The 124,612-nt window shown below is 42.0% G+C and overlaps 1 pseudogene across 1 annotated transcript; it reads right to left on the bottom strand.

Moving 5' to 3' along the window:
• Positions 1-22,772: 22,772 nt before the first annotated feature.
• On the bottom strand, positions 22,773-55,173 carry LOC308375604 (integrin alpha-X-like; annotated as a pseudogene). The gene is made up of 25 exons: positions 55,137-55,173; positions 54,186-54,300; positions 53,863-53,966; positions 53,446-53,516; positions 53,203-53,317; positions 50,032-50,168; positions 49,624-49,774; positions 49,086-49,147; positions 47,919-48,468; positions 47,207-47,340; positions 43,936-44,081; positions 32,233-32,381; positions 31,789-31,920; positions 31,293-31,366; positions 30,205-30,346; positions 29,757-29,855; positions 28,961-29,040; positions 28,498-28,584; positions 28,332-28,410; positions 26,924-27,022; positions 25,653-25,739; positions 23,720-23,830; positions 23,311-23,424; positions 23,011-23,121; positions 22,773-22,868 (listed from the first exon to the last, which is right to left on the bottom strand). The product of its transcript is annotated as an integrin alpha-X-like (transcript).
• Between the last annotated feature and the right edge of the window lie 69,439 nt (positions 55,174-124,612).

The following is a 124,612-nucleotide window of genomic DNA, read 5'->3' as shown; positions in this document are numbered from 1 at the left end:
CTGACCAAACGGCCAATACAGTAGTACGGGTCCTCACGGAGAAATGGTTTTATACCTACGGGGTGCCTCAGCGGATACACTCCGATCAAGGCAGCAAATTTGAAAGTGAGCTGCTCAGGCGACTATGTCAACTCTATGGAGTAAAGAAAAGTCGGACGACTCCGTATCACCCTTCTGGCAATGGTCAATGCGAACGGTTCAACCGAACCCTCCATGATCTGTTAAGGACTCTGCCGCAAGAGAAAAAGAAGAAATGGCCCAGCATGCTCCCAGAACTGCTATTTGCCTATAACACCACTGTGCATCAGTCCACTCAACATTCCCCGTACGAACTTATGTTTGGGCAGAAGCCACGACTGCCTGTGGACTTTCTGTTGGGGAGGGTGGATGAGGAGCCAACTTCAGGAATTGTGGAGGACTGGGTTACCAGACACCAACAACACCTCACAGAAATCTACCTCAGTGCCAAGAACAAGCTAGGGGCAGCAGCTGCCTACCGTGCTCGGAATGACCCTGACACCATTGATGTACTCACGCCTGGAACGCTGGTCTATCGAAGAAACCACCCCATCGGGCGGTGTAAGATCCAGGATTGCTGGAATCCAAAGGTGTTTCAAGTGGTTGAGGGTTTGGACACGGGAGGCGGAGTCTACAGGATTAGGCCCCAGCAAGAGGAAGGACCATCTTACAATATCCACCGCTCGGAACTTAAACCTCTCCGGCGGGCCCCAACCACCACATCGCCCCCAGCAGTTGAAGCCCACCAACCCCAGTCTAGTCAACAAGAAGAGGATGACATTAGTGAGGGCGAAAGCAGCCTAATTGCAGACTGGGTCCCAATACCCATATGCCCTGATCCTCAAGACAACTTGGGACCTCCCGAACAGAGCAGACACACGAGTCCAGAGCACTTGCCAGCCCCAGAACAGCAATTGCCCCTTGAATCCACATTAAGTGAGAGTCCATCCTCACTAGCAGAGTTGTCCCCTGCCATCAGTACATCTCCTTGCCCAAGCCAGACAGTTACACCCCCAAGTGAGAGTCCATCCTCACTAGCAGAGTTGTCCCCGGCCATCAGTCCATCTACTTGTCCAAACCAGACAGTTACACCCCCAAGCCCGCAGTTACAAATAAGACGGTCAACCAGATCCACTGCTGGCCATCACCCCAACCCCTTCAACCTGCCTCAGACAACCATCAGTCATGCTAGCGAGCAAAGCATACCTGGTAGTTCCAGACCACACACAAAACTCTAGGCTAGTTTAAGCCTTGTCACCGGGACGGTGATATTTAAAAGTAGGGGTGTATGTGGCCGTGCGGCCCAAAACTTCATCTCCCAGCTTGCCCCTCTCTGAACCGCCCCTCTCAGCTGTGTAGCGTACCTGACGTGATCCTTTTAAAATGGCACCGCGAAAGTCACCGGCATCGCTGGAAGAATTGTTTGGGGTCCACGTTGCTGCTCGTTGCTGCTGTCGATTATTAGCTTTCACAAGCAGCTCGTATCTCTTCCTTCGTGGATTTTCTGGTGCACTAACGTCTACCTGGTATGTGTTTTATTCATCCATTGTTCACGTAGTGGAAGCGTTTAGTGCAACATCGGCAGCAGGGCAGGGAGGAAATTGTAGCTTGGTTAGATAATGATTTAAGACGTTGATTTGTTTTCTTTCCATTTTGATCACAGCGAACGGCAAGCAACTGTAGCTCTTAATTCTCAACTGCTACATTGGACTGTGGAACCTTTTCCCGGTATGAATCTTTTTAATTCTCATGCTGGCTAAATGTGCTGCCAGCTTTTAAGTACCGTGTATACTCATCATATGTGTGGTTATTTATAGGTTGTGTTGTATACTGTATTCCATTGCAAGTTACTATGCATATGTATTATTGTAAAGTATATATTGTGCTGGTTTTGTTCTAGGCCGCGCATCAGTCCTGTTTGGTACAGCGCAGTCAATCACTGTTTTCCCCTACCGTAAAAAAGCCACTGAATGTGTCATAGCACCCCAAGTTTATTGTTTTGGTTTATTTTGCAAACTGTATCTTCTGCTATTATAAGGCCATCCTGTCCTGTCCCACTCTCCGTGTCAGAGGCTCTGTTACCTAGTTGTAGTGTATAGGCCTGGCCCTCCTTGAACTTCCCCTCTTCCCCTTGCTTTATTGTGCTCAGCGTCAGAGTGCCCATTGTGGGGTGTATCACCAGTGTGTATTAAGACAACTAACCTGTTCCAGTAGTGTGCCCTATTGTGGGGTGTTTCACCATGGCGTGCTAAAACAATTTGCCTGTTATTTTAGTGTGCCTTCCCGGGGTGTATCACCATTGCATGCTACACATTATTGTTCGTTAGGTGACGCTGACTCCTATTCCCAGCCCCCCTCCCTCCCTTTGGCCAGTCCTGTTGTAGATCACCTATAAAATCTACCCAGAGCCTTATACGTATCAAGAAGGCCTCTTCTCTTTTGTTTGGTTTATTGATTTCTTGTGTTTTCCATTGTGCGGGGTGCCTGTGAGTGACTGTCAGTATTTATCTTAACTTGCTGCCTAGAGTATTTATTAATAAACCTATTTTGATATTTTGGTACATCAGCCTCTGTCCAGTCTTTCAATTGACTCTCTTGGGGGGGGGAAACCGTTGTGTAGTAGTAAAACTACACAAGTAGTGGAAGGGTAAACCTCATACTGGTTACATAAATAAGCTTGAATGTTGATGTCAGATGGACTCATTACAAAAGAGTTTAGTGCATTTTACATTCTAATATTCGCCGTGAGGTCTGTGTAAGAAAAAAGGAAGTTTCTGCAATCTGTCTTAATAAGAAAAAGGCAGTTACTTTTGTGGTTGATGAAGCAATCTGTCTTTATTCCAGTATAGGGCGTAATCTTTATTCCAGTAAAGTGCACAATCTTTATTCCAGTTGTCACAGTTCGGCTCATAACCGTGACAAAGTCTGCGACAGACACGAGAGGTTCGTGGTAAATGACAATAATTTATTACAAAAATAGAGAATCTGTAAAGTAAAGAAAATGCTTAAAGTAATCAAAACAAGGCCTCGGCTGGTATCTGGTCCGCAAACCACGCAGACCAACAGAACACCAGCATGCAGGCGCGAGTGAGGGAGACAGAGAGAACAACTGCTCAGATGTTTTAAAGAGTAGATCACACCCGGCCCAAGTGCAGCCTATCCAGCTGATCCGCGGCAACCTACAACTCAGGACACAAAAAATGAGGGACACCTAGTGCCCAGGTGGAACACTGCAAGCGCGCAAAGAACAGCAGCACAGCCCACTGGGGCCGTGACACAGTATAGTGCAGTAACGAAGCACCTTGAACGTACCCAGGGTTCATCAGGGCAGATCTGAACAACAAGCATCTCCAACTCTAGCCATACTGTTTAAGACACCTCCTAGGCTTTTTAATGTAAATGAGCTATGCTTCAAATGCAAACAGGTCTGGCAACCTTTTGCTGTTCTGTATGATAATCATCATCAGTCGTCTTTAACTGAACTTCAGGCCAACGGAAGTGTTGCAACAGATATTAACTACAGGCATTAACTACACCAGGCATTAACTACACACATCTTCCCATTGTTTTAACCACTATTGCACCCAACAGACATGGTTTGCACACACACGCACACACACACACACACACACACACACACACACACACACACACACACACACACACATACACCACTGAGATCAATCGGATCCACCTCATTGAAACTGCTAATGCTTAGATTGGCAGGAGGGGAACTGAAAAATGGACAAGGTGGTTGGGTTTACATCCTTTTGAGACATTATTTATTACATAGTGAATTATATGATTTATAATTATGAAGAAATGCTATGTTTGTGTCTCGGGGTCTGTCTTGTCATTGTGTATTGTTTAGTGTTTGTGTCTACCCCCCTGTGTGTAAATATGGTGCTGGCCGCCAGGTGTATGTATGTGCATTCATGTGGACCAGCCGTGGATAACCCTCTTTTTCCTGATTTCAGTCTAAATCTCCACCTGGAAAACCAGTACAATGCCTCAACATGACTTAACATCAGCCAAGCTCTTCTAGCTGTGAGATCAGGGTTGAACCCATGGTTAACCAATGTTGCGAGCAATAAAAGAGAAGGTTGAGTTATTAACTTGCTGATGGCTGCATGCACACCTTCTGAAGACGTTTTTCTCTACCAGTAGTGTCCTAGAAAAGCCAACACTCTTAAGTTATCAATGGGGCTTTTGAGTAGTAAGCATATGACCTGCTGCTTCTCTCCTCCTACTCTGGTGCAGACCCAAGTAGAGCAGGGCCGTGTCTAACGAATGGGCTGACCGGGCTGTAGCCCCAGGCCTCGCCGCTAGGGGGGGGCCTCCGGTCGCTGAAGGTCAAATGACAAAAATGAATAGAAGAAAAAAAATAAAAAAAATAAAACGAGCGAAAATGCCAGGCAAAAGGAAAAACGAGAGCGGAGCAAAATGGGAAAAGCAAAAGAATTATTACAGAAAACACCCAAATTAACGCAACTGGACACATTGTCTCTCAGTGAAATACGCGAGAAAAGCGCCAACCTGCAGGCAAAATACCACGAAGACCTGGCTGATGATTTCCCTGATGAACTAGGACAGTTTTTGCATTTCCCTAAAGTCTCCATTGTAAACAGGCAGCCGATGAACCTACTGTCATTCATTCGAGAAAGGAATCTACAACTAGTTTTTCCAAATGTCGACATAGCACTGCGGATCTACCTTACATTGCCTGTCAGCAATGCCAGCGGGGAGAGGTCATTTTCCAAACTTGGAATTATCAAGAACAGGCTGAGAACGAAAATGTTGGAGGAAAAACTTAACAATCTGACTTTAATGTCAATTGAGCACGACATGCTGGCCCAAATGGACTTTGAGGAGCTCATTAATGATTTTGCACGGAAGAAGAGCAGAAGACGGGCCTTCTGAAGTCCCTTGGTGAGTCATGTTTGCCGCGGCGGCCTCCTCTATATGACCCAGCTGTGTAAAATAGTTTTAGCTTGTTTGTGTGCACATTTCAAACAGTTCACCCCAAATATGTTGCATCGTACATTCCTGCCTGTCTTCTTGCTTGGGGTTCGTTGTGCGTAACCGGACTTGTACCAGGGCGCTACTCCCGGAGTAAATTAACCATTCAATGCCCAAACCGTTTGAGCCATAGCCGGGGCCTTCATTGACCTTTGTTTAATAGCCTACAATAGGCCCTACACTGTTTTATAGTTTTTGATGAGTTTACATAAACAGGATGCATTTCTATAAATTAAGTAACTTTCAAAAAACAGTTAATTTATGTTGTCTGGGCCTAACTTGCTGTACTTGATAGCAAATGCATTGTAGGGCCTATTACTTTTTCTGTAATGATTTGCCAAAGTCACCAAATCACCAATTTCATACTATCTTTTTTCCTACATTTTCAAATAGGCCAATTCAGATACATTTTGTTTCCCCATCCTCATTCTGTCAGCTTTGTCAACACTACTGCAATTATAATAAAGCTACCCTTGAATTTAAATGAATTGAATTGAAATCATATTACTAGTTCACTTTAAATAGTCTGTCATAGATTGGTAGGCCTACTGTGTACACTGATGTGTCAGTGGGTTTGTGTGAGGTCATGCGTCAGAACATCATGATATGAAGGGCCTCACCCGGGTAATTAGCCCCGGGCCTCAGAAAGTGTTAATCCAGCCCTGAAGTAGAGGGCGGCTCGACACTCTTCAGCCTGAACTACTTTGGGGAGAAAGTGTTCCTGACCCAGACCTCTAGCTCTATCTGGAGAACTGCATCCCTGCCCTAGGGGCAGTGGTTGAGGAATTACTGAAGTTTAGTACTTAAGTAAAAGTACAAGCACCCAGGAAAATAATAGTTAAAGTAAAAGTACTACATCAACAATCCTACTTAAGTAGTAAGTAAAAAGTACTTACTTTTAAATGTACTTAAAAAGTAAAAGTACTTACGCAATGGGTTGTCTCTCAATGTCTAGGCTGTGCCATTTTGATAAAGAAATAGCTACTGGTAATAAATGCCTCTACAGATGTCACTACTAGTAGTTATTATAAGCAACAACATTTGTTAATTGGAAAGGTTGGTGTACTTACTGGCCCTACTGTCTGTAAGACTATTCACACTCTATCTTACAATTCTGCAGATGACAAGTTATCTACCATGGATTATTTGCAAAGTTAATACCATTAAGCCAAACCAATAAGGACACAATGTTATATCTTTTAATCTTTTATTTAATTGTAAACGTGTAAAAAATGGAAATATGAAACATGAAAAGCAAATGGAGTTGTTAAACTTGTCAATGCAGAGTTGTATGCTCTATTGATTGCAGAAAATGAAAAAAACATATTGAGTAACCCAAGACTAGGCATTAAGTTTGCATGCCAGGCACGTAAGCTTGACACTGCCAAACTACCAGCTTTATCTTACCACTACGTTAAATAAATAATCAAGGTACAATCGTGTTATTTTTATGCTATTGCTGTATGTCAGCATGTATTTTGCTAGATAACAGTACAAAATCATGTCAGTATCCGCATACGATGTGCAAAAGTCATAGACATTAACTAAGCATAACAAGAACTCTTGAAGGCTAGCAACTTCTTTTTTGAGGTAGACAGGAAACGCACTGAAGAGGCGACTCTGGGATGCTGGCCTTATAGGCAGAGTGGCAAAGAAAAAGCTATATCTGAGACTGGCCAATAAAAAGAAAAGATTAATATGGGCAATTGCTACAATGACTTATAGCTACTTTATAACTACGTATTATGTCTTCATGATGACTCATAATCACCTTTATGATACATTATATCAGTTCATTATGAATGGTTATAATTAAAGATGGAATAATGCATTATAAATATGTGACTGTCGGGTATCACTTGCTATGAAGCCTGCCTTTATAAGGTCCTATAAGGACATTAATGATGACGTTTAAAAGTAGCTATAAGTCATTGTAAAACTCTTTATAACTATGTTTAGCATCTCCACAATTACTCATATCCACTGCTCTGAAACGTTATGTCAGTTAATTATAAATGGTTATAATCTAAGATAAAATGATGCATTATAAATATGTGATCATAGTTTTGTGTGGGTAATCATGAATCCTATGAAGCCTGCATATATGAAGCACTATAAGAACATTCATAATAGCTTTAAAAACTAGTTAAGTCATTGTGGCACTCATTATAAGTATGTATATAGGTCTTCACATCACATCATAACCACCTTTGTGATATATTATGCATATTCATTAATGGTTATTAGTATGGTGACTAGGCTGCTATACAGACATAGAATATTATAAACTTTTAGAAGATCCTATAAGTGGACTTTGTCAGCTTTAAGTAAAGTGACAAAAGGGTGGTGTTGTTATGAACAGATATAAGATTCTATAAGTGTACTTTGTCAGCTTTAAGTAAAGTGACAAAAGGGTAATGTTGTTTAAAACAGATATAAGATTATTATAAGATAAGAGAAAAGAAGATAAGGCATTATGAACTTGTTAATAGTGCTGACAGTAAATACAACAGGATACAGATGAAAACCCTTTTATTTAAAACTTTCTGGAGTTGCTCAGACTTTATACAAAAACACATTGTAAAGATTTCAGGCTAAGACTGTTGAACTTCAGAGTTGCTGTTACCTGTTATTACTCCAAACCCAATGTCCCTACACAATAAATACTGATAGTTGCAGAAACGACGAAATATTAAAGTTGTCTACATAAAAGCATAACTTTGACACAGCACGCTTTTGGACCAATGAAATCTGTTCATCAACCAGTCAAGCAAATATCGATGGCAATACAGCTTTCAGACCTGAGAGCACGCTCAAGAGCAGGCACGTGCACAGATAGACCCCAACTGGTGCTCAAGCACCAGCCCTTGTGCCCTGGTTGAGAAAAAGTGCCCTTTTTTTCTGGAGACCAATTTTTTTTTCAATCATCAATATTTCTAGAATACAAATTAGTCTCTCGTCATCAATTTCCCCAAATGTGTTTTGATATCTGAGGGGGCATTTATTTGGAGTTCTTGTGAGAATTTCGCCCCGACATGCTCCGCGGCATAGACATAGAATAAGTATTCTTTGCCTATGATCTGCGGTGCTCACAAGCCCCCTCCGCGCCCCTCCCTCCTCATCCCCCACATCAGTGTTGAGCGGCAGGCCAACAGGTGCAGCCTACTTCTTCACTGACCTGCATCAGACAAACAGGTAATGACGGTGTTTGTGCAATCCCCCGACGTTGTATAAATTAACAACATTAGTGCCGCTGAAAACAATACGTCTGAAAACCGGACTGGTCCGACGTTTCCTAAAAAAATAACCAGACAACTAACTTGATTTCAAAGCATTGTCCAGCTGTTTACTGACGTTTGTCAGGTTTAATTACATTATTTGTCTGAAAGTGCATATTTTGTGTTGTATAAATGCCGTTTAAACAATTTCGAAAGTATGTTGAATGTTAGTTTATAAATGTCACGAGAATTCATAGCTAGAAAATAGCAGGTAAACTATGCTAGCTCTCGGGGTCATGCTATCCTTGTCCCATATTGTTTAACGTGATATTTATGTATCTCTTCGTTTTGCCTGTTTTACAACGACAACCAGAATTTTTCCTCCCAAAAAAATTATGAAGGGCGGTCATTCCAAAAGCATTGGTTTTCTAAAAATGGGTGGCTGGAGTATTCCCCAAGTTCAGATTTGATGCACAAGCATGGTGAGGTGGACCAATTACAGAAAAAAGGCACCCCAGACATAATTTGATGTATCAGACGTTAAGGGAGAGGAAGCCAGAGAGCGAGAGAGATTTAATTTATTAATAATTTTGGTGATGGGCGCCCTTTTTTTTTTTTGAGCACCTGCCCCCCAAAATGTCTGTGCACGTGCCTGCTCAAGAGGGTAGAAGACGTAGGACTGAGAAGGTAAGAATGAGTGCCACAATGACTTAACTAGTTTTTAAAGGTATTATGAATGTTCTTATAGTGCTTCATATATGCAGGCTTCATAGGATTCATGATTACCCACACAAACCTATGATCACATATTTATAATGCATAATTTTATCTTAGATTATAACCATTTGTAATTAACTGACATAACGTTTCAGAGCAGTGGATATGAGTCATTGTGGAGATGCTAAACATAGTTATAAAGAGTGCTACAATAACTTATAGCTACTTTTAAAACGTCATCATTAATGTCCTTATAGGACCTTATAAAGGCAGGCTTCATAGCAAGTGTTACCCGACAGTCACATATTTATAATGCATTATTCCGTCTTTAATTATAACCATTCATAATGAGCTGATATAATGTATCATAAAGGTGATTATGAGTCATCATGAAGAAATTATACGTAGTTATAAAGTAGCTATAAGTCATCGTAACAATCGCTATAAGTCATTATTAAGGCCCTTATAATGTCCTAATAGGGCCTTATAACGCTGGGCTTCATAGAAAGTGTTACTGAACACGGTCATTGGACATTGGAAGATTGGAAAAAAGTGTTTTGGACGATATAAAGTTTGAGGTGTTTGGATCATACAGAAGAACATTTGTGAGACGCAGAACAGGTGAAAAGATGCTGGAAGAGTGCCTGACACCATCTGTCAAGCAAGGTGGAGGTAATGTGATGGTCTGGGGCTGCTTTGGTGCTGGTAAAGTGGGAGATTTGTACAAGGTAAAAAGGACTTTAAATAGGGAAGGCCATCATTTCATTTTGCAACGCCATGCCATACCCTGTGGACAGCGCTTGATAGGAGACAATTTCCTCCTACAACAGGACAACGACCCAAAGCACACCTCCATATTATGCAAGAACTATATAAGGAAGAAGCAGGCAGCTCGTATGCTGTCTGTAATGGAGTGGCCAGCGAATTTACCAGATCTCCACCCCATTGAGCTGTTGTGGGAGCAGCTTGGCCATATGGTACGCAAGAAGTGCCCATCAAGTCAATCCAACTTGTGGGAGGTGCTTCAGGAAGCGTGGGGTAAAATATATACAGATTACCTCAACAAATTAACAGCTAGAATGCCAAAGCTCTCCAATGCTGTAATTGCTGTAAATGGAGCCTTTTTTGACAAAAGCAAAGTTTGAAGAACAAAATTAATATTTCAAATAAAAATCATTATTTACCACCTTGTCAATGTCTTGACTACATTTTCTATTCATTTTGCAACTCATTTGATAAATACAAGCGTGAGTTTTCATGGAAAACATGAAATTCTCTGGGTGACCCCAAACTTTTGAACGGTTGTGTATGTCTTTGTTTTTTTATGTCAGATCAGCAAGACGATAGGTTCTGCATAACTGAGCGTCAAGTGTTCCAAGCATGCACTGCATGAAATGTGGGATTTACGACAGTCTTCGACCCTGTGTATTGCCGTAGAAGCCCACATTGGTGTGAAAGCCCCCCCTCCCCTTCCCCTTGGCCAGGCCTAGGTTTTGTTATGTTAATTGAATTGACCTGGATTGAAAACAACTCCCCACCCCCCGCCAGGGGAGGCACCCCGTCACTGCTTCACTGATTTAAAAAACCTGAAAGTCACAGGTTCGATCCCCACTAGTGGCAACCATTGCCCAAGTTGCTTAACGACTGTTAACGACTCTTAATGACTGTTATCAGAGTAAGCCTGACTCTGTATAATTACATGCCAGAAACGAATCTCAAGAACATTAAGGTGAAATAATAATATATATGCAGATGCAGTTTCTTTTAAGTTCCTTGAGACTTCTTTAAAGCTTCTTCTGTTTACTAAATCAAAAGGTTCACAGTACAAGAATAAAATGGCAAAAATAAAAGTTCTTTCTAATTTAAACAGGAGATCGGGTAATTCCGTGTAGTCACGGTCAAAGACTGTTGCGCTCTGTCTCTCAGGCACGTTACTCACGCAGCTTACTTCTTCAGCATAATGATGTCATGCATACATATAATTAAGCAATATTAAACCTAACAATTCACATTACTAAACAAACAACAGTCAGTTCTAGGAAATATTCAAGAAAACATTACACATTACAAAATATTAAATTATAATTGTCTTATTATTTTCCTATTCTCATTATGGCTCTAACATATAAGTTAGGAACATTACACATAGCCTAAGTTAAAACTTTTAAACACATACCACCATAAACATGTGAAATAATTCGACAAGAGACATTGAAAGACGGCTAACTCACTGCTTCGTCAAATAAGAGAGATCAACTATATATATATATATATCTGGAAACCACTTACAGATTCCGATTAGCTAATTTTGCTTCTGGATGGAAAGGTGTTATCTTTCCCCATCCCACCCATGATAAATGAAAGCACTACACGAACAATGCAAATGGCATTGAACAAATAAAAAGTCTGCGTAGATATTGCCATAGTGGAATATAATTGACACAACTACATTCTGCAACAGTACCTCCACCTCTGCACCAGTGAAGATAGGTCTGAGTCTAGCTGGTAAACAACCAGTGTTTGCTTTCCGCTTTGACATGATTTTGATCTCAAGTTGCTTTCTGGTTGCCTGTGGATTCTGTGTATTTTGCACACGTCTCTATACTTGCATGCCCTTACAAGGAGCTGGTGGGGCATTTATTTATGCTAATTCAGGTGCACGCATTCAATTAAGGAATCAGTGCATCGCTAAGAACACCTTGTCAGTTTAAGAACACATTTCCAGGCGTTCATGAATCCGGCAGGGATCTTTCTTAGTGATGGTCTTACGAAGTGCAAAAGAAGATCTTAAAGAAGACACTTAAGAAAATGTTTGAGAAATAGGTCCATTGTTACTACTAATGGTACTACTGCTTTTATTAAATTCCTCCTTCTTTATATTCCCATATCACTCTTCCCCTCACCATATTTTCCTCTTTCCACCTTTCTCTCTCCTCCCACCTTTCTCAGACTCCCTGGAGGAATGTTCCAGCAGCACCGGCACCATGTCTCTGTCTCGCTGCCAGCTGTTTGAAGAAGGCTTCTCTGCTGTCACCCTCCACCTCAACGACCCCAGCTGCAATGGCACACTCCAAGATGGCAGAGTGGAGTTCCTCTTCGACAATGAGAACCACATTTGTGGAACCACTCTGAGGGTATAACAGCTTCTACACCAAAGATTTACAAAAGAAGCTATTATTTAGAGGGATATTGCTTAAAGTGTAAAGTTCAAATTAGAACGGCAAAAACATGGCAAAACCCAGACAGTTAAAATATGATACTCAGAATTCACAGCAGAAGATGGATGAAACCATTGTTGGTTGCTACCGTTGTTGGTTCCTACCAATGACATTTACCCTTGTGTGTGCTGTCTGTTGCCCAACAGAGCAATGGTAGCCACTTCATCTATGAGAACATAATCCAGGGGGAGGCCAACTCAGCCGGTGGCCCCATCAGCAGAGAGAGACGGATACAACTGCTCTTCTGCTGTGCCTACCCCCTCACTCAGGCACTCTCCATGGACATGGACATCAACCCCCTGGAGAGGTTGGCACTTTTCTATCACTTTTTCTTGGTTGATTTGCAGCCTTTCTTCAGTGACCAAACACAATACATTGGAGACAGAATTCTACTATTTCTCACTCATAAAACATCCAGAGAGTAGTCTTTCACAATATTTTAAACAAATATATGTTTACAGCACACACAGTGCATCAACTACTCCCCCCAAATTAAAGCCTTTCATAGAGGAACTATCATCAAAGCATACGTTTTCTGCCTGTCTTAAAATGAACTGAATTATTTCTACAGTTGTTGTGACTAAGAAGTTACCAGGAGGTCATGGAACCTACCGTGTCCGAATGATTCCCTATGAAGATGCAGGATTCTCCAATGCGTTCTCTGGGAATGTGTCTTTGGGGGTAAACCAGCGGATGTACGTGGCAGTCAACATGGAGGGAGTGGACAGCCGCCAGATCGCCATGGTGATGGACTCCTGCTGGGCCACTCCTGTCAATCAGGCAGACTACCACATCCGTTGGGACCTCATCATTAACGAGTAATTTGTGCCAACGCACCAACATACCCACTCTTACTTCTTACATACCTTACTACCAGACTAGACTATCACACATGCATAAGTTAATAAGGGACGTAGAGCTCCTCATATAAAACAACAACTATTCAATCAACAAGCACACTATCTGAGATTCTTAAACATAATTTGAGTCCTTATTTGTTCAGCCTTGTTTTTTGTTGCTCATCATGTGGGTTGATTCCCTTTTTCATTAGTCCCTATTGTCCTCACTGTCTCTTTTGCCATATGTTATTCCCCCTCTAGGTGCCCTAACCCCAATGACCGCACAGTGCAGCTGCTTCAGAATGGCAACAGCACATCAGGTCACTTCTCCTTCAAGATGTTCTTCTTCACTGCAAACACCTCCAAGGCTTACCTGCACTGCAGCATCCACCTGTGCTTGGTGGCGAGCAACGACTGCACAGCCGTAAGTTTACCACACCTAGAGCACACCAGGATGGAATTTGACTAGTAGATTAATGTCAAGGTTTGGCTGCAGTTGTAGCCTTATATGTTTGTCTTTAAGTGTTTAAATAAAATACTCATAATAATATTTCAATAGGAGCAAATGTTAAAAAGAAAACAAATCTGTTCCTTTTCTCTTCCTGTTTACAGCACTGTTACCCAGGGTACCCCCTGAGGAAGCGCCGCTCTGTTGATTTCCATGACAGCGCCTCCCTCTCACTGGGGCCTCTGGTTTGGGCCAATGGCAGAGCAGGTAAATATGGATAATTTATCACTGACTACACCCAGCTAGATGTCAAATGTGTGTGTGTGTGTGCGCAGGCTATTTGATCCTTTGTTTATATTTAGTGTTGTTACGGGTTGTAACCTTCCTCACCCTAGATAAGGGATCTGCCCATCCCACATTCACTTTGGTCTGAAATTGTTCCCTTAAATCCAAATTAATTCTGTCATCTCATTTGTTTTGTTTTTCCAGGTGGTTAAGACATGATTGTCCCGACTGTCTGACTGCATATCTGATGGTCCTGTTCCTCACCCCTCTCGTCTAGAACAGAACACAGATACACAATCACCTGGCTCTGAAAAAACAACATTCACAGCTTTCATAGAACACAGTTACACAATCACCCAGCCCCGAAAAACCAACATTCATTGTAGCACAGAACACAGCCAGACAATCGCTACGAAAAAAACTCTTCCAGCCACACTGGCTACATCTGAACCTACTGTATATGTGCAAATATGTATGGCCTATTTCTTTAAATATTAACCATTGGCCTCAATGATGGTCATCTCTGAGATGATCTGACAGTGCTGTACCATTTCCTTTCTGTGGTAACATACAGGAGAGCACGGTGTCCTGCTAATTGATATTCATTGATGTGAGAACATACCTAGACAATCACCTGGGTCTGGGAAAGACCTACATAAACTGTTTTCATATATTTCTTATATATTCACAATTTTCCTGACGGGCTATAAAGGTATACTATTTCTTTGCTGCGCTATAGAGCTATTCTATTTTTTTCCTTGCTAAGCTATAGATGTATGCTATTTCCTTGTTGAGCATGGTTTAATGCTGATTAAATTACATCCTTTTATGGTGTTAACTGTCTTTTCGGGGAAATTTTCAAATAAATAAAGTGGAGAGTAGAGAAAGAATTTTGCATGTCACTGATGTCTACATTATGGCTCTATGTGTGTATAGAAAATATAATGCTTGATTCAACATTGTTCTTACGGGAAACCTGTCAAGTATGATTGGTTGGGTTCAGTGTCTTTATGACGTAATGTAGTGACACCCATTGAAGTGTCATTATTGGGAATAGTGGAAGGACATATGGATGGATGGACAGATAGAAAACAAGTGAGACCAGCTGACTGACTGGTTGGTTTATTTAATGAGAATACTAATACACACTATGAAATATGATTGCTTAGGGTTTTTCTGCCTTTCTGAACTAAATTGATAAAGGGGGTATTTATTTCAAGCTTTTAAAAATGGCTCCATTGTGATAATCCAAGGTGGAAAAATCCAAAGGAAAAGGTGAGAAAAAGCAAAGATGAGGAAGAAGGATAACACAGAGTCATAGTGGTATGTTCGTACAATGGATAGGCGGCAGAAGCACCTAAAAACTACTTACTGAGTGCCATGTCATGATTACATTAAGCTGCTGTTGGCCGTGGGCCAGGTCAGGGGAAGGGCTGTCACTTTAATAAAAGAATGTGGATCTGTGTGAGGGTGAAGGGAATTGCTGCAAAGCACCTGCCTCCTGTCATGAGACAAGTCAAGTTTCAGGTTCTTGGTATTATCAACTAAAAAATAAACAGGCAGCTGCTCATGTGACTTCAGGTAACTCAAAATGGTGTCTTCAGTGATTGACATATATTAGAGTTTGACTTTAAAAGTGTTAAATCTTGGATAATATATTGGAAACATGAATGTTGGTCATATAAAACAATTACAGTCAGAATGAGATGGAGCCCCCCCTGGTGACATTGCTGGTAAAAGTATCATTGCCTGGCCATGAGTTAGTGATGGGTGGGAATGAGACCATAAGGACATCTACTTCTTCTCCTGACCCTAACCAGCCACCTGCTCCTGCCCCTAACCCTAGCCATCCATCTACCCCTACCTCTTTTCCTAACCCTTACCAGCCACCTGCCCCTAACCCTAACCCTAACCATCTACCTTCCGACCCCTGCCCCTTAACAGACACTGATTGGTCCAGCCACTTTAACCCCTCTGAGCTAGAGCTTGAGTTGCCACAGCGCATTAAGCGCAGGGAAAATGCTACAGCCCACTCACACGGGCACTCCTCCCTGGACTCAGCTCTGTCCACTTTGAAGCCTTCCACCTCTGTCATCCAGCTCCCCTGTGGGACAGCGCTGACCGGGCCCAAACAGCACCATCACCAATGGTAGCAATGTAGCGTTAGCTGCAAAAGAACACACCCCTACCTCAACCCCCCACCCCCCCTCTCACCTCTACATCTCATTCAATGACAGCCCATCCTCCACACAGCCCCTCTGCCCCCACCCCTGCTCCCCCTCCCTCCTCCTCCTCCTCCCCCCACTTATCTGGCGATGTGTCTGCCTCTCCCCCATCCTCTCCCATGCCGCTTAGCCTGCAGTAGCCCCTGTAGCTCCATCTCACGCTGTGTCCCACCTGTAGGCAGAAACAGATTAAGCCTGTTGAAAAAGAAAAAACCGCCTCCACTTCTTCCTTCTCCTCTCCTTCTGGTCCAGATCCTGCTGCCTCTCTGCCTCCATCTGGTGGCCACACATAGGTTTTAGTTGAAGTTAATTGTTTTTAGTTCACTTCTGATCCCCTCCCTGTCACTACAAACGTAAGTCCAGATGTGTACAAAACTTGTTGTAAAAAATTGTTTTCACCCCTCGTTCCCCCTTGTTCGTGCTCTCCACGACTTCACCATCCTTTAGAGTAACCCTGATCACTGCTGCATCCTTAAGCCTGTTGAAAAAGAAAAAAACATCCATTTTCAGACCCAAATCAGTGGGAACCGGTCAGACATAGCGTACCCAGCGTACTCGCACACTGACTCGTACACTGGTCCATCCAGATCTGTAAACCCTTTGTCTTCCCTGGGGACTCGAATCTGTCCAGAATTCCCTCCAGGCAAGACATACATTTGCAAATTGACAGTTTTCCAGGTGCGCACATTCGTCATTCGGCAGACTTCATTAGTCAGACGCCTCAGCCAGACCCCTGTCCGACTACAGTCATCTTGTTGGTGGGCTTACTAAACCGTGCCAACTCTGAGGCCACCATACGTAAGGTCATATTTTAACATCTGAGAGCTGCCAACATCCAGTTCCCGGTAGCGAGAGTGTTTTGTTGCCCTGATTAATGACCAACCAGGTCTACCATATGAGACACCTAAATTGATTCAGGCTTTTAATAATTGCATCATGGAAAAGGTTGATTTCCTACCGAAAATCAATCAGAAGTATTTTAAATTGGAGGGCTCGGATGCCATTCAGTTGACAGTTAACACAGCACAGTGTATTTTTGAAAGTTGGCTTTCTGAGGTACACTTCTGATTTTAACTTCAGTCAGAAAAGCACAAAAAACAGTAACCCATACATGTCGTGTGCCCACACATTTATCAGCATCAGCGCAACTGTTCTATCTGCTCCTCTGTGTCACATCCCTGTTTTATCTCTCCCGCCCTCTCTCTTCTCCCTTATTTATTAAATTAATAGTGACACAACTTCGGGCAGTGATGGCACATTGGCGGTGTCTGGTGGCAAAAGGACATCATGAACTCATTTGTGTCCACGTGTGCCTTTGTTGTCTTTGTGTGCCCTCACCTGTTCCCCGTTGTGTGCTCTCACCTGTTCCATATTATGTGCCCTCACCTGTGTCACTTTGTATGGTTACCACTTAGCCACTTAGTCCCAATTAGCCGGGGTATAAATACCTGGCTAGTTTCTCTGGCCCTCATCGGGTCGTTAGAGTTTCCTCTCTTTGCTTAGCGCGAGTATTGAGATGTGTATCTCCTCCGGCTCTCGTCGCTTTTGTGTCGCGTTGCTAATGTAGCTTCTCCTCAGGACTTAGTTACTTATGATAGCTATGCAGTTAGTAGCTTCTTGAATCACTGGATTCTTGCATTATAATACACCGTTGGTGTTTAAACCGTTTTGGAACATCTCCTGTGTTTTGGACTGTTACCTGTTTTGTCGCATCCTCTGTTCTTTGGAATACCTCCTGTGTTTTTTGGGAATCTCTTCCCTGTTTTGAGAAACCGCTGTTTGGAAGAGACCCTTGTTCAAAGCAATTTAGAAACCAAAGAACGCTTCATTTACTGGGTCCTCATCAGCACACTGGGCTAAGCGCTGGTTCGCCAGATCTAACGACCCAGGTTTTGATCCCTGACAAATAGCACTTATCTTTTCTCTCCCTTGTCCTCCACTTCCTCCTTCTCCTTGTTCGTGCTCTCCACGGCTTCTCCGCGACCCCAATTCTGAGAACTTGTTACTGGCTTGGTGCTCGGTTAGTCTACTCTGCAGGGTCTCTCAGTTTGACGACGTAGATGGTACGTAGAGATAGGCCCTCTTTCTCCCCCGCTCTTACCTCTTTTCCACCCCTCACTCTCCCCGTGACATTGCAGTCAGTGCAGATAACGTGTGACTTTTGTGAAGGAACACATACACTTGTTCTTTTTAAAACCACACTGAGTGTTTTATTCAGAACACGAATGGGATACTCAAAGCAATAACCCGTAGAGCACCCCCATCGTCAGCATCAGCATCACTGCTGCATCCTTCTCCTCTCCTTCTGGTCCAGATCCTGCTGCCTCTTTGCCTCCATCTGGTGGCCACACATAGGTTTTAGTTTAAGTCATTTTTTTTTAGTTCACTTCTGATCCCCTCCCTGTCACTACAAACGTCAGTCCAGATGTGTACAAAACAAAATAGTTTTCACCCCTCTCTCTCCCCCCTAGTCGTAAGAATTTCAGTTCCCAGTCTGACCCTGTGTCATTCTGTGTATTCTGTTCCCCTAACTCAATTTAGCTAGTTGGTTGAACATCATTTCATTAGGAGTTCTCATAACTCAAAAAAGATTAATGCAAACTGTTGCGTACATTTTTTTATGTTGAGCCAACGCATTTATTTGTGTTGGCATGTGAGGTCAATGAACATGAGGATCAAAGTGTTTGACCTGGAAATGTGTTCCAGGTAAGATAAGATGTAAATCATGTTTCTCATCACAAGTCACATGACACTGAATAAAATAGTCCAGAGAGAAAAGGAGGCTCTGATAGTTGTCAATGTCAGTGTGAGTTGAGGACATAAAGGAATCATTTAAGGTAAGATATTTGCCCAGATTATTGTAAAAGGTGTCATTTTATAAATTGTTATGTTCATTGCTACAGTAATTTCCAATCATTTTCACACTTGTTTAAAGTTACATGAGACTGAAGAAAATAGTCCACAGAGAAAAGGAAGGTCTATGATAGTTGTCAATGTCAGTATTCTATAATTTTTGCTGAAAATATATAGCCTGACGATGTCATACTCATAATTCTAGTCAGAATATGAGTCTGAGACTGAACCATTGGGCTGTGATTATGGGGCGTGTTTCAACGAACCAGGAAAGAAAATGCCTATTCGCTGAATTGGATACCTAGAACCAATCAGAGCAACGTAGTATTACCATCTGATAGATTCAACTTTTACCTGATCCCGTAGGAAGGACGGCAAAAACATATTTTCAATCGACAAATGCCTTGATCGCGTTTCTCTGTTCCTCTTTCAAAATGAATGCGCTGTCAATATCTGTTGAGATATGCCTGCTCACGTTCCTTAATTAGCACTCAAGGCTAGAAGCTACCATTTGTTTCAATGTTTTTTTTGTCTACGCGTTAGCATTACCTATCAATAATGGTCTAGAGTGCTTCAGTTAAGAGCTACTATCCTCGGCAACATTCGTGTTGCACATACACAACTAACCGAGTCAATGTAGACATAAAAAAAGTCGTGTAGATAGCTTAAATCATATCAAATATGTCCAACTAAGCTCCCGAGACGGCGCCATCTTTGTTCGATGTATATTCTATCTATCATCAGGTCATCTGTCCATCAACGTATAAAGCCCGCCCTTACAATTTGATTGGTTTAGATTGCTTTCTCAACTTTTTCGAAACGTTTAATCCCTCCCAACTAGCTCGACTCCAGACTGAATCTCCCAGACCAAAAATTTTGTGGGCGGAGTTCAGGCTGGTATCCAGGCTAGAAAATATATTCAGTTTTTTACTTTTTTGTGGCTGTTTGCAGCCTTGCTACCAACTATACAAAAGTGGTGCAGTACAGCATTTGCATTGAAATATGCATGTATGAAGGACAAATATAGATGCAGGTGTCACTGAAGACATTTTTCCACTATTACTGCTGTATAAGTAAGTAATGGGCCATCAGTTAAACAAAGAGTACAAAGTTAGCATTACCTATCAATAATGGTCTAGAGTGCTTCAGTTAAGAGCTACTATCCTCGGCAACATTCGTGTTGCACATACACAACTAACCGAGTCAATGTAGACATAAAAAAAGTCGTGTAGATAGCTTAAATCATATAAAATATGTCCCACTAAGCTCCCGAGACGGCGCCATCTTTGTTCGATGTATATTCTATCTATCATCAGGTCATCTGTCCATCAACGTATAAAGCCCGCCCTTACAATTTGATTGGTTTAGATTGCTTTCTCAACTTTTTCGAAACGTTTAATCCCTCCCAACTAGCTCGACTCCAGACTGAATCTCCTAGACCAAACATTTTGTGGGCGGAGTTCAGGCTGGTAGCCAGGCTAGAAAACATATTCAGTTTTCTACTTTTTTGTGGCTGTTTGCAGCCTTGTTACCAACTATACAAAAGTGGTGCAGTACAGCATTTGCATTGAAATATGCATGTATGAAGGACAAATATAGATGCAGGTGTCACTGAAGACATTTTTCCACTATTACTGCTGTATAAGTAAGTAATGGGCCATCAGTTAAACAAAGAGACTCAAAAATTCAACTACAACAAACCTATCCTTATCAAAAGTCACTTTCTATAGCACCTTGTATTGCTCAGGAATTGAACCCAAGTTAACTACTTGTTGTTCAAGAATACTAACCACTTAACCACTGAACCACTGATCAAACATGTTCAATATGCCACACTCAAGTGGTATCTCTAAAGTATCTTCACCACGGATAAGCATTAGGGCTGCCGGACACTTCTTGTGCTAGAATCATGTGTTGTGGTTTCACTTACTGTACTGGGAAGGAACATTGTCTGCACACTGTGTTTTTACTATACTGTAGTATACCAGAGAACATTTAGCAAGGAGCTGTCTTGAGGCATATAGCTGAATTATATATCTGCTCTATTTAATTTGTCACCTGTAGTAAGTAAACGCCTATTATTGGCAACTACTACAGTAATCGGAATGAGAAAATATCTTTCGGTTGAGTTTTGGTGCATATTTTAAATATTTAAATGCATGCTGTTTCACTATGATGGCAGATATCAGGAATATTTTACCTGTAGTATGTAGTTGCCTACCACTGGCAACTACTACAGCAATCAAAATGAGAATATATATGCAATCAGAATGCGAACACGTCTTTCGAAAACGAATATCTGTCGAATATCGAACGTCTGGCTAACTTATTCCCGCTTGTGCTGTCTCAGTGTAGGGACAATGTGTACCACACTGTACTAATGACCCCCTGCGGCCCTTTCTGCATACTCTAAAAGATTCTTGACACGATAACCCTTTGACATTTGGTGGCAGCGGTGGGTTTGTACGTGAAGCACAAGGGTGCGCTTCCCGAAGGGGAGGGCAGTGTGATGATGTGTCGTCTCTACACATGAGTGTGCACTCTGACTCCCATGCCATCGAGCATAGCTCTTTGACATTGCATTCAAAGTGCAGGATTTGCACCCTGTAGACCCGTGTTCAAGTCTGGCTGGTGTGACTACTCTCTCCTCTTCGCTACACTGTGCAATATCAGATGGCTGTTAGCATGAACCTATTGAGCATCCACCATTCTGCTGATAAGTGTCCTGCTCAGTGTCAGGTGAATCCTGGTCATCATTTAACTCATTTTCATTGTTTGGCTGATTGCATGCGCTGTTTGTCCCTGAATGTCCTCTTGTGTCTGTCACGTCACACTCCTCCCATGTATCAGTCTCCATTAGATCAGTTGCATCTGCAATATCTGCACCAATGTTATAATTTATTTGACTCTCATCTGCCAAACTATTCAATGCAAATGTAAATGTAAAATGTCAATGCATCCTCAAAAGCATACCCTTATGGGTATGTCCTTATTCTCTGAATGTTTCTCTTTCAGTTTTGATGAGGCCCTCAGTACTTTGGTCATATCAATGGTTTGGACCTGGTAATGCCCTGTATAATTAATTCTTGATTTCTGAAAAAAAAGGATGATACCCTTGGAGGAGTTCTGATGGAGAACATTTCATACAGTGATCCTGACACCATTATCTCAAGCCTTGGCCATTGATTTGCGGCAAGTCTTTCAGCGGGTTGATAATTTCCATTTGAATAATGCTAGTTTCAAGATGAGGACTTAATGTTTATGTTTGTTTAATATTTGTTATTGTATATTTCACCATAACTCACCAAGATATATACAAACTAAGAAGAGGAAAATTACCCTTTGAAAAGCTAAAGCATCCATTTAACTCTACCGTAAATACTGTACTGAAACAAAACACTAATATGAAGGGTGATAATACTGTATTAACTGATCATGAGAATGATAATCTACATGGTGTCTCAAAATGGTGTATTTGACGGCACTTAACAGTCAATGTCTGACCATTTTTTTTCCTTTTTTATGGGTGGTGATCCCATCAAACAGGTAAAAAATGTTAACAGTGGCCTTGTCTCACTCATGATCAGGGTTACAGAAGACAATGCAATATACACACCTGTTAAATGCATTTAGTTTCTCTCACAGAAATAACAATGCTGAATACAATCTAAATAAAATCGTTATTAATAATGACGCTAGTAATAATGAAGCAAGCTTTCATCGCTGCCTGTATTTTCCAGAGCATATTAACACAAAATACCTACATCCATAAGGAGGGGGAACTATGGGCTGTATGTAGATATGCATCTGGCTGTGCAAGAATAAGCTATTTCACACTCCTGCCTGCCAAAACTGGCATGCACGCGCACACACACACACCACAGAAACACACACATCACAGAAACACACACGCACATACACAAACAAAGCTGTTATTCTGCTACAGCTTCTGGTGGTTCCTCTTCTCCTTGTGCTTCAGCTCCTGCCTCCTCTAGTTTCTGTTGGTACTGACTCTTGAAGAAGCCCGACTGAAATTGAAAGACAAATATGAATGAAAGAAAGGACAAACAGACAACAGCCAGATACTAGATATATGGCATAAAAGAGAGGCAGAGTGAAGATTTATATTAAATCGAATAATTGTAAAATTCCATATTGTTCATTGGTTACTTTGGAGAGGCCAGCTGTCATGAGAGCCAATAGGATCAGACCACCCACTACTCCACCAATGATCTCCTTAGTTAGATTTGGCTCCGCGTAGACCTCCACAAGAGTCTCAATCTACAGGGAACACACACAACAATGCAATGTACTCATGGCAACCTAAAACAATTCACTAAGACTGTTCCCCTTTTGTGTGTATACATAATCACGTCTCTTTAACATTGTTCAGCAACACCATTTTAATCTCTAAACCTCAACTGTTTGAATATACAACTGCTACTTTTTGACTATGTGCTCTGCTGTTACCCTGGTGACAGGTGCGAGGCGTGAGGAGTCTGAGGAGTAGAAGATGTATTTGTTGTTGTCGTACTCCAGCGTGGCAGAGCTGACCAAATGGAACAAAGCAGAACGCAGTCCAGTCTGAGAGAAACAACAAGAAAGAAGGAGAGGAAAGAGATTAAAATGATAATAATGAGGAGAGGAAGAAGATTATAATGATAATGAGGAGAGGAAGGAGATTATAATGATAATGAGGACAAGGAGATAATAATAAAGAGGAGAGGAAGGAGATTATAATAATACATAATGCATATAATAATAATAATAATAATAATAATAATAATAATAATAATAATCAATGAAATTCTGTGTCTGTTTTCCACACATTATTGAACAAAGATACATAATTTTAACCCTTTAAAGTAAGAGTCAGCACCTGTTCAATCCATCCTGAGCTCACGTTCCCTGAGATCATGTAAACTCTGCGGGCGTCTCTAGTCATGTATGACGTACACCTGAACTCCAGACACACAGCAATGGAGCAGTTCTGATAAAGATGACAGATGAACAGCAATGTAACAAAGATCACATCCAATGTCAACAATATGTAACTGTAAAAACTGTTGAAAAAAAAGCATTATGTTATGTAAAAAGAAACAAGAAAAGAGGGGGGCAGAGAGGTGGATAGTGAAGAAGTGAGCATGTTCTAGGGTTCCGCTTCAGGTGAGCATGTTCTAGGGTTACGCTTCAGGTGCGCATGTAATGAGTATGCTTCAGGTGAGCATGTAATGAGTACGATTCAGGTGAGCATGTCCTGGGGACGCTTCAGGTGAGCATATTCTAGTGTTCCGCTTCAGGTGAGCATGTTCTAGTGTGCACTTCAGGTGAGCATGAAATGAGTACGCTTCAGGTAAGCATGTTCTAGGGTATGCTTCAGGTAAGAATGTTCTAGGGTGCACTTCAGGTGAGCATGTAATGAGTATGCTTCCGGTGAGCATGTAATGAATACACTTCAGGTGAGCATGTAATGAGTACGCTTCAGGTGAGCATGTAATGAGTACGCCTCAGGTGAGAATGTAATGAGTACGCTTCAGGTAAGCATGTTCTAGTGTTCCGCTTCAGGTGAGCATGTTCTAGGGTGCACTTCAGGTGAGCATGTAATGAGTCTGTTCAGGTGAGCATGTTCTAGGGTGCACTTCAGCTGAGCATGTAATGAGTACGCTTCAGGTGAGCATGTAATGAGTACGCCTCAGGTGAGAATGTAATGAGTACGCTTCCGGTGAGCATGTAATGAATACACTTCAGGTGAGCATGTAATGAGTACGCTTCAGGTGAGCATGTAATGAGTACGCCTCAGGTGAGAATGTAATGAGTACGCTTCAGGTAAGCATGTTCTAGTGTTCCGCTTCAGGTGAGCATGTTCTAGGGTGCACTTCAGGTGAGAATGTAATGAGTATGCTTCAGGTGAGCATGTTCTAGGGTGCACTTCAGCTGAGCATGTAATGAGTACACTGCAAAAATGCTTTTCTAACCTAGTGTTATTACTCTTATATTGAGATGAAAAAATCTAGTTGGTCTTGTTTCTAGCTAAATTGTACTTACCTAGTGCTCTTTGGTAAGGTTATTTTTGCCTATTTCAAGCAAATATTACTTATTTTAAGAAATCTTAACAAGCCAAATTTGCTTAACGCACTGGCAGCCAAATTTGCTTGTTTTAAGCCAAATTTGCTTAACGCACTGGCAGCCATATTTGCTTGTTAAGATTTCTTAAAATAAGTAATATTTGCTTGAAATAGGCAAAAATAACCTTACCAAAGAGCACTAGGTAAGTTCAATTTAGCTAGAAACAAGACCAACTAGATTTTTTCATCTCAATATAAGAGTAATAACACTAGGTTAGAAAAGCATTTTTGCAGTGTACGCTTCAGGTGAGCATGTCCTGGGGACGCTTCAGGTGAGCATATTGTAGTGTTCCGCTTCAGGTGAGCATGTTCTAGTGTGCACTTCAGGTGAGCATGTAATATGTACGCCTCAGGTGAGCATGAAAGGAGTACGCTTCAGGTAAGCATGTACTGAGTATGCTTCCGGTGAGCACGCTTCAGGTGACAGGTACTGGGTATGCTTCAGGTGAGCATGTTATGAGTACACTTCAGGTGGGCATGTAATGAGTACGCCTCAGGTGATCATGTACTGGGTACGCTTAAAGATCACTCATGGGCTCCCAAATAATGGATGTTTTGACTTTTGAATGCATCATAACTAATCCCCTTATCGCACTTAACACTACAAGTACCACTTGAAGTAAATACTTAGACATGTTTCTATGTAAAGTAAAGTCCTGTGAAACGTTATAAAGTTCTGCTAATCACCACATCAGGCTCCTTGTTGTCCTTGAAGGTGTGCTGCAGGTCTGTGATGATTGGGCTCTTCTCACCCCCTCTAGTGCATCCCTGGATCTAACAGAGGATCAAAATACACAGTCCATTAAAACTATTATTCAAAACATAAACGGATTATCTCTGGATCAAATGGGCAATGAAAATAGACATCCCTGTACTCCCCGGGAGTTACATTCAGTACACAGAAACTTCACAAAAATATCAATATACTTATTTTCTTTCAATATATATGCAATTTTCATGAACATCATCTGCAGCGACTTATCACAGTGGCCTGCATGTTTTATATTATATTATATTATATTATATTATAATTACAGGATATATATACACTGCAAAAATGCTTTTCTTACCTAGTGTTATTACTCTTATATTGAGATGAAAAAATCTAGTTGGTCTTGTTTCTAGCTAAATTGTACTTACCTAGTGCTCTTTGGTAAGGTTATTTTTGCCTATTTCAAGCAAATATTACTTATTTTAAGAAATCTTAACAAGCAAATTTGGCTGCCAGTGCGTTAAGCAAATTTGGCTTAAAACAAGCAAATTTGGCTGCCAGTGCGTTAAGCAAATTTGGCTTGTTAAGATTTCTTAAAATAAGTAATATTTGCTTGAAATAGGCAAAAATAACCTTACCAAAGAGCACTAGGTAAGTACAATTTAGCTAGAAACAAGACCAACTAGATTTTTTCATCTCAATATAAGAGTAATAACACTAGGTTAGAAAAGCATTTTTGCAGTGTATACACTGCAAAAATGCTTTTCTAACCTAGTGTTATTACTCTTATATTGAGATGAAAAAATCTAGTTGGTCTTGTTTCTAGCTAAATTGTACTTACCTAGTGCTCTTTGGTAAGGTTATTTTTGCCTATTTCAAGCAAATATTACTTATTTTAAGAAATCTTAACAAGCAAATTTGGCTGCCAGTGCGTTAAGCAAATTTGGCTTAAAACAAGCAAATTTGGCTGCCAGTGCGTTAAGCAAATTTGGCTTGTTAAGATTTCTTAAATTAAGTAATATTTGCTTGAAATAGGCAAAAATAACCTTACCAAAGAGCACTAGGTAAGTACAATTTAGCTAGAAACAAGACCAACTAGATTTTTTCATCTCAATATAAGAGTAATAACACTAGGTTAGAAAAGCATTTTTGCAGTGTATATATATATACAGTATATATTATTATTATATACTGCAATGTATATTATATAACAATTATAATAGTGTGAATATTAATTAGTACACACATCTAAGCTGTCCACATTTGTCCAGATGTTTTTGCCTTTCAGTTTTACTGGAACATGTATGATTGTCGTCAGATTGAGTCCTCTAAGGCCATTTGTCACCTGTGATAGAAAGAGAGACAGACAAACAGAGAGAAGGGGGCATGGGGAGAGACAGAGAAGCAGAGGAAGGAAAATAGGGAGATGAACTAAATAGTGTGGATGAGAGCTGGTTCAATCTCGGTGGATATGATTGTACATGTTTTTGTTTTGTTATAAACAGGAAAAGATATTAAAAAGATGCAGGGTGCACTGATACCCTCCAACCTAGCCTATGGCTTATAACCCAACAGGTTGCACTGCAGCCATCATGCCCAAAGCCATACTTTACAACAACAACAACACCTCCGTGAGCATGTCACTGGGGTTATCAATGGACACCTTCCTTGAAAGTGAAAGTCCTCTCTATGGCAGAGGTGGTGTAGACACACACACTCTGAAATTAACCTCTGCATTTAACCCATCCAGGGAAGTGACACACACACACACACAGTGAAGTGAAGTAACACTAACCCGGAGCAGTGGGCTGCCATTGGCAGCGCCCAGGGAGCAGTGATCAGGGTTAGGTGCCTTGCTCAAGGGCACTTCAGCCGTGGATGTGGGCATGGGAGAGCAGTGGTCTACCACTTGCCCCGCCCACATTTTTCCTACTGGTCGGGGATTGAACCGGCCACCCTACGGTTTCCGGCCTGAAACCCTAACCAGTAGGCCACGGCCTTCGTCAGTGTTTCACTGAATTACACCCACAACACCCCCTGAAGGCTCAACAGTAGTGTGTTTCACTGAATTAGACCCATGACACCCCCTGAAGGCTCAACAGTAGTGTGTTTCACTGAATTAGACCCATAACACCCGCTGAAGGCTCAACAGTAGTGTGTTTCACTGAATTAGACCCATGACACCCCCTGAAGGCTCAACAGTAGTGTGTTTCACTGAATTAGACCCATAACACCCCCTGAAGGCTCAACAGTAGTGTGTTTCACTGAATTAGACCCACAACACCCCCTGAAGGCTCAACAGTAGTGTGTTTCACTGAATTAGACCCACAACACCCCCTGAAGGCTCAACAGTAGTGTGTTTCACTGAATTAGACCCATAACACCCCCTGAAGGCTCAACAGTAGTGTTTGGCATCCCAGACCTGGCCCCCCTCCATGCTAACAATGGGTTAGGAATGTGATAGAAATAAAGATGATAAATATATCATGCCATTCTTTATACATCCAATGTTTATATATCCAATGCAACTATACCACTAAGTATATAGTCCATCTAATCCGACTCATTAGGTTACAAAGTAACAGAGATTAACACAATTTTACAATGTCAAAGTATAGTGTTATGCAAGTACAAGCATCAGTGGTTTACTCTACCTCTAAATTCTGCATCACTGGCCTTTGGAGGTCGTTATTACCGGCGGTAAAATTAATGTAGTTTGTTGTGTCATCAAATCTGATTGAACAAGAAATGAAATAGATTTAAAAACAAAACTGCAGCCTGAGAGAAATATATTTTAAGAGTGTTTCAAAGAACTTTGACCTTTTCAGTATGACATAGATGCTGTATTTGACCCCAATGTCCAGAGACTTGGACAGTTCGCTATCAGGAGCGTGTTTCTCGTTGTCACTAAAAACAGATCATAGTTTGACTCAATGGGCAGCATGGGCTCTAAGCCCTAACATCTCAAAAACTTGGGTAGTGAAAAACAGATGTACTAAAATATATGGTCAACCTATACTACCGTTCAAAAGTTTGGGGTCGCTTACAAATGTTTTTGTTTTTCATGAAAACATACATGAAATTAGTTTGAATAGGAGATATAGTAATTGGCAAGGTTAGAAAAAATGTTTTTTAATTTAAATAATAATTGTGCCCTTCAAAATGTTCTTTTGTCAAAGAATCATCCATTTGCTTTTCTTTCGAAAAAAAGGAAATTCCTAAGTGACCCCTAACCTTTGAACGGTAGTCACATTGGGCCTGTTATTGTGGGTGTAGAATTTACCTTGAAGCCTGGGCCTGTATGGTGACTCTGTCAGCAAATTGACTGTTGCCATCAATTCCATACTGAACAACAAAGACAACCTGAAAAATATAATGAAAATATGTATCATTATAATTCAAATATAATGAAATAATTATCGTTATAGTTAAAGTAGCATTCCGGATCAATTGCTAATCGCTTATAATATGCTAGCGGCTAAAACTAACGAAATCTCTTGAAATGTGCTGACTTTATGACAAACTAGTTAGTCAACAACTGTCCTAACACAGTCAAATATCAAGCAAGTGCAACACAAGGCAAAGCAAGACGGCAAATAAGCTACTTACTAGTTCGACAGTAAAAAGCCGAGCGGCTTCAGGCAATCCTGCATTTAGCAGTAATATGCCTATGGACCCTGGTATGGCAATGACACCGTGATTCTGGCTATTCTCCATATTAAAAGTCATTGTAGCGCCCCAATTTTTTTCAAGCTGTTATTTTAAGGTAAAACTGCTTATCCTAACCCTAATCCTGAAGTACAATTGTTGCATAATGCTTCTTTAAAATAAAATAATAAAAAGACTTTCTGGACTAGGCTTTTGCATTTTCACATTCCTTTAGTCTATTTTGTGTATATAAAAGGACAGTGTGTACTGTGTGTGAATGTGTGTGTGTGTGTGTGTGTGTGTGTGTGTGTGTGTGACATTTGGCTCAGTTGAAAACACAATTCAGATGTGAACAGTGCCCTCCACTGGTGTTGACCAGTTATCACTACTGATACAGTACAAATTAGAGCGTGTACTTAGTGTTTTTTGACCTTATCACCAGCCCTTAGGATGGGTCTGTTAATGCTGCAGTCAGTCTTCCCCTGGGTGGATCCATCTGGACTAACTAGAGAACTGCACTCCACTCTGCCCTGTCACAGCAAACACAGACACAAGCTTAGTATTGAACATACTTTTCAATATAATACCAGTAATATCGCATGTAAGGATAATGGATGACAAGGGGTTTGACAAGCAAACAATTATTGGTAAAGGTCCTGTAGGAGAGGACGTGAGAGTACGACAGAGACACAAACACATATAGTCATGAAATCATACAGACATACACACACACATAAACACACACACACACACACACACACACACACACACACACCTAGGTCTTGGTGAAGGTCCTGTAGGAGAGGACGTGAGGGTTGGACAGAGACACACACACACATACATACACACACACACACACACACACACACACACACACACCTGGGTCTTGGCGAAGGTCCTGTAGGAGAGGCCATATGGGTAGGACAGAGACACACGGGTGTTGTAGGAGTTTTCTCCCTTATTCTCCACCATCACTGTCACATTCATCTCCTGTGCAATGCCCACCTCTATGGTAGAGGACCTGTTGGAACCAGGCAACAGCGCTCAAGAACCCTTCTACGAGGAGTCTTTACCAAAAAAAGGAACTGCTTGCATAAAAAATGGTTCTTCTCAGCAGATTAACCTGCTAGTCAAATGTGTGTGGTGCAAGGCTATGACATCCTCAATATGAATTACTTTCAAATCAGGTTTGAATGATGTTTTCACCCCCCAGTGAGAGTGTCGTCATGATATTCATTTTGGTTTCATGATCATGTTGCATTTTGAGCCACTGATTTTGTTACATCAATGGGAAAAATACCTCCACTTGACATTCCATAATGTAAGAGTATCATTGGTCGTCCTGATTGTGGAGTTTGCAGTGTGTCAGTAAACCCTACACAGCTGCAACATCTACAGTGTCTCTGTTCTCTCTACTTCGCGTTACTTAGGGCTGCTAGTGGTGGTTCAGTGGTTAGCGTCGCAGCTTTCTTAATGTGGTCATTCATTCGCTAAAAGTGTCTGCTACAAAACCAGATCTTTACCTGTTACTTTAGTTTCTCTTCATGTTCCCACTGAGCATTTCTACATTCAATACTTCCAACGCTTTTTTATCCACTATCAATCTGATGTTTCCTTGAGTGTATGTATACATACAGTATATACAGCATGTATGCAAATGTTAGTTATACTGATGCATGTATGAACTTATTGGCTTGCTTCTTATTCTCGCCTTAGTGCTTGCTCCAGGGAGGTTCAGGCTCTGGGGTCTCTGAGGCGCCTACACACAATTTCAAGTGCTACTGGCGCTTTATAAATACAACTGAACTGAACACTCCACAAATGTATACGAATGTAACTGTCAGTAACACCATCTGGTGAAGGTACACATCTTATTTATGAGATGCAACAATGATTGATGATCCACATAAGGTATATAAGGTTTACACAGTTATTGAAGAGCCTTCTTTGATCTTTTGCAGACTTACCCAGAAAAGTTAATGTCAATTCGTATGTCGTCTTCACAGACTTTGTCTTCTCCACAGTCGATCTCAAAATGTAACTGCGGCACATAAATCAGTTGGGCTCAGACAACTTATTAGGCTATTAGTAATGACAACAAACAGGCCTTGAAAAAGTTACTTGGACACACACACATGCAAAGACATTTACATTTAGCAGACACTTTTATCCAAAGCAACATTCAAGGGAGAGAACAATCAAGCCTCGAGCAATAGAGTCCTAGTGTAACAATAAATACTATTTTACATAAGAAATAGAAATGAAGTGCAGTTAATGTTACTGTTGTAAGTGCAAGTAAAGTTAGGAAGGGAGGTGCTCTCTGAAGAGTTGGGTCTTCAAGAGCTTCTTAAAAAACATCGAAACATTATAAAAACCTTAGTCAAGAGTGCCATGTTAGTAGGATTAGCTTCAAAAACAACAAAAAGTAATGATGTCTATTAATGAAAAAACAATTGTTATCACCTTGTGGTCTGTGACTTTAATGGGACCGCTGGCCAGCTGTGGTACCAGGCCCTCTGCAGTCTGTATAGGAACCCCCTCAAAGGAGACGATCACCTGGACGTCCACAGGACTCAGAGCATCCTCAGGTAAGCACTGGAGGAGACAGGGAACCGGGGGTGGAGGCAGGATGGAGGGAAACATGGTGGGTGAGATTCAATGAAAATAAGAGGATGCAAATATTATATTATATATTTATCATATTAACACATTTAGCGATAGCTATGTATACCACATGTAACGTGATTGTCTTGACCCACATCAAAAATTCCTTCATATTTACATAAATGTGTTCAGTGTGTTTGAGGGCCTTTGTCCTGAGAATGGATAACATGGTAGTTTGCCTTTCACTGTTATAGTCCAAAGCAGACCCAAAGCAGTTGCCCTTTCTAAGGACTACAAACTAACCTTCACGAAGAAAGGATGCGGGAAACAGTGTTTTTGAAGTGACACTTGGGACAGGAAGGTTTTCTCTTTTTCCTTGTCTGTGAAGTAGGCGCGAGTCCGTTGCCGGACATAATCCAGCTTCAGGGTGTAGCTGAGTTTTGCTTGCAGGTCTAAAAGAAGAACAAGCTCTCATTCAGTGCCATCTCTTACACCTCTTAGTCACACATTTGCTTGTGTCAGCGATGGCTTCTTTTGATGAGGATTTGGTATCGCCAATCTCACGGTGAGGATACTAGTCAGTAAACTCCAGTGTAAGAACTGAAAGTGGATATAAGATAGCATTCATTGCAGAATAAAGTCAATGATGTAGAGAATTGGTAATACTTTGTACTAGATCTGAGTTCGATAATCAGAAGAGCCAAGAGCCATCAAGATTGAGGATAACTGGAGCTGGTTTAATAACATACACACGCCGACAGACGAACAGGAGTTTGGAGTCCGGAATCCAAGATCTAACTAGCCACAGAATACACACTGTTCTTATACCCATCAGAAATCCCAGAATAGTATGTAATTTTACCTCCACATATGACTTGTCTCTAACACTACCCAAATAGGGAAACAACCCCTTTTAGCCAGAGTCTGAATGTCTGCCTAGGTCCAGCTGCCATTCTGCTGGGCCTAACTATTTTTTGGTACTGTAAGCAAAACCCCACCTGTCTAAAGACAGTATACCCTGAAATAGGGAAGCCCTGCCTTCCAGTTAAGGTAAACTGAAAGCGCACATGAGTGTTATACTATTCATAAGTGACTAGGCTATTTCAGTTTAACACAAAACTCTAATTCAGGACTACATATTCGCCCCTTTGTGAATTAATTCACACCTTATCCTAACACCTGTTACAACCTAAACATTTATTACTATACTATACAGCAAACAAGCACAGTTTTACTTATACAGTAAAGCCTACAACTAACCTTATGCTAAACATCACATTACTCCAAACATCCAATACAGCTATGTCACCAACTTCCAGTAGTTTACATCACAGAACAATAATGCCTCCCTAGGGTACGCCTAGGAGAGTTTTACACACACAGAGACCATGGAACATTCCCATATGGCCTGTCATATGAAAAATAAAAAATACACAAGTATGGAAATATAGCTTCGTCTAAAAAGCTACAAGCACATTTGTCTATTTTACTGAGGCACTCTCTGTTTATCTAAACTATTACACACACAATTTTACTATAGACATTAACTTCACTATGGATACTCAATTTCTTTTTACCCATTACACTTTACCATTACGCTTCACATTCATCTCTAGGAAGTATAGTTCCTTGAGAGGCCTTTCTGTATATGAGGGAAATCCTTTAAAGAATAATAATACGCCCCTTTGTTCACATCATACGTTATTACATTTTCCCTGAGTTATTACATTATACTCATAAGTAAATCAACTACTGCATTATACTTTTAATACATAACACATGACTGCTGGTGTGGTGATTCTTCAACTTCCTTTGAGTCTGCCGTAGAATCAGAGGTTGCGATAGTGGTAAACCACTTATCGCTCTGCCTGGCGAGGGCAGACTAGCACTTGATTTTGGCCTGCTACTTTGTTTGTTTCTTTTTTTCCAGGGCTAATATGGTCTAGTCACCTAGTTCCCATTTGCCACCGTTGGAGTCAGGACTGCCTCCCTGACCCATAATGTCTTAGTTGCTCATAACCTGTAACATTTCAAGCGCTTCATCGTTACCATAAGACATTGTTAACCCCACTCGGCTTTCACTTTTATCAACCAACACTGTCATCTGGGTAAATTGAGAAGCTATTGCTCTGACTGCAAGTGACCTGCAACAAGGAATAACACAACATACAATTAGACTGAACACCAATACGATTAGTGCAATGATACCAAGTACTGAAGCAAACCAGGTCCCCCATCCCCCGAAGATGCTCTTGAACCAGTCTGCTAATACAGAACCCATCTCAGGGGGGCCTGCATTCTGCTTCAGCTCTGTCCGTAAATTAAACAGTTTGTTCATTGCTATTGTGAAATTCCCACCAGGTGCTGTGTCCACGTTAATAACTTTTGTTCGTTGCATTATGGCTACTCTAGCACATTTCCCTGTCCAATCATGAGGTAGCGTGTTTCTTAATCCAAATTCTTTTCCACACGCCCACCATATATCAGCTAATGGAGCATCCTGTGGAGAATGGGGGAAATGATAAGCATACATACATGTTCTTCGACCGTCTAGGAATCTATCCATTTTAGTACAGTTAGTCATGCCTGGTTTACATCTGATAGGAACAAGTCCTCGCAGCTCCCATGCTTGCCTGTATAACATAGATTTCTTATTTGAAGTGTTAAAAGGACCACTGGTAACCAGTGTCCAAGTTCTATTACAATTTCCTTCAAAAATACCCACATGCTCTTTATTAGTCATGTCAAAACATTCGTAATTGAAATATTCTTCTACAGTGTACTCACGGATTTCCGCTAAATCAGTTTCTGGCCAATTGTGTACATCTAATTTACAATGGTCTCTCAATGTGTATGCAACACCCTTTTCAACATGAAATGTCCTATTTTTATGTGAATGACTTCCCATGTATATCATCCAACAGTTCTTTCCTGCAATGACAAGAAACATTCATTCACTGCAGCATTTCCATGACCTTCACAGCCTCTCATCCAGGTCGAGCTGCTGCAACAGAATGCTTCCCATTCTAACCCTGATACAATAAATTGTAGTAGTCCCATCACCTTGTGGTCCTGAAATTATACAAAAAGTTAGTACAATATTAGACACTAGAACCTTGATATCACCATAGGCTGGGAGCTCTTTTTGGTTAAAAGCTTCACCTATACCCAGTCTCCTGACTGGATCAGTCCATCTGCATCCACCTGTGTGTATATAATCTCCAAAAATTAGAAATGACAGGTACACATAATTTCCACATGCCCTCTAGACATGCTCTAAAAGTGTAATATGATTGATGATTTGCAGTACTTGTATTCCATGCTTCCCATACATTCTTATTGTTATACTAAAAGCATTGCTGTAATGCTAAAAACAAAAATAATATCACATATTTAAGAAGTATACTTACCCTCTCTTAATTTTGGTCCTGTACTTAGACATTCCTCAATATAAATCACTCCATATCTCCAATACCTTTTCATATCTATGTAGTACGTAACTACCTATACGATCACACCTTTTAGTGTAAAGTATTACCCAAAAGTTTTATCCGCACTCCTTTTCTCTGATTAGAGATGCTACAAACATAGCATTATACAAATTGTAATCCCAAACCTCCCATAATTAGGGTGACCATAACCCCAAATTCAAAATTGTTCTCATATACCCCCCCTTACTTAAACTCAAAGTGCGTACAAAACAACAGGGCTAATAACATGTATGAAGTTACCATGTGGCCATCATAGTACATTCATATTTTATCATGCCCGCAGTTAATCCCCTTTTTTATCCAATGGTCTTATTCCATCAAGATTCATCACATATTTCTCAGTATATTTTCTAGTACTAAGTTTACTGCAAAGTAATTGTTGAATCCTGTGTGGCAAACAACCAAAGCCCACACGGCTTATCACATATATAATGGCTAACCCCCCTTAGTAACATAATAGGCTAATAACCAAACGGCTTACATTGATGTTCACAATCTGCATACTACATCAACCCTACTCAATACCAGGATATATCACTAGTAAACTAATACTTCACAGGCATGGCATTCCTACCTCATGCCCCTCACCCACTGAAAGTACAATTACCCGTGGCATACCTTCCCTTGATGCCATTTCTGTTCCTCAACAAAAACCCCTTAGTGTAGATATTACAGCCAAGCCTGTAAGAGACACTTAAAACCACATATATTCACCTATACCTTCATGTGTTAACATAAAACTAACACAATTCCCCTCTCACATCTTCACTGTTTGGAAGATTCTCATTTTTCCTCACGGACTCACAGACACGCCCCTTCCTGTCACTCAGAAGAACAGCAACTTCAATACTGCTACATGTCTTATCCAGTGTGCGATAGCTGAACAAAAACCACACATACCTATCTTCATCACACAAACACACAAGCCTTTCTTACAAACACGCACAAACATACCCACAAATCTTTGAATTACACACATCCATACAGACCCACTCATATTATTAAAACTCCCCATATATACCCTAAACTGTGATTCCTTATTGGAATATGTTTTCTCACCTGACACCCCCTTAATCTCAAGCCAACCATTCCAAAACTCCTTCAAACCTCCTTGTCATTCACATAAGACATATACCTCCATACCCATAATGGCCTAGTTCTAAGTTTCACTGACGCCCGCACATTGTATAAATAAGAATACTGACAAGAGAAACTTTCAATACTCTACTCCTCTTTTCTCCATGTCTCTATTTTCTCCGTATTTCTCTCCTGTTTACCATGTCTAATTTTCAAATTCTAAATGCATATCTAGTTAAATCTATCTTAAGTGTTTGTGTTGAGAATCATCTTATCTTTTAAACCCCTTATTAACCCTATCTTTATATGACATATAATGGATATACTCACTATCAATAAGGATCATTTACTCTAAACCTGTGTTTTTGTAGGTGTAACAAAAGTCTGAAGGACCATCATGTTACCTGCAGTGAAGTTCTCTATCAGCTTGGTTTGATTACATTTGCGGCGTAAGAAGTGCTTGGAGAACCATTGTGAGGCATGGTGTCTGATTAGTCAAAGAAAGTCCAGCCTAGGTACACTCAATTTAAATTCTCATATGGCAAAACACATAATTCTCTAACAAATGAATAGGAGTATGATTTTAAATGAATATGGGCATCCTTACTTCCTTCCCACTCATATTAATTGATACTGGAATTGTAGAATTCACTAGGCCTTTTATTAATACTACACACCCCAGTACAGGGAAACTAGACCCCCTGGTTTCACCAATTCATGGCTGAGCATACCCTCGTCCCACCACATAGTGCATATACTTGAGAGAAGTCCTTGCTGTGTGGGTGGTCATGTCGGAGTCCTATTCACCTGCCACCTCCCTTCACCCCCTTCTCCCTCTTTCCTCTGAGGGCTGCTGCCACTGTCAAGATGGCTGTGTCCAGTTGGATTGTTCATTGGCTGGTCGTGAGCTGCCATGAAACTCTTTGGGAGGGGATTGCTGTGAGACGCCAAGCAGATGCCAAGCAGACGCCGACACAGGCATGAATTGCAGTCTCAGGCCAGATGCAAGGGCCTGAGCTATCTTTGTCCTTCTCACATAGTCCAGTTAGTTTTGCATTCAGATCTTAGGCATAGATCCAAGCAAGATGTTTTCTTTCCATCTCTCTTTCCAGACGAGTTGTATTGGAGCACTTTCTTGCACATATGGGTAGTAGAGGTCAGCCCAGCCACAACCTGATGTCCCCACAGTCAATAGTTATATGTGTCGGCCTTTTTCTATGTGTAGCATTTTCCTGCTATTTCTGATTCTTAATTACTGCCTTCTCTGTTTTCTCTATTCTTGACTTATCTCACACTTTCCCTAATGGACTATGTGCTGTCTCTTTTACTCCTGTTTAAACCTTAATGGAAGCACTAGTGTTAACAACTCTGGCTGTGGAAATTTTCCTCTTCCACCTCACCACTAAAGTTATCCAAAAGTTATATTTACAGATCCCCATCAATTAGGCTACTTTTTACCTTAAGTTATAATGCTTTTTATCTTGTTCCCTTTTCTGGACTGTCTCCAACACTCAGACATCCCCACACCTCAGCCTGCATTCTCCACAAACTTCTCAATTGCCTTATCATTTTATCAAATAACTTTTTCCTTATCCTATTTTCAGTGGCGCAAAAAGTGGGTATGCGCTGTATGCGGCGCATAGGGGCGCCGCACCCATGGAGGCGCCAAAGCGATGGTAAAAAAATAATAATATTAAAATGTTTGGGGTATTTTCTATATATAGCTACTATTGTGCGTTTCTAAATCATTTCTGCATTTCCTTAATGTTATATAACATTTTAGAGGACTAAAGAGGCTAGAGTAGGCGCCTCATCTCTTAAGATTCCATAATAGAATTTTTACATAGAAGAGGGAGCTTGAGCGCCGTGACCGCTGAACACACAAGCAGTTTGAACTAGGCTACGAGTAGTGAGTTGGTTGGATGGAAGATGGATAAAGCAAAAAAAAAAGGGGGGGGGGGGGGGGGGGCGCCAAAATTGTTGCTGCATACCCCCCTGACACTGGGCAGTTGCATCCCTGCCTATTTTCCTTGGCCTTAAAGCATTAAAAATCAATGTCTCTTCTTTCACAATTTTCTTTATCAAGTGCTCCATGTCTGCCTTTGAGCAATCCTGTTTTATTGTTTCCGTCACAAATCCATTAATGAGAACAATTATTTCATCTATCTTACCCCAAAACTTCTCATAGTATTTGTTAATGACGCCATATTCTTATATGTAACCCTCTCTCTCCAGTTAGTCAACGGCCCACTGAAACTCTACGTTGTTTTCTGGTAATCTATGTTAACGGGTGGTTGGGCGTCGTTCAAAGTATTTAACACAGGAGATGAAAAGGAGGTTTCGTAATGGTGGCAAGATTTATTGTATTCCACACAGCATCTATCTCCTTCATCTAACACACACACTCACCGATTCATTCAACGCATCTCTGACATCAGAGCTCCTCAAACTGTACGGGTCACCCCGAGGTACAAACACCCCAGCGCAAACGAAATACAAACACCCTCTTCTGTTATTATGGTGTCATCAGCCAGAGACCAAAATGCAGCGCTAACGCCTAGTTTCTCACTTGCTTCCGACAAATACAATTTGCTTATTTCTTCCCACGCCATCCTTTGAATTCAAATTTTTACCACAGCTCTCTGTATTATAATTATTCCTCTCTCTCTTTTCTGACCACAGCCGTATACTTTAAACTATATTACTGTACCTTGAAAAATAATTCTTTGCTTAAAGCTTACTCAAGGATTTTTCCTCTTCCTCTGTGTGACAAGGAGCAGTACGGGAGGGGCTAACCCCTCCTTTCTCTGCTTCTCCTACGCGCTGTCCCTCTGTCTCTCTCCCTTTATGACAGAAAATAACTCGTATGGCAGGATGATATGGCCCAACCTTTTTCCCCTACTCACAATTCTGTCAAATAACATTAATTACAATGTCTTTTCCACATATAATTTTCTCAACAAACAATTTAGTAATCTCGCTGCCCCACATTTAAATTTCTTACGATCACCTAATCTTTTTGCCAATTTAAAAATACTCACAATAACCTACTACTTATCATCATACAAGTCTTCCAATTTTAAACTCTAAATTCAATTGCCTAATGTATTCTTTTTAGCTTATGTTTCTTCCAAAAACTTAAAAACAACTCTAAAACTTATATTTTAAACTTTATAACAACAACAATCTCAAATTCTCTAGAATTCACTATACTCACAATGCAGTCTCTCATCTGCTTTCTCCACTAGTCACGAAATTACCTTTAAAGGAATATTCAATGACAATCTCATTTCAATGACAATTTCTCATTTATGATTCATTGACAATTCATAACTGAACAACTGCGTGTGGTGTTTATACCGGTGTGTCTGTTGCTTAAGGAAATGTGTCAATACTATCTCCCAACACCCTTTTGTTTTATACCTTATGTGTTGGATGTATTTAACTTATTCTCAGTTTAAATGCTTAATACTTCAACTTACAATATTTCACAGAATCGTCATTCTTTGAAACTACACATAACATAAATACCACACTCTTTACCGAAGAGAGCATTACTCATAGCGCTATACTTTCACCAACAACTTAAACAACATAGGCCTACACGTAATACTTTTACAATTTAACACACTTTGTCAACGCAGAGATCCCACAATTACCACCTTTCTTTAACATTAACCACCTTTCTTTAATTACACCTTTCTTTAATTACACCTTTCTTTAATTACACCTTTCTTTAATTATCACGTTATTCACGAAGAGATCCTCTTCTATCCGTTTTTACTATAGGCTATCATCCACTCGTAACTCAGGCTCACACACTATCTCACAATGCAAGGAGCTCCTGTCCAACCTGCACACTCTTTCTTGCAGAGAGACCTTCTCCAATCTGCACACACACACCCTTTATTCTAAAGAAATATAATTATACCAACGTTTTTCCTACCGTATATGCCTGTAGCGTTTGTACTCCTACTGCGCATGCGTAACTCTATTGAGCATGCTGGGAAGTGGAGTCCTACACACTATCAGCGCATAACACCATACCATTTAACCGAAAGCACGGCGAACTCCTCTCACTCGTAAACTTTCACTTTAGACACGATATACACAATACGTACACACCAAGACATTGGTATACAAACATACACTTCAACAAACTTCACCAAGACATTAGTATACAAACATACACGTTCTACAAACATAAGACATATTATTACCAGGTATTCCAATGTTCCTCAACCTTAAGACTCTTTAATTTAGAATTCTTTAACTGAGGACTACGTCAGGATAGCCGTAATCGCTTCTGACTTCACTCAGCTGCATATATTTTAGCAAAAGTATGCCATTCTTACCAATTAATGCGCGCTTGCAGCTGAACGAGAGCCAGGCGGCGAAAACCACATCTCCTGACGCTTTCTTTGTCCTTATTCAGTACCTTTCGCGGTCGACAACTATGATGTAGAGCAGGGGTCTTCAACGTTTTCCAGGCCAGGGACCCCCAAACTGATGGCGAGATGAGCAGGGACCCCCTACTATATAAATTGCATAAAATTTTGTTTATAATATACTGGGCCTAGTGCCAAATAAACATAGCTACCCTGTTATTGTGTATTCAATACTAAGCTATTCAAATAATACAAAGGTTAATATATTCATTAACATTTACATTTTTTAACATTGAATTTAACCTAACATTTTTGAACAACGAATTTAACAATGAATTGAATTTATCATTTAACAACATGAAAGGAACAGGGTGGCCGTGCCACTGCCATTCATAAACATACTACTTGCAAACAACTCTGAGCTAACAATTAATAACAACTTCTCCTCAAGCATCTGTCGATGGCACACATCCTCCCACATTAGTGAGATGTATCTTCTTTTCAATAACTCCTGACTGACACGATCCAAAGGATGACGGAGGAGGAGTCTGGCGCATGGAGTTGTGATGACAACATAGATGTTATAGTGAGATTGACAGGTCAACAAACCAATCACACCGCTAGCAAGTTGTTAAGATTGTAGGTAGTAGCATGCTTAGTAGCTAGGGGGCTCATACATAGATATCAATAATAAAGGCTAGATAAGTTGTCCGCGTTGCTGGCCGACGGAGTCAAATGTCCGCACAATTCGGACATTTTGAGACGGAATAGCTCGCTCAGATAGGTGCCATAAATACACAAGCACAAGCTATTTATGTAAAATCAATAGGCTACTAAAACTCAGCATACAGAATGGCAACAGGAAATACATACATACTTTTATTATCACCGTTTTAAAAGCAATATTACTGATATAATAAAATACCGGTGATCCCACGGGATCTCGTTTTAAGGGAACGTTCACAAGAACAGACTGCACACAATTCTGGCATCTTCATTGGCAATAAAGTCAGCAATTTCCTGTGGAAATCATAATGTAGATGTTTAACAAACCAACCCGATTGGAAATCATGTGCAACTTCAGTTTTATTATGTGCAACTTAAGTTGTATTGAAAAGAAAGAACAATTATGCCTCGCCAATTGATGTAAAATGATTGAAACACAATAGCCGTGATACACAATAAAGCTGCACATTTCAACATGTTCAAGCATCGAGAATTATTACCAAGGTAATGACGTTTGTAAATCAAGTAATTTGTAAATCCGTCAAGATTTCCGCAAGGTATGAGTGTAAACGATTGTGAAGATCACTGACGTTACCTAACGTACCACTGATCCCTCCCGGAACTATTCCGTCCTTAAAATGGCCTCCTGTGCGGACATTCACGAGTCCGTCGTTGCAACCCCTTGGGCTCATACACCTTGCAAATCCTCTCAGATTTATTTTTCAGTTAAGTTTTTTGCCCTTGTACAGTGTCTATTTCTCTTTATTTATTTTTAAAAATCTAAGCAAAAAAATGTCAAACTAACAATTTATAGGTACAAACAAGACCAGCTATGGAGTTTGGTCCGCCATCTTTTATTTTTGATCTTCGCGCTCTTTAGGCAGAAACGCGATCTGATTGGCTAATGCCTGTGCTGTCGTATTTGCATGAAAGGTGCTGTGAGTGAACCGGTGCCCAGCTTGAGAGAGCTGTGGGTAGCTGAATGTGTCGATTGGACTGAAAGATAACGTCTTCTCGATCAATTTATACGTTTGCTACAATATGTTGGATTTATGTTAATGTAAATTTAAAGGGAATAAATACAATTCTGATTCGGAAGACATTTACATTTGTGGGGGAAAAAATTGGTTGATTTTTTTTTTTTTTTAAATATTAAAAAAAAATGTTTTATCAACCAAAGATTTCGCGACCCCCCTGCAGTACCTCCGCGGACCCCCTGGGGGTCGCGGACCCCCTGTTGAAGACCCCTGATGTAGAGAATTGGTAATACTTTGTACTAGATCTGAGTTCGATAATCAGAAGAGCCAAGAGCCATCAAGATTGAGGATAACTGGAGCTGGTTTAATAACATACACACGCCGACAGACGAACAGGAGTTTGGAGTCCGGAATCCAAGATCTAACTAGCCACAGAATACACACTGTTCTTATACCCATCAGAAATCCCAGAATAGTATGTAATTTTACCTCCACATATGACTTGTCTCTAACACTACCCAAATAGGGAAACAACCCCTTTTAGCCAGAGTCTGAATGTCTGCCTAGGTCCAGCTGCCATTCTGCTGGGCCTAACTATTTTTTGGTACTGTAAGCAAAACCCCACCTGTCTAAAGACAGTATACCCTGAAATAGGGAAGCCCTGCCTTCCAGTTAAGGTAAACTGAAAGCGCACATGAGTGTTATACTATTCATAAGTGACTAGGCTATTTCAGTTTAACACAAAACTCTAATTCAGGACTACATCAACTCTAGAGAATCTCTGTGTGTCCAAACAGTAAATCTGAACGGTCTGAACTTGCTGCGTCTGTACCGTCTGAACTTGTCTTGTCTGAACAGTGTTTAAATTCGACTCTATTTTCTATATGTTGCTTGGAATCACGTGTGTATCATGTGCATATGCTAAATCGCACATATGTACATATGTTATATAATCTGATACGTGAATTAATCTATCAGTTTGCCCCTGATTCTCTCTTCTCCTTCTCTCCTCCCTTCGCTTCTGCGCCCCATTCCCCTTTCCTTTTCTATCTCTATCTCTCTACCTGTCCCCTCGCAAGCAGATGGGTTCTCCTTTTTGAGCAGAAGTTCTGCTCAAGGTTCCTGTAAAAAGGGAATATTACTTGCCCCAGTCACCTTATTGCCTGCTCTAAGTTCAGGCTCTGGGCTCTATAAAGTGCATAGAGACAATTTCAATCGATACTGGCGCTATATAACTACTTATTGAATTGAACGTTTTTTTCCAGACATGCACAAAATGAGTAAGGAATAATGAACACAGTGAATGTTTTGAAGATGATGCTTTGACAGAGCATGTGATGACTGTACCTTTGAAGTTGTCAGTAGTGGCCTTGGTCATGCTGAAACACACTGATGCTGTGATCTCTTGGGAATCCTTGCAGCCAGAGATAGAGGTGGGGATTTTGGGTGTGGTAAAGGTTACACTGGTCACCATGGATACGATGGGCCTGGACCTGACCATCAGAACACAATACAACGATCATCTCAGAAACACAGAAACACACACATGCATACCCACTGACATCCCTGTAAGCAAAATTACGTCCCCTAGACGTCCTGCGTAAATGTAAATGTAAACGTAAATGTGTATGGTTCCCGTGACAACTTTACGACGTTTTGCACGACGTTCCAAGACCGTCCCGAGGACGTTGTGGTGACAACTGGGAAACGTTTTCTATAGGTCCTGGGGACGTTATGCAGGATGTTGCAAGCACCTCCCGAGGGCGTTGTGGTTACGTCTGGGGAACGTGTTTCTATAGGTCCTGGGGACGTTCTGCAGGAAGTTGCAAGAACGTCCTGAGGGCATTGTGGTGACATCTGGGAAACGTGTTTTAGACGTCCTGGGTACGTTATTCAAGGATACACCGCGGACGTAGCAGGCACGACCGTTTTTGCTGAGCTAAATGAAGAAAATAAAAATATAATAGATCGCGGAGCCGTCATTTTGCTTACAGGGCGCACACACACACAAGTACAAGTTCATTTATATTATACATTTCATATGATATGCATAGACACACACACAGAGACACACACGATTACAAAGATTGCGGGCATGGGAATTGAACCGTAAACCTTCCTATTACTAAACCAGATCGTTACCTACTGTACTAACGCTGTCTGATTACTATTGTGTCACTTTAACACGTTTATCACAGTGTGAGACAGCCAACAAACTTAGCCTTTTTTTCCTAGGGTTTGAAGAAAAGCATATTGTAGCGATCTCAGTCACTACGCATTGAGGGTTTTCCTTAATGATTCCTTTTTTAATTAAAATCCATGGCACGTCACGGACGTGCAGGCAGGGAGGCAGAATAACTAGCCGAACTAAGAATGATGAAATAAAATAAATATGAATGCTTCTCTACTGATCTGTGCTATAAATGTAATGTCTGCATGATTCCAATACAATGCATACATAGGAAGGTCTATCAAGTGTCTATAGCTTTAACATTGAGCTTTCCACAGGCCTTCAAAGATGCTGCAACAGAACGTATAGAGCTCACCGGTCAAATTGTCTGATTGGAATTTCTTTAAAAATCCCGTCTCGCAAACACAATCTGGATTTGACAACAATCCTAATATTTAGGCCTATAAAGCAAACTTGCACTGCCCTTATTATGTTTTAAAGGAACAGGCTAATCTTCCGTTAGAAAGTTATTTAACAACACGCATATGCTGCATTTTAAATAAAGCACAATCCCTCGGCGCAAACCCCCAGCGCAGAAGTTGCGTATACGAGAGCGGTATTGCAGACAGAGTTTTGGAAAATTTAGGCTATAGCTCGCACTCGCAGCATATTGAAAATTGGAGCTGTGAACTTAGTTCAAAATTTTGAATGATGAACAATGAACTGAGCTACTTCATGTAGAAAGTGAACTTTCCAAACACTGAATACCTGAAGCCCTAGATGTTCGAACAGCATCACCAGAGAAAAAGCTGCAATGTCGGGCGTTTATGTCGTTATGGAGTGACAAGTTCTCTTGGCTCAGGTGCGAGGTAATTGATAGTCACAGTAAAATATTCTGTTAGCAATGCGAAAAGGCGACGCAAAGGATTCACAAGAGGGTCGAATAATTTAAGAATATCTGCTCTCATTAAACAGAGCAATGACCATGTTGCAGCGCTCATTTTAACGCCACAGCAGGTTGCGATTAAAGGCCACTTATTGACGCGCATCAGACATTAATGTTTTTGTTTCCCATTGTAAACTTAGGAAAATAAACATGTTGCATTCTAAACTACCTGATTATGTTATTATTTAAGCTATGCAGGCCGTCAGTTTTCTTCAATAGGCTAATTTAGTAGCAGAAAGAGATATTTGGCCGGCTTATCATTAAAATGTCTCGCAAATGAAAAACATGTTTCTCTAGCGGAACCTCTGGTTCAGAGAGGACCATCAGAGGACGTCAAGGGGACGTTTTGGAAGGACCGAATGCGAACATCCCGCAGAGGACCACAGGTAAAGGTTACGGGGACGTTTTTAAAGGATGTCCTGGGGACGTATGCTGAGAGACCAAATAAGAACGTTCCCTAATAGTCCGTTTTAAGGCTCATGCGAACGTCACGCAGAGGACCTGCAGGTAAAGGTAACAGGGACGTTTTTAAAGGATGTCCTGGGGACGTATGCTTAGAGACCAAATAAGAACGTTCCCTAACAGTCCGTTTTAAGGCTCATGCGAACATCACGCAGAGGACCTGCAGGTAAAGGTAACGGGGACGTTTTTAAAGGACGTCCTGGGGACGTGTGCTGACCAAATTATAAGGTTCCCTAATAGTCCGTTTTAAGGCTCATGCGAACGTCACGCAGAGGACCTGCAGGTAAAGGTAACGGGGACGTTTTTAAAGGATGTCCTGGGGACGTATGCTGAGAGACCAAATAAGAACGTTCCCTAATAGTCCGTTTTAAGGCTCATGCGAACGTCACGCAGAGGACCTGCAGGATAAGGTAACAGGGACGTTTTTAAAGGATGTCCTGGGGACGTATGCTGAGAGACCAAATTATAATGTTCCCTAAAAGTCCGATTTAAGACTCATTCAAACGTCACAGAAGGACCAAACGTATACTTGCTACGAACGTCAAAAACGTTCTGGTAACGTCCTCTAGCGAACGTTGTGCCGGGGACCAATTGGGGACGATTGGGGACCTTGCGAATGTCCTGTTAACGTCCTGGGGACGTTCCCTGTTTGCGGGGATACATACACACACACACAATTATTTATGTCACACCAATCAACAGTAAGGTTGTGTGGGTGAATATGTATGAGCGCACGTATCTGCATGTGTGCTTTAAACTCACACTGAAGACCATTGGTTTTACAGGTTAGTTTGGACATTTGAAAGCTCATTGGTTGTGTGTAGTGTATGCATGCCCCTGTATGTGTGTATGTAGTGCATGCATGCCCCTGTGAGTGTGTATGTAGTGTATGCATGCCCCTGTATGTGTGTATGTAGTGCATGCATGCCCCTGTGTGTGTGTAGTGTATTCATGCCCCTGTCTGTGTGTATTTAGTGTATGCATGCTCCTGTGTGTGTGTATTTAGTGTCTTCATGCAGTGTGCCGTTAATATAATTAACCTGAGCAGCAGAACCGCTCCTTTGGACCCGACTGCAATGTCAGGCAGCCCGTCTCCACTATGATCCAAAGCAGACTGGGCCACAGTCAGGCCAAAGAACCGCAGACTGGACCGCACCGATGAACCTGCAATCCTCTATCATGGACAACGCGACAGAAAGAGAGTTAACGCTTCTGGGACAGTTACCCACCGGTTATGGCATGTGAGACTTCCTAAGAAAGTCAAACAGGCCTCTGTCCCTGAAAGGTTAAACAGAAGTACTCATAACCACACATCACTTAGCTGTTTTCTTCAGTTATGACCAGGGACGTGCACAGGAGTGTGCTTAGTTTGCTTGGGAAACTGCCCGTTTGCCATCTTCGACTGAAGTTGCCCTTCCGAAGGAAATATGTATATTTGCGATCAGGTGACGGGGGAGCGGCAGCAACGGTAAGTGAGAGTTTAAAATTATATTTTGAAAATTTGCGATTACATGACAGGGGTGTGGCAGCCGCGGCAAGTGAGAGTTTAAAATTATATTTTGAAAATGTGCGATTACATGACGGGGGCGTGGCAGCGGCGGTGAAATTTTTGTTGCCCCTTTTTTCCACAAAGACATTCTGTACGGGCCCATGCTGCAGTATACATCTATAATGGCCCAACAACTACCATGACTACCAGTTAATTATTCATGTTTTTCTGTCTATCTCACCCAATATCTCTCCCTCTCTCACCTGTGAGTAGTTGGGGTTCACTCCTCGTCTCCGCCCGTTGAAGATGTACATGCTGCCCTGTCCGTTATCCTCCAGAGGAGCTCCCACTGCCACATCCCTGATCCCATCCCCGTTCAGGTCTGCCAGGCTGGTCAGAGACGAGCCGAACCTCCCCCTCTGACCCTCCATCCCCAGCAGGGACACACCAGTGTCAGACACCTCCATGTGAAAATACTGCATGGAAAAGATGACAGTAGCCTATCTGTGTATTTGCCTCCTCATGGTGTGAGATTTTAGGCAGCGTTATGGGCATGTTCCTTTACCTTTGGTCTTGGCATACGTATGAAACATAACTGACTTTTAACATGACACTATGTAAATAAGACACACAAAGCTCAAGATGGCAGAGTATAAAATATTTCAGTGCCAAGGTGAGTAGTCTCTCACCCAGATAGCTGTCAGGAGTGACCTCATGAACCCTCCTAAAACTGGGCGTCCTGCTGGACAGAGGGATGTTCTGGTAACCCCCCCTCCACCCATTTGCCCCAATCACACTCACTAGAAACCTCTCCTGCAAGAGAAAAACCATAGAAGCTCACTTTTACACACCACAGGAAGTTTCAGCCTTACATATAAAATTGTTGTTTCATTAGTTAATTATAATGTCTTAAAAGGAAATTTCAGGATTTCTTTTATTTTTACCTAGACCCATATTTCCTGTTTAGGTCCACATTTTTCCCATTAACATGATCCCAAATAGCTACAAATATAGTATATGAATGAAGTGTCGTGTTCCTTATATATGATGCATAGCATTACATTAGTGTTGTCAGCAATATCGTAGAAGTCTTTTAAAATCTGAAATTGTCTCGTTTATAAATGGTAAATCGACTGCATTTATATAGCGATTCTAATCATAGAGCACTCAAAGCGCTTTACAGATGGAAGCCTCTGACATCATACACCGATGTCAGTGGCTCCTATCTAAGTTGCACATCGGGAGAGGTTGGGGGTTTAGTGTCTTGCTCAAGGACCCTTTAACACTTGGTGAAGGGGAGACAGTATCGAACTAGCAAGCTCCGTTTGCTAAACGACTCCTCTACCTCCTGAACCACTTTCACCCATAATCACAATCATTTAAAAACTCACTAAAGTAACAACACAATCATTTCAAAAAGCTGAACGTACATCTGGGCTGGACACAAGAGCTGCACTAAATCCATGGGTGGAGTCACCAGTAGTTTGGGTTCCTGGGTTACAAAGAGAGAGAGGAAAACAATAACATCAACATGCTCCTGCATATGACTTGAGCACTTTGCTTCCACTGCAGTGTCTTACTGACACAAAAGAAAAGTTTGTGAGTGAGTTTCAAACAATTTTATGCAGGTTTATAATTCAGAGGCATTGGGGAGTTTTTGTTGATAGCAAGCTAACTAACATGTGAGAGAGAGATGAATACACCAGTTGTGTCTACTATATATAACTGAATATCATCAGTACACAAGTTCACTAGTTTCTATCACTGCCAACTGGGCTGTCTTAGTTTGTCAGCAGTTAACTAGTTAACTCCTTAATTTTATAACAAAAGTCAATAATTACTCATTAGGTAAAAGAATAATGCATTATTATTATTATTAGTAGTAATAGTATTATTATTAATACAAGTATTTCTTCCTCTGATTGTAAGATAAGTTGCAAGTGCTGACAAATCTAAATGTGCCCATACCTTCAATGGCAATGATGCTCTTTTCCAGGGCATTGCTAATTTTGTCCAGTGCCTCAAAGCTGTCAACTTTAAACATGTGGTCTGATTTTGGTGAGGATGCTATGCCCCTGAGTTCATCTTTTGCACTCTGGCTGTTAAAAGCGTTGCCAACCTGTCACATAAGAAAGAGAATTAGCATCTGACATAAGGGGAGAATTAGCTTCTTACACCAGAGCCTAAGTAGTAAGTTAGCTTTTGAAAATGTATTTAAAAATGATGCTCAATTGGAAGAGCAAGGTGCTGGCAACAATAATATAATTAACAATATGCTGACAAAATGCATATTTGGACTGGACTTTAAATGTCATATGAGAAAGAGGCATCTACTAAATGAATACATGTAAAAAGGGATCATATAGCACCTCATACCCCAACAGCGTATCTAATAATGTTCTTTGTGTCAGCCAGTGCAGTGACAGAGGGATATTGATAGGAATCAGCGGACTGCCCATCTGTGATGACAATGAGAATCCTGTTGGCAACCGGTCGCGCTCCAGCAGAGGATTAAACACCTTTAATAAAGTGGCAGCCCTAACAGTTTTGCAGAGAAACACTGGTATTTTACAGATTTTCCCTCATTTATTACAATGAAACACCTTCAATTAAGTGACGGTACTTTACATTTAGCAGAGAAACTATGTAATTTTACAGATTGTTCCTGCATTTTTATGATCAAACACATTCAATAAAGTGTTGACACATGCTCAAGATTGTAAAATGGTTTTATTTTGGAAGACAAAAATAAAAACTCTAAAAGTACTGTATAAAATGGATTACAATTATTTCAAACATTGACTATCCGTCAAAGCCACTCCGGCCCCACGCAGCTCGTAAAGACTGTGATTGGCCTGCTAAACGACGGACGAAGAGTCAGACGGAGAGTTTCGGGTGATGCAGAGTTTATTGATGGAGAACAGCGGGGGAACAGGACCCAAACAGAAACAGAGTATACAAATCCACCAAAGGGTTTACAGACAGAGGGAGACAGGACAGACACGCAGACGAACTTCGAATAGATGTAAACCAAACTACACAGAGTCTTACTCCGGAAAAGACTCACAGGGGGTGATGAGCTAAGCAGAGAACACAACAGAGAACTACATATTTAACTAATTACACACTGAGACAATCACTAGACATAAACTAAATCACAAACATCAGCGTCCAACTCTGGGTTGTGATCGCGAGGGCATGTTACAGAAAACACTGGGTAACACAAAACGGGGAGAAACTAATTAACTAACAACATACAGGGAATACACTAACACAAAGAACAAGAACTAGGAACATGAACTAAAAATCGCACAGAGTCTCACTCTGGCTACTGTGCACAAGGGCAAAGAACAGAGGTACACGGCTACAAGCCCATGACAATGGGGTTGTAGTTGCCGGTGGCCGGGAGGCGGAATCCCAGGGACGTAGAGTGGGTCACAGAGCTAGAAGTCTCGGGCAAAGGTTTCGTCCTTGTTGTGACGAGACCAGACATGAGAGTGAGTGGAGTGCAGGTTATATAGGGAGTGAATCAGGTTTGTGTGATCGTGTAATTTAGAAGATGTTAATGCAGTGCAGCTGGGACAGTGAATGATACTGATGACATGCAGCTGGGAGTATGAGTGAGAGTGAAACAGGTGTATGTGCTTGTCAGCAGGAACGTGACAATAGCCTCTACCCACAGCAGTTACAACATTTGACTTCAGACTCATATTAAAATACATGGAGTGAGTCAGTCCATTGCAAAGTCATTTCCCCCTTGTCTCGTCTTTATTGTTCTGCATTGCTCTGGGCCAGCCAGATCCAAGGTTAGGTCAGGTCAAAAGTATTGGGACACCTGACCAACACACATAGCCTATATGAGTTTCACACACATCTCATTCCAAAACTACTCTATAACAGCTGCCTCTCTTCTAGGAAGTCTTTCCACAAGATTTCGGAGTGGGTCTGTTGGATTTAGTGCCCATTCAGCATTAGGGAATTTGGACAATGCTCTTGTGTGACTAGACCAGGCTTGCCGATGCCGTTAGAATGGGTCCCAAATATGTATAGTGGTGTTTAGTTCAGGGGTGGCTTGATTTTAAACCGAATGAACAAAGTGAGGTCTGTACAAAAATCTTGACGCTAAATAGGCACCAATTCCCACAGACACACCAAAATCTTGTGGATAAGTGTTTTGTGTGGGATGGAAACTACTTCCGGTTCAGGCAAGTCTTGTGTTGTACACGGTTAAAAGCAAAAGGTGTATATCTATGGTTGAAAGGCCATCATCTAAGCTCTTCAATGACCCCTAGATTATCAGGATCACCCAATCAGCCAGCAAGATACGCAAACCTGTAACTAATATCTGACACAACGCGCGCACCCAAGACTATTTTACAGATGTTATCATATGCCTATGGTTGCTATGGTAAACTATGCTAAGCCTGTAGCCTACGTGGAAAACATAAACTAATACTTTCCTTGACTGGCTCACACGTGTGTCAATCATGACTGTAGACCAATGAGAAGCAAAGATATCCGAGTGCAAAACAGAGAAGGTGGGATGTAATCAGTAATTCACGTGCATTTGTTTTGCCGATTAGCCACGCAAGTTTTAGACAGTTCTTTTCTATTTTTTTAAGATTTGTTTTTGGCCTTTTATGCCTTTAATGGATAGATTAGTGCAGAGTTGGACAAAAAATGATAGGGAGTGGACAGGAGAAATGGACCGGATTCGAACCCGTGACCTCCTTCAGCTTCAAGCCCGAATGTGGTTGAGGTTACTGTGTGAGCTACAGTGCCCCCCAGTTTTAGACAGTTGTATAAAGAAATCGATTTGCACAACAAAACACATTTATTCTACATCATCATGGCTTCTTAAAATAAAACAGAGAATCAGCCCCAAAAAAGATAGTTTTTATGGGGTAACAGCAGTATTGGAAGAGCTTCAACGGTTGGATGACAAGAAGATTGAAATAGAGTCTGGTAGAATCAGAAAGTAAAAGTCACGGAAGAGTATGGAGAGGTCACCGATTATTTATCTTCTAACTTTTGATTGGGATGAGATATCAGTTCCAAATTTGTTCAGGTGATGGCATACCATTGGGGGCACACAATTATACGACAAAACTGACCATTTCAATTAATTTTCCCACTTGCATCCACAGTAATCTAGATGTAAAAGAAAAACATAAAAGGGAGCGCCTACATTTTAGATAACATATATGGTACTCTAAAGGTATTTTATCATAGCTTGAGGGGTACTCTGTAACATCAAATTGAAATTTGCCACCATACTACGCCTAAGACTCAAAATTAGGCCTTTACATTTGGGCATGGAGTTTTGCCAATAAACATCAAGTTTCTAACAGGTTAATGAAAATGGGTTTGCAATCCATGTAATTTGTCATTATTGGCATTATCCTTAAAATAGCAGTCGTGTTTTGAATTTATAGTTAACCTCCATTATTATATGTAGTTTTGTATACAATTTCACAAAACAGAAAACCACTGTAAAAAATTTGAGTTATTAACTGTAAAATTAGGAGTTTTTTTTTTACAGTGTACCTTCAAGAGAAGATGGCAGCGGTCCATCCAGTTGCAGTGATGGACTAATGCTGAAACACATCCCGCCATAGAGATTGATGCTGTCACACTCTTTAGGGATAGTCGGACCACAAACCTGACCGACAACAAAAGTAAGAAAGATTAAGGAAAAAGAAAGTGAAGCACAGGAGAAAAGGAGTGTTGGCAAGGAGAAATACTGACAGAGATGGGATGGGATGGGAGGGGAGGGGAGGGGTGACCTACCACTGTCTTTGGGGACATCTCAGTCTTGCTCATCGTCAGGCCAAGGGACATATTCACTCCATCTGAGGGGACTTTTGCAGATCACACACAAGATTCAACAAGGTTTATACTCAACAATGCTATCAAAGGCAACTCGACATGCAAAAATCTTTGATATGAGAAGCTCTAGGCTCAGCAAAAGTTAGGTAAATCTAACTCAAGACTAAACAAGATTGTATTTTATTGAATATTTAATGAATTTGGAAAATTCTGTAGAAAATAATGAAGGGATATGATTCATTAGATGAGCTGAGAAAAAAAAATCTGTTTTCAATACTTGTTGTGTTCAGTATATTTAATTTGATAAAATTCTTCAGTACACATCAGTATCTGAGATAATTAGATACATACACATATATATGAACATATATCTCATACCGTCTATAGGTAGCATTGAACAGGAGCTGGATGAGACCTGGCATTGGTAAACCTGTCCTCTCCTATCCACACTTTGCTGCTCAAGAGGGGCGCTTACCAGCAGACTATAGAGGAGGATAAAGAGGAAGTATTATAGATTGTATAAATTATGTTAGTGACGTCATTGATTACAGGTGGAAAAAGAGGAAGTATTATAGATCATATAAATTATGTTAGCATCGTTATTGATTATAGGAGGATAAAGAGGAAGTATTATAGATCGTATAAATGATGTTAGCAACGTCATTGATTATGCTGTATGAGCATCTTCTGGGTATTGCTGCCATTCGTTCCGCAATGCACTATCCTGGATTACTCTGTAGCCAAAGCCCTCGGCTGGTTGGGTGATGTGTCTCCAAGAAGTAGACTCAATGTTGAAACATGCCACCATTTGAAATGCTGATAAGAAACAGTACAACAATTAATCAGGATAAAACTTTTAAAAAGAAATACTAGGTAGCATGGGTATCTGGTAGAGCTGTCTTGATGTGAAATAGTTTTCATGTAAGCGTTTAAATAATTCACATAAAATATGAAGTATTGATAAGAGACAGACTGTGAAATAACTGTATGTCTTATGTCTCTTTGAAGCTCCATCATTTCCTTTCTGTTATTCACAGCCTTTTGAAAGTAAATCAATGGTTTAGAAGAAGTTGTGCTCTTAGTTGAAGAAACACGTCTTTGATAAAGTAAAAGATGAGAAAAAGCCCAGCCACACCAACTTCCTGTCATTTTCATCCTACATAGCTGAATTGGATTGTTTGTATTGTATCAAATTGTCTGTATATATTGTTTGTAATTATTGTAAATATGAGAGAGCTGCCAGATTCCCAGAATTTCCCCACAGGATTAATAAAGTATTTATCTATCTATCTATCTAAATATGGTTCAGTCTCTCAACTGTAAAGTCTGTAAATTTGAACAGACAAAGTAAAAAAAAAAAATGAAAAGTCCAAGACACACATCTCTCTCTCACTTCAGTTGGATGTATGCTTCAGAGTTTTATCTGCAAATTGAGTATATTTGAGGCATCTTCAGTCAGATTTTAAGTAGCCTACGTGTTATTCTCCATAGTGAAACATGACATGAAAACAATAGTATATATTCAAGACATGAGACAGGCTCTCTGCCTTTTAAACACACAAATGGCCGTAGCTGTGGTAGCTGTGGTTTCAACAGACCTATCTATGTTTTCAATACAAAGAAATGAGATGATGGTTATATCCACAACTTACCTGGAAAGAAGCACAAGTTGAAAAATGAGGCAAGCATCCTTTGTCATCAAGTTGAAGGGAATTGTGAGACAAGGCTATGGTTGGGTGGTTTATATAGCAGAGAGTAAGGAAATGAGAACGAAAGGGAGGGCAGAAATACAGAGAGAGAGAGAGAGAGAGAGAGAGAGTGAGTGACAGAGAGCGAGAGAGAGTTAGAGTGAGAGAGAGAGAGAGAAAAAGAGAGCGTTAGAGTGACAGAGAGAGAGAGAGAGTTAGAGAGACAAAGAGAGAGTTAGAGTGACAGAGAGAGAAAGAGTTAGAGTGACAGAAAGAGAGAGAGAGAGAGAGAGAGAGAGAGAGAGAGAGAGAGAGAGACTGGGTGAACCATAAACCACTCAGGCCATTACACCACGACCATAAGTCGGCCTGCACAGACCGACCTGGCTGCCCAGAGAGGAAAGGTTATCTTCTTACTGTAACCAGTTGAGACAGAGCTGCACTTCCTAATTCATTGCAACCAATACAGAAGTCTTAGAGTTTTAGAGAAATTAAGAATTAACTTGTTATATGTTTATATCCTATGTTACCATCTATATTCCCTCTTGTTTTGCATGCTCTTTGTACTGTTACTGCTTATTGTTTGTTGTATTTATTTATGCTAATTTCAATTGTATATTTTGTGAACAGTCATGCCAACAAAGTCACATCAATAAAGCCACTTGAATTTGAGAGACAGTTAGAGTGACAGAGAGAGCTCTTCCTCTTTCTTTCTATCTCTCCCTTTCTCTCTCTCCCTCCCATTCTCCCTCTCCTTTTAAGGTGTCATTTATGGCAACATTCTGTACAGTCATGCTCACCCAGAGCTCTTAAAAGATTTACACTTTTTTAAAGTTCAACTTTTTGCAACAGCCTCGAGTGGAGGGCCCCCCTCCCACATTCCATAATGTATCCAAAAACAGTTAAGAACGCAACAACCAAGCAGAATCCAGAGACTTTATGGTCAGACACTGCTCAAATAGGAGGCAAGCCCACTACCACAAACCTGCTCCTACACACAGATGACTGTGATTCATGGCACAGAGGCATTTGCAAACATTACAACAAACGGGGAATATGCATAGGAAGGCAGATACAGATCAACAAAGAGGGGGACAAAAACAATAACTTCCTCCTTCATTTTTTAAATAAAAGAAGAAATATTTTTTATATAAGAAGCCACCATCTCCTGCACGGTCTTCCCCATATTCACCACCAATTCCAGTCGCCCACAACCCAAAAACTTGGGGTGACCGTTTGGACCCTTACACCTACCTTACCTTTGAAGTATGTACTTACCTACAAAAGCATACCTAAAAAATGGTAAACCCCTGTGTAGTTTTATCTTAGCAATAACTCATCCAAAGTTACCATTCAGTTCTTTATGAAATATAGAATAGTACTGAAGCGAGTATAGATAATGCATTATGTGATAATTTCTCAGGGTTTATAAAACATTAACAATGCTTTATAACGCCTGACGTAAGTTCTTAGTGTAATGTGTCAGTCTCAGCTCTTTGAAGAGAAAATTGGTACCATCCCCCTCTTATCAGTCTGGAGACAGCTTAATAAGACTTGGGTAATGCTAGCTGGAATGATGTCAAGCTTACCTACGCCTATTTAAGGTAACATTGATCAGAAGAACAGGTCAGTTTTTTTGCATACATTTATGTCATTACATATTCTGAATTTAAATGACAAAGTATGTTTTGACAACTTCCAGAAATAAAGTGTCATTAGGCTTTGTCACCTTGGCATCAAGCTGAAGCTGCATCGGTTTTACACTCGCTTTTGCAGGACACAAGTTGGTGATGGAACACTTGAACAATAATCTAACATACCAGAAATACAAAGGAGAAGTTGATAAGTTTGCCACTTATCTTGTATCTGCCAGACCTGAAGCGCTTGCCTCAGTTCCCATTAGTGTGGCGTGGGAACTAAGACTGTGAGAGTGCAAGACTGGTTCCATTGCTCTTATCTGCTCTGGCAGTCATTTCATTAAAATGTCACTGGATTTACTTCAACTTAATTTTAACTGAGCACGGTTAAGGAGAAACAGACCCTAGAAATACCAGCTGTAAAGTAGTACCCTCAGTTCTCTATTCTTTTACTATACATATTCATCATTATCCTCATCATCATCATCATCATCACCATCATCATCATTACCATCATGATATACCATATAAACATTAAGTGCTGATTCATTTGCCATTCATGGTTTCTTTTTGGAGGACTGCCTTTGGATCAGAGTCAACATGGCTCAAATGATCGGCATCACATTACTTAGTGAACTATTAAACCAGTGAGGACTGGTCTTACTCAGTGAACTATTAAACCAGTGAACCCTCTGTTCCAAAATGCCATTGTCCCGACCAGTGGTGCCGGATTCATGTTTGTGGCGGGGTGGCAAAAAGTGTGTGTGCGGGTGAAGAGCAAAGGCAAGAGCCCAGCTCACTGGCGTGTTTGCTGCAGTCCGTGGGAGGAATCTTCATGTTTTACACAAATGCCTATACAGGGATGCTAGAAGTGCATGCTCACAAGTTTAATGACTGTCAAACTGTAGACTACCAAAATGTAGGCCTATGCATGTGCAGTGTTCAGTTCAGTTCAATTAAGGTTCAGTCCTTGGTCCACAACTTTGTTTGACTTGTTTGACGTAGGCCTATTATTATTATTATTATTAACATTATTGTTAACCTAGGATATTTAGAATGATGTTGGTTTTTTGCTCTGAAAGTTGGCTTATCATCGCAATGCAAATGCCACGTGTGTATAATCATATTCTGAATTAAAGTCTATGGTTATGAAATGAATGCATTTATATGTTTATGATTGTGTAATCAAATGTGCTCACACTGTATTTCATTTCTACCTCAAGTCATTTTAGTTATGCACAGGAAAAGATGCTCAATTTCTTGTGCTATTGGTTGAGGGCTTCGTACAGCAACCAGTCCTCTCACTGTCACACGCAAGTACTCATAGACAACTACTTAACCAATATAGCCATGCAACCATAGCCTGAAGACTAAATCTGTCCTGTGCATGTTCTGACAACTTCCAGATATAAAGTGTAATTTGGCTTTGCCACCTTGACAACAAGCTGGACATTAATATACCATAGCATAGCATACCAACAATACACAGACACAAAAGATAATTATCTAGTATCTTCCAGATCTGAAACACTTACATTTATTTTGTTATCTTTGTACACAGTCTGGTGCTTTCAGTTCCCCTTAAAGTAAAGTGAACTTTCGATACTGGTTCTAATCGCTGTCGATGTTCTGAAAGTCATTCAACGATGTATTGGAATTATTCACACTACTAAGATTTGATTGAGATTACAGAAGCCATGAACATATAATGAGGCTATCATTATAAAAGTAAGTATGTTTTGGCTAAACGTATAAAAACATAAAACCACCAGCTTCACAGACCCCATTTCCCCATCCTTATATTATCTCTCCACAACCCTTACGGAATAAAAAATGCATGGAATAGTATCAGTGACAGTATCTTTCACACACATATGCAGTCCCAAAAGCTGAACACAGAAACATACAGAAAGAACCGCATACATTTAGCATTTGACACAACAAGAAGAAAAACAAATAAAGTCTGTAACAAAGATGAAAACCTATAAGGAAGTGTACACAAATAAAATGAAGACATACAAATAGGAAGTACAAATGTGAAGTACTTAATGTAAATACTCAAGGGGCCCCCACCCCTTTCCCCTAAGGTTTGCAAACATTAGAACCAAACTACTTTGTAATGCAACATGTTTACCAATTTCCATCACAACATAACGGAAATGTATGTCAATGTAAATGTGCCAAATAATTTGTTGGTATATTAGGCCTAGTTGGTACTGTACATTTTTTCCATTTCAAGAGTGATGTAATATTAACAGTACAGAAAAGCACACATAGACAAACACAAACACACAAACACACAAACACACACACACACACACACACACAGACACAGACACACACATAGACAAACACACACACACACACTCACACACAAACACAAACATACACACAAGCATACACACACACACACACACACAGCTGTTATTCTGCTTCGGCTCCTAGTGGTTCCTCTCCGCCTTGTGCTCCTGCCTCCTCTAGTTTCTGTTGGTACTGACTCTTGAAGAAGCCCGACTGAAATTGAGAAGATTTGTATTCATTTATTTATCATGGAGCTACCATGCTTGCCTGCAACTAGTGAAAATTGGCAACATAACAAAATATTCTTTCAGATTCTTGCGAAACCCCGATTAACATGAAGCACCTTAAGCAGTGGCGAGGAAGGAATGTCATATTTTTTGTAGCGAACATCCTTTGGACGTTTGGACGTGCGACTGAACAGAACCAAATGCCAGCCACAGGACCAAGAGACATGTCAAGTTTACACTGGAACAATGTTCATTGGTTACCTTGGCCAGGCCAGCTGTCATGAGAGCCAATAGGATCAGACCAGCCACTACTCCACCAATGACCTCCAGAAGAGTCTCAATCTACAGGGAACACACACAACTTAAAAAAAAAAGCTATGTAGTAATGCCGACCTAAATCAGAACTATTTTCCTTTTGTTACATAATCATATATTTTACACCTAACTCTGTAACACCATTTTAAACTCTTTCAAAATTGAATTTGGTTTCTCCTGTTACCCTGGCAACAGGTGCATGGCGTGAGGAGTCTGAGTAGAAGATGTTTTTGTTGTTGTTGTACTCCAGTGTGGCAGAGGTGACCAAATTTTCAACGTTAACACAGAGGAATGCACCTAGAAATCTATCATGAGAGTCCTGTGAAATGTTGTGATCATCAGATTGTACTCCTTGTTTCAGCTTCTAATCACCTAATCACAATTAACACTACAAGTACCACTTGAAGAAAGTACTTGGAGACATTTCTATGAAAAACTAAATAAAATGCTAGACCTAGAAGTCCTGTGAGTCCAATTTTCAGCTTTGCCCAACACATGGTCGTCTGATGGTTAGACGGAGACCTGGAGAGGCCTACAAGCCACAGAGTCTTGCACCTACTGTGAAATTGGACTCATCAGAGAAGACGAACTAGGAGACCCTCCAGTCGGCTTTGGTTCAATCCTTACGGTCTTTTACAAACCTCAGCCAGGCAAAGTACAACGTTGTCCCGGAAGAAAAACTTGCTTCCTTTTGCTCTGACAATGTTCCCCAACAATGAGAAGTGTTTTTTCCAGCAGGGCAATGCTCCATGCCACACAGCCAGGCCAGTAAAGGTGTGGATGGAGTATCACCAGATCAGGACCCTGTCATGGCCAGCCCAATTTCGAGACCTGAATCCCATAAAAAAAACTCTGAAATGTGATCAAGAGGAAGATGGATGGTCACAAGCCATGAAAAGAAGCCGAGCTGCTTGAATTCTTGCGCCAGGAGTAGCATAAAGTCACCCAACGGCAATGTGAAAGACTGGTGGAGAGCATGCCAAGACACATGAAAGTTGTGATTTTAAATCAAGGTTATTCCACCAAATATTGATTTCTGAACTCTTCCTAAGCTAAAGCATTAGTATTGTGTAGTTTAAAAATGAATATGAGCTTGTTTTCTTTGCATTATTCGAGATCTGAAGACACTGCATCTTTTTTGCTATTTTGACCAATTGTCATTTTTCTGCAAATAAATGATCTAAATGACAATATTTTTATTTGAAATTTGGTAGGAATGTTGCCAGTAGGTTATAGAATAAAACAAAAATGTACATTTTACTTTAACACATACCAATAAATAGTAAAACCAGAGAAACTGATCATTTTGAAGTGGTCTCTTAATTTTTTCCGCGGCTGTATGTGTGACCACATCTCACACAGTGCATTTGGAAAATCTTCAGAGCCTTTGAAATTTTCCACATTTTGTTATGTTTCAGACTCAGTATACACACAATACTCCCCAATGACACAAGGCATTAAAGTCATTAGTGTTTGCGTGTGCATAAAAGGATCTACTCTACCTCTACATTTTGTACCACTGGTTTTTGCAAGTGATTATTTCCTGCAGTGAAATTAATGTAGTTTGTTGTGCCTTCAGACCTGTTTTTAAGTGAAAGTACAAGAAACGAGAAAAAAGAGTAATGGTGGTGTGAAATTCATCATTGTAACTTGTGAAAAAACAAATGTTAAGAGTGTTTTTGAAGAACACTGACCTTTTCAGTACAACATAAATGCTGTATTTGACCCCAATGTCCAGAGTCTTGGACAGCTGAATCTCAGGATCATGTTTATCATTATCACTGAAAAAGATTACAGTGTTATGCAGTTCATAGTTTATAGTTATAGTTTATATACAGTAATTTGAAGGGAATGTTCTTATTAAAGCAATGTTCTATTCAGGAATCTGATTCTAACATGACATGAACAAGCACAGACTTGCTGTGGTACTATTATTTACTTTATACATCGCCAAAAACAACTTAAAATGTCTCTTGGTGACTTACAGAGTCCAAATCACAGTCTTCTCTATAGGACCCTGTAACCCTTTCAGGATGCACTATAACCTTTGTAACTCCCCAACAACCTGGTGTACTCCTAGAATCCTTCAAACCCATTGGTAACATGCACTGTCCTTATTAGATGAGACACTACTTAAAGTAATAAACAATTCACTAATTTAAGGATAGGTTGCAGAATCATTCAAAATTGCAGGGATCAAACCATCTCTCAAAAACCTTGATACTGATAACCTCTCACTATAGGCCTATGTCCAACCTCCCTTTCTTATCAAAAATACTTGAAAAAGGTAATAGCAAAGCAGCTCAATTCCTTTCTACTTAGAAACAATATCCAATCTGGTTTTAGAGCCCACCACAGCATTGAAGCAGCCTCAGCCAAAGTTCTGAATGACCAACTAATCGCATCTGATCATGGGTGCATTTCATTACTGGTTCTTCTAGACCAGTGGTGTCAAACAAATGTTCACCCTGGGCCACATCAGCATTATGGTTGGCCTCAAAGGGGCCACTTGTGACTGTAACACCAAAGGTGTCAGACTCATTTTTACCCTGGGCCACATTGCAAATGCTGATGACTGTGAAAACATTGTTCCCTGTCACCATAATGTCACGTCTATGCTGAACCAAGCTCCGTTCCCCATCACCATAATGTCACGTCTATGCTGAACCAAGCTCCGTTCCCTGTCACCATAATGTCACGTCTATGCTGAACCAAGCTCCGTTCCCCATCACCATAATGTCACGTCTATGCTGAACCAAGCTCCGTTCCCTGTCACCATAATGTCACGTCTATGCTGAACCAAGCTCCGTTCCCTGTCACTATAATGTCACGTCTATGCTGAACCAGGTTCCGGCCACGCCCCCTTTCTTCGCTTTTGGAATAATACACTACATGCACAGCACCTGTTAATCACCCATATAGCCTCCTCACTCCCCTCACTCCCTGTCGGTTCTCGCATCAAGCTCGTTGTACTCCTGCGACACGAGTTCTGGATCCCCGACCTCTGCTGCCACGCCAGTGTTTACCGCAACTTCAAGGTCGTTCCGTCACAGTTTTATGATTACCACAACCTCCAGGTCGTTCGAGCACTATTCCAGTCCCGCGCTAAGGCACTGTTAAAGTTCGGTATTTATCAAAACTTCCAAGTCTTATTAGTCCTAATTTACTTCTGTGCAACCACGCAGTTGAGTTTCTCAGTAAGTGCTATTCTCAGTTTTCCCCTGTCAATCTTTTGTGCGTTCTCCTTTTCCCCTCAGTCCCCAGTCAGACTTGTGTGCATTCTCCTTTCTAACCCTAACCCTATCTACTGTGTGTTAGAATCCTGAGTTGTTTTCGTGTTTTGTCTGTGCTTCCCTCTGTTAACCCTGTACTGGCTGGTTCATTAAACTCCATCACCCTGCAATCCTTGTGTCGTCTGCCATTCCGTGGCACATAACCACATATTGTCAGGGCCGGTGAGGCCAGGTAAAAGTGAACTCAACAGCAGACAAAGGAACGTTAGAGGAGTATTTAATGAGGAGCAGCAGGCAACAGAAAAGTCAAAAGGGAATGCAAAAATCCAAACTTCACAGCAGAGGTACAGGTAAGGTTCAGGCAAAATCCAGTCGTCAAAAACAGGCAGAGAGGTTGGTACACAGGAAGGCAAAAACACAGGCAGAGGTACAAAAGGGACTTGACTTGACTCACATGGTATTACAAAAGAGGTTAGCAACAGATAGGCAGATGGGCAAAAGTCTCCAAAACACTAGGCAAAGAACAGAGTCCAAAAACAGGCATGGGTCGAGAACAGGCTTGGTTGATAGTCCAGTGGTAGTCCCTCCAACAAGGCTCAGGATAACGACGTGACAATCTGACACTGAATGTCAGTCCTGGTGTGCTTTTAAAGCCGTGCAAACGAGAGGAGTGGAGTCAGGTGTGGCAGAGCATTCACCAGTGATTGGGTGCCTCGCTTGTCAGTCAGGAGGCAGGGCAGAGGGAAAACCTGGCACGGAGCACCAGGAACAGCACTGAAACAGATCACAGAGGGCGTGAACCAGGACGGGCCGTGACAGTACCCCCCCTCCTACGAACGCCACCAGGCGTCCAAGCCAGGGCCTCCGGATACTGCTGGTGGAAGTCGGTGATCAGGGAGCGGTCAACTATCAACCTAGCCAGGATCCAGCTGCGCTCCTCTGTGCCATAGCCCCGCCAGTCAACAAGGTACTGGAGTCCCCTGCCTCGACGACGGACCTTCAGGAGCCTTCGTACTGTGAAGACCTCCCCACCGTCAACAAACCTGGGAGGAGGAGGGGGTTTGGAGGGAGGGGATAGGGGGCTAGAGACAAGAGGCTTGACTTGGGAGACATGAAACGAGGGGTTAATGCGACGCATTGGCAGAGGTAAGGCAAGTCTGACTGAGCAAGGGTTGATTACCTTTGTGATTGAGAATGGTCCGAACCTGGCGTTTAGCTTGCGGCATGGGGACTTGAGAGGTTAGCTCTGTGTGTGGAGAGCATTACCCTCTGACCCACCTTGTACGCAGGGGCTGCAGACCGATGCCTATCTGCCTGTTTCTTAAAGGCATCTGAGGTGCGCAAGAGCTGGGTCCTGGCCTGAGACCAAATCCTCTTGCAGCGGCGCACGAACGCTTGAGCAGAGGGAACTGCAACCTCCTCCTCGTGGGAGGGAAAAAGGGGGGGCTGATATCCCAGGCAGCAGTGGAATGGGGAGAGACCAGTGGCAGAGGTGGGAAGAGAGTTGTGCGCATATTCCACCCAGGGTAAGGTCTTGCTCCAAGAGGCAGGGTTCTTGGACGTCATGCACCTAAGAGCCACCTCCAGCTTCTGGTTAGCCCGCTCAGTCTGTCCATTCGTCTGAGGATGGAAACCTGAAGACAAACTGGGAGTGGCACCAATTAATCCACAAAAGGCTTTCCAAAACTGCGCAGAGAACTGTGGTCCACGATCAGACACAATATCCGTAGGAAGACCATGCAGACGGAAAACATGAAGGACCATCAGCTCAGCAGTCTGTATAGCAGAGGGTAATTTAGGTAAGGGGATGAAGTGAGCAGCCTTTGAAAAGCGATCTACCACAGTCAAAATGCACGAGTTGCCATCAGAATTGGGGAGACCTGTGACAAAGTCAATGGCTATGTGTGACCAGGGGCGGTGAGGGACCGGAAGGGGTCTTAGGAGTCCAGCCGGAGGCCGGTTACCTGACTTGTTCCTGGTACAGACTTCACATGCTGCCGCAAACGACTGGACATCCCTCCTCATCAACGGCCACCTAAAGCGCTGTCTGATCAATGCCAGGGTTCGAGAAGCCCCAGGATGGCAGGCAATTCTTGAACTGTGCCCCCATTCCAACACCTGTGGGCGAACTGAGAGGGGCACAAAGAGACAGTTATTTGATTCCTTGACTGGACCGGGTTCCTGATCCTGAGCCTCCCGAACCAGGGCCTCGATCTTCAGCTGAGCAGCTCCAACAAGGCACCGAGCAGGAAGGATAGTCTCTGGAGGGGCTGGGTCCTGAGCGGAGGAGAACTGCCTAGAAAGAGCATCTGGCTTGGCATTTCTAGATCCAGGGCGAAATGAGAGGGAAAAATTAAAACGAGAGAAAAAGAGACTCCACCTGGCTTGGCGTGCATTCAGGCGTTTGGCAGTCCGGAGGTATTCTAGATTCTTGTGGTCTGTCCACACGAGAAAAGGAGTACTAGTCCCCTCCAGCCAGTGTCTCCACTCCTCCAAGGCCAGCTTGACCGCCAACAGCTCCCGATCACCTATGTCATAGTTTCTCTCTGCTGGAGAGAGACGGTGGGAAAAAAAAGAACAGGGGTGCATCTTATTGTCCTTGGGTGATCTCTGTGACAAAATGGCCCCTACTCCAGACTCCGAGGCATCAGCCTCAACCACAAACTGGAGGGAGGGATCAGGGATGGTGAGTAGGGGGGCAGAGGTGAATCTCTGCTTGAGGACAGAAAAGGCCTTTTCTGCTCGCTCATTCCACTGGAAAGGGGTCTTCGTGGAGGTGAGTGCGGTGAGAGGGCCAGCCACGGAACTGTAATCTCTTATAAACCGCCTGTAAAAATTAGCAAAGCCTAGGAACTGTTGGAGACCCCGTCTGGAGGAGGGAGTGGCCCAGTCAACCACCGCCTTCAGTTTAGAAGGATCCATCTGGACCTGGGAGGGAGAGACAATGAAGCCCAGAAAAGACACAGATCTTTTGTGAAATTCGCATTTCTCTGCCTTGACAAAAAGTTTGTTCTCCAACAGCCGCTGGAGAACCTGCTTGACATGGAGCCTATGGGCCTGAAGGGAATTGGAAAAATTCAAAATATCATCAAGGTAAACAAATACAAAAACATTCAAAAAATCACGCAGGGCATCATTGATCAGGGCTTGAAAGACAGCTGGCGCGTTTGACAAACCAAACGGGACCACGAGGAGTATTTAATGAGGAGCAGCAGGCAACAGAAAAGTCAAAAGGGAATGCAAAAATCCAAACTTCACAGCAGAGGTACAGGTAAGGTTCAGGCAAAATCCAGTCGTCAAAAACAGGCAGAGAGGTTGGTACACAGGAAGGCAAAAACACAGGCAGAGGTACAAAAGGGACTTGACTTGACTCACGTGGTATTACAAAAGAGGTTAGCAACAGATAGGCAGATGGGCAAAAGTCTCCAAAACACTAGGCAAAGAACAGAGTCCAAAAACAGGCATGGGTCGAGAACAGGCTTGGTTGATAGTCCAGTGGTAGTCTCTCCAACAAGGCTCAGGATAACGACGTGACAATCTGACACTGAATGTCAGTCCTGGTGTGCTTTTAAAGCCGTGCAAACGAGAGGAGTGGAGTCAGGTGTGGCAGAGCATTCACCAGTGATTGGGTGCCTCGCTTGTCAGTCAGGAGGCAGGGCAGAGGGAAAACCTGGCACGGAGCACCAGGAACAGCACTGAAACAGATCACAGAGGGCGTGAACCAGGACGGGCCGTGACACATATACTGTATCTATGCATATTATGCAGCCGATCTCTCCCCGCTCACTTTGTCTCTTTTCTTCCCCTCCTAGTCTAGACTGTCTCCATTGTGGGATGCTTTAATCTGTTGATGTATTTATTTTAATGTTGTTTCTACATGCATTTAATATCAGCCATTTTGCAAGCTTAAGCATTAACAAGAAAACTGTGAAGAAGCATTACACAAAATGGTGGCCATACACCTTAAGCTGCACCACCATAAACCCAGACAACACCATCATAATTTGCAGAAGTAGTTAAAAAAGGGAACCAAACATAATAGGGGCAAGTTGCCAAGGGGACGCTGTCCCTTAATGAAAGACATTTTTTTGGGAGAGTTAAGACTATAATAATTCTGATATCCCCCCCCCCATCTCTACCTCTCTACCCATCTGCGCACCCCCCCATGACTCAAGGTTTCTTCCTGTTTCTCGCTGTTGCCTCTGTGCTTGCTCCTTGGGCTCTGTAGCACCTTGAGACAATTTTATTGTTTTGGCACTATGTAAATCAAATTGAAAGTAATTATCTGAGGATGTATTAAACAAACGCATACTCTATTATGCTCCTTTCTTGTGGGTGTAGAGCTGGAGTCTTAAGCATTTACCTTGAAGCCTGGGCCTGTATGGTGACTCTGTCATCAAATTGACTGTTGCCATAAATTCCATACTGAACAACAAAGATAGCCTGAAAATATAGAAATGAAGAAAAATAAAGACAATCTGGACCAGGGGCCGTATTCACAAAGAATCTTAGGGCTAAAAGTAGCTCATAAGTGGCGAATTTAGGAGAAACTCCTAAAAATAATGGGCGTGTCAGTCTTAAATTTAGGACTCCTATTTTTTTTTACTAAGAGCAATTCACAAAATATTTTATCCCTAAAAGTAGCACCTAAGTCTAGGACAGCTTAAAACTCCTCATGAGGACTCCTAAGTCACTAAGACCTATTCACAAAAAGTCTTAAAATGGCTGAAGCCAGACGTAACGTGTTGGAGACAATGAACGACTCTGAATTGTTGAGAAGATATCATTTAAACCGTGAAGGCATCAACATTTGACTAGAATTAGTGCGGGATGCAATCACGTCTCCAACTATCTGAAACAACCCAATCAGTCCGGAAGTTAAATGTTTGATAACATTAAGATTTTTGGCTACGGGGAAAATGCAACTTTGCAACGCAGACGACTTCAGAATATCGCAATCATCAGTAAGCCGATTCATTCATCAAACAATCACCGCACTCTGTAGACCACACATTGTACAACAGTTTATTTATCCGGTTCCCTTTGGACAATCGCCTACTTCAAAGGATCAAGGTCAATTTCATGGCGTTTGCAGGAATGCCCGGTGTCGTGGGTGCCATCAATGGAACACACATTAAAATAATTGCTCCATCCAGAGATGAGGACGTCTTTGTAAACCGCAAAAAGGTACATTCAATTAATACACAGATAGTGTTTGATCCAAATTTCACAATCATATTGTTGCGAAGTGGCCTGGATCTACTCACGATTCGCGCATTTTAATGGAGAGCGCGGTCTGCGCCAGCTTTATGAGCGGCACCATGTACCTGCTGGATGCCACTTGTTGGGTGACGTGACAGTGGCCATCCATGCAAGACATGGCTTTTGACACCCTTCCTCAATCCACAACCGGGAGCACAGTTGAACTACAACATGCAAGTATACGCATGAGGCCTATTTTGGTGACACAATACCTGTAGCCGCGACGGCTCTTTTAAAGTCCACTCCGCAATCTCCATCCTACATTGCGACTGGAGCGCATACCACCGCTTCTCGCAGTCATCGACAGAGCGACACACGGCAGGGAATGAAGCATTTATGTTAACACATATGTCCTCCCATGCCTCACGCATAGTTTGCAGGGTGCTTTAATTATTACTTCTTTGATTTCATGCAATTTCCGTGTTTTTTTCGGCAATTTCTCTTTCTCTTAACGTGCAAAGCGTCATTCTCGTTGGATGCACAAACTTGTCATCATGCGTGTGCATTCTGCTAAGTGCACTGTCCATAACTATTTAATATGACTTCATTTGAAGCCTAGGTTATTCTCTTATTTTCTGTTTATTTAGTGGGATCGTTAGGGGGATGTTAGGACTGAGTTTTTAATGAGAGAGCCTGTCAACAACCAATCACCGTCCTCACCCCTTCTAAACTCGTGCATGAGAAGCGACGTCAGCCATAGCAACAGAGTTTTTATCTTAAGCTTAGGAGTTGGTATTATCCTTAGTATGAGTAGGTCTCAGAGCCGTTGTGAATCACTTTTAAGAAATTACTCCTACGTAAAAGGTTTTAGCGCGAGTTAGGAGCACTCCTAGTGGTAAGATAAAAGGCTTTGTGAATACGGCCCCAGGTCTTTACATTAGCAAATTCCTATGGATTGTTTTTGTATATATACACGCTAGAACTATGCATGTTTGTGTGTAGGTGTGTGTGCTTGTCTGCATACTGTGGTGTGTGTGTGTGTGTTTACATGTGTGTACACATCTAAAGTAGTGTTTCACATTACTCTATTTTCATTACTCTATAGATGGTGAACAGTGTGGTCGCAGTATAAGACAGACTTCAGAAAGCTAACAGCACCACTCACTGGTGTTCACATGCTATCACAGTTCATACAGTAAAAAGGCTCTTTAATGCATTAGTTCCAGACCTGTAATTGCCAAACAAGCATATCCTCGCCTGTCTGTAGAGCATTACCTTTGTAAAACTACTGTGTAGTGAAATATTTCAGAAATACTTCTGTTTTACGAGTAATTTGTAACTTGTTCCTTTTATTTTTGTAATTCATCCACGTTAAACTTCAGCATGAACTGACTGAGTTGATATGAAGTGTTGTGCAGTCAGAACGATATCATAATCAGATATTCAACCTAGCTGCGGTAAGCAATATAACGCTGAAATAAAGTATAGTTTCCCCACCTGGGTCGTGTTGAAGGTCCTGTAAGAGAGGGCGTGAGGGTAGGAAAGAGACACACACACATATAGTCACACACTCACATACACACACACTCACATACACACACACTGAAGGGACTGGTTAGTTGCAATAATTCCAACTTATTTATACCTAGTATAAATATATTACTTTTATTGGCATTTAAACATTTCTTGGTGAGGGCTCTTTGTTCAGACCTGGGGATGGAGGTGAGAACTCCCTTCCCCCCAGGTTTGGGACAAAGGTGTCTGCAGCCATGGCCTATTTTGAATCAATGGTAACACCCCTTAAACATTATGGGCCGTATTCACAAAGCCTTTTATCTTACCACTAGGAGTGCTCCTAACTCGCGCTAAAACCTTTTACGTAGGAGTAATTTCTTAAAAGTGATTCACAACGGCTCTGAGACCTACTCATACTAAGGATAATACCAACTCCTAAGCTTAAGATAAAAACTCCGTTGCTATGGATGACGTCCATTCTCATGCACGAGTTTAGAAGCGGTGCGTACGGTGATTGGTTGCTGACAGGCGCTCTCATTCAAAACTCAGTCCTAACATCCCCCTAACGATCCCACTAAATCAACAGAAAATAAGAGAATAACCTAGGCTTCAAATGAAGCCATATTAAATAGTTATGGATAGTGCACTTAGCAGAATGCACACGCATGATGACAAGTTTGTGCATCCAACGTGAATGACGCTTTGCACGTTAGAGAAAGAGAAATTGCCGAAAAAAACACGGAAATTGCATGAAATCAAGGAAGTAATAATTAAAGCTCCCTGCAAACTATTAGGTAATCGGCATATTTCCAGCCCTTAAACACTTCAAATATCAGTCCATACGGCTCTTTAAGTCCTCCTGTCATAATGGACGAAACGAGGGCGAGACGTAAGAGAAAGTCGAACTGGTCCCAGGACCAACTGTCCATGTTGGCCCAGAGTGTGCTGGAGAGGAAGGGAGTTATAAAAGCTACATTTGGCTGTGGGGTGACCACAAAAAAGAAGCGTGAGCCATGGGAGGACATATGTGTTAACATAAATGCTTCATTCCCTGCCGTGTGTCGCTCTGTCGATGACTGCGAGAAGCGGTGGTATGCGCTCCAGTCACAATGTAGGATGGAGATTGCGGAGTGGACTTTAAAAGAGCCGTCGCGGCTACAGGTATTGTGTCACCAAAATAGGCCTCATGCGTATACTTGCATGTTGTAGTTCAATTGTGCTCCCGGTTGTGGATTGAGGAAGGGTGTCAAAAGCCATGTCTTGCATGGTTGCCACTGTCACCCAACAAGTGGCATCTAGCAGGTACATGGTGCCGCTCAAAAAGCTGGCGCAGACCGCGCTCTCCATTAAAATGCGCGAATCGTGAGTAGATCCAGGCCACTTCGCAACAATATCCATGATTGTGAAATTTGGATCAAACACTATCTGTGTATTAATTCAATGTACCTTTTTGCGGTTTACAAAGACGTCCTCATCTCTGGATGGAGCAATTATTTTAATGTGTGTTCCATCGATGGCACCCACGACACCGGGCATTCCTGCAAACGCCATGAAATTGACCTTGATCCTTTGAAGTAGGCGATTGTCCATAGGAAACCGAATAAACTGTTGTACAATGTGTGGTCTACAGAGTGCGGTGATTGTTTGATGAATGAATAGGCTTAATGATGATTGCGATATTCTGAAGTCGTCTGCGTTGCAAAGTTGCATTTTCGCCGTAGCCAAAAATCTTAATGTTATCAAACATTTAACTTCCGGACTGATTGGGTTGTTTCGGATAGTTGGAGACGTGATTGCATCCCGCACTAATTCTAGTAAAATGTTGATGCCTTCACGGTTTAAACTATATCTTCTCAACAATTCAGAGTCGTTCATTGTCTCCAACACGTTACGTCTGGCTTCAGCCATTTTAAGACTTTTTGTGAATAGGTCTTAGTGACTTAGGAGTCCTCATGAGGAGTTTTAAGCTGTCCTAGACTTAGGTGCTACTTTTAGGGATAAAATATTTTGTGAATTGCTCTTACTAAAAAAAAATAGGAGTCCTAAATTTAAGACTGACACGCCCATTATTTTTAGGAGTTTCTCCTAAATTCGCCACTTATGAGCTACTTTTAGCCCTAAGATTCTTTGTGAATACGGCCCTATGTATATAAGAGCCTTTCTCACTAGAGAAAGGCAGATAATCTAAGGTAAAACACTGTGAGTGAGTGTGTGACTTCAAGCCTCTGTCTCACGATGGTAGGCCACCATCGTTCAAGAATAAACCTGAAACATGACTGACAAAATCCATGACTGTGTTTTCCAATATATATATAGTAGAAAACTAATTTCTATCAGATGGAGGTTCCATCGAGATAAATTCTTGGATTTCGCTGAGATTTCAGCTCTGCTGTAAGAGTCCTACAAACACCCTGGGTTTTTGACACAACATTTTGGTAAGTACTTTAATTAATTTACTTACCTAACCTGTGGACTAATAGGATAGCAAGGTAGCCTGTGCGGTAACACAGAAGGTTTTGGGTGCGGTAACGCCCAAGGGTAGTTATTGTCAACCGCTGTCTGAGTTTGATGGTTTGACATGCTACAATTTACTTGTTTTCTGGCTCAGATATTATGTCCAAAGGAGGTTAAATGTGTTGTGATTCAAAAACGGGTGTTGTGAAAACAGGACACAGCATTATTTTAAATTTAAGTTAATTTGTACATTGTTACATTAAATTGTGGAAACTCAGTGCTTGGAGTTGACCAGTCATGTTTCAAGACATAGGATTCTCTAAATCCAGATTTCAAAATGCTTTTGAGAAGGTCAGATTTTAAGACTGCTAGATTTTAGACTGCAACTTCTCACAGAATAGTTACAGACAACTTTCACACATTTCACTTAATTCACACGTCAGGCCCAGCCTTGGCTGTGACCCTGTATTGCTCATCAGGCTTAAGGGACCACACCCAAGCCACATAGCAAGACTAAGCATTTCTATGCCTACACATAATTTTCTTAACCAATTGTAAATAAAATTACTAATAATTATAAGGATATTTTTGGTTATTTGTTTTTGGAACAGCCTTCATCCTGCATATAGGTGTTTAAGATAACTACACATTCCCTGAGTAATGATCTTACAGCAACAAAAGTGCTGTAACATCAAAAGGGGGAGGAGCTGAGGCTTAGCTTCAGAGCGATTTAGATCCTACCAGTAATACATATCATAAATAAGATGATAACTGCAGAATTTATTTCATCTAAACAGGTTTAAGCTGCTGAATGTCTGACCTCGTCAAAAAGATGCCAAGAACACTCACTGGTCCCTGAAATCTGGATGAAAAACTGAATCTTATGAGACCATCTTTGAAACTAACTTGTAAACTGTAACTTACTTCTTTCCTTTCTCTAGGCGTTGCACATATGTCTCTGGAATAAGCAAATGAATGTGTGTGTCTGTCTGTCTGCCGACTGGCTGTATGAGTGAATTACCATGACTTCTCACTAACTCTTTTCAGGGTCTTAGTTGCTGAATTCTGACCTAACAAAATGACGCCAGGGGCGCTGAATTAATTAAATGCCTGATATGGTTTGGCATTTCACTGGCCCCTGAAATCTGGATGAAATAAGTTTTTTTTATGACATAATGCTTTAACGAAATGTTTAACTACTGTAACTGGAACTCTAAGTAACTTATTTTCTTGTAGGAATGGAAACATTGTCTCCTGCGCAAGCAAAATAATCTGTGTGTGAATGGGCTGGCCAGCCATAGAATGAATGAAGTTACAGAACTGTTAACCCCAAATGTGACCACTGCTTTTGTTTTCAGGTGAAATTGTTTGATTAACTTTCAAATATTCAACGTTTTGCTCTAAAGGATATCTGTGAATTTTTTAATGACATTTGCTAACACTGTTTCTTCCTGAAAACCTGCTTTTGTCTGAGATTAAACCGCAAGGGCGCCACATACATTAACATCCAATGGCGAATCTGGGGGCAGACATACCGTCAACAGCTTTTCACACCCAATACCAAATGTCTATTGTCTGATGTGTGGAGTATGCTAAGAGGCCTCCTGCCTCATGCAAGTGTTGTCCAGTATTATCTCCCCCCAAATCTCGTTACAGGATATGGAGATTAGCGGATGAAGGTCAACTGCCCCATTCAGCCTTGTCACAATGACAAAAAGGAAATCGCGTGGGACCATTCAACCCAAATCAACCCCTCTGGAAGAGAAGAACCATTCGAACATCAAACGGGACAGCCAACACACCCATTGGACCATCAGACGGGACAGCCAACACAACCATTGGACCATCAGACGGGACAGCCAACACCTTCAACCACTCAAAGACGATCAACACCTCCTGACTTGAAGGAAGCATCAAAGACTCTCACACACCTCTCACCCTGAAAGAACCACTCAAGGGCCATCTCCTTGAGGAGAGTGGCTGGACAACCCAACATGGAGCAAAGAATGGAGACACTTACACAAACACACACACAGAAAATCACAAGACACAACACATTCACACACACACACACACACACACACACACACACACACACACACACACACACACACAAAAACACACACACACACGGACACTCGCACACACATCCAAACACACACACACACACACACAAACACAAGACACACACACACACACAAGACACACACACAGACACACTCGCACACACAAACTCGCACACACGGACACTTGATCACAAGGACACTAAAGTGTTATAACCGTCAACCCACACTATAATAAAGAATTTCTACATGACATGTACCACTTAGTAAACAGAAAGGAAATGTTTTAAAATGTTGTAAATCTTCTGTCTTTTGTTTAATCCTAAACATTTTTGTTTTGTCCGTTTTGTCAGTTTATTTTAGTTAGGATTCATGTAATTTGATTTTTAAGCTTTTGGTTCACTTTTTTTAATTTGACTTCCCTGCTGGCTATAATGTACTGTACATGTATTTATTACTGCTGAGAATACTATGCCCCATTTGTGAGACAGAGATTGAACAAAGCCACTCACACAAGGAAAAGAAGAAAATATAGTTAATATCTAATGTTATGTTTAAGACATTCTGTCTTAAAAAGGGGGAATGAAGGGACTGGTTAGTTGCAATAATTCCAACTTATTTATACCTAGTATAAATATATTACTTTTATTGGCATTTAAACATTTCTTGGTGAGGGCTCTTTGTTCAGACCTGGGGATGGAGGTGAGAACTCCCTTCCCCCCAGGTTTGGGACAAAGGTGTCTGTAGCCATGGCCTATTTTGAATCAATGGTAACACCCCTTAAACATTATGTATATAAGAGCCTTTCTCACTAGAGAAAGGCAGATAAGCTGAAGGTGAAGCGCTGTGAGTGAGTGTGTGACTTCAAGCCTCTGTCTCACGATGGAAACCACCATCGTTCAAGAATAAACCTGAAACATGACTGACAAAATCCATGACTGTGTTTTCCAATATATATTGTAGAAAACTAATTTCTATCAACACACACCTGGGTCTTGGTTAACCTTTAAGAACGTGGGTTTTAAATTTTTCCAACGTACTCAGCTGGGTGAGTTTTTTTTCTGGCTCCTTCACGAAGGTTCTACAGAATGTTCTACAGGAACATTCTACAGTCATTGTCAAGGCTGCAAGGAAATTATAAATGTTTGCCTGATCTGATGTGCTACCTTCACGTTTTTACCAGCAATGCATTCGCTAAAATATTTTACTAATATCAGACTAACAACTCAACAAGTGGTTCTTTCTCAATCGTGTGACGTCATCGTAACAACGTAGGCCAACTGGTACGTGCACGTTTGAAACGATGACAACGTCTCCAGCCAGCCACACACGTGGATTTGTCGTTACCTCGCTTGGCACAAACCATTTCCTTTCCATTCTTCTCCTCGCATGGCTTCAACAAAGGGTAAGTGATCTTATGACTGATTTATTTATCCAGAAAATCTCAGAGTTGTAATTTATGCTATAATAGTCTATGTCAAACCGTCTGTATGCCAATAGAGCTAGCTAGCGAATGACATGTGTGAATGAAAAACAATACAAACGTGAATATAATCGATGTCGAACAGATTGTAGGCCAATAGAGCTAGCTAGATGTGAAAGAAAATGTGGTCCAGAAAATAAACGTCTTATTACATCCGTTCAACAAACAAGCCCATCCTATTTAGCGCAAATCCACAGCTAGTCAGATGAGGCGAACGAGGAGAAGGTGATTCACGAGGTGATTTTAGTGCACATATCGGAGTATTACTTTGTGAAGCTAATGTAATCAATCCCAAATAGAAGCAGGTTGATTCTGGGGAGATGGTACGTGTCTAACAGTAAATGTGATTTTGTAAATGTATACTGAATTTTGAGAAAAGGTTATTATTTAGGTAATTATTTTCAAGAGCACTTTTTGATTCATGAAACAAGTAACCCTAATTGTCAGAAGAGGCTAATTACACATGCTCGTGTGCATGGACACGCACAAACACGTGTGCATGCACACACGCGTGAGCAATGACGATTATCATTTGATTCAATACGTATTGAGACATTAACTTCCAGACACAAGGGGATTCTGCCTCTGGTATTTTCTGGCTGCCTCCTGCACACACAGGGGTTTGACGACACTATCCCCTGTGGCATAGTGGACTTTGCTGGTTGAAGGACACCCCCCCCCCCCCTTCGCTGGTTGAAGAGGTTGCCCCTACACCTCATCCCTGCACACACACCCCCCCCCCTCCCCCATTACACCTCATCCCTGAACCCCCAACCCCCCACCCCCCTTTACACCTCATCCCTGACCCCCCCCCCCTTGCTGGTTGTAGGACTCCACCTCACCCCTCTGCATTTTGGCATCCCTTTTCCTTTCCTGTTGGCCTTTTGCCCCTACACCTCATCCCTGAACCCCCCCCATTACACCTCATCCCTGAACCACCATCTCCCCCCCCCCCCTTTACACCTCATCCCTGACCCCACCCCCCCCCCCCCCTTTGCTGGTTGAAGGACTCCACCTCACCCCGCTGCATTTTGGCATCCCTTTTACTTTCCTGGTGGCCTTTTGCCCCTACACCTCATCCCTGCACCCCCCCCCCCCCACACCTCATCCCTGAACCCCCCCCTTTACACCTCATCCCTGAACCCCACCCCCCCCCCTTTACACCTCATCCCTGAACCCCCCCCCCCCCCCCCCTGATGTTACCTTCAGAGCAGCAGGAGTAGGTAGACTGGGCTCTGTTCAGGAGTTGTGGCTGCAGCTCCACCCTCATCCAGCCATGGATTTTACAAATGGTAAGTGGACATACATACATAATAGTAGAAAACGTCAGACTTGTCATTTATGCAAATCAATGCCTACAGACTTTGCATAGCGCGTTAGCTTGACACCAGTTTTTTGTTGACAAATTGATATCTGTAAAGTAGTTAGTAGGCTACTATCTATTTCAGAGCTTGTTGTAAAACTCACTCCTAAACATAAACCTGAATTTTACTTTGTGTTACTTCTACCGTGTGTTGTCTAATCTCAGATAGACTCAGTTTAGGAAAAGAGTTTGGGAAAAAAGGTAAATGGCTAAAAAGTAAACTGTGAGTTTGAATTGTTTTCCCCCAAATCATTGAATGTGAACTAAGCATAACAACTATGATAATTGCGCTCTTATTGATAATGATGAATGACAGTTTCAGCATAGTATTTCTAACAGCAAAATATTTAATTAATGGACACACACACACACACACACACACACACACACACACACACACACACACACACACACACTTGCTCATGCACACCTACACAGACATACTGGAACAGTAACAATAGAACATTTGATTTTGATTTCATCTTTTACAGGAACAGGAACAGTACAATCAAAAGTGCTTCAGGGAGTGGTACTCTTCAAAGCAAGGTGTCACGCACAGTGGTACGTCACAGGGGACACACATATATCTTGTGGCCTGTCGCCGCTGTGGACGCCTGGTAGTTTTTTGGCAGACCCTGCAACGGCGCCTTGATCGGTCACCCTGCTGAGCTGTCTGGGGCACGAGAGACGGAAAATGGCGAGCTGAGAGACGGACAGGGTTGTCCATCGGTGGACGTCCACCATTGGAAGGCCTTCTGGCAGAGTGGAACTGCTCAAGGAGCTGTTGTGCCAAATTCTCTCTGAAGCGAGCGTACAGCATCTCCTGCCCTGTTAGCTCACGGTGGACCACATAGCTATTAAACACAGCACATAAAAAAATAGCTTCTTGTACCACTTAAATGTTTTCCTGGCACACTCTAAAAAAGTGTTGCGCCTGTCGTAGTTGTCCACAGCGCCCATATTTTTATTATAGTCCCGCACACAGAGGGGTTTGGTGATGGTTTCCCCTGTGGCATAGTTGACTTTGCCAGTCGGCACCATGCCCTCGCAGTGTACTGTGGACAGAGTATGCACATCTCGCTTGTCATGCCATTTTGTAGCGAGAATATCCCCGTTGTGGAAGGACTCAACCTCACCCCTCTGCATTCTGTCCATACATTTTGGCATCCCTTTCCTGTTGGACCTCACTGTACCACAGGCACCCGTTCCATGGTGTTGTAGATGGGAAAAAAGGGAAGGACTGGAATACCAGTTGTCTATGTACAAAATATGGCCCTTGCCATAAAAAGGCTTCATCAGTGCATGGACGACTGACCCCGACATTCCCAGACCCCTGATGGTAGTGACATCAGTTGATTTACCGGTGTATATGATGAGGTCCTGAACATACCCTGTTTTTACATCGCATAACACAAATAGTTTCATTCCAAAGCGATGACGTTTGGAGGGAATAAATTGTTTGAAAGAAAGCCTTCCCTTCCACTTTACCATTGACTCATCAATACACAAATTTTGGTGGGGGTAAAAAATCTGATTAAAATTGTGAATAATTGGGGTCAAAACCGAACGAATTTTCTGTAGGGGGTCAGGAGACGTTGTTGGGGTAAAATGAAGGGCTCTCATTAGGAGGAGGAAGCGGTCCTGGGAAAAAATGGTGCCAAAGAATGGAGTCAGGAGCATTGGGTTGGTAGTAAAATAATCTCTGACATTTTGGTTTTTCACCAGACCCATGAGGAACAGAACAGAGAAGAAGGCGTACATCTCTGCCACAGATGTATCCACCCATTTCGCTAGCTTCCCAGCATTATTGAACTGTTCCCTTAGTGACTGGGCATAGCCGTTAGTTTCAGTCACTATAGATTGAATAGTTGAGGGGGAGACAAACATTTTAAAACATTCTGCCTCGGTGGTATTTACTGGCTGCCTCCTTAACCCTGACAACTGCCCTGAAAACTGGATGGCCTTTGGCCTGAAGTCCCCCTTCCTCCAAGAAAATACCTCGCTGTCCTCTGGCTCTGGGGCTTCATCAAGGGCCGTCAGGTTCTCCGGCAGATCCTCCTCATCCGATGACTGCTCGTCCGCTTCATTTAGCGCTGGCTCATCAGCAGCAGCTTCACCCACGTCTAAAAAGATCTCCCTGATTTCCTCGTCAGTGAGCTGGCGTCTTTTTGGTCTTCCGGCGTCTTTTTGGTCTTCCGGACATGTCCACTTTCTATAATTTAATCTATGTTGTTTTATTAATTTCTTTATATAATGTTTGCGTAGCTTCTATGTTCGTCTTTATTCTGAAGAATGAATGAATGAGATGCCGGGTGTTGTGACAGTCGCTGTGCTTCAAACTGTGGATGCGCTCATATTGCGCAAATAAAGTTGCAATTATAATGGGACAAGTTGAAGGTGTCTGCGTAGTTATTGTGCATGAATGATACGGAGGATGTAGGGAGTAAAGTTTACTGAGCTGTCAGTTGGGGAGCCGCTCAGAGTGAGGTAGCTCGTGGATTTAGCACATATCTGATTCAGAGCACGCGAAATTCAGAGCTCATCTTAGGGCGTACTTAGCAGCTATTCTACGTACCACATTTGGCTGAAATGTTGAATCCTACGAACCCTCGTTGGACGTGAGATTTCCCTTGATGCTAAGTAATGTAACACAAATCAATCGTTTCACTGTTTTATTGTGCTTGGCAATGACGGACTACCAGAACTGTGGTAAGACACTGGCTATGAAACCAGCGAACTCCCTCGAGGTAAAGCACTTGCCATGCATAGTCGAGTATCACACAAGCATTCATTTTGTAAACAAAATGATAACAAGCTCATGTGGAGAGATTGTTCTCCTTCAGTCAATGTTAGCTCGTGTTAGCAATTGACCCATAGCAGGGGCGGAGTGGGACACAAAAATCCACCGCGGGACTATTCTGACTGCACCGGCCCACAATGTGCCCAACCCATCCCCTCCACCTCCCATATATCAACTTCACAAACAATTATTGTTAGATTTAGTGTTGATGTGTGGGTGAAAGACGTGTATTTGTATATGTACATTTATGGAAATACGGAACAAATCGCGTCCCGTATTGGCTCAAATTTCCCATGAGCCCTTGCTCCGGCCATTGTACGTAAATTTATGAGCAAAAAATAATAATTAAAATGCTGCCAATTGATATTTGTGGTCATGAAGGTAATGTAGCGTCTGAATAAAAAGAATTACATCAATATAGGAGGCTAAACAAAAACAGTAGGCTAGATTAATGAGAGTGAGTTAAACACCCACCATGAGTGAAATATAGAGAGACAAAAAGTGGTTTAAATATTGGTTGGACCTTTACAAAGAGAAACTCCGAAAAGTCACGGTGCTCCCGATGGCCACTCCGCCACTGACCCATAGTGCTAGCCCACACACAGTCATTGTTGCGCACCCATTGGAATACTCGTGTAGCTACATTCTAAACACACTGGTGTGTCTGTACGCTTTTACGGAAAATCAGCGGCCGTCACACCATTGTGTCCGTACGTTCTTAAAGGTTAAGGTCTTGTCGCAGAGGCCGTGAGGGTAGGACAGAGACACACACAAACACATACACACCTGGGTCTGGGTGAAGGTCCTGTAGGAGAGGCCGTGAGGGTAGGACAGAGACACACGGGTGGTGTAGGAGTTTTCTCCTCTATTTTCCACCATCACCGTCACACTCATCTCCTGTGTAATGCCCACCTCTAGGGTAGAGGACCTGCCAATGGCAAGAGAAGGAAGGGAAGACACTTTGCTGAAACAGGGCAGTGTGAATTAAGCCCTTATTTCATGTGGTCATGGGGTATTATTAACTGCCCTTATATCATGTGGTCATGGGGTATTATTAACTGAGAAGTAGATTTTGTTCATATTCCAACATGATTGATTGAGGCCTCTATAGTGGAGAGGAAGCAGGAGATGGAAATGCGAGACCATTAGACTCTCCGATTCTGATCAATCAAATCAAATGAAATCAAAGTGTATTCATACGGCGCATTTCATATCAAGGTAACACAATGCCCTTCACAGAAGGAAATGGGGGTAGGGGGGGCGGGCGATTCTGATGTAAGATTAGACTGGACACAGTCATCTTGATTACCATGGGTCTCACCAATACATCACAGATGTGCACAGACCACAGGTGTGCACCGAAGGCTTACCCAGAAAAGTTGAAGTTGAGATGGATGTTGTCAGTACTCACTTTGTCCTCTCCACAGTCAATTTCAAAGTTTAACTAGGACACAAAATAAAACCCGCTATTACAAGAGGCTCTTTATTCCCAGAACCTATTTGCTTGGGCAAACAATGAGAAACATGTCTGGTGTTGCTTGTGGAGAGCCACACAGGCCATCATGAGGTCACACTTTTTGGGGGTTGAAATGTATTTGGTGAATATAAGATGGCAGCACATTGGGGTTTGATACCATCTTACAGTAATGTTCTCAGTTGCGCAAAGTACAAGGGTCTCAGTTAGAACAAAAAGGTGGGTTTCTAAGATGTTCAGAAACATGGAAAAATGTCCCCACTCCACATCGACACGCCCACCTGGCATTACAGGATCATACGTCCTGCCACTGGGATAAGGAAATGCCCCCAGGCATTCTTGATCTTACCCCAGGTATGCTTTGAGAGCATGTAAATATAGGAGAGAAAGGTGGCGGTAAAATAACTGTAACAACACTCTCTTTTTCTCTCACTCACTCACACACTCACACACACACACACATACACTTCAACTAACTCACTCACAGAAAGAAAAAACCTGTGTACATAACTACTGTATGTCTCAATTACATTGTTGATGTTAGATATCCTCCGCTGCAGGTCTGACACAGACCACTTTAATCTGTCATTGTCAGGGTTGAGGATAGCAACGACATAACGTACACAAGACTTCACAACCTCTCCCTCACTATATTACTTTTTTGCTAGAGCAGTATTCCATGCCACCTAATACGATGCCAACGTGATTGTTTCAGAGTACTAAGTGAATTTTTATAGAGTCTGTTTCTCTGACAGATGTTTTAAGTACTAACCTTGTACTTGCGTAGCTCTGTGCCTTTAGTAAACTCCTGGGCTATGTAAGCATGGTGTGCGGAGAAATGGCACTCCAAGTTTGAGGCTTTAAAATGCTGTGACGACTGGCATAGTAAGCAGAGGGGTTTTCAATTTCGCTCCACATGGCGCACTTCGCCATAACCCTGGTTTGTGTAAGTTACCGTTTTGAAACTTCCGTCTATAATACAAATCTTTTCACGTCAGATTTGCTCATATAGTTGGTTATAAACGGTTTTGAACAATGGTCTGATGCAAATCGATTAAACAGTGATCTATTAAAGTGTGGCTTGTTAATGTCATCCCTTTCCTAACAAGCTTCTTAACAACATCGATTTATTTGATCTTGTGGCTGTTATGAAGTGACGCAGCGGGGTTAGTAAGGGTTCAGGCTGAAGGTGGTGAGGCGTTCACGGCGAGGCGTAAACGAGAGGCCAGTCTGGAAACATTTTTTGGGGGGATTCAGGCAATCCAGGCTCCATGTAAACAGGCCCCTAGACTGGTTTCCTTCCTTGGGCCAGCAGGGCTTCCCTAGAGCTAGGCATACCATGACTTCAGAGTTCTGAGCAGTTAAGAAGTCTTCAGAACAGTAATAAGGGAATACATTTAGAAAACCCGGGTGGTCTCATAGATTACTTTCTTACTTTGAATATTGAAATACTTCCTGTTCACAATTCAATTTTCCTGACACTAAACATCTTAAGTTATGCATACAAGCCACTAAGAACCACGTTGTCTCTAGCTAAGAAAAATGGGAGATATTCACACAGTGTACAGAGCAGTAAGGTCATGGGAATTAAGCTTGCCTCCAGAGTTGAATCTACAGATTGACCTGCTTGAGTTGCTGTGATGTCATCAAGATATTAAGATCAAGATGAAGGTCAAGTTATAACTAATTGCCCCTGTGGGGAAATGTGTTTTGGACTGCGCAGTGCACCACAACAAACAACAGAAAACACAGGAACATGAAACATTGTGAGTTGTGTTTGGGTCTGTTAGGACATTGAACCTGTTCCCAGCACTGATGGAGATAATTTCCAAACACTGTTAATGACTTAAGTATATAATTAAGTGCCTTGTATTATTAATTACCTTATATGAATGATGTAAGCAGGAAGATGGCTTTTCTGTGTTTCTGCGTGTGTGTAGCTTAGAATATTAGGTGCCACTTAGTATTTGTACAAGAGAATGTTTGGACCAGAGGTGATAAGCTTTCCCTGTCCTTGCAAAACTTCCATCCTTGCCTCGGATGTCAAATTTCACCACGTGGTTATCCCTACTGAACGGGTCCTGCTGAGATTGTCCTGCACGTCACTAATGTCCCCCCGGGGGTTCTTGCCAGTGGTGGTCCGTCAGGGCCAGCAAGGCCTTCTCTGCTGGCCTAAACATCATCAGAAAATAAATGTAATAAAATACATTTAATTTTAATATTTTCTTTTCATAAATATGTATTCAATTATTCCCCATAGTCCATTATCTTCATTTCATAGCTTCCAGCATTGTTAATGTATGTTAGAGCTTTCATCCAATCATATTTCAGCTATCATGTGTTGCCACGCTCCGAGAAACCTTCCCCGAGAACAGAATTCTTCCCTGAGGCCTTCAGAATTCACATTGAAGGCCCGTGTACATCTGATTGGTTTTCACAACTGGCTGTTTCAGTTCATTTAAGTTGAATGAACTGAAACAGACAGTTGTGACAACCAATCAGATTTCGAGTTGGCGACACTGGGCCTTCTAGAAGGCCCGGAAGATTTCTTTCCTCGCGTTGAACGTGACACGTAAACGTCCTTTGATTGGATACTGAGGCAGACCGGTGCAGTGCTTCAGTGCTCAGTTTAGCTGGCTAATGCGAAAACGACCTACATCGGTTTCAATGCTTATTATGCTAGTTGTTTCAATTGGTAAGACTAAATATAATTACATTAACCAACTCAAATAAACTAGTTTACACCAACTTCATAATTCCAGTTTTTGATACAATTACAATGCCATTTTCAAGACGGAACTTTCAAGAAAAACTGGATATCGTGAGGATGGGAAGTTTAATGAAACTGCTTTGCAGGTGGGACAATGCGATGTTTAGTGGACAAACTTGTTTAAGCTCACATAGGCTACTTTCGGTGGACTTAATAAAACTTTGTAGACTAATCCCTGAAAATCGCCTTTTATTTTTAAGTTGTGACAGTAATATCCAAGCGATCATAACTGAGAGTTTACTACTCTTAATGTATTGTTAATACGGGTGTATTGATTTTAAAAGCTCCGTAAATATTAATAAAGTCTGCTGTACTCGACTATGTTAAGGTGATGCAATGCTCACTTATACTGCCTTTCTGTATAAATATAATGGTTCGAGAGCCATGGCGTCATAATGATGGTATTAGGAGGTGGATTCACTCAGTTTAACATCGTGTAGGACATCGCTGAAGGCCCAGTCGTAAAATGCACGGACCGCCACTGGTTCTTGCAGAGTGTCCACGATCTCGTTAGTGGTCTTCGCCAAAATATAGAAACTATAGAAGTGCCTTAATAATTGTGGATTTACTGTGTATAGAAACGCATATACTTTTACTACCTGGACAAAGATTTTGAACATTAACTAATTCATATTTTAATTGTAGAATGTGTGTTGTCTGCCTGTGTGTGCCAGAATATCAGTGGGTCCTTGCTGTTGTTGCATTTATTGCATTCCATGAAATGTCTCAATCAGCAATACAACTAGGATGTGACATTCTTCAAAGGAGTTTATTGTTGGATTTTCAACCACAATAAGAGATGAGTTTCTAGAAAGAGATCTGCCAGATACACTCGCGCCAACATATTTTAAGATTACCTAACACCTCCCACCTTTACAGTGTTTGGTTGACCCCTATAGCCAAATAGATTTGACCATCTGACCCCTCACAAATCAGAGGCCTTATATTGTACCTAATACCGCACCCATTATTTCCCTTTAGTCAACTGGGGCCCTCATTTCAAATTTCAACCGTCACCTTGTGAACTATGTGTGAATCTAACAAATTCTGCAGATTAATACTGACATTGAGCTTCTGAAGACTTCCCTTACCTCGCAGGCGTCCACTTGTGAGAAACTGCTGGAGGTATCAGGCTCCCTTAACGAGCGATTGGTGGTGGTGGAAAACCCCAAAGTAACTGGTCCCCCAACAGGTGGCAACGGCTCGTCCATGGCAGCAGCGCATACACCTCTTCTGTCTGCAGAGGTTCCACTTGGCAACGAGCCTGATGCACCGGGCCCAAGCTTGGGCTTGGCTATGGCGGAGATGGGGGTAAAGTCGGGAGGACCTCCTCCTGCTGTCCACAAAACCCCACGACCGGGTATGGAGTGGTTGGCAACAGGTGAATCCCCGGGCTTGTCCCCTGCTCAGTGGAGTGAAAGAGCCCTGGAGAAGACTGAGCATCCTAGCTGGAGTACTATGGTGAGGGACGGCCGCAAACGAAAGGCAGTGCCAGAGAACTCAGCTCAACGGTTTACTGCAAAGTCTCGTGCTGAGAAACCCCAAGTCAGACATGCACGGAAAAAGACAGGTATTACTGGAACTGCAGTGATTAATAACGAGGAACTGTCTACTGTTAAAACGAAGATGGTCAGTGTGTTTGCCACGAAATTTAAGATGAACCTTGATGCCGATACTCTCCGTCTCTTTCTACAAGCGAAGATGAACCGGGAGGTGAAGTGCAGGAAAATAGAGACACCACACAGCAGATTCAGCTCCTTCTGCGTTACAGCTGAATGGAACGACTGGAAGGAGATGTACGACCCCCAGTTTTGGCCAGCTGGGTCAGTCGTCAGACAATACTTCGAGCCTCGCCGTCCAAGAGGAGCAACAAGTGTGACAATTCTACCAGAGAGATCTGCAGGGGGGACTTCTTGCCCTGCAGTGAGTGAGGGTCCGTCGGGCCCTGGTGCTGGCGCATCAATGAAGATGTCTGAGGAAACTGACAGTCCCAACGGGAATGACACAGACTCATAATGCGGGTTGTGTCCTACAATTCTCGTGGCCTCAGAGTAGGTCACACGGCTGCTGACAAGGCAAGGCGCCTTGTTGTGGATTCACTGCTTGACAATTGTGACGTTTTGTGCATTCAGGAAACCTGGATGGCTAAACAGGATTTGGAAAAATTAAACAATCTCCACCCTGACTTTAATGGTGCTGGTGAATCCACCACGGACCTCAGCACTAGAATCATCCAAGGTAGGATTGCTGGAGGGGTGGCAATTCTATGGAATACCAAATATGACTCCATGGTCAAAGTTTTACATTTAAATGTGGACTGGGCTATTGGGCTAGAGTTTAATTGTAATGGAAATAATTTTATTATTCTCAATATTTATACTCCATATGAATCCTATGACCATGTTGATGAATTTGAGAGCAGGCTTGCATTTGTACAATCTTTTATCGAGGATAATGATTCATCTTGCATTTATGTTTTGGGTGATTATAATGCAGACCTGTCAGATAATAAGTCTCTGTTTGCTAAACATATGTTAAGGTTCACTAGTGACACAAACTTAGTAATATCAAGTAAAGTGCTCCTGCCTGACTCAAGCTACACTTATGTTAGTGAAGCATGGAATACGACGTCGTGGCTAGATCACATTGTTTCCACTGTTGATGCTCATGCTTCATTGGAAAATATTGAGATTTGTTATGGGTTAGCCACCTCTGACCATATCCCCATTGCCATGGTATTAAATGTGGACAACGTTCCCAAGCTGGTCAAGCATGAGGACAACAGCAATGTAAAGATCGAATGGGAGAAACTATCCAATGATGATGTCCTCAAATATTACTTCAGGTCTGATGAACTTTTGAGTAAGGTATATCTTCCCATGAATGCTATTTGTTGCACTAATGTGAACTGTGATGACTCCTCCCATGGTGCATGTTTGTGTGATTTTTATAACAACATAGTTAGAGCTCTTCTTGAGGCTAGCAGGTGTTTATTCACTAACTCCAGGAAGGCCAAGAACATCAAGCCAGGGTGGAATACATTTGTAGCTAGCCATCATGCTGAAGCCAATGCAGCCCATAGGGCTTGGGTAATAGCTGGTAGGCCCAGGCAGGGACCTGACCTTGATTATAAAAAGAAAATGAATGCTAAGTATAAATATGCTCTGCGCTATATAAACAAACAAGAGCAGGTGCTGAGTGCTCACTCAATGGCTGATAATATGCTCAAAAATGACATCACTAGCTTCTGGAAGGAGGTAAAAACCCTTAATAGGGCTAAAGCATCTCTTCCACGCAGTATAGAGGGGGTAACCGATGCAGTGGCAATTGCTGACCTATGGAGGCAGCATTATGCAGAACTGTTTAATTGTATTAAATATGAGCCTTATCATATTGGCAAAATAGATCAAGAAAATATTTGTTTTACCCCCAATGATGTTCTTAGTGCCATAGGGCAACTTGCAGACAAGAAAGCTAGTGGCCTGGACAACATCACTGCAGAGCACCTTAAGTTAGCTGGGCCCAGGTTGGCAGTGCTATTGTCTATGTGCTTTACTGGAATTGTGACCCATGGTATATTGCCAGAGTCCATGATGTCAGTAGTTCTTGTCCCAGTTATCAAAGATAAGGCTGGTAAAATTGGTAGCATTGATAACTATAGACCCATAGCACTTGCCAGCATTCTCTCCAAAGTGCTAGAAAGATTAATCCTTGACAGGATAAGTGAATTTATAACCACCACTGACAATCAGTTTGGCTTTAAGCCCAAGCATAGTACTGACCTTTGTATTTATGCTCTGAAAGAAGCAATAGACACATATAGAAGGCAGGGATCTACTATGCTTATAGGGTTTATTGATGCATCCAAAGCATTTGACCGCGTCAACCACTTTAAGCTGTTTAGTAAGCTCAAGCTTCGGGGTGTGCCCAGTAGCTTAGTACGCATCCTTGCTTACTGGTATGCGAACCAGAGCATGAGTGTAAGATGGGGGAACATCTTATCTACCCCTTTTAAAGTTGGGAACGGGGTCCGGCAGGGGGGTATATTATCCCCAGCCCTTTTTAATATCTATATGGACAACCTTTCCAGGCAGCTGGGGGAATGCAGTACAGGTTGTATGATAGGTGATTCCCTGGTCAACCACTTTATGTATGCAGATGACCTAGCTATACTATCCCCGAGTACAGGCGGGTTTCAACAGCTGCTTAACATCTGTACTAATTATGGGGTCGATTTTGATGTTAAATATAATGCAAAGAAGAGTGTGGTAATGGTCTGTAGAACTAAGGAGGACATGGAAATTAAGTTTCCTGCCTTTCATCTTTCTGGGCAAGCTCTGGGGGTGTCCAATAGTACCAAATACTTAGGGCACATTATCACAGACACATTGGAGGATGATGCTGACATGTTTAGACAGAGGAGATTGCTCTATGTCCAAGCTAACATGTTGGTTAGAAAATTCCACCACTGTACATATGATGTTAAAATTAATTTGTTTAGAGCCTACTGCACCCCTCTCTATACAGCTCCACTCTGGGTGAATTACAAGAAGGAGAGCTTGCGTAAATTGAAAGTAGCCTATAATGACTGTCTTAGGATACTCCTGAAAAAACCCAGGAGTACTAGAGCCAGTCAGCTGTTTTGTAATATGGGTCTTACCACCTTCATGGCCTTGCTGAGGAACCTTACTTTTAAGTTTATGTGTCGGCTGGACCGCTCTTCAAATGTATTAATTGATCTGATGACAGACCCTGGCCGCAGCTCTGTCAAGTACACATCTAAGATCTGGGAACACTGGCATAAGTGCCTTTTTTAGCCCTTCTTTCCTTGTGTATTTATATGCATTTATGAATGTATATTTATATGTAATTTATTGATTTTATGTATTGTACATCTCCCATGTGGGCCTTGAGCCTGTAATAAAGTGTATTAACCCACATTTAAACCTTAAACTACTTCAATGGGTTATCTGGTAAATCCATTCCTTAATTCATTTCACACAATAATATTCCTACACTGTCTCAGAATCGCTGCCCTGTTGGATGACATTTACTGCTCATCCAACACAGAGAATCAGACCTTTCTTCTATAAGGCGAAGCCACAGCAAACATGCAAATGCAGAGGTGATGGTGGGAAATGGCCGACTGCTGTTGCGACACAACTGCATTTGCATTTTCTTGCAGAAGTGCATCTCTAGTAATCTCTAGTATCCTACATATGTCCCTAGTGTGGTGTTTCTATCCAGTCAGTCATGAGTACTTGAGGGGTGAATTTGCTGAGAAGTGCACTTTATTTATGTAACTTTTAATTCTCAGATAAAGCAAATAGTTTCTGGAACAGAAGTCTTGATTTAATACATTGTTTTGACTCTGTCAACTCCTATTGAGATGCTTCATTATTATAAAAGTCTGACCAAATGTAGACATTTCCTTTTGATGAAAATAGAGGACATCATAAAAACACCCAATGAATCATTCAAAACATTTAATGAAATTGCTTATTAGGGACAATAAGTACAGTTAAGAAAGTAAATGTGAACTTGTTAATAATAGCATATCCTAATTTCTTGACAACAATGCTCTCTCTCCATAAACATCAATGTGCATAATGAAATGTGCTTGTGTCATGATCATCTTCTCTTGTTTTTTATGTTCTAAATTATCAACAAAATCTAAAAGCTTTATTCTTTGCACTTATTACACTTAAGTATTGTAGCAATGATTAAATCATTTACTGTATGTTAGCCAATTTAAACTAGTAATGCTTCATGATTGTTACAACATGTTTAAAATTAATTTTAGACAATGACGAACATAAATTGAAGTTAGCATCTACTGACATGCATCACAAGGCATAATGTTGTTGAATTTAAGGTTTGCCCTTCTCTCCTTTTACTGACACGTCTTCCCTGTTTCTCTCAGATCATGCACACTTCCTGTTTCTCTCAGATCTTGCAGTTCCTGTTTCTCTCAGATCATGCACACTTCCTGTTTCTCTCAGATCATGCACACTTCCTGTTTCTCTCAGATCATGCACACTTCCTGTTTCTCTCAGCTCATGCAGTTCCTGTTTGTCTCAGATCATGCACACTTCCTGTTTGTCTCAGATCATGCACACTTCCTGTTTCTCTCAGATCATGCAGTTCCTGTTTCTCTCAGATCATGCACAGTTCATGGAGAAGTAGCAATTCCAGACTCCTGTTTCGTTTTAATTCGAACAAATACTTGGTCTTCAAAACCCGACGTTTGGTCATCCCCTTCAGTGTGATTCAGTGTGCCAGTATACTCGGTGGTAGACTATCACTGTATTTCCATCTTCACTGCAGGAGGTTGTGCTTCAGCACTTTCACAGTCCTCTTCTTCCCCTTTGTCTCATTGGTCCATAAGGCAATCCTCAGCTGAGGGCACACAGTTTGGGGCAAAAAAACACAGTTCTCCTTTTTTGTTCATCACAGCACATGACAGGATCTATGGCCTTAGGAAGGTAACATTCAAAGTGACGAGGGATTTTTTTTTTTTGCTGTTTGTGACAAGGCTGCTGATTTGAGTCAAATAATGGCACATCCAGGTGTGTTTAATTTTCCTTCAAAGTCTTTCGCTCATTTTCCAGGTGTTCGATACTCTTAGAGAGCTCAGCGGTGGGCAGTCTTGCAATGGCATTGTCTGGTCGCTCATGATTTTCAAGAACATATTTGATCAGATTCAAGTCTTTGCCCCGTATTTTGAGCTGTGAAGCATTTGCTCAATTACTTGAAAGTGTTGGTCCACACAAATTAGTTCATCATTTTCTCATCATTATAACCGTCATCATAAACTTCGTCTCATTCTTGTGGCAAGGTACATCTGCTGCCTTTATAGTTTAACATCTAGAGTAGGATACCTATCATCAAATGTATAAGTGTCTTGCTAGCTAAGTATTTTTAGCTGAATGTTTGCCAGTAAGCATCTAGGGTTAACGTTGCTTGTAGTCAAAGCATGGAAGACAAAAAAGATAATTTGTTCGCGTAATCAAAAATTTAAATTATTGAAAGCTAAATCCTTGTTTTATGTTGCCGTTTTGTTTGGGAGGCACTAGGCTAATATGAGTGGCTAGGGTACAGCCAAGAGACCATTAAGATTCTTCATTTCCCTTTGGCCAATCCTTTAGAACTGCATTCATTGTTTTTTTTCTGCAGTCTCCTTCATTCTGTCCAGTTTCTGTTTAACCATGAGGCGCTCTTTTGGCAGTACATCTTCTCCTCTTGCAATCTTAAGTAGAATTTCCGCTTCCTCTTTCATTTTCTTCAACCCAATGATTCGATCCTCAAACCCAGGCTTTTTCTCCTCCTCCTCTGTTCGGATAAGTATTTCAATGTAATCTAAGGTTGACATAGAACTTGGCTTCAGTGCAATCTCATTAAGTCTCTTCATGCAGTTCGAGGACAGCTTGATCAAATTCATCAGATTATCCTCAATCTCATGAAATTCCTCCTCCAATTTCTCTAGCATCTGCCTGGTGTCCATGAATTTTCCTTGTGCTTTCATGAAGTTGTCCTTCAGCTCTTGTATGGTCTTTTTCTCCATCTTTGTCTCATATGTCCACAAGGCTTTCTCTCTGATATGCTCATTGGAAGAGCAGTTATTTTGGCAGACCACACAGTTCCCATCGTCATCCATCACAGCACACGTACGGAGATCATCCCCTTCAGGAAGGAAACAACCAGAATGACATGTAAACAGACAACTGTTACAGTTTGTTGCAAAGAAGTTCACGTTGTTCCGTTTGGCTGTCACTGACTCTACTTCCTTCTCAAAGTCCTTATTTTGAGCCATCATCTCATCCTCATTCTCCAGGCATTGTTTGAAGCTTTTGATCTCACTGAGCTTGGCAAGCCCAGCTGTGATCTGAGGAGTCAGTCTTGCACTGGCATTCTCAAGACGTTCACGTTCTTCTAGAACTTTCTTTGTCATTTTGAGATCTTTGCCCTCTGTGCTACCAAGGGCCTTGAAGAACAATTTCATCTGTTTGAAGGTTGTTGACCAGATAATGCTCTTCATTTGCTCCTCCTTCCCTTCATCATCATCATCATCATCATCATCTTCATCTTCATCTGACTTGTTTTCATCAGTGCCTCTGTCCATTTCCTTTTTCTGCACATATAAGGTAGAGTTGTTAAACTTAAAGTGGGTGGGTTGGCCCTTCTTGTTCTTCCGGCATGGCAACTCTGCAGCCTTAATTGCCTCTAAAACTGGAATTTTGTCACTGTCAACAAATGTTACCAGAACCATGATGTTTTCGCCAATGTCCTTTCCAAAAATGGACAGAATGGAGTCAAAGATGTATTTCTGGATGGCACTGAGACGGGGAAGAGATGCCTGAACGACAAAGCATACAGCATCTATGTGATCAACCCCTAAAGGGCTGCACAGGAAATGTTTCACTTGTTCTGTAATCAGTTTGTCCTGGGCCATTCCTCTGGTGTCTCCAAACCCAGGTGTGTCGATAATTGTAAGTGAGTATGGGATCTGAAAACCTGGTTGGTTATAGAGCTCATAGGATGTGACCACGGGTGTCTGGCTTTCTGCTTGTGTTCGGTTAGTCACCTCATTGATCAGTTTGAAGCGGTACTTATCCTCCAATTCAACCCCGAGTATGTAATTTATCATCACATTGACAAGAGTTGTTTTTCCTGCACCAGTAGATCCCATAAGTAGTATGACCTTGTTTTGCACATCTTTTACCTTCCTACCAAACAGATATTGCAAGAAATCAACATTCTCTCCATATTTCTTTTCTAACTCTACCTGATATACAGATGGGTTGCCCTTTTCCATACAATTCGATTGTTGCAAAAAATATTCACTCTTGCACTGTGCCAATTTATTTTTGTCAGACTTAGTATCAGGTGCTAATGTAGTAATATTCCTTCCAGGACTTGGCAGACTCTTTCCTGATTTCCCTGTATCCGCCAAAACACGGATGCTGTAGGTGGTACTCATCTCCAGCCCCTCCAAAGTGCACTCCCTCATAGTGGCTTTTACACACTCCCATGGTTTGCTCTTAGTGTCATCTTCCATGTGTTGTCTGTATTCAACATCATAGCTGATTTCTGTTACATCTTCTCCAACTGCTGTTGGGATATCCCATGTAAAAGTAATGCTCTCAGACCCTGAACGTTTCTCCTGTGGTGGACCAGGAGGGCTGCACGGACGTGTTTGGATGAAGTCTGTTGCATCGCTAGTAAGGCTCACTCCAGGTTGACACACTGCCTTACAGCTAAATCGGTAATCTGTATGAGGCTGTAGGTGACTAACAGTAAAATCTGTTGCTTTTCCATCAGTGCCTATCTCCTTCCAGTCAGACTCAGACGTCTGGTACAGGATTCGATAAGAATCCACAAAAGGTTCTCCTGTGGCTGGGGGTTGGATTTGCAAGTGGACACGATCATGTTCCTGTCTCAAAAGGGTTGGGCTAGGAGGTGTGGAGGGCAGCAAAAACTGAGAATCAAGAAGTGTCCCTTTCTCATACACATGAATTGAGGAGGCTGTGATGGACTTGTTTGGAACTGATCCTATGCAAAACTCAATGTTTTCTCTCTCTTGGTTGGACTGCTTGAAATCAAGGAACAGGCGAATGCTTTGCCTGGTAAGAGTGGTCACCTCCCCAGAGCGGAACCATTGTTCCTCTCTGCAAGCACTTTGGGCCTCATAAGGTGTGTCAGATTTAGTGGCCTTTGCCTCATCCTTCAGATAGTTTTCCAAATCCGGTAGATATTCTGTATCCCCACTGAGGGATGAGAACACCCAAGCCACTACAAAGTCATTTCTTGGATTATGGACAACCTTATCCAGTTCACTACTGGATTTAATCACCCTGATTCCTTTCATAATCTCAAGGTAGGATCTAATGACATTCATCTCATGTTCTCTGTCACTCAGATATTCTGTGATTAATGCGTTTTGGAATGGGGATCTCTCTCTGCTGCAGAGTGTAGTCTCCAACTCTTGCTCCTCTGCCCCCCCTCCGCGAACAATGGGGAGTAGTTTGCAAAGCTTCTTTTGAAATACCAGTTTGTATTCAGAAATCAGGTCTTTGAATTTCTTAAGCTTGGTTTTAATCTCAGAGAAGTCGATGGCTATCTCCTCTTTCATCAGGTCTTGGCACTCAATGTCAGCCTCGTCTATCTCATTAAGGATGCGCTGAGAATGGCGCACCAGACCTACACTTATCTCCCTAACAAGCTTGGCTGCAGTCGAGTCCAGATTTTTGAGGGGATACAGCCAGACCGTCATGGGTACAGCATGCTCTCCGTTTTCTCCCAGCAGCTGTGGAAGCTGTGAGTACACCTCGAATGCATCTTGATAGCTGACAGGATAATTCTCCAATGCAAAATCACCATGGAATGTACAGTTCAATGTGTCTGCTTGTTGTTGTTCTGTGTCAGTCATCTTCAAAGATGCCTCTCCCTTAATAGATACAAGTGGGATTATTTTGATTGCTGCCTCAAGACGTCCTTGTATTTCCTGATGATTTTCATTCGAAGAGACTGCACGATCAAACACAAAGAAGGCATTGGCACCATACAATATTGCAGTCACCACATGTGTGGCAGATCCTTCCTGGAAGACATTGCAGTTTCCAGTCCCTAGGTGTTCCATTGTAAGCTGCTCAAAGTGAGTTGTGGTGCGATACTGAAGAGTGACTCTGGACTGTTGTTTTGATTTTTTCTTGTCATTCAGAAACTCTGCAGATCCTGCTACTTTCACCAACCCACACATTAAGCTTGCCTCAAGTGATGCACACACATTCAGAGCCTCTGCCTTGCTCTCTGGGGAATCTGAGACAATGATCTTGAAATCAGTCTCTGGTTTTGGTTGGATATTAATGTTCTTCTGCAGCATGTCAGTGTCCCAGAGTGTAGTACCTGTGTTTTGGAAAAGAAGTGATAACAATTAGATTTAATGGTTAAAATGCAAGTAAAAATTTCTACATTAGAATTTTGTCTGATGCATCATAACTGAGAGTTTTGAACTGGGTGGTAAACAGTGAGCTGGTGTCACTGGATGACGTTCATAACCATTTTAAGATGAGGTTTAATTTGGTTTTATCCTCATCAGGAGAATATGAATACAATTTATGCAAAGACTTGTTTTACTTCTAACAGAGCACATTCTCACTGTTGAAAAAAGGAAGGAATTATGGTTGCTGAGGTATCCAGATATATGCATCATGGAGGTCTTTGCCTCCACTTTTTCCAATTTTGTAGAAAATAACGTTATTTAAAGCCCTAGGGTTAGGGTTTAGGTTTACTGTTGTAAATACAAATCGCGCTTTGAGGACAGTGGTACATGTGTATTGGTTGACAAGCTGAAGGATATGTGTAGCAGGATGGATTAAAGCTTACGTCACTGCACCGTCTGTTTACTTCACCCCGTTAATTTGCATGTAATTAGGTAGCACTCTGTAAATCGGCCCAGCCCCTATAAATGGGCAACGAGTTGCCAAATGGGCATGCGTCGTGTTCCACGGTACCTGCTCGCGTCAAGCTCAGGTCTACCAGGTTGTGGAAACGCTAAGCTTTATTTGGTTGGGTCCTCGTTCTAGCTGATGCACCTGTATCACTCTGAGTTGAATTGTACGCTCGTTGTTCATACATACAGCTAGCAGACGCATAGTTGCCACTGCCTGTCATCCTGCGTTCTGTGCCTTTTGGATGTTCGGAATTGGCCTGGGTGGGTTGACCTCACTGCTGTTTTGCGGAGAGCTCTGTTTTGCGGAGAGCTCTGTTTTGCCCGGACTGTTTTGCTGGGGGTGTTCTGCTGCTAGCTCGTTTTGCTTATTGTCACTGTTTGCTGTTCGTCTTCGTGCTTCACGTCTTGTCCTCCTCCGAAGCAGCTGCTGTACGCAAGTGTTTGCTTTTGCACCTCAAAACAAGTTGTGTCTGTCAAGCAAGTGTCTGTCAAGCAAGTGTCTGTCAGCACCTCAAAACAAGTTGAAGAATGGTTAAAAAAAAGTCTGGCCTGCTTGGGAAATATAAGTGCTGGATCAACCAACATGGCCTACTCTAAAGACTTATGTGGCTTCTCACCATCTACAAAGTGCCAATAACATTAGTTGAAGGGATGGAGAGGAAGTTCGAAGATGGTTGGGAATACCCCCGAGCTTTACATCAGTGGGGCTCTACATAAGGTCGGGTCAGCTCCAGCTCCCCCTGTCCTCAGTTGTGGACAAGGGACTCTGAAGACCAACTCACCAGGAAAGCAGGAATAAGAACAAGATCCGGCAGAAAGTGGGCCGCCAGCACTGCAGTTAACCAGGCAGAATCTTCTCTGAGGACCAAAGATACCATCGGGGACCTTTGCACTGGAAGGCAAGGTCTAGGAACATCCCATTTCCAGCAGTGGTCAAAGTCCACTCCCAGGGAAAAGAGGACCATGATCCAGGATGAAGTCTGAAACCTTGAGGAAGAAGGAAGAAGAGCTAAATCCATCGAGCTCGAAACTCAAGGTGCCTGGACAAGGTGGAACCTTCCCAAAAGAACCATCACGTGGAGTGAGATGTGGCGGTTGGAGCCGTTTCGTATCTCCTTTATGCTCCGAGCAGTGTACGACACCCTACCGACCCCAGTCAACTTTCACAGATGGGGAATGAGGGAGGACCCACTGTGCAGGTTGTGGCGGTAAAGGAACCATGGCGCACATCCTACCAGGGTGCAAAACAGCATTGACCCAGGGGAGGTATAGGTGGTGCCATGACAAGGTGTTGGCACAGCTCGCAGACACCCTGGAGCAAGAGAGGAGAAAGAAACGTCTAGCCAAAACGAAACCACTGTTGAGTACCATCGCCTTTGAAAAAGAGGGTCAGAGACCAGCCGTCCAAAGCCAAGCCAAGCAGAATCTCCTGCAGTCAGCCCAGGGATGGGTTTTTGAGGTCGATCTGCGGAGGAAACTCCACTTCCCAGTGGCGGTACTGTCCACAACTCTGAGACCAGACATCATCATGTGGTCCCTAGAGGGAAAGAAGATCATTCTGGTGGAACTAACAGTCCCTTGGGAAGAGAACTGTGAGGAGGCGGCAGAGAGAAAAAAAATTAAGTACTAACAACTTGTCCAGGACTGCCAGGACAGGGGGTGGGCAACATGGCTGATGACAGTGGAAGTGGGTTGTCAAGGATTCCCAGCTCAATCAGCTTGGAATCTGATGACAAGGGTTGGACTAAGAGGCCACGTGAGAAAAACAGCTGTTCGTCGGTTGGGAGAAGCGGCAGAGAGAGCCTCCTATTGGCTCTGGCATAAGAGAGAGGATACTAGCTGGAAGCCTGGAGGAGGGGGGCAGTGACTTGGCCAAGCACTGCTGACCCGCCAACTGGAGAGTGTTGTGGGTAAGGGTCGAAACACTCTGAGAAGGTTGGGGACCACCTGACGACCTCTCCTCCAGGCCAAGGCTTCATCCATTATAAAATGGATTGGTAATAGCATCTTTGATGTATTACAAAACTTAGGAATGTATTAATCAAGTGCATTGTATTAATAGTAACCTTGTATGAATCATGTGCTTATGTAAGCAGGAACATGTTTTTTCTGTGTTGGTGTGTGTGTAACTTAGATTATTACGGTGGTTCTTAAAGTTTTTTTGTCATTCCCCACTTTGAACAAGGGGGCCTTTTCAAGCCCCACCTGTCCCTCATCGCTCCCATAAAATGCTTAAAAGCTTAAAATTGTCAAAATTATTGAAATAACCTCAAGGTATATCAAATAGCATCTTATTTAGGTCAGCAAATGTATATTGCTTGGAGTGATTTTATGTTTCATGTTGTAGTGTATTGGTGTTATGGACATGCACACATGGACGGATTATGAAACCATGGCCCCTGGACCTGGACATGTTACAAAATACACCGCTTCCAAACAGAAATAAGCGATACATTTAAGCCACTTCTTATTATCATGACGCCACTGAGTCTGCCTATGGGTAAGAGCTATTTGCGTAAGAGAAGGAACCTTTTGTCCATGTTTTGGTCTAAAGGAGTTGAAAAATTTGAATTTAAGGATCAGAGTTAATAATGATATACAATATTCAATAATCCAATGCATCTTATATTCATGTGTAACTGTTGCTTTTGGTTGGATTTAGGCTAAAATATAGGCATTTCTAGTTGTATATTCTCTAATAGGAAATGACCGGGTGTGAATGAGTGGTAGTGACCTCCGCTTGGTCATACCAAAGTGTCTATGATAGCCCTTGCCTTCATGGTTTTTGGTCTAAGCGTTAGCAGTAACCTAATAATAATGGTTTTGAGCTTCAGCTAAGACCTTCAAAACTCTGCAACATTCGTGTAGCACTTACACAACTAACCGAGTCAATGTAGACATAAAAAAAAGTCGTGTAGATAGCTTTATTCACATGAAATATTTCCCACTAACAGGCTCCCGAGACGCTGCCATCTTGGTGCAATTTCGAATCTACCGTTAATTCAACTCAAGCATTGGTTGATCATCTGTCCATCATCGTATAAAGCCCACCCTGACAATTTCATTGGTAAGATCATTTAGCTGAAAACTGATAATTTCTCCCCAAAGGAGCAGTGCCAGACCGAACTTCCCGACCTCAAATGTTTTGGGCGGGGTTCGGTCTGGTATCCAGGCTAGCATATCACTGTACAGGATTAAAACCTGAATTCTTGACTGATCACATCTCAGACTGAGTCTCCAATAAATCTCCAGTTGGCGGATTATTCGGTTAGGAGTATTTTAATTATAGTGCTTATCTGATCTTGGGAAATATAGGCAGTAGACTCTAGTCACTTCTTACAGGCAACCCCCTGTGTAGAAAAAGACAACTCAGGCTTCTTAAAAAGCTCTATTCTTGGTGTTTTGTCTGAAATTGGAGTAACTCGCCCCTGTTATTTAAAACTCTCTACCAGGTCTTAAAAGACTCTATCCGGGCTCCATAGCGTGCTCTATGTGGGCCTCTTTGAAAGCTCTATTCCGGGTGTCTTGTCAGAAATTGGAGTTACTCTCCCCTGTTCTGCAAAACACTTATATTTATATCCGGGCTCCATAGCAAGCTCTAAAGGGTTCTATAGCAAGCTCTATCCGGGCTCTAAAGCAAGCTCTAAAGGGCTCTATAGCGAGCTCTATCCGGGCTCTATAGAGAGCTCTAAAGGGCTCTATAGCAAGCTCTAAAGGGCTCTATAGCAAGCTCTGTCGGGCATTTGGTTCAATGTGGGCTGAACTGCAGTTGAACACTTGCTCTACTCGGGTTACTTGCCGCTCAGATATTATTCCCAAGAGAATAGAAGTGCTTGTGGTCATAACGGGTATTTGAAAGAGGATCTACAGCTTTAGAATTTTGATTTAATATTTCTTCTATGTTAATTTGTAAATTGTTTAAGTTAAATTGTGGAGAACAGTCCTTTGCAATGGCCAGTCGGGATTCAAGTATCAATTCATTATAAGAAGTGATAAAAAGCATGAAAAAGTTAAATCTGACAAGAAGAGAAAGCGATATTCTCACTTTCTCATTAGTAGATGGATACAGCATTCACAAGGCATTTTGAGGCAGCTTCTCAATTCGCTAGACTATGAGAGACGAAAAGCATACTACAGACAAGCTTTACACAATAGTTACAGACAGTGCTTACGCATATCATTTAACTCACACATTTAACAGTCCAGTTTAGGACTGCAGAGGGTGGTGATAACTGCCCAACGCATCACCGGCTCCACTCTCCCCACCATTGAGGCTGCATTTACATTTACATTTAGTCATTTAGCAGACGCTTTTTCTCCAAAGCGACGTACAAGGGAGAACAATCAAGCTAAGAGCATTAAAAACCTGGTGTAACAATAAATACTGCTTATAAAACGCCATAGAAAGAATAAAAAGAAGTGCGGGCCTGTTGCTGCTAAAGTGCGGGTTAAGCCAAGGTGCCAGTTAGGAAGGGAGGTGCTCTTTGAAGAGGCTGTCCAGAGAAAGAGATGTCTGCGGAGGGCGCGCAGCATCATCAAGGACAGCTCACACCCCAGCCACAGACTGTTTGCCCTCCTCCCCTCTGGGAGGCGCTACAGGGTCCTCCGTTCCCGTACCAGCAGGTTCAAGAACAGCTTCATCCCTGCAGCTGTCACCCTACTGAACTCTGTTCCACGAGAATAGCCCCCCCACCCCTCCACACACCTCCCCCTGTGCCTGTTCTTCCCCCCTCCACCCTGACTTGACTGCCACACACCCTCCTCCAGCCACTGAACATTTGCACTATACTTCACTTCATATTCTACTTCTTACTGTACATATAATATTTATTCACTTATTCCACTTTACATTTGCACATACTCTGCACTTTTATTGCTATTTTGCACTTCTGTTTGGATGATAAAATGCATTTTGTTGTCTCAGTACTTGTACTCTGTGCAATGACAATAAAGTTGAATCTAATCTAGAAGAGCTGTATTTTCCCACAGCGGCTGGAACCCTGATGGCCCATAAGGCTGAAGTGATCAAACTCTAGCCAGTTAGCAGGAGTGAAGACTCTCAAAGCTTGGGCCTACAAATGGTGTATTATTCTGAGACAAGCTCATTGTATGTTGTGTTACAATTACGAGTAATTGTAAACATATTTTTTTATGTCTTCGTCTTGGTTGTATGTGTTAAAGAATGAATATGTTCTAGTTCAGGGGTCTTCAACGTTTTTCAGGCCAGGGACCCCCAAACTGATGGCGAGATGAGCAGGGACCCCCTACTATATAAATTGCATAAAATTTGGTTTATAATATACTGGGCCTAGTGCCAAATAAACATAGCTACCCTGTTATTGTTAATTCAATACTAAGCTATTCAAATAATACAAAGGTTAATATATTCATTAACATTTTTATGTTTTAACATTGAATTCAACCTAACATTTTTGAACACTGAATTTAATTTAAAATGTAACAACATGAAAGGTACAGGGTGGCCGTGCCCCTGCCATTTATAAACATATATCTTGCAAACAACTCTGAGCTAACAATTAATAACAACTTATTAAAATAATTCACAGATATACTGTATGTTTTTATTTCATCATACATAAAAAAAGGGACAGTGAATCCTCAAGCATCTGTCGATGGCACACATCCTCCCACATTAGTGAGATGTATCTTATTTTCAATAACTCTTGACTGACATGATCCAACGGATGACGGAGGAGGAGTCTGGCGCATGGAGTTGTGTTGACAACATAAATGTTATAGTGAGATTGACAGGTCAACAAACCAATCACACCGCTAGCAAGTTGTTAAGATTGTAGGTAGTAGCATGCTTACATTAGCAAGGGGGCTCATACACCTTGCAAATCCTCTCAGACTTATTTTTCAGTTACAATTAACGTTTTTGACCTTGTACAGTGTCTATTTCTATTTATTTATTTATTTTAAATCTTAGCAAAAAATTTGTCAAACTAACAATTTATAGGTAGCTACAAACATGACCAGCTATGGAGTTTGGTCCGCCATCTTTTATTTTTGATCTTCGCTCTATTTAGACTTGAGCAGAAACGCGATCTGATTGGCTAGCTCCTGTGGGTAGCTGAATGTGTCGATTGGACTGAAAGATAATGTCTTCTCGATCAATTCATACGTTCGCTACAATATGTTGGATTTATGTTAATGTAAATTTAAAGGGAATAAATACAATTCTGATTCGGAAGACATTTAAATTTGTGGGGAAAAAAATTGGTTGAATATTTTTTTTTGAAATATAAAAAAAAAATGTCTTATCAACCAAAGATTTCGCGACCCCCCTGCAGTACCTCCGCGGACCCCCTGGGGGTCGCGGACCCCCTGTTGAAGACCCCTGTTCTAGTTTGTGCTAAATTGGAAAATAAGATAACTTTTCGGAAACCATATGTAACGGTACAGGACACAGTTAACAACACAACACATTGTCTGTGTAATGATCTCTCAGCAGCATGAAGCTGCTTTTAGATCAAAAAGGGGGAGGAGCGTCAGAGTGAGTTGCAAATCAAAACAATCATAACAACAGATAGCAGCATTCTCGTGTAAAAAAGTTAATCAGTTTGCAGTAGGGGTGTGAATCTCAAGAAAAAGATCATCCAAATCTCGTATCTCGTTACAAGGGCACGATATGATACAAGAAAAGATGCATGTTGATAAAAAAACGATTCAGTACGATTCAGTGCGATTCGATAAGATGCGATTCAATGCGGTTCGATGCGGTTCAATAATTGAAAACACTGCATTGTGAGGAAACAACGGACCTCATTCTCGAACATTTTCTTAAGTGTCTTCTTAAATATCTTCTTACCGATTTCGAAAGACCAACCTAAGAAAAGATCTCCGCCGGATTCATGAACACCTGAAAATGTGTTTTTTAAACCGCCAAAGCTCCTTGTGATCCTTAAACCGTCATGCCAAAGTGAACATCGTTAAACCAAGACCTCAATTTACCGGTGCAGAGGTGGAGGTACTGTTTCAGAATGTAGATGTGTCCATTCTATTCCAATATGGCTATATCCACGCGATTGAGCTTAGAGCTTATTTATTTATTCACTGCCATTTGCAGCGTTTGTAAAGTGCTTTTATTTATGTTAGGACATCACGATGGCTCGGTCTCGGAATCATGTCTATAAATGTTAAAGGTAATTGATAATGATACAAATATTTTTCTATTTATTATAGGTATTTAACACCGAGGACGTCTGTAGAATCACAACGATTTCTCTTCCTTGGCTGAAGTAGCTAGGATAGCATTGGCCATTGAAATTAATGGAAGCTGTAATCTGTCATTGTCTCCAGTTCTATATAATACCTCCATGTACCTCGGGGCGTTATTTGTTAAAATACAGCCTGATTGGCTTATGCTATGCAGGCTTTGGCCAATGACAGACTGTCATTGTTCTGACTGAGATCAAATGCAACAGGTCAGCAAGTGAGTGTTTTGCGTAGCAACTTAACAGAGAGACAAACGCTGCATAACCTATAAATACCGATACTGGACGTCACGCATCGATGTAGTTGTATTTAACACGCTTTAAACAGATATCGATACGTATCGGTTATTTTTTACACCCCTAGTCTGCAGGATTTGCAAAAGACTTATCCTACTACTAATGAATATATTAATAAGATGATAACTGCACAATACACTTTCTCAAAACAGGTCTTAACTTGGCTGAATTTTTTCTTGAAAGAAATCTGACTTTACCAAATGATCCAAGGGTGCTGAGAATATCACGAAGAACAAAAAGGAATGCTCAAAATCAAGGGCCACTGGAATCTGGATGAAAATTGGACCTTATGTAACAAAGGTAAATCTAGTTTATATATTGCTGGGGATCTGGTACCTCAGTGGCCAATAAACACAAGCGGAAGGGGCAAATACAATAATAAAGGATTTTATTAACAGCCTGTAGTAAAATAGTATAGAAGTACGAACACTGATTGCAGTAGCTAACGACAGCAGAGACAACTGGCTCCAAACCCAAGACAAAAGGTGAATAATCACATCAATAAATCTAAACGAAGTAAATGAAAACCATAAGATCACAACTAAAATTGTGAACAAATGAGTCTCTTCACGCAGATAACACACAACAATAGAGCTGGGCTACAACACAGCAAAACGTGTACAGCGAGGTGGGCTGGAGAGGTGTATGCAGTGTTAAAAAACAATTGGGTTCTAGCGTGTAATTTAGCTGTTTCTGATTGGACGAGAGACGTTCCATGCTATAGGTTATTCGTTAACATACCTACAGTTACGGGACTTTTCACAGCTCAAAATAAATCACTCCGCGATGAAACATTCGCATTGAAGATAACCGTTAATTCAAAGTTTTTAAAATTCCAAACCAAGACGTTGACAATGGAACTATTTTTTTTTGCAGAGAAACAATGGCGAAATAAACCATTTTGAATCAATAACTTTGTGTTGAAATGTTAATTTGTTGACTGTAGAATTGTTTTATAAAAGCAATATAGCACTCGTGGGAGTGGGGTAGGTAAGGGATAATCCCACGGGTGTTGTTGCCTACGCCACTCGGCCTAGCGGCCTCGGTGGCTACGGCCGAACACCACCCGTGGGATTATCCCTTACCTACCCCACTCCCACGAGTGCTATATTGCTTAATATAAAGCTACACAGTGTAATAGTTAGAAACAGAGCCAGCAGACAGAAGGAAAGCACAAAAAGAAAGAATACAATTACCCAGGTGGGAAGTGCAAGGGTCGGGACTATGCGTTGCCTGCCGCTTGTTCAAAATAGGCTATCCTTACAGTTATCAGATACCAAGCTCAGCCATCAATGTATAATGGCGTTTGCCGGCCTGCTCTCCCGACTCTCGCAATTCCCAGACAAAAGCGGCTGCCCTGTCACGAGTTTCCCTTCCTTTTTAAAACCCACGTAATTGCTAAAACCTCCCACTCATTCATCCCATTGTGACTTCCATTCCAAAACACAGTTTGCAGCAACTGGATGATAGATGCTGCAAGGCCATATCAAGTTAAGAGTCCGTGCATACACAAATATACATACACATCTTATTACCCCCTAAATAACACAAAAGCCCCATTCAGTACCCCTTACACTTATGTGATAATTCTGTAACTAAAACATCTTGCCTTCTTTATTTAGGAATGGACACAAAATCAATCTGTCTTGCCTCCTGAGCAAGCAAGTGAGTCCAAATAGTTTTGGCTCCATATAGAACACTAAACTTCTTTCTATATAAACCTTGTGTCTGTCTCTCTCGTCTGCTGCAGTGTGGAAGTGAGCACGGGCTCCCTCTCTCTCTGACCTGCCGTGACATGGGTGAGCCCAATGAGCTTGTTGTTGTTGATTAATAACAACCACAACTCCGGAGTCCTGGGGTAACTTGAGTGAATTTCTGAATGAGTGAACAACTGACTATTTCTTTTAAGAGAAATTGTTTGAATTGGAAAGGTTTAAAAGCTTTCCATTTATTTCAATCATTCAATTTCGTTCAAAGGACCTGCTGTGTTGATAATGCTAACTGAAATATTAAGCTTCCTGTCTTTAGGGGATGGCCAACAGCATTGGGCTTATTTTGTGACAGATAAAACCTGTTGCACAAGATTAACTGTTTCTCTGATATTTCTTTTCAGATTCCAGGACTCTGACGACCACCTGGATGAAAAGCCCTACAGCCCATCACAGATGGAGGACGATAGAGAGAAGAACCTCACCACGGTGCAGAACCATTTGAATTTCAAACAGCACCATCCTTTAAGGGTCAGACAGTCTACCGTGGCCTTTATCATAGGCAAAGTACTACAAACAATACACAGGGAAGACCACAGGAAGTGAATAATTGAAACAAGCTAAGCGTCTCACACACACACACACACACACGTGTGTGTCAACATTGTGAACACGCACACACACATACTCAAGTGTGTCAACAGTCAAACCATATTCCTATTAAGTTCAGGTTAGACTTGGTATCATCAGTAGGCCTACCCAGAAAGGACATTCTTTCAGAATATTGAAAATTGGTTGCCAAGCAGCGGAACTGCGAGGCCACCTTATGGATCTGTTTCGACCTCACTCTGACCGTCAATACGGTCTAAAAAGGAATGATCACCGTTATTCTGCCTGTCACCGAGACCATATGTCAACAAAGTCATGACCTCCGGAAGCAGAACAACACGCATTAATAAATAACAGCGATTGCTTCCGGTTCAGTCTCTCACCTTGATCGCCTCGTACGAGACCGTGAGTATACTATGAGACTAAATATCTCAGGTAAGCCCTGATTACATTACATTTCTGATAATTCGTTACCTAAATGGTACAGGTGCCTTGTGCCCCTGAGAGTTGATGTGGTTTGTGTGTTGAGCTGTGCTCAGCTCGTTTTTTTTCAGGTAAGTTTTTGTTGAATTTATATGCACTAGATTTCCGGGTTATTCGAGTTTGTTTACATTGTGCCTATACCGCTGTTCACAGTCGTGGGCTTTGTGCGAGGCTACTAGGTGCGTTCGTGCACTGGTGTGGGCCGCCGTAATACTTTTGTTCTGTGTTGTACTGCTGTTTGCAGCAGGAAATCTTGTAGCTGGTCTGACACTGCTCAGACTGCCTAGCGCTTCTCTTTGTTCTTGAGTTTGTGAATGTGTGGCTGTTTGTCCTACATTGCATTGTAAGAATGTGCTTTAGGTGCTTTAAGCGCTTGTGCAGGCCTCCGCAGTGTCCCCCTGCCACGCCCTACACCCCTGTCCCCAGCAGGTGGGGCTAGTGTGCGCCTGCTAGCTGCATTTGTGCACTGGTGCAGGCCATCATTTTTCTGTGCTGTGTTTTTCCTGTGTTTTTATTAGGGGCCTTTGCGTCTTGCTTAGGACTACAACAGTTATCCTCTGCAATAGCCTTAACTGCCACGCCCTATACTCCTGTTTGCAGCTGGTGGGGCTAGTGTGCGCCTACTAAGCGCATCCGTGCACCGGTGTGGGCCACCACTGTGGTCCTGTGGCATACCCTATACCTCTGTTTGCAGCTGGTGGGGCTAGTGTGCGCCTGCTAAGCGCATTCGTGCGCTAGTGCGGGCCACCATAACACCTGGGTAGATTGCTGGAGGACGACTCTGGACATCAGCCTAGGCTTCTGATGGCTTCCTACTACTGCAGGATCTGCAGGGCCTCCTTAAGTTCCAGAGATGGGCACAGGGAGTGCCCCACGTGCCTTGGAGCTGCCCACGTGCTGGAGAACGTCGACAGGGTAAGGGTTAGGGCTTGTTGTTGTTGAATAAATATAGTTATATGCAACTCCGGAGTCCTGAGGTAACTTGAGTGAATTACATTTTCACATAACATAATTGGGGGCTTCGTCCGGGATTCCAACAACCTCATCAACTCTGCGTGCTGGGCTAATCAACAGGACCTGAGACCGTGCACGGGGACAACAACATCTCCTTTTCCTAAAGACCTCTAACTTGAATTGGAAAGAGGCCAGGGCCTGCCAGCGAGGAAAGGGGGGTGGACTCCGAGCTGTGTGTGAGTATAATGTTTGTTTGTTTGTCTTTGTGTGACCACAAACAGTGATAGTGCTAGGGGTATACGAGAGGGGTATAGTCCTGTCTCCTTGGTGAGAGACGAATCAGGAGAACTATCTCCGCTCCTCCTTTGAAAAATTTGAGGCAAACTCAGCTAAATGTACGAGAGGGGTATCTAAATTTGACGACCAACATCATATACTGTAGATGGGTTGTGAAATGAATGTCCATGAAAGGTAATTTACAATGGGTAATACAAAAAAACTAGACATGACTCATTTCTGATTATAAGACTGATCTCGCATTACTGAGATGCCTGGACCCTTGAACCAGTAGGGGACTGATCACCCCAGGGGAATTCCCTGGCCTCAACCCCTTCAAAAAACGAGTGAGAGGGGGGACCTCTGGTCGGGTTGGATTGACTCAGCACTGCGATTTCAAGGACAAACTGTGAGAGCCTGAAAGTAAAAACACAGCTAACCCTAGTGTGGAGATCAGACAAAAGCAATAAAGGAAATTTAAAAGGTGTCAAGATCAGTTAGAGGTAATAAAGATAAATTAAATTACTTAAAACTGGTAAAAGTGCATCCAAATCAGAAGACGTACATGATAATGGCAATGAGAGGTGGTTTAAAATGTTTACAAAACAGACATAAGAGACTTCTCTAAAATATCAGACTGTGTTTAAAAAAAATGGGAAAACACTCCTTGAATACCAAGAACAACAGAGAAAAGTATTCAAAGATCACAGTGAACTGCCCGAACCAGCCCCATGGGCTTAAATATACATTACATTTATGACAGAAATAAGCAGGTTTGTAAAAAAGCATTTGATTCCATGGGCCACTGGAGCTTGTGCTCCTTTAAACTGTTAGATATAGGCATTTTTATAACTTCACATAATAAGATTACATCTCAACAACCCTGTGCAATATAGTTTGCATAGCACTAGGCCACAGCTATCAATATGGCACCTGGCCATTTGTCTATGTTGATGGGCCATCAGAACTGGGGCCGTATTCACAAAGAATCTTAGTGCTAAAAGTAGCTCATAAGTGGCGAATTTAGGAGAAACTCCTAAAAATAATGGGCGTGTCAGTCTTAAATTTAGGACTCCTATTTTTTTTTACTAAGAGCAATTCACAAAATATTTTATCCCTAAAAGTAGCACCTAAGTCTAGGACAGCTTAAAACTCCTCATGAGGACTCCTAAGTCACTAAGACCTATTCACAAAAAGTCTTAAAATGGCTGAAGCCAGACGTAACGTGTTGGAGACAATGAACGACTCTGAATTGTTGAGAAGATATCGTTTAAACCGTGAAGGCATCAACATTTTACTAGAATTAGTGCGGGATGCAATCACGTCTCCAACTATCCGAAACAACCCAATCAGTCCGGAAGTTAAATGTTTGATAACATTAAGATTTTTGGCTACGGGGAAAATGCAACTTTGCAACGCAGACGACTTCAGAATATCGCAATCACCGCACTCTGTAGACCACACATTGTACAACAGTTTATCCGGTTCCCTTTGGACAATCGGCTACTTCAAAGGATCAAGGTCAATTTCATGGCGTTTGCAGGAATGCCCGGTGTCGTGGGTGCCATCGATGGAACACACATTAAAATAATTGCTCCATCCAGAGATGAGGACGTCTTTGTAAACCGCAAAAAGGTACATTCAATTAATACACAGATAGTGTTTGATCCAAATTTCACAATCATGGATATTGTTGCGAAGTGGCCTGGATCTACTCACGATTCGCGCAGTTTAATGGAGAGCGCGGTCTGCGCCAGCTTTTTGAGCGGCACCATGTACCTGCTGGATGCCACTTGGGTGACGTGACAGTGGCCATCCATGCAAGACATGGCTTTTGACACCCTTCCTCAATCCACAACCGGGAGCACAGTTGAACTACAACATGCAAGTATACGCATGAGGCCTATTTTGGTGACACAATACCTGTAGCCGCGACGGCTCTTTTAAAGTCCACTCCGCAATCTCCATCCTACATTGTGACTGGAGCGCATACCACCGCTTCTCGCAGTCATCGACAGAGCGACACACGGCAGGGAATGAAGCATTTATGTTAACACATATGTCCTCCCATGCCTCACGCATAGTTTGCAGGGTGCTTTAATTATTACTTCTTTGATTTCATGCAATTTCCGTGTTTTTTTCGGCAATTTCTCTTTCTCTTAACGTGCAAAGCGTCATTCTCGTTGGATGCACAAACTTGTCATCATGCGTGTGCATTCTGCTAAGTGCACTGTCCATAACTATTTAATATGACTTAATTTGAAGCCTAGGTTATTCTCTTATTTTCTGTTTATTTAGTGGGATGATCGTTAGGGGGATGTTAGGACTGAGTTTTTAATGAGAGAGCCTGTCAACAACCAATCACCGTCCTCACCCCTTCTAAACTCGTGCATGAGAAGCGACGTCATCCATAGCAACGGAGTTTTTATCTTAAGCTTAGGAGTTGGTATTATCCTTAGTATGAGTAGGCCTCAGAGCCGTTGTGAATCACTTTTAAGAAATTACTCCTACGTAAAAGGTTTTAGCGTGAGTTAGGAGCACTCCTAGTGGTAAGATAAAAGGCTTTGTGAATACGGCCCCTGGTCCCTAGCTTTTGTGTGTCTCCGAGCCAGAGACATTAGTTGGCTTTTGTCTTCAGCCACGACAAGACTAGCTGAAGCAAAGACATTAGCATCCATATGGCCCTACCTGTTCATAGGTGTGTTCCAAGCTAGACATCCCCTTTGACCTCAAGACACACCTATACATTAATTCTACAGTATAAATGTATGTACAATATTTGTAATGTTTAAGAGGAAGAAGCAAGGAGACCGACTCCTCAACATGCAGACGTGCCTTGTGCATGCTTGTGTTGTATGGAGCTGATCGTGGCATGTGATTGAATAAACACATTCTTTCGCTAAGCCGTCTTCCACAAGTCTGTTATTCTGAACAAGCTAACTTGAACCAAGCGTGGGCATCCGAGGATTTTGCCGGAGGACAGCACAAGCTTTCATTTACAGCACAATCTTTCAGTAAACTAACATGCTGTGGTAATTAGATAACAAAGGGAAAAACAGAAAAACTGATAAATATTGTTCTATGTTTGTGGATTGTAGCGAGACGCATGGGCTGAGCCCTTCTTAATGACTATGACCGTGACCACCAATGGCGTGCCTCACCGTACTATTTATTTTGAGGTAGCATTTTGTCGGGAAGCGCCGGAATTGCTCTGCTGGTTACTTCCTGCTAAGCTCTGACTGTGGCTGATTTGTTGTGTTGTTTGTCGTATGGGAGTTACTCTTTTTATTTCCACGCTGGTCGCTTTGCAGTGCTTCCACCTGTTGCTCAGCGGTGCTCTGCCCTGCCTAGTGGTGTTTTGGCTTTCGGGATTCTCGATGTAAACAAACATTCAGTGGAGCTCTGTGAGCTCACTGGCGTCAGTGGGGAACTTCCTGGTATGTATCTCTCTTACGAGGGTCTCTATTTTTGCGTTTATTATTATGCTGAGTGCTAACGGGGTATCTTGTATGCCTTGTAGGTACTGTGGGTTGTGTCCGTGTCCTCTGCTGTTTTTGCCAGACGTTATTTCACCGTACCGCTGCCTCTGCTGTCTCCGGTTAACCTCTTACTGGGAAAATCGCGGCGAAGACGCTACCAACCACAGCTCTTAATTGCTTGTTTTCTGTTGTCTTGTCCTCGTGTTGTGATCCGTCTGTGTGGTAGTGAGTGTATATGTTGGTGTGTGGACTGGTATGACGTGAGTAGTGTGTGCTCTAGAGAAGAAGGGGATTTTGTTTATGGTTTGATTTTGTTTATGGTTTGCTTTTGTCCTGTTTAAGTGTTTCTGTTGCCCACTGGAAGGAGGCATTTTCAAGCTGTGGATAGCCAGTAGGCTATCACACCTGGGGCCGTATTCACAAAGAATCTTAGGGCTAAAAGTAGGTCATAAGTGGCGAATTTAGGAGAAACTCCTAAAAATAATGGGCGTGTCAGTCTTAAATGTAGGACTCCTAATTTTTTTTACTAAGAGCAATTCACAAAATATTTTATCCCTAAAAGTAGCACCTAAGTCTAGGACAGCTTAAAACTCCTCATGAGGACTCCTAAATCACTAAGACCTATTCACAAAAAATCGTAAGATGGCTGCAGCCGACTTAGAATTGATAAAAGACATTGCTTAAACCGTGAAGGTATTAATATTGTCGTAGAATTAGCGCGGGATGCAATGACGCCTTTAAACAACGATGTGTCCCGAAGTGAAATGTTTGGAAACATAAAGATAGCCTATTTGGCTTCGCGGAAAACGCAACTGACGACACTGGGAATCATCAGTCAGCCGTTTAATTCATCAAACTATCAACGCACTGTAGACCCCACATCATCCAACAGTTTCTCCAGTTGCTTTTGGACAATCGCCTGTTACACAATATCAAAGTAAATTCCATGGCGATCGCAGGAATGTCCAGTGACGGAACACACATTACAATAATTCGTCCACCGTGGCCTGGATGTACCGATGACTCGTGCATTTCAACGGAGAGCGGTCGCAGGTTTTTGAGAACTTACCAGCTGGATGCCGCTGGGGTGACAGTGGCTATTGGCCCTGGGACCAGTAGGCTTTCGCCTAGGCTACGGTTCACGTTCGTTTTGCTTTGATCAATTAAGATTGGAGGGCTTGAAGGGCCGTATGTGCTGATATTTGAAGTGGTCAAGGGCTGGAAATATAATAGCCTAACAGTTTGCTGGGTGCTTTAATTATTACTGCCTTGATTACATGCAATTGCAAATTGTCATTCCCTTTGGATGCACAAACTTGTCATCATGCGTGTGCATTCTGCTAACTGCACTGTCCATAACTATTTAATGTGACTTAATTTGAAGCCTAGGTTATTCTCTTATTTTCAGTTGATATAGTGGGATTGTTAGAGGGACGTCACAAGCGAGTTTTTAATGAGAGAGCCTGTCAACAACCAATCACCGTCCTCACCCCTTCTAAACTCGTGCATGAGAATCGTCGTCATCCATAGCAACAGAGTTTTTATCTTAAGCTTAGGAGTTGGTATTATCCTTAGTATGAGTAGGTCTCAGAGCCGTTGTGAATCACTTTTACGAAATTACTCCTACGTAAAAGGTTTTAGCGCGAGTTAGGAGCACTCCTAGTGGTAAGATAAAAGGCTTTGTGAATACGGCCCCTGTACTCTTTCGGGCTTGGTGTTTTTCATTTCTTGATTTAGTTCTTGGTTTGCTTTAGTTTTGCTCAGTTTGTTACCTACTGGAAGGAGGTCTTTTTCATAGCTGTGGATAGCCAGTAAGCTATCACACATGTAATCTGTTGGGGCCTAATTAGTGTGCTTGCCCGAAGGGAAGCACACTATTGTTCTTCGTTTTTTACTATTTTTTTTATTCTAGTAGTTTTTCTTGCAGCTAACTACTCCTCGCCCGATTGAGATAGAGACGCCGTTCAAACACCAAAACGTCCGGCCCGATCCGGTGCAAGCTGCTATGACTTTTCGTGGCGGTACTCCTTGCCACTCCTTTTTTATTCCTCTTTTTCCATCACCTTTTTTCTCCATAGACTTGCATGGCAGAACTTTGAGGCATTATGACATCATAATAGGCTCATTAAACTGGCTTGCACCTGTGATTCACTAGGTGCGTTTCCATCCCATTACTTAATGCGCATTATCTTTATGCGAATATTTAATCCTGGTTGGAAACGCGTGGGTTTCGCATTAACTTCCCCAATGCGCATAGAAATTCGATTCGCCAGAGGGAGGTGGATTAACTGGTTATTCGAATTTAGTTAATGCGCTTAACGTAGATGGAAACAGTTTATTCGAGCGATTCGCGTCTTTTGTGTATTTGTTTATGTTCGGAGTTGGACTGTAGACTACGTCCTGTTGCAGTGAGAGACAACCGTGCTGCTGTCTGCCCCGAATGTGATGTTCCTCTACTGCTTCTCAAACTGCCAGCTAATACACCACACCTCATGCAGCATATGCACCTGCTGTTATAAACTATAGTATATGTTTGCGGTGTGTTGTTTCCCCTGAACATCATCATCATTACCTAGTTTATTGTAGGCTAACTGATTAACTTGATTTACGTGCAAACTACGTGGACATGTTATCTCCCCACACGTAGCCTACTTTTTTGTTGTTGTTGTAAATTATAGTTTTTTTGTTTTGTGATCATTGATTTTATTCTATCTAACCCCTGCGGACCTGGTGTGCGCGGTTGTTGCGGTTCGCAATCTCTTGCACCTCGCCCAGGTATGGTAACTTAATATATTTCTTTGTACTCGGATGGCAAAGCATACTGCATATAAACATCTTTGTACAGTGGTACGTTTCGCCCACAACACGGTATTCCGCGCATGTTGCAAGTTTGTAAAATGCGCTCGTCGGTGGGGACAGGCTTTCGGCAGCAAATACTTTCAGGCAACACAGCAGGGCCTATCCGTTGCACAATTCTTGAAATCCTGACCTGGTCAGCCTGAAGTTTTCGACCCACAGCTGGGCAGTGAAGTGGGCCTTCACCAAATTTAAAGAATCACTAGCTATGAATTCGCTGCTATGTGAGTTTGTAAAACATGTTAAAACCGTCTACGCCTTCTCCTTCTAGCAATTATATTCAAAACAACTCAAATGCTACAGCATTAAAAGTCCCGACGGCAGAGAGGAGGGCGTCCATTCAAGCATGCACAAAACTCTTCCTCCAAATTAGACTAAAGACTCGGGTGAATGGAAACGGTCGCTGATGCGCATTTGTTTTATGCGAATCGTCCGTGAATGCGAATCGTTAATGCGAACGAGCTGAATGGAAACGCACCTACTGACAACTCTCACTGACACCTGCGCACGGTTCCTCTTCTCTCTCTGTCCCTCTCCATTCAACTGTATAACTAGGAATATTAAGAGACACCTTCCATACCAGGGCTCTACTCACTCATGCATACTCACTCATGTTTACTCACTCGTGCATACTCACTCATGCATACTCACTCGTGCATACTCACTCATGCATACTTACTCATGCATACTCACTCATGTTTACTCACTCATGTTTACTCACTCATGCGTACTCACTCATGCGTACTCACTCATGTTTACTCACTCATGCATACTCACTCATGCATACTCACTCATGCATACTCACTCATGTTTACTCACTCGTGCATACTCACTCATGTTTACTCACTCATGCATACTCACTCATGCATACTCACTCGTGCATACTCACTCATGTTTACTCACTCATGCATACTCACTCATGCATACTCATTTGTGCATACTCATTTGTGCATGCTCATCCAGCAGGGAGAGCTGGAGAGCTGACACCTGCCCCAATTCCAAGGCACTTGTTCTCTCGGTCATGGCCGCAACAGAGCAAGCACACTCTCGCAGTTCGTTCACAAAACGCATTCTAATTTACTCTTTTCTGTTCTGTTTCAATCATCTACGGGTGATTTAGTTTCTTTTCTTTTCATTTGTTTATTTCTTTTTATAGTCCAGCCGGTCGTTGGTCTGGTTATTTTTGTTAGATCCTGGTGGGAGGCCTTTTCCAATTGCTGCGGATCACCAGTGATCGCGTGGCTGCTTGACCACCGTGGAGAGTTTAATTTTCATTTATTTCTTTTGTCTTAAGTTGTGCTGTCCATTTGTAGTGTTTGTTTGGTGTTACATTTCCCTGACCTCCTTGTCCTCTCCTGTCATTTTCAGGTGCTGAGGGTCCAAGGCAGGGGGACGAGCGTATTATTTAGGTGGTGGTACCCCCCTCCCCGTGTGTGTGTGGTTCACGTGTGCCTCAAGGACTGCCTTTTGTCTTCATTTTTGCCACTCTTGATTTTGTGTTGCTGTGAGTATCTGCGAGCACGAGTGACTGTGTGGTGTTCTGGGGCTCCCCTCCGTCTCCTGTTATCTCGCCCTCTGCTGGAAAGCCTCAGCCCTGCTCCTCCTTATCTCCCCCCCACTCATACCTTCATGTAGAGTGTTTGAAACTTGTCTTGTGTCTTTGTGGAGTGTATTTTTATAATAATAAAAACAACTTATTCTTGGAACCTCGTCTCTGGTGCCCTAAGTCAACGAACTTGTGTGCTATCCCCTCACTTGTGAGTGTCCATTGGTTAAATATTTCCCTGGGTGCAGCTCCCAGGGTGGCGTAGTCTGCTACCCCCTACCGTTCCTGCCACAGTGGGAAAGCTGGACACTGGGGCCGAAACTGCCCACAGTGGTATAGGGGGAGAAAAAGATTAGACAAGAATGGATAGACCTTGTACTTGACATTACTGAGGGGCAAGCTGAAGACAGAAACTGAGAGAAAATTGTAAAGAGATTTTTTAAAATGTTTTTGCAATACACGCTGTGCTAAATAGAGAAGCTTAATTAATGGTGGCAAGAAAATCAATTACTTTTTTTGTTTTATGTGCCTGCAGAGCAGTAATCAGAGAATGAGATAAGCCCAGCACAGTGAGGTTATCAGAAGAAAGAGTACTAATCAGAGTAGAGTCAAACACAGAACCTATTACTTTTGAAGATTCTGAAACAGGACAGATATTTAAAATGCAGACTATTGTTTCAAAAACACGCCCTAAAAATTCATAAGGAAGAGATGTTATGGGTGGGTTGGGTATTAGAGTTGTTCCAACAACACATGTGTTTAAGAATACATAAAACAATGGTGTGTCAAAGATGTGGTGTCCCACAATATTATCATGTATAGAATATACACTGTTTAGACCCAGAGGGCCAGGAGCTGACAAAATATTTAAAGAGAAATCGAAGCCTGTCACACCCAAAACATTAACCTAGACTAATGTATTGGAATAAGACAGGATGGGTGGGGGCTGGTGGCTGGCTCAAAGACTATATTTTCATAAGCCATATGCTAAAACTTGGACAGTAATTTGTTGTTCTTCATCTTGTGCTGTTCTCCAGATAAGGAGACCTGTAAACAACATACCCTGGCATTGTTAAGATTTTTTGGCAGCAACAAAGCCACAAAGTAAGCAGCTGTGGTCCACTTAAGTAAAGCTATCTTACAACGCACCTCAGCCACAGACAAAGAAACAAATTATGTCTTTTCTGGAAAATGACTAACTTTGGTAGACAATGGATACCTAACTATGTGTTAGAAACACAAGCCTTACAAAGTTTGATTTATTCCCAACCCTTGTCAGCTGGAGATATTATAAAATGGCCTGAAGAGGGAAAGCAGATATTTGAATGCAATTGAAGAATTAGAACTCACAATACTTAAAGATATGCTGCAATATTGAGCCATGGGAAAAACATGCCTCAAAAGTGGGGACTGTAAGGTTTTACTTCCTATTACATTTTTTTTTTGTGATAAAGATGTTTAATCATTCAGTTTTTGATTTTATTGAGTTCAATCCAAACGATCCAATCATTGCTCATACAACCTCCAGTCAGCAAGACTGGTAGAAAAGAATGAACCAGACTATTAAAAGCAAGTTGAGAATCCAAGAGTTTTTGAAATTAGTGAAATTAAGCATGCATGTTGTCAAGACAGTAAAGGATTATCACTGTTTGAAATGATGTATGGAATGCCTACACTGCCTCAGCTCTCAAGCCATTTGCTAAATCAGATAATGAGATTAAATATGCACTTGCAGAATACATGGCAAAAATGTAGCAAAATGCTCTCAGAACTCTCTCTGCCCCGCAGGAACCAGTGAGGCAGAAACCAAAGTTGGACCAGGATATTGGAACCTAATCAAAAAGCCTCAAAAGAACACATTGGCACTCGCCCAAGTGGGACCGACCATACCAAGTGCTAGTGTCAGCGCCTACCGAAGTCAAGATAGCTGAGAGAGCCACCTGGATACATCTAACACATTGTAAAAGAGTAAGCTTGAGCTTGAGACAGAGAATAGGAGCTGTCTTCCTCTACAGGGCCGGCCCACTGTGACAGAAGTCCAGCTACAAAGGCGATTATTTGCCTTAGGCAATTTTTTCCTCTCAAACTGGTGAAGAAACCAGCGCTGTCCAGTGGGGTAGAAGAGCCATGTGGAGACTGGGAGGGCAGGGCGGTCCTATCTCTGTGAAGTCATGGGGAGTTAAAAAAAAAAAATGATGTGTGGGACTAAACTAGTTTTATGTACAAATACGACGATTTACAGAATTTGGTCGGATCATCTTTTTTTCTCCAGCATTGCACTCTTTGGATATGTATGCGATTTGATTGGTTAGCGCCTGCGCTGGTGTATTTGCATACATGTGATTTCATTTTTTTTTTGAGTTAAACACGATGCAACTGAGCCACAATTGACTTCAGCAAAGTGAATTGGGATGCGTCTCCATTGAAGCATCCATGTGAACGTACCATAAGTCAACTCAGTAGTCTATTATGCAATGAAAATGACACATTCTGTCAACACGGGAGGGCATTGTGGTACAGTGGATCTGAAGGCAGAGTGTTTACATGCTGGTAGCATGGTGACAAGACTCTAGTGTTATACGCCTATACATAAAGTCCTGAAGTGTTTAAGGGAAACAGCTTCATCGCATCTTTATGTTTCTTTAGCATGTTATATAAAAGCCACTGCTTTGTAAAAATATATAAGATTACAGCTATGATTTATAAATAACATAAAACAGATTGTATAAATAATCAACTTCATCGGTACTATTTATAAAAAACAAATATAGGTGTACCTGGGATGAGAACATCTTTCCTGCAGTCATACAGCATTCCCAGTTTGAATGGGCGGCCCAGCCCTGCAAGATCAATGGTCTCGGACACAGACATCTCTCTCCTTGATGCTTGCTTGAAACAGATAACAAAACGTTGCAGAACACATAACAAAACCCTATACAGTTGTTGCTGTGGTTAATACCAGTGTGGTAAATATATGTGTCGTATAACAGCATATCCAAAATGTGTTGAACTGTTTACTTTATAATTTAAAGTAAGTATACGATGCGTACAGTTTTTGTTATGTATTCTCTTTTATATCCTATACATAATGCCATACTACAGATGAGTTTACTTTTAAATGTGCCATTATTTAATGAACACATCAGTAAAGAATTAAGATAAGAGAATGAAATTACCAATGATTAATCACCAATGAACTAATGAACAAATTATGATACAATAATAATGAACAAAAAACTATTATAATGGCTGAAAATACTGATAATGCTATGTTCATTACCTTTGAATTACTAAAAGTTTAAAAGAGACATTATCATAAAATAATGTAATGCATGGTAGGCATAAATCATACATTACCTACAAACTAAACTTCCTCATGGACACCATGGTCGGCAGACTCATTTCCTTCATGTAAAATGGATCACAGAGAGCTAAGAAAAGATAAGCACCTTATAATGCCATCAACAAATATTTAACACATAACTGCATAGTCGTAACCAAAGTGTTCCGCCAATGACCGTTCAGTCATGAGTAGTAGTTGCCACCCTCTGCGCCAATCGGATGTTTTATTATAGTGATCTCCTTTTATCATTGTTTCAGAGCGATAAGCAGAAAGTTGTGTGCCAAGTGTGACCCCATTGTTTCAGTAAAACTGACAGAAAATTAGACAATCTTGGATAAGATAATGTTTATTGGATGTTTTCAGATGTCTACAAACGATTATAGTTTTGTCAAACATTAAGCAGCTATAACAAATCATACTTCCATTTTAGAGATGGTTGGACTTTGTCGTTCAAATCTGCTGCATTTTGTACATTTAGGTTTATTTGGTTCAGTTTGTAATTATTTATTTAAAGACAACTGTCATTATTTATAGTTGTTAATACCAATTTGTGTTGCAACAGCAAGTGATTTGGTCTGTACTTGTAACAGTTAAGCGTACCATTTTTTGTAAGAATAAGGCGTTCATTCATTCACCAATCATACAATTGTTTTAGTTCCATCTTTACTTATTTATTATCTAGCCAAAAGCCTCATAGTGCATGGTGATGTTACAAACTACTGCATAATTTAATGGAGTCCGATTCATTGGATTTAGTAATCTTACAAAAGTGCCCACTGATTCACACTTCAAAGTTGATGCTACAATATTACTCAATGCATTTTCCTGTCCCATATCCATATGAAGCCGTCTAATCTGATATTGTTATCAGTGCTCATGTCATGACTGCCTTTCATATTTGTTGTGTGCAACGTTATCAAAATCCCTTTTACAGCGTGTGACAGAGCGCAGGGCTACTGTCACTTAAAGCGGTGGTTTCCCCGCAGATCTGAGTCACTGTGTCTATAATGCGTTCGGATGGACATTAATATGAACATTGGAATATCGGAGTCAAAGGTTCAGGTGAGGATGGGTCATTCAAGTGTTCAACGGTAAGTGGTCTGCTATTAATGATCGCCATCACTTCATATAGAAAAGTTCTGAGAGATGAGCTATCAAGTCTTTGTGCTGATTGGTCAAGAATGGCAGTGAGAACACTTCTTATAGTTCTAATTTGCCTCTCCCAGACACCACCCATATGACTTGCCGCTGGAGGATTCATCAGAAATTCACATCCTAGAGCCTTCACTCTGTCTTCATCCATTCCTTTCATGAGTTCTGCAAACTCTCTCCTTGCACCAATGAAATTTGTTCCTTGGTCACTTCGAAGTTGACGAACATTTCCTCTTATAGCAATGAAACCTCTTAAGGCATTGATGAACGCATCAGTCGTCATGTCATCAAGCATTTCTATGTGTATGGCTCTTGAACATAGACAGGTGAGTAAAAGTCCATACCTTTTAATGTCCTTTCTTCCGTCTTTCACATGGATCGGACCAAAGCAGTCGATGCCCGTGTAGGTGAATGGAGGACTTGTTTCCATTCTATCTTCAGGTAAGTTACCCATTTTCTGTTCTTCGGTACATCTTCTGTACTTTCGACACTTGACACATTTGAAGATGTGTGACGATACTGCACTGCTGCATCCCAGGATCCACAATCCATTAGCTCTCAGTTCGTTTACAGTCATTCCACGTCCCTGAAGATGAACTCTTTCATGGAAGTGCTTGATGAGTAGGTCTGATATGTGACTCTTTCTTGGAAGTATTGCTGGATGCTTCACATATGGGTGTAAAGTGGCTTGACTTAAACGTCCTCCCACTCTTAGGATCCCTTCTTCGTCCAAAAATGGACATAACTTGTACAGCTTGTTGTGCTTTGTCTTACAAATCTCTTTCTGTACTTTCAAGCTCTTGATCTCATCTGAGAACGCTTCTTCTTGAACTAACTTAATGATTGCAATTTCTGCTTCTTTCCTTTCTTCTAGGCTTGTACTTTCATTGGTTCTTTGCTTGTCGGCTTTGTGTTCTTTAACTCGTCGTTTCAATCTGGCAACTGCTTGCACTACCCTTGACCAGTCAGAAAACTTCTCAAGGCGGTCCAAAAATGATCTGATCTCCCTTGCCTTAGTACTCAACACAAGAGCCTTGCGGAGCTCAGGATCATCTTCCATAACTTCTTCCACTTTGCGTGCTCTGTCAGGTAATTCCTTTTGCCAAAGAAACTTCGGTCCGGAGAACCAATTGGAGGTCTTCAGTTGCTCTGCAGTCAATCCTCTGGACGCATGGTCGGCCGGATTATCCTCAGATGCAACGTGGAACCATTGTTCAGACTTCGTACTTGATTTAATTCTTTGTATGCGGTTGGCTACAAACACTTGAAATCTTCTTGCATCATTGTTTATGTAGCCGAGGACGACTGTAGAGTCCGTCCAAAAGTATTCTTGCAGATCTTGGATTTCCAATTCATTGCGCAGCATGTCACTTGTGCAAACTGCTACTACTGCTGCACTGAGCTCCAGTCTTGGTATTGTTGTCACTTTGGTTGGTGAGACTCTTGATTTTCCCATTACTAGAGCGCAGTGGACTTCGTTGGACTCATTGATGACTCGCAGGTAAGTACATTCACCATATCCGGAGGTGCTTGCATCGGCAAAATGATGAAGTTCATGACCCTTAATATTCCCAAAACTTGAAGGTAAGTAGCATCTTTTGATTTCCATTTCAGCTAGATTGGGTAGGTCTCTGATCCAGGACTCCCACTGGGGCTTAAGGTTTACTGGAACTTCATCATCCCAGCCAATCTTTTCTCTGCACATTTGTTGGAGAATTTGTTTTCCAATAAGAACAAAAGGTGCCATGAATCCTAAGGGATCATACACGGAGGCTACTGTAGAGAGCACACCTCTTCTGGTGAGTGGATTGGACTTTACTTGAACTCTGAATCTGAATGAATCAGAAGTGATGCACCATTCAACTCCAAGCACTCTCTCCATATGAGGTAAGCTCAAGGCCATGTCTTGCTCTTTGATTGTGGCACGTTCTTCTTCTGGGATGGATGCCATCACATTCTTGTTATTGCAGACAAACTTGTGGAGTCTTAGCTTGCCACTGGAGCAAAGTTCTCTTGATTCCTTGACTAGCTGGATGGCTTCATTCTCAGTGTGAACACTTGCCAGACCATCATCTACGTAGAAATTTCTTTGAATGAAGCGGATGGTGTCTTCACTGTATCGACCCTGCCCTTGTGCCGCCAGATGTTTCAGGCCAAAGTTGGCACAGCCAGGAGACGAAGCTGCTCCAAACAGGTGAACTTTCATCCTGTAGGTTGAGGGTGTGGTTTCCAGATTGCCACACTCCCACCATAGGAATCGTAAGTAATCCTGGTCTTCCTTTTTCACATGAAACTGATGAAACATCCTTTCAACGTCACACATTACTGCGATGGAGCCTTTTCGGAATCTACACAGGACACCCACTAACATGTTTGTCAGGTCAGGTCCGTTGAGTAGATGATCATTAAGAGATGTTTCCCGAAATTTGGCAGAACAGTCAAATACAACACGAATTTTCCCTGGTTTTTGTGGATGATAAACTCCATGGTGTGGAATATACCAAGCTGGGCTGTTGTCAATTTCCTCCTCAGGGACTTTCTCTGCATCGCCACGTGAAATGATGTCGTTCATGAAGTTCATATAATCCTTGTAGTATGCTTCATTCTTCTTTAGTCTCCTTTGAAGATAATTAAGACGATGTGTTGCACATATCTTGTTGTTTGGTAATTTTGGTCTTTCCTGTTTGAACGGTAATGGCATTTCGTAGTGCCCATCATCCTTTTGTGTGATGTTTTCTTTTATCGTTGACAGGAACTTGAGATCATCTTGAGACACAGGATCCTCTTCTCCAGCTCTTTCTGAGAAGTCTGACTCCAGGACCTTTAGGATGTCTGAGGGGGTTATTTCTTTGACTTTGGTTCTATTCACATAGTGAACTTCAGTTTTCAGATTGACAGAAGGGTTAACTCCTGGTGTCACTTGCCTCACTACTATGCGATGGCTGATTCCGATGGCATCTTCATAATCTACACGGGCATTCCCATGGCCGACAATGCTCCACCCAAGGTCTGTGCGCTGTGCATAGGGCTCATTTTCTTTGCCAGACACAACTTCTCGTGGGAGTAAGGCTTGAGAGCAGTTGTACCCAATGAGCAGACCTACTTCACAGTCTTGTAAAGGTGCCACATCATCTTGGAGGTGTTCTAGATGGGACCAAGCTTTGGCAGTTTTAGCTGTTGGAATGTGAGTTCTGTTGGTGGGAATAAAGTCACGTGTGTAGGTTGGTGGTAAATAGATCTTCTTGTTTGAGTAAAAGCCACGGACTTGAAGGTTGTTTACTCTCTGCGAGCTTACCAGTGTTGTTCTTGAAGTCATAGTAGAGAGTTTTAACTTGACTTGCTCTTTGTCTGCCTCCAAAGCATTAGCTACTTCACTAAGAACAAAGGTTGTGTCACTTTGTGAGTCCAAAAGAGCATATGTAAGTACTTCTTGTGATGGTTGAGCGGCAGATGACAGCCAGACGGGAATTATTGCAGACGTTTGTTTATTAGTTTCCTTAAGGATTACTCTATGTGAAGTAGCTACTTCAATTGTTTCACGTTGTGTTGCTTGGGGCATTTCCCTACTCCATTCCTGCCTTGTAGTCGACCTGTCTTGACTTGGACTTGGTTGGCCTTTGTCTCTCTCTTCGTGCAGACAAGTAGGATGGTGTCTGTTGCATGTGTCGCAAACGCTCCTTTTGTTGCAACTCTTTGAGAGGTGACCGGGCTTGAGGCAACCGAAGCACAGCCTTTCAGCTAGGACAAACTTGACTCTGTCTGAGACTGTTTCTTCCACAAACTTCCAGCATTTGAGCAAAGTGTGCCCAGTCTTCTTACAGAAAGTGCAGGTTTTCACAGTCTCTTCATTGGAGCTTGTAGTTAGTGTCTTTGCAGTAAAACTTTGATATCTTTGCTGTTTTGGCTTTTCAAATTCAACTTGTTTCAGTGACTGCAATGATGTAACTGGGTTACAAGCAATTTTCGCTTCTCTTATCAGAAATTTGACAAACTGACTAAAGGAGGGGAACTCACTGCTTTTTTCTTCAACTTCTATGACCTTCCGATTCCATCTTGCAGTAAGCCAGTCGGGTAACTTTGACAGAATTTTTCTGTTTTCATTGCAGTCGTTCAGAATCTCAAGGGCTTTGATGTGGACCATTGCGGCCTCGCAACTTCTGAGAAAATCAACAAACTCTCTGAGCTCAAAGCTCTCCTTAGTGCCGATCCTGGGCCACGCTTGGAGTTTTTCTCTGTATGCCATTGCAACTGTAAATGGGTTTCCATATCTTTCCTCCAAAATCTCCCAACCAGACACATAGGCAGATTCAGTCCCAAGTAAGAAATAGCCATCCAGTGCACTCTTGGCTTGTCCACTTATATATCTACGGAGGTAGTATATCTTCTCCTTCTCTTGAATATTCTTCTGGCCTATCAAAGTTTGAAAGGACAGCTTCTGGACAGTCACTGTATTTTAATGGATCACCACTGAATACTGATGGTTCAGGAGCTGGGATTCTGTTGGCACTTAACGCATCTGCCAGGACCTTGACAAGCTCTGTTGTGCTTTCACTCGTGGAGGTAGTGATGGCTTGAGGGGAAGGAAACACAGGCAGGGGGAGGTGTCTTGTGGTGCTCCGCAGCTGGTCATCTGCAACCCATCCATGGCCTAGGATGTCTTTAGGCTCTTGACTGTACACCTGCATTCTTGCTTGCGCTGCACTGAGCTCCTTCATGGCCTCCAAATGCTGTATTCTTCTCCGTCTTTCCTCAAGAGTTCTCTGTATAGCTGTGTGCTCTTCTTCCAGTTGAGCCTTCATTTCAGCATCCTCCTCTTCTCTCTTTATTCTTCTATTCACCTCTTCTGCGTCTTGTTCTAAACAGCGCTTTAGAGAGGCGGCCTCTTGAGCAGCGATCTTCTTTTTAGCCTCTGCTTCCAGGCACTGTAATTCCAATTGTTCTCTTTCTTGTTCTTGTAACACTTTCAGAACAGCTTGGCTTGCAGCAGCGTCTGCGGCAGCTTCTTGATGTTTCACAGAAGACCTGTTTGAATACTCTGAGGCGCCCTTTGAGATAGAGGAGACAGTTCCGAATTCACTCACACTTGAGTTCCAAAGAGAGCTTGCATCTGGCCAATCTTGTTCTTCTCCCTCTGGCGTCTTCCCACTCAGACGACTCGAGGCTTTGGATACGATGAAGCTGGAAATCTCTACACACCGATCCACTCTTC

Source organism: Sprattus sprattus, assembly GCF_963457725.1.
Source record: "Sprattus sprattus genome assembly, chromosome: 14".
Classification (NCBI taxonomy): Eukaryota; Metazoa; Chordata; class Actinopteri; order Clupeiformes; family Clupeidae; genus Sprattus; species Sprattus sprattus.
This window is presented reverse-complemented; position numbering and strand designations above follow the sequence as displayed.